Below are 144,179 nucleotides of genomic sequence, written 5' to 3'. Positions count from 1 at the left end.
GGAGATATCTGTGATACTAGTGTATGGGGACAGCGGGCCAATCCGCTAGAGAAAGGTAAGCAGGAGATATCTGTTATACTAGTGTATGGGGACAGCGGGCCATTCTGGGAGAGAAAGGTAAGCAGGAGATATCTGTGATACTAGTGTATGGGGACAGCGGGCCATTCTGGGAGAGAAAGGTAAGCAGGAGATATCTGTGATACTAGTGTATGGGGACAGCGGGCCAATCCGCTAGGGAAGGGTAAGCAGGAGATATCTGTGATATTAGTGTATGGGGACAGCGGGCCCATCCGCTAGAGAAAGGTAAGCAGGATATATCTGTGATACTAGTGTATGGGGACAGCGGGCCAATCCGCAAGAGAAAGGTAAGCAGGAGATATCTGTGATACTAGTGTATGGGGACAGCGGTCCAATCCGCAAGAGAAAGGTGAGCTGGACATATCTGTGATACTAGTGTATGGGGACAACGGGCCAATCCGCAAGAGAAGGGTAAGCAGGAGATATATGTGATACTAGTGTATGGGGACAGCAACCATTCCGCTAGAGGAAGGTAAGCAGGAGATATCTGTGATACTAGTGTATGGGGACAGTGGGCCAATCCGCTAGAGAAAGGTAAGCAGGAGATATCTGTGATACTAGTGTATGGGGACAGCGGGCCAATCCGCTAGAGAAAGGTAAGCAGGAGATATCTGTGATACTAGTGTATGGGGACAGCAGGCCCATCCGCTAGAGAAAGGTAAGCAGGATATATCTGTGATACTAGTGTATGGGGACAGCGGGACAATCCGCAAGAGAAAGGTAAGCAGGAGATATCTGTGATACTAGTGTATGGGGACAGCGGGCCATTCCGCTAGAGAAAGGTAAGCAGGAGATATCTGTGATACTAGTGTATGGGGACAGCGGGCCAATCCACTAGAGAAAGGTAAGCAGGAGATATCTGTGATACTAGTGTATGGGGACAGCGGGCCAATCCGCTAGAGAAAGGTAAGCAGGAGATATCTTTTTTACTAGTGTATGGGGACAGCGGGCCAATCCGCTAGAGAAAGATAAGCAGGAGATATCTGTGATACTAGTGTATGGGGACAGCGGGCCATTCTGGGAGAGAAAGGTAAGCAGGAGATATCTGTGATACTAGTGTATGGGGACAGCGGGCCAATCCGCTAGAGAAAGGTAAGCAGGAGATATCTGTTATACTAGTGTATGGGGACAGCGGGCCATTCTGGGAGAGAAAGGTAAGCAGGAGATATCTGTGATACTAGTGTATGGGGACAGCGGGCCATTCTGGGAGAGAAAGGTAAGCAGGAGATATCTGTGATACTAGTGTATGGGGACAGCGGGCCAATCCGCTAGGGAAGGGTAAGCAGGAGATATCTGTGATATTAGTGTATGGGGACAGCGGGCCCATCCGCTAGAGAAAGGTAAGCAGGATATATCTGTGATACTAGTGTATGGGGACAGCGGGCCAATCCGCAAGAGAAAGGTAAGCAGGAGATATCTGTGATACTAGTGTATGGGGACAGCGGTCCAATCCGCAAGAGAAAGGTGAGCTGGACATATCTGTGATACTAGTGTATGGGGACAACGGGCCAATCCGCAAGAGATGGGTAAGCAGGAGATATATGTGATACTAGTGTATGGGGACAGCAACCATTCCGCTAGAGGAAGGTAAGCAGGAGATATCTGTGATACTAGTGTATGGGGACAGTGGGCCAATCCGCTAGAGAAAGGTAAGCAGGAGATATCTGTGATACTAGTGTATGGGGACAGCGGGCCAATCCGCTAGAGAAAGGTAAGCAGGAGATATCTGTGATACTAGTGTATGGGGACAGCAGGCCCATCCGCTAGAGAAAGGTAAGCAGGATATATCTGTGATACTAGTGTATGGGGACAGCGGGACAATCCGCAAGAGAAAGGTAAGCAGGAGATATCTGTGATACTAGTGTATGGGGACAGCGGGCCATTCCGCTAGAGAAAGGTAAGCAGGAGATATCTGTGATACTAGTGTATGGGGACAGCGGGCCAATCCACTAGAGAAAGGTAAGCAGGAGATATCTGTGATACTAGTGTATGGGGACATCGGGCCAATCCGCTAGAGAAAGGTAAGCAGGAGATATCTTTTTTACTAGTGTATGGGGACAGCGGGCCAATCCGCTAGAGAAAGATAAGCAGGAGATATCTGTGATACTAGTGTATGGGGACAGCGGTCCAATCCGCTAGAGAAAGGTAAGCAGGAGATATCTGTGATACTAGTGTATGGGGACAGCGGGCCATTCTGGGAGAGAAAGGTAAGCAGAAGATATCTGTGATACTAGTGTATGGGGACAGCGGGCCATTCTGGGAGAGAAAGGTAAGCAGAAGATATCTGTGATATCGCCTGATAAATTGCCCGAAAACCTTAATTTCTACAATTGCAGGTGAAAATATAAATTTTCACCTGCTTTTGTAGAAATTTAGTGCTGATGAATTTGCCCTTATACACAAATGAGGTGACTCCATGCTCGGGACTGGTCTGGTATCTGAGCATTAGATGCCCATGCATTTACTATATAAAATCTATACAATAATACTGCTTATTGAATTAAATACTTATTCACGAAGTCAAAAAAAAAAACCACAACAAGATTTTTGATTTATTCAGTATCTACACTATCTGCAGAGGGGGATTGGAAAAGCTGGTAACTATGTACAGTATGTATCTATACTCAGTCTATACTGTTATTTCTCAATGATAAAGTTTCAAGTTACTATCAGGAGTCACGTGACAGACTGCCTCTCCGAGGGATCCCAGATTGTCACTCAGAAAAAAGGGGATTACACGTGACAAAATCTCTTTATTCTTCTTTTACTGTGCTACCCTGATAGCTATGGAAGCAATTTCCCTTTTAACACAGTTTTGGACTTGTGTGTGAACAAAATGAAACCTTGTAGCAGAGGCGCTGGGAACATACAGATACATAGTGCTCAGCACTCCCCCTTTCCCTCCAGCCCTGGCTGACTGGGAGAGCACAATAATGGTACAGTCCGTTACTATAGCGACGCATGTTGTTGCTGAGAGGTGTCTGTGATAAGCAGGTCTGTACTGTGCCTAGATACTGTTATACTATATAATTATACACTATTCAATAATCATCTGTTTCTTACTTCTGTTTAACTTCTTAAATATGTGCTTTATATGTCTCTATTTCATATATGCAATTTATGGTATAATTTAAGTGCATGCTATGTGCATCTCATGTATCTTGAATAATGAAAGACAGTCACATTATTATTATACTTTATTTGTTGCACAGCGCTGTACAAGGATTAAAATAATATAAAACACATAGGAAGTCAGGTGTACATACCAAGATACCTTATTCAGTGAAATAGATTTCATAAATCTGCATTTCGGACAAACTTCCAAATGTTTACATTTGCATGGAAAGTTCTGGGAATGGCATGTAGTCCGCGGCCGCCGGTCTAAATGCCGACGCTGATATCTCGACAAGGGAGTTAAGATAAGCGTTGAAATGCCGACGCCTATCTTAATCCCAACGCTGGAAACCAGACGGACGGATCCCCTAACGAGGATGCCCGTCCTCTTAGCCGCGGTGGGGGGGAGAGGGTTAGGGCAGTTAGCAGGGTTAGTGTTAGGTTTTTTTGGGGGGGAGATTAGGGTTAGGCACCCCTAGGGGGAAGGGTTAGGGTCAGGCACCACTGGGGGGGTTAGGTTTAGGCACTACGGGGGGGAGGGTTAGATTTAGGCACGAAGGAGGGGGACTTAGGTTCAGGAACTAACAGGGAGGGTTAGGGTTAGGCTACCAGAAGCGAGGGTAAGGGGGGGAGGGGGAGGGTAAGTATACTTACCCGACCCCTGTCGGGATACCAACCATCGGGATGTCGCTGTCGGTATTCTGACAGGAGGCATCCCGACAGCCGGCATATCATACCGATTCCCTGGGAATAGCTTCCTGTAGATTTCATTATATTATAGTAGTAACCACCTGCCCGGTACAATTAGTCTTATATATCAGTTAAAACTCTTATTAGGCCTGTTTCTAAATCATACATAATGTCTATGCTGCACGCAGTTGAGCATTTTGTTCTAATGCGTATGCATCTACATCGCACAGTGCATGCGTCTAGTCCCATTGATATTGAGCTGCATGATCTCAGAAGTGTGTTTTGGGCGTCCTGGGCAGTGACAGGGAGGTGGCTATGCAGATGCCCGGGGAGGGTCCGTATTATGGGCGTGTTATGAGAGTGTCGCTGATAGTGGTTTGCGAACTTAGACGCATAATCGCTCACATTGGAGGCCGTACTCTTGACGGAGAATCTGCACCTGGCTTGGGGCTGGTGCAAGGTACTACGGGGCGACCGATGGTGGCCTCTACGGACGCACCAAGCGGTATTTGAGCATATGAAGACACTCGAAGTGGGCGCCTCAGTCCTTGCGCATTCTGACGCACGGCTGTACACCCGGGAGGGGCTTGTAGCGTCATTACCATAAAGTCGCAGAAGCTATATCAGCAAAAGGCGCAGACACGGGAGCTGCAGCTTCCAACTCAGGATTAGGGCAACTACTTCTTCCAATATTATGGGCTTTATATCATTATTGTAACTTACCATCTAAAGGGCAAATAATGAGATAATGACTATGGACGGGATGCATTTTGCATACGATGCATCCCGCTACTCACAGCAAGCATAACAGCGTTTATTAATGGCGCCCAAGATAAACACAATAGTGTTGACACATTGCTAATCTGTATTGGATGTCACATATGCAGCCTGATTCTAAGTCGGAAGGATCGCTGGGCACAGATGCCAACGACGGGTTTCTGCATACAGTACACACACAGATGCGACTTTACACGTATTCCTATTCTGAGTCGTATGGGACTTGGCCCGATCTGTCTTTTACGTGATATCGGGCATTTCAGGGTGGGAACTAAGTGGCTACAACGCAAGCTGACGGAACCGCCCTGTCTTGTGATAGTGTCAGGCAGCGTATCTAATGCTCCACTGCGATTGGGAGTCGTGCACATGGGGAACGGAAGGCTGTTTTTGACAGATCTCTTGCAATTAGTATGGGGCTGGTGCATGTGCCGATACTCATGATGATGTGGGAGACACAGGTTTCCACTTGCATTAGTATGGGGCTGGTGCACGTGCCGATACTCATGATGATGTGGGAGACACCGGTTTCTGCTTACATTAGTATGGGGCTGGTGCACGTGCCGATACTCACGATGATGTGGGAGACTCAGGTTTCTGCTTGCATTAACCCTATGTAAACTCGCATTAGCCTAAGGTAATAAATCAAGCTTCCGTGGTTGCCTACAGCCACGATGCGTGTGACTCAAAATCAGCCCCATGGTGTATATGTATTATCATTATGATTGGTGCACTAATGTCTGTATGTGTGTCTGCAGCCATGTATAAGTTGGATCTGCCTATAGATCTGAAAGAAGCTGCTGCGATTGAAAGGAGAAGAAACAAAGAGCAACAAAGACAAAGCCGAATATTCAATGCCAAATATCGGACAATAGGGGTACGTCTGTATTTTATAGCCAATCACGGATTCCTTCTCTATTAGATGACCGTGTATGTCAGTGAATGGAATTGTGTTCTTCCTGTAGGTGGATGTGGCCACCCTGGGGAGACAGGTAGAAGAAAAAAAGACACTGGAAAGGACTGAGAAGGCTCGGGATGAGGCGTTTGGTAAATATTTTTAGGCTAAAATAACACTTTTTATCCTAATTTACAGGAGTGCAGAGAAACCCCCTTTACTGAGCATCTACAGGAATACATCCAGCATGTCAATCAGTTTCCTCTAAGCTGAACAATCTGGAAATTAAAGCCTTAAAAGCTTAATATAATGCAGCAGTTTCCAACTACAGACCTCAAGCCCCCTTAATAGTCCAGGCTTTAAGGATATCAATTGTTGAGCCCATATGGTTGAATCAAAATTGCAGAGGCTCTAATTTAGTCATTTAAAGCATGGATATAAGTAAAACCTGTAATGCTTTATTTATAGAGGGGAAGGGGCTTGAGGACTGGAGTTGAGCAACGCTGCTATAATGAGGACTCCACCCTGAAGGGCTGCATTGGGAACCTGCTGTTCAGTGCAACCCTGCACAATAGATTTATCCTAAGAAGTCTCTCATTTCTACATTGCTCAGCTTAGTGGGAAGGGGAAAACTCATGTTGTTATAAGGAGACTTAACGACATTCTTGAAATAATTTGTGTTAAATAACTAATTATGTTCAGCATGCTGTCTCTTCTATCCTTTAAGCTGGGTTCACACCAAAACAACGGTGCAACCCAGCGATGTGACGAGCGATGTAACATGCGACGGTGCAATGCATCTGCTGCGTGTAACAGCACCGTGTCGTTCATTGCATCATCCCATCTGCTGTGCAGAACAGCAGATGGAACGATGCGATGAACGACCATCGGGAACGACGGATCGGCCGTACACACTATACGATGTGTTTCAAACTGAGTTGGAATGATATATCGTACGATACATCGTATAGTTTGTACTCAGCTTTGGAGAAAGCAAACATTGGTTAGGTTGGTGGCACTTCTCTATCTTGCATCAGTGCAGACAGAGCTTGGGCGATTGGTAACATACCTCCAAGGCAGGGCCAGATTGGCCATCTGGCACTTCTGGCATTTGCCAGAAGGGCTGATGGTCTCAGGACCGGTTCGAGGAGGGCGGAAATACCCCCGTCCTCCACCCAACGCCGCCGGATACAGGGCATTAACTCAGGAGGAGTGAAGGGGTGGCGGCAGTGGGCCGGCAAGAGATAGGGAAGGCGTGCCGCGATGGCCAGGCCCCCGTGACTCGTGGCACAGCCCCCTTGAAACTTAACGACACCCTCTTGGCGAGCGTGCGCACCAGGCGGACTGCCAGAGCTGATGTACAGCTCCAGTCCGTCCCTGCTCCAAGATAATAGAAAATGTTGTGTACAGACTACATATTTCCAGATTTATACATAGGGACGGGGCAGTGATGTCACAGTAACAGGGTTGGTGCTAGTGTACCCAGCACTCTAGTCAGCACTTCACCCTGCACCCTCTCACCCCATCGCCCAGTGGGTGTGACCATGATATGGAAAGGGCATGTCTATGATTCTCAGGCAGCCATGGCCAACTCCAACCCTATTCCTAGGACGCGGCATGGAATGAAGAAAATTATTCCCTTTAGCTGAAGTGCATGCAGCTGGCAGAATGAATGACATAATGGGGGAGATTTACAGACCACTGGGTGGTTAAAATCTCTGCATACTTTATATACAATACAGTATATGTTAATATATACATGTTGTCAACTTGAGGGAGCAATGAATTATCATCAAAATAAATAGAAACATAATACGAAGTCAGCACTATATTATTATTTTAGTTATTTTGCTACTTAATATTAATTGCAATATTTATTCAAAAACATAATTGACCTATTTTCTAAACAGCTGTGAACTTTTAAAAAAAAAATGTTCTAATAAGTCGTCTAGTAATTACTTTAGTCATCGTAGTATTGACCTACAGCCTATTTCTCACGCTGTAACCTTATTATCGCCCTACAGATGCGGACAGGCAACAGTACGATAAAGTTGCTCTGATGCTGGAGCAAAGAGAGCAGCAGTTGGCCCGAGACCTAACCCGGGCCGTGCAGAGCTTCAGCGATCAACATCAGCAGCCCGAGGGCCGCAGGGAATTTGACCTGTATGACCCGGATGCTCTAAAGAAGGACAGGCCTGCTAGGGTCAGTGACGATGACCCCAGATGCGGCCCTGCCAGCTTACAGAAGTTCGCTGGAGAAGACCTGAGTGACAAGGAACGGAAGAAGTTACAGACAGAGTTGACCAAAAGGTGGCTGACGGAGCAGAAGGATGAGAGGAAGAGGAGCGAAGCACAGAGAGAATATGCTGGTCAGACGCAGATTAATGTGTAATAATAAATACAAGGCAGGGAGTATATTATTCTGAGGTATAATAATACTCGGTAACTACCAAACTTTATGGTATCAGAGCAGACAGTGCTAGGGATAACTACAAGGATGAATGTAATGTTGAAAATGCCATACAGTGCTGTATAAGTAATATTTCAGGCTACAATGCTGATAATCTAAGTCCCAAAACTAGTCCATCTACGTATCAAGCAATGAAAAGAGTGGGGAAGGGGACCAGTGAAGAATAGGGATGTCCATCGACCATGGATGATTCAAAATCAGCGATGGTTTAAGGCTGATGTTGATTATTTTTACCATTGATGATAAGAACAAGTGGGAGCCGATGTTTTTTTTTTTCTTTCCCTTGACGGGACGGATCTTAGCCCCGCCGCCGCTAAGCCCCGTCCGTTTTTTGATTGGCCCGCCATTTTCCCCCGCAGCGGTGGCCATCGAGGGGTGCAAACCGTCGATGATTTACCATAGATGGTTTGTGTGCCATCGATGGTAACCACCAATGGACTCATCGATGGACACCCCACCGATGGCCATCCCTAGTGGAGAAGTTGCCCATAGCAACCAATCAGCTCCTTCCTATCATTTTAAAGAATGCACTTGATAAATGCTACCTCAAAGCTGATTGGTTGCTATGGGCAACTTCTCCGCTGGTCCATGTCTCCACTCATTTCATTGCTTGATACACCTACCCCATAGTTACTAGGAGTTACTTATCCTAATGAAAAGGGCACAAGAGTTACAGTGTAGCAATATAATGGAAACCATTACTAAAAATACAGTGGGCCCAATTCTAAGTCGTATGCCGAGCTCCCGCAACTGCAGCGGTCTGCGGCATCCAGATAAACAACCTTATGCTAATGCCAGTATCCGTATAGCTTCACACATACGGTCACACCGCCCACCGCTTTTTCCACCTGCAGTGGCAGTTGTCGCCATTAGTAACACCATGCCGGATGCAAAAAATTAGTCAGAAACGGATGTCCCTTCGACATACGCACACCTCACACTAACACACCTCCCGGCGCTATTCAACTACCGGTGAATTGAATTGCCCCCAATGAGGGCTTAAATTACAAAAACAATCAGGTACTTTTTTCAGTATACAATTATTGTAATCATGTTTTTATGTCAGAAAAATAAGTAAAATAGGCTAAATTGGTGGTTCTCAACCTCAAGCCTCAAGTAACCCTAACAGGTCATGTTTTCAGGATGTCTGTCTGTGGAAGCAGGTGGGATAGTGACTGACCCAGCAAAATAGATGAACTCACCTGGGCATGAATAAAGAAATTCATAAACATGACTTGTTGGTTGTTCTTGATGACTGGAGTTGAGAACCACGGGGTTAAATAATTTACAAAAACATATAATTGTCAGGTAATTTCAGATAAACTTTTTTGGAGAGGCCGAGACCATCACGAGAATATTTTTAGAAGAGCAACTGGGGTTGACGAACTGATAAGCTGAATAGAACTGGTTTGTTTTCTCTGTATGCCCATCATTTATTTCCGTATAATAACCTTTTTCTCTCCACCTCTCCATTTAAACAGATAATTTATATGACAAGAAGAGGGTGGAGCTGGATGAGAGAGCCCAGCACCTAAGCAGGATGGAAGAGGAGTGCAGGAAGGCAGTAATGATGGCCACCAATAATTTTAACCAAGCCTTGGTAAGTATCTCAGAGCATTCTAGCTGTACCGTGACATCACAGCTGTTTCTCGCATAGCCCTCACCTTGGTTTCACTCTTGGTCTAGGCCATGGAGGCATCTGAGCGCAGGAGGCTGGAGAAGCAGCAGGAGGAAGATAATAACTATGCAGAGATCTACAACCACCTGACAGGGGACATCCTGACAGAAAACCCGGAGGTGGCGATCAGTTCCTTTGGGGAACACCGGGTGGTGCCAGATCGGTGGAAAGGCATGAGCCCAGAGCAGCTCAAAGCCATCTTAGAAACTCAGGAGGAGCAATGCCAAGAAAAACAGGTAACGCAAACAAAATACTCTGCTGTTATGTTTCCAATAGAGCATTATTTTTCTAGACGTTTATTTTTCATTCATTTACTGAGTTCCTAGGACATGTATAATCACCAGTCCCTTATACATCTGATTACCTTCTGCTTTGCACCTTGCTAATGGCAGACGTCTGCTAGTCACCTTGGAATTCTCCTTTTTACGTCCCTGAATTTACCTCACTTGTAGGTTCCAAAAATGTGGCTCTGCGATCCACCTGACCCGATAAATACATATGCACTATACACTATAAAATCCTAAGAGGTGACCTTCATTATTATAAGATCTACCACGAAGTATGCTAAACTAAACATTCACTTAGTTTGCATCAGGTTCTGTCATATCACTCTGGTTGTAAAAGCCTCATACACATAAAATATGCATTTGATTGTAAGAATGACAAAAACCTGGCAAAGGTAATGTGTCATAAATCTATTCAAATGTATAAGTTAAGGTACAGCGCAGGGGTCCTAGTGCTAATGGGCCCGAAATTCTTTCTGTACTATGATGATCTCTCATATATGATACCACTAAATGCTGTTTTGTTTTATACACTACTCTGTGGGGGTTGGGTACGGGATGCCGGCTTTCAGGATCCCGGCGGTCAGAATCCCGAGCTGGCATCCTGACAGGGTTAGTATGCCGACACCTTTCAGCAGGGACAGACTGGGGTACAAAGGGGGGGTAGCCTGGTGGTAAAGAGGGTGTGGCCTTGCATCACCGAGGCATGACCTTACCTCTAGGGGGTGTGCAGTGAGTGACGGGGCCTGGCCTCGTGGCACGCCCCCATCTTTCACTATCTCGGCCGAGCAGAGTGCCGAAAGCGGAGCTGCTCGGCCAGGGTTTGATGCCTGACCGGCCCGTCTGGCCATCGGCCCTTCTGGCATTTGCCAGAAGTGCCAGATAGGCCGTCCAGCCCTGCCTTTCAGTGAGTATCTTACCCCTAAATCTAACTCTTCCTCCCCACAGCCTAAACCTACCCCCCCCTGCAGCCTAATCCTCCCTCCCCCGCAACCTAACCCCCCCCCCCCACCGCAGCCTATGCCTAACCCTCCCCCTAGTGCCTAATACTTTACCGTTGGCATGCCAGTGGTCAGTATGCTGGTACCAGAATTCTGACTGGTGTCGAGATTCGGGCGCTGGCTTTCTGAGCGCTGGCATCCCGACAGCCGGGATATAAACTACATCTCCTCTGTGGCACCATGTCAGAGATGAAGGGTGCACTACAACTTAACCCAATGTGTTATTACCTCATGATCACACATTGTTTTTTCAGAGGCTGAAGGAAGAGGAGAAGCAGCGGAACGCTGAGTGGGACAGGCAGAGACTCCTGGCCGGACGTGCGGCAATGACGCTGGAGCAGCAAGAGGATGAGTTTAGCAGGGAGATAAGGAAGAGAATGGATCAGTATAACCAGCAGATGAGCAGAGAGCAGAAGGCACAGTGAGTAGCTGGCACCAGTCCCATTTGCGTTGTACCAGTAATCAGGCTCAATAGAATATATATTTATATTGCATTAAACTACTCAAACCACTAGTCAAGACTTTGGGCTGATTCTGAGTTGGACGCAGCAACAATATCGGATTCAGTGGAGCGATGTTTTTTTCCGCACATTCGTCCGAGTTGCTCCGCGCATGTATCTCGATTTTGTACGTATAGAGTCGCAGAACAAATGTAGATGCATGCTAGCAGAAATGTAAGGGGCGTACCAGGACGGTGACTGGGAGGTAATGGGGGAGTGGTTAAAAAGACGCACGGAGATACCTTTTATGTGAGTGTGGCTGGTGTGTCGCTGATATAGGAGACCATATTTAGATATATGATAGGCACAGCAGCTTATATAGGAGGCCATAAACAGACAGAGATACTGCACCTACAATAGGGCTGGTACAAGTTTATATTGTGCGACCATTGGCATCTAGAGACATACCAGAAGGTAATGCAGGGTCTATAGATGCTGCAAGTGGGCGTCTCAGTACTTGCACATACAGACACACGGGTGTACACCAGGGAAGGGCTTTGGAGTGGCATAAAGTTGTAGACCTGACCGTGGCACAAAACGTATAGACGGCCTTTCCCGCATTCCACTCAGAATCAGGCCCCTTATGTGCTGTTAGGGGACAGCCTGCAATATAATGTTCTGCATGCTAAGACCTTACTACAAAGCATTTTATTCAAGCAGTAATATAGAACTCAGAATGTAGCATATAATCTCAAACCTCCATACTAGTATACTGGTGCTACTTCTGTTTGTTCAATATTCAGGTCTCATTGCTTACTGTCACTGGGGCCTCTTGTCGGTCTCCCAATGTCCCTGAAGAGGGAGGGATCCGACACACACATTATTCAATTGGGTTGGGTATGGGATACCGGTGTTTGGGATCCCAGCAATCAGAATCCCCATTTCGGCATCCCGACAGGGTTAGGATACCGACACCTATCGGTAGGTATCCTAACACTACCCCTAACCCTACCTCCCCACAGCCTAAACCTAACCCTCCCCATATCCCCCACCCGCAGCCTATCCCTAACTCTCCCCCTATTGTCTAACCCAGTGGTGTCAAACTCGGGCCCTACAGCTGCTGTGGGATTACATATCCCAGCATGCCCTGCCACAGTTTTAGCATGCCCTAATAGCAAAACTGTGGCAGGGCATGCTGGGATGTGTAGTTCCACTGCAGCTGAAGGGCCCAAGTTTGACACCACTGGTCTAACCCCTAACCCCAATACTTACTTTCAGCATGCTGGTTGTCGGGATGCTGGCGCCGATGTCAGTATTTCAGCGCCGGCATTATGATCGCTGGGATTTACACTACATCCCTATTCAATCAGGGGCTGAACATAATTTCTAGCTGTGCATTGGATCCTCCAACACTTAGATGAATACAAACCCTGAGATTAAACATAGACTTAGCCGGATTTATTCACAGATATGTTCAGACAGATTGGCTCCTATGTCTTTATGGTGGAGGTGTCTAATTTTGACATAATTAAAAAAAAAAACCAAGGGACTGTAAATGTTGCATAGGCAGTACAGTACGCACTGCGCAGGCTCCGGAAACAAACGATGTAGACCCATACGCACTTCAATCGCATCAGCACTTACAACAGAGGAGTCGGAACTGGGCTGTAATGGGGCGTAACCATATAGTCAAATTCCACTGCGGGCGTGTTGTCGAAACTGCGCGCTAATCAGAGTTGGACATAAGCGTAAATGCAGATGTATCATTTGCGTCAAGTATCGCTGCTGCAAGTCTGCACTGATGATGACAACCAATAGTAAATATACGCATTTATTTCCGTGCGCACAATGTGGGATTAACTACGGCCTATTTGCGTTCAACTCCATATCAGGCCAAATATGGCTAAATGAGAAACTACAGTTTTGGAAGACATAAGAAAAGCTTGATGTCTTCGTGCATATCTGTCAACATTGTATATAATAATAATAATAATAATTATATATAATGTCCATTTTTGTGTTTTCTAGCCTGGAGTATCTGGATAAAGTAGTCTACACCAACAACCCAACTGCACATTTCCACACTCAATTCAACACCACCAGCCGCTGAATGACGTCATCCCAGAAGGAGTTAGCAGTGATCTGGCAACCAATAAAGGTGGTCCAATCTGTGACTCGCAGGTCCTCTCTATGGCTGGTCATGTTTGCATACAAATAAGAATAAATGATAATAACAAACTTAATCCTATTCGAGTGGATTTTTTTTTACATGCAAAAATAGCTGATTTATTTACTAATACATATTCTACTGTTTAAATCTCAACTAGGAAATGATTGGTGAGCGGGAGAGTATATCTGTACTGTACTTCAGTTTTGGAGTCATGTAACCAGTAAGCACTGTGACAAAATGAGGGTGTCAGGACCTTGACAATAGCAGTTTAGCCTGTTTGACATCCCTTGTTATCACATTTCTTGTGTTGTAGTGTGTTGCTACCCATGTGCATAGGTATTATATATCCATTGTAAAATTCTTAAATACTACCAGATGGGGCTGCACACATTGCTACTATTGTGTAAGCACACCTTTTGTTTGTGTACTGTAATATGACTACTGGCCATTGAGATTGTATGGAGGAAGCTGGCATTCCACAAAGCTGCATACGGCTTTAGCAGATATGTTGGAGCCACACGTCACAGGGTACCTTCAAGCTAGCAGAAGAATGGGGGGAGGTCCACAGGCAGTCCATGGTAAGTGAGAACATGAGAGAAGTTTTAAAAGCAGACACAGAACAGAGGAAATTTCTTTTCAGGACAGTGCTGGAGCAACTACTTCTGTTGGTCTGATTCTGAAGAATGCCAATGTGAATTCCGCCTAACTGCACCAATTTTGCCTGGTCAACCCATTGGCGTTTGTTACATTTTTGCTAGTATTGTGTGAAGTGTGAATTTATGTCTAAAAAAAAAAAGCACCCATCTTATGACGCCACTGGTCTGGTTAGACATATCAAGCGGCCGATTGGTAAGTGTGTATCCTTACCAAATTGGTCAGCGGGATGGTCGTCCAGCAACTGCGTCAGTCAGGTGTGTACCCCGCATAAGTGTCAGGTATAAACTTGGAGCAGAGGGCTACTTAGCAGAGAAATTGGTTATTAGTTTGGTATTTAATACGACTTGAACCTATTTCAACAGAAGCCCCATGATAGTAGTAATGTAGATGATGGATTAGCCTTTCCATTCACGATGGAGGCTGCAGTCATTGCTATTGTTCTTAAAGGCTCCATAAGAACGGTATGAATTTTTATAAATTCTGAAAAAAATCATGACTTACTTTCAGGTGGATTAGAATGTCCCATATTTAATACAATTTATTTATAGCCATACGAGTACCTTTTCCCATATTCTATTGCATCTGGCTATTATAAAAAATGCCTGGTGTCGAGTTAAAACACTGTATACTGGAGATTTGTATATTAATATTATGGGCCGCTGTATTACAGCACTTCTGTACATTCTTAGGCGGTATGTATGAAGCCCTGTTCTACTAAAATAATGCGGTAACTGCATCAGCATGAGCTTCCAGTATCCTGGCTATGTAACCAGGGCCGTAACTAGGGTAGTGCGACCTTTGTTTGGGCCTGTCAATTTTCCTGTTTATTATCATTCTCACTTGTAGCTTCCTCATCTTTTATCCCCAGAATCTCCTAGTCTCCCCTACAGAGCCGTAACTAGACCTTTTGGTGCCCTGTGCCAGAAAGAGCATTGGCGCCCCCCTCATTTTTCAAAGGGACATATTGCACCCAAAAAAGGGCCATGGCTTCATGGGGAAGGGCCAGGGAAGAGATAGGGGAGACCAGGAGATGCTGGGGATGAAATAAGAGGAAACTACAAGCAAGAATGATAATAAACAGAAATTTGACAGGCCCAAACAACGCCCCCTGACCTGTGGTGGCCTGTGCGATGGCACCGGCCGCACTACCCTAACTACGGCCCTGCTCCCCTATCTCTTCCCTGGTCCTTCCCCATGAGGCCATGGCCCTTTTTCAGGTGCACTATCTTATGTCCCCATTTAAAAAATGATGGTGGGGGGGGGCGCCAATGCTCTCTTTGGCACAGGGCACCAAAAAATTCTAGATATGGCTTTGTCTGTAACAATAGCCTGATGCAGGAGATATCACAGAAGTTTCCCGCAACAGGATAATTAGCGCTTCAGACCACAGTCCCCAAAGTGTAAATTATCACAGCTCAGCCCTGTAGGTTCCTTTGTGCCTATGGAATAATTCTAGTAGGAGACGGATCTTGCGATCCCTCCCCCGTAGTCTCCGTCCTTCTCCGAAAATTATTCGGAAAAATGTGTTTCAAAAATGCAAAAGAGAAGGATGCATGACACAGCGCATCCTGCTGCTGTTCGCATGCATGCCGGCGTTCATTGCACCGGTATGCATGAAAGAATGCGCAATGGACCACTCAGTAAGAGAGGCCCTTTGCGATGGAGGGACTTACGGGTCTATAATCCAGAAGCCCCTCTAGCATCCTTCTGCGCAAGCGCAGAAGGACGCACGCGCCGCAGGGGGAGCTGGGAGGGATCCGATTGGATCCCTTTCACAGCACTCTCCCGATAGAAGCCCATAGACGGTTCAAATCCCGACAGCGGCTGGCTGACATGGCTGAAAATCCCGATCATCCCAAGGTATGTATTAACGTGCCTAACCCTAACCCCCCCTCTAAGTGCCTAAACCTAACCCCCCTTCCCCGCCGCCTAAACCTAAGTCCCCCGGGGGGGGTGCCTAACCCTAACCTCCCCCCGGGGGTGCCTAACCCTCCCTTCCCCTAGCCTAACGCTAACCTCCCAGGGGGGTGCTTAACCCTAAGTCCCCCCCTGGAGCCCTAAACCTAACTCTCCACCCCGCGGCTGTCCGCAGCGGCGCCCGGCATCTCTTCGATAGGGATGCCGGGCGCTGGTCTCCCGGCGACGGTAAAATGACAGGTGTCTAGATTTAGGCGCTTGTCATTTAACCCTCGCCGGGATAAAGCAGTAGGGAAGCCGGCAGTCAGGATTACGTCCGCCGGCTTCCCGACTGCATACCCTACAGAGTAACGCTATCAGGAGATGGTGTTAGCCACCGCAACCAAGCCTCGGAGTGTATCGCATTCCGGGGCTTTGTGCATATGAGAAATGCAATAAAACCCGCATTTTGGGGGTTTGACCGCATTTCTCTTTTTGCTGCATCCCACCCCTCTGTTCCAGCTAAATACATGTTCCAGCATGTATTTCGCTGGAACAGAGTGTTCACGTCACCGCTGTCCCAGCATACATATCTTCATACAAAGTCCAAGCCAGATAGATAATGATAGAGTGAAACTTATGGCACCACTGGCCCTTTAATGTTTATAAATGATTATGAATAACACATTGTTTTATGTATTTTAATAAGCTACAGCAGGGAGCGGAGTTCAGGACCCTGGAGAGGTCAGCAAATGGCGGCTCCGGGCAATAATGACAGGAGCACGCCACCATGCCATTGCCTTTAATACTGCTGGCCATCAACATTTAAAAGTCGACATAATGTAGTGACCATCCCTTGAAGGCTGCGCCGCGTTTTTTTTTTGTTTTTTTTTTCCTTCACCTGATTTGCCATTGGCTAACTGATGAATCCATCGCCGTTTTCATTGGCTGAAAAGTTAATTCAACTGGTGACGTTTGCTTGTCTTTGATTGGCTAGACGCTTAGCTGCTAGATGGGTGATTGGCTGGCTGATCTATCAAGGATCTTCTAAGGGAAACATGGCGAACCTAAGAAACCTGAAGGTGAGTTAGTGAGTGCGGCTGCCGCGGGAAGCCGGGGGCACCAGCAGCAGGCGGTGTGGCCGGGTCAGCTGTGTGTCCAATGCAGGGAGCTGCTGCGTGCAAGTCTGGTAGCTGTATGCGGGCAGCACTGCGCCATGTGCACCTTGTACAGGGTCACCTGTCTACATGTAATGTCATCACACATCATGCTCTGCTGTCACATGTTACTGTGCAGGAGTTCAGCATGCTGTCTGTGTCCACATCTATATGGGTGATCTGGTTCTGGTCATAGAGCATGTGTTCCCTAATAGTGTCTGTGTCACTCCTAAGAGATTCACCTTTGTGTTCCAGTTTCTTTTGTTAATAAATGACAGCAGGGGTTGGCAACCTTTTGCTATCTGCGTGCTGGCTAAAATCTAGTTAATCTCAGTGTGCCAGTTCTATCTGTGTGTGTGTGTACATAGGGTGTGGTATAATTTGGTCGTCAGGTAATGGATCAAACGGTCGACATGGACAAAATGTTGGCTCACATGGTTGACTAAAAAAATGGTCGACGTGTTTTTTTTTTATAAAAGTAAATGAAAGTCTAATTTTCTCCTAGTGCCTAAACTTAACCGTAGCCTAACCCTAATCTTAATGTTTTAAAGCCAAAAAAAATAAATGAGGACCGTTGGTGTGTCGACCATTTGTTTAAGTCGGAGAATGCAGTTCTGTTTACCATGACTAAACTCCGGGCATTGGGCATTAGGTGTGGTAAACTGCATCTCCTGACTTAATTGCCGGGCGCGATGGGGCCAATTGAAAAGCTCTGGGGGCTCATTTCTGGCCTATTCAACGTCTTATTTAATTGAATTGCCTCCATTGGCTGTTACTGCATCGGGAATAGAATGGAGGAAGTAGTGTTTGGTAGGATCAAAGAGTTGGTAGCAGTTGGCAAACCAGTACACTGACCAAGCTTATAGGTAGGTCAGTCTGTTTAGGCTTATTAGTATTGTTTGCTTTCTGTAAAGGTGCGTACACACTAGACGATTCGCTCCATGTGCGATATCGTCTAGTGTGCCCCCGGCAGGGGTGTGCTGAATGTCGTTAATGACATTGATCATATCGTTCAGTGCCGGGCACCCTCCCTTATCCCCGAGCATGCCACAACCTTACAATATCATCAGGTTGGCCTGTATGTTCGGGCGATGAACGACAATGACCCGCGGGAGAGCGCATAGTTGGTCGTTTGTTTGTTATCATTCATTGTTTTAGCGTACACACTGGCCGATATAGTGGACGACTGAACGTTATCGTTCAGTCGTTCAGAGCATATTGGTCCTAGCTGATAAATTCTCCAAACCTTTGCATGCCACTTAACTGTTCCCTGTGACACGGGGCGCTACCCCTGAATTACACTGTAGTTGCTATCTAACATTTTAATTTCTAGACAAAAAATTAAATTCTGTAAAAACTTGCCCCTAGCTATTTTTTTTTTACCTGTAACACAACACTCAGTATGTATTCTGCTTTCGTTGATAATCAATAACCGGATAAATATACCTGGGAAAACAGGTACCTAATGTCCAAAAATGACAGTCTTTCTGCAGAATTAAATCAATGTTAATCTTCCCTGGCTTTTCCATATGCCCTGAAGACTGTGACGGTGACTCAGCTTTGGACGGAATTGCAAAACTGCACGCAGGCAGCTCTGCAATTCTGTCCTTGCTAATACGCAAATGCAGAAGGAGTTTTATGACGTTCCCTGCTGCATTCGCTATCCCAGCACTGCGACCGAGGTCACGGGCTGGGATCACCATCGCCATGGTGGATGGCGCCGAGGCTTACTCTGGCTGGCCTGCTTGCGAGGCCAGAAAACTGGGTCCATAGACACAGTCCCTGGCATTGCCACTCCCAGAAAGGCTGCATTCTTATGAATGTCTGACTCCACTGTGCGCAGATGATATATTTCTATATTGTTTCTGTTTTTAATTGTTATTGTGTTTTTAAGTATTTATTTCTACAACTAAAGTCCTTTTGTTCTAGGGCCTAGTTGGCATTGTCACTGGGGGAGCCTCAGGCCTTGGTCGGGCCACAGCGGAACGGTTTGTGCGTCAGGGAGCCAGCGCTGTCATCCTAGATTTACCAAGCACTGACGGGAACAACGTAGCGCAGTCTCTTGGAGAGAAGTGTGCGTTTGCTCCGGCTGATGTAAGTATACAGGAATATAGGGCTCACCGAGGTGTACTTGTGAAGCTGGTGGCCATAATAAATCATTGAATGACCACCTTTCACCACCGGATAAAGAGTTTGTCTGCTTAAACTTTAAAATAAAGACCTATAAAATGACATCTTTTTATTCATTCATAAAAAGAACATCCGTTTTTATTTCCTTACTAAGTTTAGTTTAATCCGTCGTTTGCTTTGCTTTCTACTAATGATTGAACCTAGGTGACCTCAGAGTCTGACGTGACAAACGCGTTGGAAATGGCCCGTTCAAAGTTTGGGGGAGTGAATATTGTGGTGAACTGCGCAGGAATTGCCGTGGCTATAAAAACCTACAACAAAAGCAAACAGAGGCCTCACAGTTTGGAGGATTTCCAGAAGGTCATAAATGTGAGTTTGGATGACCACAAAGTATTGCGGCTTGCTAAAGGTTTTTTATTTCCTGCGCTGGAGCATATTAAAAACTGTTGGGCTGTTATAAATAATAGTTTAAACTCCGATATCTCAGTTTTTTAATTTATTAATATTTTTTGTAGCATTTTTATTTTTGTATTTTTTTTCCCAATAATGAGAGTCTTCAACAAATAATATAATCCGCTGCATATGCTGGGGGGAGTGGGATTGAAATACCGACGAAGGAAGTTAAGTATCTCTTAACTTTCCCCTCTCCCCTTCCCCCCCTAACCCTAAACTCCCATGGTGGTGCTTAACTCTAAGTCACACCGGGGTGCCTAAACCTAAGCCCTTCCCGAACCCTAAACCTAACCCTCCCGGGGGGGGGGTGCCTAACCCTAATCTCCCCCCTGGTGGTGCCTAATGCTAACTCTCCCCCTCCCTAACCCTCCCTGGGGGTGCCTAACCCTGTCCCTTCAGGATGTGCCTAAACCTAACCCCCCTCCCCTTCTGCGGCTGATACTTACCTGCCTCCGGTCTCTTACGATTGGGATGCTGGTTGTCGGGATTCCAACACCGATATCCTGATTCGTGCAGAGATAGCACCGACTGCGTTTTGCCCGGCGGCGGTATATCGACCGCCAGCATCTCGTCCACGGGTTATTAACTACATCCCTGCTGGGGCTGCTAAACCGGTAACTCATGTAAGACGTTGCAAAAGTCTTATCTTAAATCGGATGGATATTCTAAGTAAAACTGTTCTTGGAGGTAGAATAAAAGTAGCTGATTATATTTTATTATTGGTCACACAGGTGAACATTGCCGGCACGTTTAATGTTATCCGTCTAGCGACAGCTGAGATGATGAAGAATGAGCCGGACGTTGATGGGCAGAAGGGAGTCATAATTAACACAGCCAGCATTGCTGCCTATGATGGACAGGTCAGGTTTATTTTGTGGAGTATGAAATAATGTATTGTGTAAGGTGTACGTATTATTTACAGTGTGTAGCGGGTACATTCCCCCTGCTGTAAATTGAGGGTCTCATTCTGAGTCGCACATAAAGCGTAGACCATTCCAGCAATGGGAAATCCATGCCAACATCCGCCGGTGTCCAGAGACAGCTACATCTCTGCTACTGTACCAGCCCCCATCCCGCCGCTTGTGACAGCTGCTGTCATCACTATCGGTGACATTTGCCCCATTCCTGGTGCAGGAGATCTGACAGAAATCGGACGGATCTTCGCATGCGCCCATCTCTAAATAGCCCGCAGCTCTGTATCCATGCCCAGGGGCCGCTTATCTTACCTTCGAACGCCCCACTACCCACCCAGTGACGTCCATTCCAGCCGTAAATGGGAAGAAACCGTGATGCGTACGATTACAAAGGCCTGTAAACGCCGTAGGCTGGGTATGCAGACGCTGATCCATTCGCACTTCGCTAAAAAATTGCAACATCCCTCTACTCAAAATTGCACACAACTCAGAATCCGTATCTGCCCTCTGCAGTTACGTAGTCGCATTACATGAGCAGGGTATGGATTGTGCACAACAGAACTTTCTTCTGACCAAATTTGCCGAGATATATACACGACATGAAAGCTGACAAAACAAAGTACTCTACTCTTCTTATGCAAACGGCTCACTCGCTAAACCTGGTTTAAAATACACTCGTACATGTATCACATTAAGGGCTTGGTTCAGGCGTGCGGGCTATTTGAACGCAGTGCTGTAGTTGAGCGACTATTTGCTACTACGCATGCGCGAAAAGCTTTGGAAAGCCCTACGGCGCATGTGTAAAACAGAGTGTACGCTCAATGATTCTATAGCGATCGGATCAGACGGTATCAGAGATGAGGCATTAGAGGGACGGGCATTCCTGGCTGGTGAATTGAAGCGAGCACAAAAAAAAGTCTCTTCGGCGTGTTATGGGCGTGTCAGTGACGGCGACTGCGTTACCAAACACTGAGCTGCAGCCATAGGAGGCCAAAGTCAGACCGGCAAACTGCACCTGTCATAGTGCTGGTGCGAGTGCTGATGCTGCACGCGTAGGCGGCGTGTCCAGAATCACCGGCGATGTTAGAGTGAGAGAGGATGAAAGTGGGCGTTTCGGAGCTGGCACATTAAGACGCTGGCTTTTATTTGCATTTTATCGCCGCCGTGGCTCTGTAAGCAGATGTGGTGGCGATTGCGTGCGCCTCTGTATTAGATCTTAAGGGGGCAACTCAGTTAGCCGCAAGGTTCATACAATACAGTTTGAGTTGAGCTCAAAATATAAGCGAGATTTCTGTACCGTAATGGCCGGAAATTTGCAGAGCGTAACCTCACGCTCAATTGAATTCGTCTCATATTGTAATGGAACACGCAGGTTGCGCTTGTAGTAATAGTGCAAATATGCTACAAAAGTGAAAGATTCAGGAACTTGTCAGAAATTATTTGAAAGTCTGCGTAATGTTCTCAATAGGTGCTGCTCGCATACAGTTAGCAGGAGTACATTCGTTTTCCAAAATACCTTCTGTTCTCGGTGGAACGAGATAAGATTCTTTGAATACGAAAACGTTAATCAAGCCACACAACAAATATCAGTTAAAAAGACATTTATTACAAAGTAAAAGAAAGAGATCAAAATATAATAAACACTTAACTTGCTTGTCAGATCATCTACTCCGAACCTAAATGGTTTCATTCCCAGGAGCCTTTCCAATACATCGAGCATAGGCATAGGCTGATTGTATACTGACAAATGACAGTTTATATAGCAGAAAAACTCATACATAAGCACTTAAACCAGTATAAAGGTCATGTTTGGAAATATACATAAATATTAATAGACAGTAGGGGGCACTGTTGCCTCAATTATGAATGTTGGAAATCTCAGACTATTTATGTTGTATGTACTCAGATAAATTGAAGGTAACACATGTTGACTCAGGATTAGTATGTCTGGCCACAGAACTTAAACTGACATTTTCTTGGGTTCTTTTTGTAAAAAACACCTTATACAATGTCTGACCATTATCTATTGCCTGATACATTTATAAACTCACTACACACAATATGGCTTTCAGCAACCACTTCTGCACTCCCATTACACCTTCCCTATCAAACTTGCTGCTGGCGTATAGGGAGGGGTGGGGGGGAGTAGTTCCCATTTTTACAGCCTTGAGCTTGCTGCTGGGACGGAGGACTAACCGCCTGATTCAGACCCGGTCACAAGCGCTGAGCGCTCCCAACCGGGTTGAGGGTGGGCCAGTGCGCATGCGCGAGACACGGATAGCGACGGGCAATCCGTCACTCCGGGTCTCGCACCATAGGAGGTGTGCTGTCGATGTTGAGTGACAGCACGCCCCCTTTGGTGGGCGGGCCGGGGGGGGTGGCTGCCCAGACGGAGGCGTTCCCATGAGAACGCCTACCGTCTGGGGCCGGCCCCACTGACATCACAAGTGATGCCAGTGAGAGAGCTTTCGGCTCTGTTTGAGCCGAAAGCTCTCTGGGGCTTGAGGCCACGAGACCCTACCACAAGGGTCTCGTCGCAAGCCCGATGGTCTTCGTAGTAGTAGTAGTAGTAGTACACGTAGTAGTACACGTAGTAGTACACTGAGATAATGGTAATATTAGCAGGGTCCAGGCCCAGACTTCCTTAGAAGCGCTGGATGAAGGAACCAGTCATGTAGATCAACACTTCAAAGGTAATTGGATCACAGCTGGGGGACCTGAAGTTTGGTAGACAATGGGATCATTCCATGTCAATTGGACCAGGGGTTCCCACCCGACCATTTCCCATTTAAATGATACATGAAGGTTGGCATATGTCAGACTAACGTTTGGAAAATATTAGTTCACAATAGTAGCAAAACTATGACTCCACAATTACACAAATGATCTTTACAATTACTCCACTCGACATACTGTAGAAATACCCAATAGCGCGTGGGTCGCGGGCTAACGCATTTCGTTGCCGTCAGTCCCTTTGTTGGTGGGGAATGAATCTTGTAAATGGACTGTTGCTTCTTTACCAAGATTTGTGTATTTTTATTTTTATTATTCTTAATATTCTTAGTTTTTTTAGAAAAAAAAAAAAAAAAACCTGGTTGATCATATAATGGGGTAAATTTACTAAAGTGAGAGTTTTTAGAAGTGAGTTTTAGAAGAGATGTTGCCCATAGCAACCAGTCAGATTCTAGCTATTATCTTCTAGAAGGTGCTAATTAAATGTTAAGTAGAAACTGATTGGTTGCTATGGGCAACGTCACTTCTAAAAAAACTCACTTTTAGTAAATTTACCCCTTGGTGTGGTGTTGTCATGTTTCTCCTCAGTACATAGAAAACACTGAAATGGGGCGAAATAAAAAGAAACTAAATACAATAAATACATTAAATGGCTATTTTAAGCAACTTTGGTTATTCATAATGTATCCCATGAACCTTGTGCATTGGTCACTTAGTGTCTCTGTGCTGTTGCAGGTCGGGCAGGCGGCATACTCTGCCTCCAAAGGGGGAATTGTAGGGATGACGCTCCCTATCGCTCGAGATCTGGCTCCACTTGGTATCCGAGTCGTGACAATAGCTCCTGGTACTTTCTTTTATATCTGTTTTACTTGCATAAAACTGACCCGTTGGGAATCGGCATTTCTTTATACTTAAAGTGTACCTGACGCCTACACAGAGTGGTGGCAGCCATTTTGTGTGCAGCACTAATGGTCAGGAGAAGGATGCCTATCATAACATCATCTGGGACCAATGCCGCATGGATAGTAGTAAGGCAATTCTTTAGGGTCATTGATTGCTGGCAAATTGATAAGCCGTGTTAGAGGATGCGCCCACAAAATGGCTGCCGTGAGCTTGTGTAGCTAATAAGTGCAATTTAAGTTGAAGGAAATGTCCAAGTTTTCTAGGACTCCTTGTATTTATAGTAGATATCTCTTATCTGGTATCCCCCCTGACATATTGATATGAGCTCCCTGTATTAAATAATAAGGCTCCCAATCATCCAGGCACCACATTTTTTGGAAGGAGTTTTATGAAACTGGTATTTCTTTTGAAAAAATATCAGCAGTCTCGCTATTCTTGTGGTTGGTTTTTCCTACCACAATCTTGCGAGCAGTTCTGACTATAAAATAACCCCGTGACGTGGTCAATGACGCTGCTGTATTAATTATGCACACCCATAAAACGCCTGTTTTGACCTTTCAGCACGCCTGCGATCGGATCTCCACTCCCCGTTTACAAGCACCTTCCCCTGTTACCACCCACATACGCCTCCTCCTGTCACTCATATTAGCAGGCATTCGCTATTTAGCGAACAAACTATTTTCGGCCGCACTGACTGGTTCGCGCATGCGTATTATGATCCGTACGCATGCGCAGTTGGGCAAACATCGCTCGGAACAAACGAGCGGCCGCTTACGAGCGGCTCTGAATCAGGCCCTGAGTTTTTCATAAATGAGAAAGGATCGTCCCACAAAATGGCTGCCTACACTGCGTAGAGGTGACTGTTGCTCTCTAGGAGACTGTTATAACTCAGGGATGTCTCATGGGGACAGTAAGTATTTCAGACAACAGTCTTGCTTTGGGAAATTGTGAGGAGGGGGCATTCTTAGCTGGTTCCCATGGGCAGTTTTGAACAATCTATTCCACTTGTATAAATGTTTCTCTCTTTCTAGTGAATAACCGCGTTAAGTACAACTTTTCCGATTAACAAAGCATTTTGTCCTGTTGTGCTGTTCGTACTGCATGGTCTTTAAATGGTTGATGAAACCCCTGTTTGCTTCTGCTGTTCCCCGTGAAGTTGGCAGCGGGATATTATGGAATCTGTTCCACCGCTAAGTGTGGAGACATCATTGATCTCCAAATGCAGCCAGACATATGCTTGATTATCGGTCTAAACTGCAGTAGGAAATTGCTATAGAGTCTGATGTTAGCAGTTTAATGTTAACCGTGGAAGACTTTTTATGATTGTTCCTAGTCCTGCTCTATGGTCCCTTTTTTGTTTTAGTTTTGTTTTTTTAACCACAGCATTTTATAGAATACCATCCTCCAGCTTTGTTGGACTTTTTGTGTAAGACTCTTCTGTACTCCCGATCTGTACAGTGTAATCGGATACTCTCTTAACTTTCAGGCTTATTCGCAACCCCTCTTCTCCTTGGGCTCCCCGAGAAGGCGAGAGAGTTTCTGGCCAAGCAAGTACCTTTCCCCAGCAGACTGGGCAACCCTGACGAGTATGCCCATCTGGTACAAACCATTGTGGAAAACCCCATGCTGAACGCAGAAGTCATTCGTCTGGACGGTGCCCTCCGCATGCAGCCTTAATAAAGTGAGTGCCCCGTGGCGGGCAGCCGCCAATCCTTCCGTCCATGTCTTAAGGCAGCCTTGATGGGTTACACATGGAGCTGCGTGTATCGGGCCGTGATGGAGTTGTCATGTCTCACATGCCGGGATTGTACCCAGAAATCTATGAATGGATTATTATAGAAGACGTGGAAGGCCGGACGGGCTTTATGGGAGTGCAACATAAACTGTGATTGTGACCTAAATCCAATTGATTATGCGGTTTTGTAGGATAAAATAAGTTTTTATTTTCTGTGAAGAATTAAATCTGATTATCTGATGCCTCTAGTCTATACCTCATTTTATTCTTTTGATAAAATACAATTCATTTGGAGAGAGAGGTAAGGCCTCCCGGGTGTCAAGTCTTGCTTCAGTCTTTTATTTGCCCAAATTATTTTAGTCCATGGAGGCTATAGATTTGTCTTGTCTGAATAAGATGTACTGTATAGGAATTGCTCACTAACACACAAACGTGCACTTAAAGTGTTCACAACTACACATAGGGGCAGATTGAAATAGCTGCGGGAGTTACCCCGCGACTAAATGCCGGCCTAAATTTCTGCAGCGCTGGGAATAGCTATTCAATTAAATAGCCTTTTTCCCGCACCGTAAAATTGGGACTCGCGCGCGGAAACACACTGATTCTGTGTAAACTGTGGAATCAATGTGGTTTTTCCTCACGCGGTCGGTTTGGTCGTTTGGACACTGATTTTACCTCGCACCTACATGAAGTGCGAGGTAAAAGTCCGACAGCGGGGACTCGCGCGCGAGGAATCCCCGCTAATTGAATACGTACAGCGCGGCAATTAGCGGCGGGGCAAATCCCGCCGCTAATTGAATCTGCCCCATAGGAGGAAATTAGTTAAAAATAGACAAAACTAAATTTTATTTATTTTTTTTAAGGAAAAAATTTATTGATCTTACTAATTAATAATTTTTACCCTTTTAACGTTCTCCCCTATCGCCATTCTGAGATGGCATCAGTGATTGTATCGTCCTTGTTCAATAAGTGATAACTAGCTCACCAGACATGGCTACTGCTGCAGACAATTAGCAATAGACACCACCAGCAGTAGCTTTAATAGCAAAAAAAACCAACATATTGCCACTGAAAATGGATGTTTTATTTTTTGCCAGGGATTGGTCTTTTTGGGGCTTAATAAATAGACCCCCTAATCCGTATGCGTTTCCCCACTCTAAAGGTATAGGCCATTCGTAGACAAGTCAGAGCTTAACATTTCAGTGTTCCTCCGCTGAGCATTTAGAATTGCATTCACGTATTCAAAACTGTATACACGCTACTTTACATGTTAGATATTGTGTGTTATGACAGGGGTCTTCAACCTTGGCCCTCCAGCTGCTGTGGAACTACACATCCCAGCATGCACTGTCAACTTTTTGATACAACAGCATTCTAAAACTATGGCAGTGCATGCTGGGATGTGTAGTTTCACAGCAGCTGGAGGGCCAAGGTTGAAGACTCCTGTGGTATGAGTTTGAGGCATGTGCCTCTAAGGCAAAATCTCTCCTCTCCAAATACCTCTTATTTGTATTGTTTCTGGACACGTGCAGCCCTTTATAGCCACATCCTACCATCTTATAATGGCTGCTTCTAGTAGGATACCGCGCCATGTAACCATCATGACAATGTACTCGGCCTACTTCAATGCCTTCCGCAGTCACCAGATCTCAGGCCAATAGGGCGCCCTTGGGATGAGTTGGAACAGGAGATTTGCAGCCTGAATGTGGAGCCAACCAATTTGCAGCAACTATGTGATGCCATCATGTCACTATGGGCCGGAATCTCTAAGGCAGGGGTCTTCAACCTTGGCCCTCCAGCTGCTGTGGAACTACACATCCCAGCATGCACTGCCATAGTTTTAGCATGCTGTTATATCAAAAAGGTGGCAGTGCATGCTGGGATGTGTAGTTCCACAGCAGCTGGAGGGCTAAGGTTGAAGACCCCTGCTCTAAGGGATGTTTCCAGCACCACCTTGTATCCATGCCACCAGGAATTCAGCTGTTCTGGGGGCAATGAGGGGGGTGGTCTTACCCAGTACATCAAGAAAGGTGTACCTAATAAAGTGGCTACTGAGTGTGATATTTAAAATAGTTGTTTTCTGAAATAACTTAACTAGTTTATTATTAAATAAATCATTTTGTGGAAAGTTTGATTATTTGAATATATTTTTGCTATTCAGAATATATTGATAAGAATTCCACTTTTTGCAATACCTGTAACAAACAAGCTCACCCATACATGATGTAGTAGATCAGGGATTTGAAGCCAGTCCGGCAGTACCTCCCAACAAGTCATGTTTTCAGGATATCCTTAATCATGCACAGGTGATTTCATCAATTTCCTGGCTCAGTCATTATGTCACCTGTTTCCACAGACCGCAACCCTGAAAACATGCACTGCTGGCGATACGTAAGGATTGGCGTTGAGAAGCCCTGTAGTATATCATCCTCTAGAATGTGGAGTTGGACTGTCCGCATACCTTGTGCTATACCTCACAGCTCTCCTACTGTGCGCTAATGAGGAAGCCAGTCCAGAAGAGAGCATAAGGCATGACCTCAAAAATACTTTGATGTCTTTGATGAACATTGGCCCTGATTCAGACCCACTCGCAAGCGGCTGTCCGCTCACAAGTGGGTCGATGGTCTGCACTGAGCATGCGCACGACGGAGGGAGCTCCGTCGTGCGCATGCGCCAGACGCGACGAGCGAAGGAAAGTCCTTCGCTCATTGTGTCTGATCAAAGGGGGCGTGCTGTCGATGTTGATTGACAGCACGCCCCCTTTGGTGGGCATGCCGGGGGCGTGCCTCCCTGACAGGGGCGTTCCCACGGGAACGCCTCCCGTCAGAAGCCGGCCCACTGACATCACTAGTGATGTCAGTGGGAGTGTTTTTAGCTCTGATAGAGCCAAAATCACTCCGGGGCTTGCGGTTGAAAACCTCAACCGCAGGCTCCGGCTCGCAGTTTCGATGGTCGCGATGGTCACGACCATCGCGGCCATCAAACTGCATGCTCGTATAGGCTGTGGGTGGTGACCCACAGCTATACGAGCGTCCAGGAGGACGCTCCATTTTTATGGAGGGCGGCCCTCATTCAGAGCGTGCGCTCTGCTCAGAGCGTACGGCTCTGAATGAGGGCCATTGTCACAATGAAGCTCTGTTTATTTTATTAGTGTAGAAACAGGTTCTCTTTTAAGTATCAATTAATAAATTGCAAGTCTGCAGTTGACCACTAGATGTCGCAATTGCCTAGCAATGCTTTGAAATAAAATCAAATCGGGCCACTAACTGGTAATGCAGAAGGATACTGTATTTAGTAAAGGATGTATAATTGTTTAAAAAAGAAAGAAAATATATTTTTTATAAACTTGTTTTGAATTTTATATGATACATTCATAGCCACTTCTGTGTATAATTCACATTATCATCTACTGAAATAGGAGATCCTCACTGGTCTGCAGCAGACATCAGGCGAGACGCCAGACCCCAGGTAAAGGATAGTGTGTAAGCTGTAATGCCCCACCCACCCTATGGTTCCATAAATTTATTCCAGCGCCTCCCACTCATTGAGGCCAATGTTAAAATCAAAGTATAAAAAGTTTACATGTTTTGTTAAACTGTCAAGAGATGATACAAAATGTTTTGTAAGGTGGCAGTTAACAGCCCTTCCCACACTCTGTACAGGGAAATAGTACTCTGTTACCTGCCACTCTTGTGCCTCTTTAAATAGCACTAATCTACCCAAAGTCACTGCTCTCTTATCCAGCTCCTTTCTCAGAATCCCTGTGCCTTCCTCTCCAGTGTGCTTCCCCATCCCACTCGCCCCCCCTCCCCCTTTCCAAAGCCTCCCCACGCTCCCTCCTATACTCATGCAAAACCATGCTAGCATCATCGCCAGTTTTTCCCACTTTGTAGGAGAAACTCATAGCAGCTCCCCCATAAAGTATATGTATGTGTTACCATGCTCTAACATAGGCTTTAGTTAATGCTGACATCAAAGCCAATGATATGGCAGGTGTGAGATTGGATAGTTACTGCTGTGAAAACAAAACTGACACAATTATTGGGCACTACGCAGTAGGCGATGATCTCTGATGTTGCCGTAACTTTAATTTCTGCTTCATCCACTAGGGGACACTGGAGCTTCATGACAGTGGGGTATAGACGGTGGGTTGAGTTGAGCCTGGCACTTTAAAAATAAAGTGTGACTGGCTCCTCCCCCTCTATGCCCCATCAGCCCCAGTTTTTAGAATGTGCCCGAGTAGAGCCGGTGCACAGGGGGCTGTCTCCAGCCCTTAAATTAATTTTAATAACGAAAAAAAAAAAAAAAAAAAGAAAACCAAACAAGAGGACAGGCAGACTGTTGGCTTTGACAGTCTGCCTGTAACGTGGGAGCCGCCAGAGAGGGTACGACACGGCTACTGCAGCCTGTGTCCGGTCACCCTATGGAGGGGAGGTTGCTCTTTGGCAGTTAAGGAGTCATCAGACTCAGCGGGGCCCACCACAGCTAACACTGGCTTGTGTCCGGATCCCCGCTCTCCCCTCACTGCCCAGCGCTCTGACCGCAGCAGCCCTGTAAGTAGCACACCTCTCCTGACTAGCAGGAGAGGTGAAAATAATCTGCTGGGTTTTTTAACAGCGCGCCAGCTGTCAGTGCCACGCTGGTGTTTGCGGAAAAACCCCGGCGCTGGCTGTTAGGTAGGCGCGCTCTGCATCAGCGGCGGTCCTACCTCTGCGTGCCGGTGCTTGTGTGAAGGCACCGGCGCGTCCATCACTTGTGGCGGTCGTGCAGCTGGACCCCGCAGTTCAGCGCGGCTGGGACTGTTTGCATTAAGTGTAAGCCGCGCGCATATAATAGCGGCGGCCATTAAGAAAGGGGGTGGAGCTTATAGGTCCCTCCTCCTCTTCCTCCTTCACTGCCTTGGCTAGTTTGACGCGCTCTGATAAGGGAGTGGCGCCTCAGTAGAGCTAGAGGCTCCCTGAAGGCACTGACGGAGGGGGAGAAGAGACAGCTTATACAGGGGGTCTGTAATTACAGTAAGGTCATTTTGACTGCCTTCTGTTTTCTATTGAGTAGCATTATTATTGAAATTCTGCTTCTCCCTATACTCCTTCTGCATTACTGAGTTGTATGTGGTGCTTGTCTGTGAGTACATGATGACATCCAGGACAGAAAAAGCTGCATCACAAAAGCTGTTTGCCTGCACTAAGTGCAGGAAGAAATTTACCCATGCCCGCTCCGAAGGGTCTTCCCTGTGCGAGACGTGTGAAGCAGAGAGTGCTAGCACGCAGTCTGTCACTCCCTCCTTCATAAATAGTTTGGCAGGGGTCATGGCGGATCTTTCTTCTGAATTAGCCTCTTCCCGTAGGGAACGGGAGGCCGCCAGAGATCTACCTAGCACATTCCACCCTTCTTTTCTAGCAACAGAACCAGCGTGGGCTCAGAATTTAGTCCGCTCGGTGAATAGCCTTGCTCAGGTTATGGGTTCTGCGTATAAAGCTCCTGAAGCTACGGTAAGTCGCTCATCTAAGAAGAGGGCTCTTCCGGCGGTTCTCCGGTCGGATGAGGATTCGGCAGCGGATCACTCGTCTCAGGAGGAAGGGGAGATGCTGGACGAATCAGACGTAGAGACTTACAAGAACCTGAGGCAATGCAAGGTATTGATGCACTCATTCTAGCGGTGAGGGAAGTTCTTAAGATTTCTGGCCCGGAAGCTCCAGAATCGTTAGAAGACTCCTTATTTGCCAGGTCACAGAAGATTGCTGTCACATTCCCTGTTTCTCTCCAGTTGGACGAACAGATGACGGCAGCCTGGCAGAATCCGGACCGTAAATTCCAGATTCCTAAGCGTTTTTTCTCTCTTTACCCGTTTCCTGCGGAAAATAGAAAGAGGTGGGAGACCCTGCCACCTGTGGATTCTTCGGTTTCTCGGTTGTCAAAGAAGACCACGTTACCTGTTCTAGGAGCTACTACATTGAAGGAAACCTCAGAGCGGAAATTAGAAACCACTTTGAAATCCATTTATACGCTGCAGGTGCGCTTCTCCGGCCGGCCTTGGTAGGATCTTGGGTCAACAAGGCTGTGGAAAAATGGGCGGAACAATTGACTGAGGGTCTTAAATCCAACACTCTGCGGGCAGATCTGATTACCTTGGCAGAACATATTCAGGAATCTGCAGTATACTTAGGAGACGCCTCCAGAGATATCGGCCAGGTAGGCGCTAGGATTTCTGCTTCGGCATTCTCTGCTCGCCGGGCACTTTGGCTTCGTGCCTGGCAAGCGGATGCTGAGTCAAAAAGAGCGGTGGAAGCTCTTCCTTTCACAGGCGATATTTTATTTGGTCCAGAGCTGGACAAGTGGATCTCGCTGGCCACTGGAGGTAAGAGTACTTTTCTACCTTCATCAGCACCTCCTCCGCGTCGATCGTTTAGGGGACCTTCCTTTCGTTCCTTTCGAGCATCTGCAAGGTTTCAGGGACGACCGCGAGGGGCGAGGAGGCCGTGCTAGAGGACGTCAAGCGACTAATGCCCGCCGTCCAGATCCCAAGCCAGCAGACAAGCCTGTGGCATGACGGGCTCCCGTCCCATCTCGGAAATCCGAAGGTGGGGGCTCGTCTCCAGCGTTTCTCGGAGGTTTGGAGACGGACTTCTCCAGACACTTGGGTTCGGAATCTGGTATCTCAAGGATACAAGATCGAGTTCGCTTTCACTCCTCCTGTGCGTTATTTTACAACAGGTTTGCCCGTCGATCCCTTGAAGCAACTAATTTTGCGTCAAGCGATCGAGAAACTTTTGCTGGCTGAGGTTCTTGTTGCGTTTCCCACTGCACAAAGACAACAAGGGTTTTACTCAAACCTTTTTGTGGCTCCGAAACCGGATGGGTCAGTCAGACCCATTCTGAATCTGAAATCCTTGAACCAGTATCTTTCATTTCACAGGTTCAAGATGGAGTCTCTCCATTCTGTCATTGCGGGACTAGAGGCAGGAGAGTTTCTGGTGTCGATAGATATCAAGGACGCCTATCTGCATGTCCCAATTTGGGTTCCTCACCAGGCTTTCCTCAGATTTGCCATCAAGGAAGCTCATTACCAGTTTCAGGCCCTGCCGTTCGGTCTCTCGTCAGCTCCCAGGGTATTCACCAAAGTGATGGCCATCATGGTGTCTTACTTGCGCTCTCGGGGGGTGACGATAGTTCTGTACCTAGACGATTTACTCATCAAGGCTTCGACGGCAGAAGTCCTTTTACACCGTGTCCCTTACACATCAGATTCTCATTCAACACGGATGGATTGTGAACTTCCAGAAGTCCCAGCTGATGCCGTCGCAGAGACTTCCATTCCTAGGAATGATTCTAGACACTGTTCTGCTTCGTATATTCTTGCCAAGGGACAAGGCTATAGCCATATAGGAGCTAGTTCGTTTGGTGCTCAGACCCAGGAAAGTGTCTGTGTATCTTTGCATCCGTCTCATGGGAAAAATAGTGGCTTCCTTCGAGGCCATCCAATTCGGCAGATTTCACTCCAGAATTTTTCAACTGGATCTTCTGTCTCAATGGTCCGGGTCCCACCTACAGATGCATCGGCTGGTGCATCTGTCTCCCCGGACCCGCATATCCTTGCTCTGGTGGCTTCGGACGGAGCATCTGTTAGCGGGTCGGCGCTTGGAATTTGGAATTGGACCTTGGTCACCACGGACGCCAGCCTCCGCGGATGGGGAGCTGTGGTTCTGGACAATCACTTCCAGGGGCTTTGGTCGCAGCAGGAATCCCTCTTACCAATCAATGTTCTCGAACTGCGGGCAGTCTACAGAGCTTTGATACAGGCTGCTCCTCTGTTACGAGGACTTCCGGTTCGTATACAATCCGACAACGCCACGGCAGTGGCATACATAAATCGCCAAGGAGGAACCCGCAGTCGTCTGGCAATGAGAGAAGCCAGTCGCATCCTTTTGTGGGCAGAAAAACACGTAGAGGTCATTTCCGCAGTATTTATTCCGGGAGTCGACAACTAGGAAGCGGACTACCTCAGTCGTCAGGATCTTCATCCCGGGGAGTGGTCCCTTCATCCCGAGGTCTTCCATCAACTTGTTTGCAGATGGGGGAAACCACAGATAGACCTGATGGCATCACGGATAAATCATCAACTACCCCTTTACTGCTCCAGGACCATGGATCCGGCAGCGGTGGGAGCAGATGCTTTACTGATCCCTTGGCCGTACAGCCTTGTGTACCTGTTCCCACTGTTTCCGCTTCTCCCTCGGATTCTCAAGCGGATCAAACGAGAGTCGTCCACCGTCATCCTAGTGGCTCCGGATTTGCCTCGTCGGGTTTGGTACTCCGATCTATTATTCCTTCTGGCAGATGAACCTTGGCCTCTTCCGCTACGATCGGACCTTCTACAACAGGGTCCATGTGTGTACCCGGATTTACGGCGGCTTCGTTTGACAGCGTGGCTGTTGAGACCGCCATCCTAAGAAGCCATGTTGTTGCTAGGTCGGTCATTCCTACCATGCTTAGGGCTATAAAACCGGTAACATCAGCGCATTATCATCGCATTTGGAGGGCTTATATCTCCTGGTGTGAAGGTCGTGGATCTTCCACTTCCTCTTTTCATTTACCGCGTCGTCTTCTTCTTCTTTTTCTTCAAAAAGGCCTTGATGCGGGCCTACGCTTGGGATCGCTTAAAGTGCAGATTTCTGCTCTTTCTATTTTTTTCCAGCGTCGCCTAGCTCTGATTCCGGAGGTTCAGACCTTTTTTCAAGGGGTACTTAGAATTCAGCCCCCCTTTGTGCCACCCACGCCTCCTTGGGACCTGAATCTTGTTTTATCTTTTCTTCAGTCATCCACCTTTGAGCCTTTGCAGGATGTGGAATTGAAGTATTTGACTTGGAAGATGATCCTTTTATTGGCCCTGGCTTCGGCCAGACGAGTGTCTGAACTTGGTGCTTTGTCCTGCCGTTCCCCTTGATTTTTCACGAAGATCGGGCGGAACTTCGTACCCGCCCTTCCTTTTTGCCCAAGGTGGTCTCGGAGTTTCATCTGAATCAGCCGATTGTAGTGCCAGCGTTGTCGGACTCTTCCGGGGATTCTCACTCCTTGGATGTGGTTCGGGCACTTCGCATTTATGTGGCCCGTACTGAGGGACTACTTAAATCAGAGGCTCTGTTCGTCCTTTATGATGCCAATCGGCGTGGCTGGCCTGCGTCTAAGCAGACTTTGGCCAGGTGGATCTGACTATTCGTCAGGCATATGTTGCTTCTGCTCGACCACCGTTGGTATCCATTTCTGCGCATTCTACGCGCTCTGTGGGTACTTCTTGGGCGGCACGTAGAGGTGTCTCAGCTTCACAGCTTTGTAGGGCAGCGACGTGGTCTTCGGTTCATACTTTTGTACGTTTCTACAGATTTGACACTTTTGCGGCTTCTGCTTCAAGTTTTGGTCGCAGTGTCTTGCAGGACGTTCAGCACTCTCCCCCCCCCCCAGGAGGGTAGCTTTGGGACGTCCCCACTGTCATGAAGCTCCAGTGTCCCCTAGTGGATGAAGGAGAAAACAGGATTTTGGTACTTACCGTTAAATCCATTTCTCCGATTCCACAGGGGACACTGGACGCCCACCCAGTGCTTCTTGCCTGTTTATCAGTTACTTGTTCTGCTTCAGTTCTGTTGCAGTTTGGTCTGTTCTCGTTGTGTGACTGTTTATCCCTGCAGCCTGCTGTGTTCTTGCAGTGTGTCAGTATGTTGGATTGTTTCTTTTCCTGTTCTCATTATGTTCTTCAGTCTGAACTCCATCTCATCTCGGGCTCAGTTCTTTAAAACTGGAGCTGATGGGGCATAGAGGGGGAGGAGCCAGTCACACTTGTAGATTTTTTAAGTGCCAGGCTCAACTCAACCCACCGTCTATACCCCACTGTCATGAAGCTCCAGTGTCCCCTGAGGAATCGGAGAAATGGATTTAACAGTAAGTACCAAAATCCTGTTTTCTGGTACAATTGCAAAATGCTCAGATTAAACTTGCAAGTTTCCAGCTCACGGGTTTGATCAGGAATATGTATTTATCCGCCTAACAGAAAGCTAAAGAATTATTGAAAATAATATAACCCTGTTCTAGAAATTATTAGTGTTGTTATGTTTTATAAACCCTTTCATTATGAGGAATGATTACAAAGAAAACTAATGGTGCATACACACGGTCAGAATTTTCTTCAGATCTGAACGATAACGATTTAAAAAATTGTTCAATCGTTCATATCTGAAGGATAATCTGACATGTATGAATGATGAGTGTTCCCAATGGTCAGATAACGATATCCGACATCAGATTTGGACGATTCCATTCCTTTTAATGCAGTCAAACATCGTTCATAGTTCAAATTGTTGGTTAAATCGTTCATCAAATCGTTCATCTGACCGTGTGTATGCTCCATTACTTTCAGATTTGTGGGCACCGTTTCTGAGGATGGTATTCGAAATGTAAAAGAGTTCAAGCTGTTTTTTTTCCTGTGGGCAACAAAGAAACAATAAGGATCATGTTGCAAAGTGAGTTTATATTTTTGTTTGTGCAGACAACTAAATCCATGTTGTTTGCTTGTAGGAGGTTGAAATGTTCTGGTCAGAAATGATCAAATTGTTTAGTGTGTGCGGAATCGCTGCGGATCATTCAAAATCACGGTAAATTTAGTTGTGCCCAAATTGATGACAAATGCAACAATATATTTGGCAGGAAAACAATTTGCCATTTAGGAATGGGACTCTTGTGTTCATAGGAACTTTTTTTTTTTTTTTTTAAATTTTGCATAGAGATGGTTCATGGCTAAGGCAGCACCAACATTTAGGTGCTCAACCCACAGAGCTGGCTCCTTTGCTAGAAGTAGGAATACTGTACAGGTCTAATTCAGGACCATGGACAGTGCCTAACGTGCTGGCTCCTGAGCCTCCAGTAATAAGGACTGTTGGTGAATGCGGAATTGAATATTATAGGGGATGGTTGATATGATTTGCTTCAAGAACTGTACAAAAAGTTTAGTATGCAGTTGTCATGTCTCCGGTTCAAGCAGAATGTCGACATGGACAAAATGTCAATATCATTAATGTCGACACCTGCTGAATGTTGACATTTCCATGACGGTTTAGGATTAGGATTGCCATTAGGATTAGTATTTGGATTTGGTTATAGTTGGCGTTAGGGGTCCTATTTGGGTTAGGAATAGAATGACCAGAAGAAAATTATATTACTGTTCTAGCAATGTGGACATAACATTAGTGTTAAAATGTTTAATGTTCAACAATATGACTGTCGAGATTGTGAGTGTTGAACATATATACCGAACCCCAATTTTTCATGTGGGAACTATGTGCAGGAATTAAAACAATTTAATATGTGATAGCACAAAGCGAGCTGCAATATTATATGGTATTTGATGTTCTTGTATTTGATGCGTTTCGGATTAAAGGTCAACAGTAAAAAATTTTTTTTAAAAACAGTCGACATGCAATAGGACACCATCAGATAGTCGACATTCAATTGGTTGACATGTTCGATAGGTACAAAAATGTCTCCACACAAAGGGTCGACATGGGTTTAGGTCAATGGGTGCAAAAGGTTGACATGACACAAAACTGATCAAAATTATTTTCTACTTCAGGGTCCATAGGGTATCCACAGGATACCTTGGGGGTATAGGTGTGACGTCAGTCATCGGGCACCATAGAGTTAAGCTTTCAGCCTCCCAGGATGCACTAGGGTCCCCCTCCTATACCCCACCCCCGAGCCAAGGCACCCCAGTTTCGTTTGGTGCCCGGCCGGAGTCGGGTGCACCTGTTGGAGTGGGGGCTAGAAGAGCCCCTGAAGCTTTTTCTTCATCCAGATGTGCAGCCACAGCTGCATGAACAGCATAGACAGTCAGTCCTGACGTCCATGCTGTCTTCCCTACACCCCCGCCGGTACCGATCCGGGGATGCTGGTGAGCATCTGGGGTCACAGCGGTGACCCCAGATGTTCCGGACCATGGCCGGATTCAAGGGGGACAGCAGGTAAGCAGCAGGGTCCCGCGGTGGGTCCCCGCTGTTACATGGTCCAGAGTCCCCAGGCAGGGGGCTCCCTGGGGACTGGCTGAAGCGTGGAGCCAGGTATTGAACCTGCGCTTCCACTACCCCTTCGGAAAGCGGACCGCAGCAGAGCGGAAGCGCTGTGGCGTCCCGGGGGTTAAATGCATGCCAGGGGAGCGCGCCTTCCCTGTCTCACAGCCGGCGCCTCCCCCGCTGCACACAGCCCTCTCTGCACACTGCGACTGGTCCTGTATCAGCGCTCCTCCCCCAGGCCAGCCTCCTCTCTGCTCCTCGGCGGCCATCTTTCCAACGCATGGTGAACGCTGCTGGAAGCACTGGACGGAAGCATCGTGGTCTGGGTCCCCCCGCATACCTCTCCTCCGATTTGGGTCAGGTCTGTGTATGCTGCGCTGTGTCCTACCAGGCCCTGTGTCTGCGTAGTTGAGTGATCAGCGCTGTTAGTGCAGGAATTGATTTTTCTTTGCATTGTATGTGACTGCTAGCGCTGCTGCCTGTAACTTTTCTTCTAACTGTCAGCTTTATTACTGTCCCTGTCCTTCTGCTAAGCCCTTGCGGTGCTGCAGGGTGGTCTCTCGCCTATTTAATATATAATTGGTGAGAGGGGCACATACTTGGTGCCATCATGTCTGAAAGTGATTTTCCTCTCCGCCTACAGTGTACTACGTGTAAAGTATCGTTAGCGGAGGGGGAGGGTAGCGCGGAGGGCCTCTGCCGGCAGTGTTTGTCTATGGCGCGGCCTATTACGGTTACAGCACCGGTACAGGAGCCGCCCTGGGCTTGTTTCGCTCAGGCGCTTACAACCTTAGTGGGCCAGTTAGCTCCGCAGCCCGCGTTTCCGCCGATGGGTTTGTCCCAGCAGTCAGTGGTGTCGTCACCCATGCAGGGTTTCCCACGACAATTGGTGGTACCCCACAGTCTCCCTATTTCCCCGCTCCCGGTTTCTCAGGAGCCGGCGTGGGTTAAGTCCCTGACGAGTTCTGTACAGCACTTGTCGGATGTGTTGCAAGGGGAGTCTGTGATGCGGCCACATAAACGGCCGGTGGCGTCTGTCGGCTCCTTATGAGGATGACGAGGGGACGTCTGATGATGGGGAGATTCTTGATCCTTACGATCAGGAACCTCTCCATACTAAGGACGCTGACGCTAAGTCCAAGGTATATATTCCTGGACTTATTCGGGCAGTCCGCACAGCCTTGGTGATTGAGGACGAAGTTCCCCCAGCGGCTAAATCCAAGTATGCCTTTTTTAAAGATGTGAAGGGCGATGCCACAGTCTTTCCTCTTTCGGGTCAGTTAGTGGACCATTTAGAGGAGGCGTGGAAACAGCCTGGCAAAAGATACCAGCCGCAGAGGCGCCTGGCAGTGGCTTATCCGTTCGCGGATAATTATTTTGCAAAGTGGGAATCCCCTCCACAGGTGGATTCTCACGTGACCCGTCTTGTCCGTAGTGCCACATTGCCGATGCTATCCATGTCCTCCCTTAAGGATGCTATGGACCGCAAGGTGGAGATCTGCCTGAAGTCCGCTTATTCCCTTGCGGGGGGGGCAGCATGGCCGGCTATGGCCATTTGCTGGGTTGCCAGAGCGATGGAGCGCTGGGCGGATTCATTAGAGGCGTCTTTTGATTCTGACTGTCCGGCCGAACAGGCAGAGTTGATTGGTAATCTCCGTGATTCGGCCACTTATATCAACGAGGCAGCCTTAGACATTAGTACTCTGGTGTCTAGAATTTCTTCAGCAGCGGTGGCTGCTCGTCGCACCTTGTAGCTGCGATCATGGAAGGCGGACGCAGATTCCAAGAAGGGTTTGGAGGCGTTGCCATTTACCGGAGAAGTTCTCTTCGGTCCGGATCTGGACAAGATTGTGGCCACGCTGGCGGCAGCCAAATCGGCTTGTCTCCCGTCGGCCGCTGCTCCTTCTGGTTCTGGACCATCGTCCTTTCGATCTTATAGGGCCAAGGGCAGGCCCAAACCACAGTCTTTTCCTCGACAGGCTGGCCCTAAGAAATCGGCCAAGCCCCGGAAGCAGGCATGGAGTACCAGACGTCCGGCCCCTAAGCCAGATGACAAGCCTGCGGCCTGACGGTCCGGGCCTCTCTTTGGGGGATCCCAAAGTGGGAGGCCGTTCGCCCAGTGTTGGCCGGTCACTACGACAGACACTTGGGTTCTCGAGGTGGTCTCCCACGGGTATGCCCTCTCTTTCCGGCACAGAACCCCGGCTCGATTCTTCACCACGGGTCTACCATCAGACAGGAGCAAGACTACGGAGCTGCGGAAGGAATTGCACACTATGCTCCAGGCTGGAGTTATAGTGCCTGTTCCATTCTCCCAGAGGGGCCAGGGTTTCTATTCAAATCTTTTTTTGGTACAGAAACCAAATGGGTCGTATCGTCCGATTCTCAACCTCAAAGCTCTCAACAAGTGTTTGCGGGTGCCGAAGTTTCGGATGGAGACCCTACGGTCCATCATTCTGGCGCTGGAACCTGGGGACTACATGGTGTCATTGGACATACAGGACGCTTACCTGCATGTCCCTATTCTTTTGCGCCAGTTCCTCCAGGTTTGCAATTCGCAGCGACCACTTCCAGTTTCGGGCGTTACCTTTTGGCCTGGCGACAGCACCACGTGTGTTCACCAAGGTCATGGCGGCTTCTCTGCGGCTGCAGGGAGTCCGCATGTTGCCGTACTTGGACGACCTTTTATTGGTGGCGGGATCTCCAGAGCTCCTTCTACGCCACTTGGACCTGACCATTGTGCTACTGCAATGGCACGGCTGGCTAATCAACTGGCAGAAGTCCACTCTAATCCCGTCTCGGCGGATTCTGCACCTCGGAGCCTTATTGGACTCGGAACAGCAAAGGATCTTCGTGACGGGGGAAAAGATCTCTGCTTTAGAGTCGAGGGTGCACAGTTGTCTGCACAGCTGCCGGGTGTCTCTACACTCGGCGATGAGGTTACTGGGCTCCATGGTGTCGGTGTTCGACATGGTGGAATATGCCCAGTTTCACTCCAGACCTCTGCAGCACCTGATCCTGTCCGAGTGGAACGGGCTGCCTCAGTCTCTGAAGTCCCAGACGATTGTGCTCACCCCGGAGGTTCGCCTGTCCCTTGCCTGGTGGTTACAGACGACCCATCTCAGCAAGGGACGTCCGTTCTGGGTTCCAAATTGGGTCCTGTTGACAACGGACGCCAGTCTTCGGGGCTGGGGAGCAGTTTCGGGTCCACACTTGTTCCAGGGCAGGTGGACGCCGACAGAAGCGGAGCTTCCAATCAATATCTTGGAACTCCGTGCGGTCTTCAATGCTCTCCAGCAGGCACATCGGGTTCTCCAGGGTCGTCCGGTGCAGGTCCAGTCGGACAACGCTACCACCGTGGCCTACATAAACAGGCAAGGAGGAACCCGAAGTCGGGTGGCTCTCGTGGAGGTCTCTCGGATCCTGGTATGGGCGGAGCGCAATCTTCCGGCCATATCAGTGGTCTTCATTCCGGGAGTGCTAAATTGGGAGGCGGACTTTCTAAGTCGCCAGGATGTTCATCCGGGGGAATGGTCCCTGCACCCGGATGTTTTTCAACTGCTGGTGGACAGATGGGGTCTTCCAGAGATCGTCCTCATGGCGTCCCGGCACAACAACAAGTTGCCGGTGTATGGGTCTCGCACAAGAGATGAAGGGGCGTCTCTGGTGGATGCTCTGTCCGTCCGGTGGACGTTCCGGTTCGCATACCTGTTCCCTCCGGTCTCCCTTCTTCCACGGGTAATCCGGAAATTCAAACAAGGAGGGACGCTCCTGTTGATAGCTCCCGCGTGGCCCAGACGGCACTGGTTCTCAGACCTTCAGGGTCTGTCCGTGGACAGTCCTCTGCGGTTGCCGCTACAACCGGACCTTCTGTCACAGGGTCCTTGTCTTCACCCGGACCTGACTCGGCTGTCTTTGACGGCGTGGCTGTTGAGACAGCCATGCTGAGGTCCAGGGGGTTTTCCAGTTCTGTAGTGCGTACCATGTTACGAGCTCGGAAACCGTCTTCCGCGAGGATATACCATCGCGTGTGGCATACGTTCTTCCAGTGGTGTCGACCGAGAGGTTATGCACCGCGGGAGTTTCGTCTGTCTCGGATACTCGCCTTCCTACAAGCGGGACTAGATCATGGGCTTCGCCTTGCTTCTTTGAAGGTACAGGTTTCGGCCCTGTCTGTCTGGTTTCACCGTAGGAGTGCTACAATCCCGGATGTGCGTACCTTTATGCAAGGTGTTCTCCACATTCAGCCGCCCTTTGTTCCACCTGTGGCGCCTTGGGATTTGGCTGTGGTCCTGAGGGCTCTCCAGGGACCGCCGTTTGAACCACTGGGCTCAGTGGATCTTAAATGGCTAACAAACAACTAAGACTGTTTTCCTTCTGGCTATTGCTTCGGCCAGACGTGTTTCTGATTTAGGGGCTCTTTCCTGTAGACCCCCTTTCTTGGTTTTTCATGGGAACAGGGCAGTGCTCCTCGCTCTGCCCGAGTTTCTTCCCAAAGTTGTTTCCCAGTTTCATGTTAACGAGGAAATCGTTGTTCCGGCCTTTAACTCACCTGGTCTTTCCGTGGGTGAGGCCTCTTTGGATGTTGTGCGGGCCTTAAGGACTTATGTTGACCGCACTTCTTCGTTTAGGAAGTCGGACGCCTTGTTTGTCCTCTATGGCTTCCGTAAAAAGGGTTGGCCTGCTTCAAAGCAAACTTTGGCAGCCTGGATCCGTATGGCTATTTCTGAAGCTTATCTTCATGAAGGCCTGCCGGTTCCTCCTTCTGTGAAGGCTCATTCCACTAGGTCTGTGGGTCCTTCGTGGGCAGCTCGACGTGGTGCCTCTGCAGTCCAGATCTGCAAGGCTGCTACGTGGTCCTCTGTCCATACCTTCGTGAGGTATTACAGGTTTGACACCTTCGCCTCTCAGGATGCTTCCTTCGGGTGGCGGATTCTCCTTTCTGCACAGGAGCGTCCCCACCCTTAAAGGATACTGCTTTGGGACATCCCCAAGGTATCCTGTGGATACCCTATGGACCCTGAAGTAGAAAATATGAGATATGGTAAGAACTTACCCTTGTTATCTCTATTTCTACGAAGTCCATAGGGTTCCACAGGACTCCCGCCCTGTCGCACCTGTGCTGCAGATGGGCTTTGCTCTGGTCACCGGTTTTTCCGTCTCCCTCTGGTGAGAATGTGATTCTTGTGTGTGTCCAGATCTTTTTTCTCTCTCTTCCTTCTCCTCCTCTGGCCTATGGCTTGGTAACTAACTGAGGTGCCTTGGCTCGGGGGCGGGGTATAGGAGGGGGACCCTAGTGCATCCTGGGAGGCTGAAAGCTTAACTCTATGGTGCCCTGCGACTGACGTCACACCTATACCCCCAAGGTATCCTGTGGAACCCTATGGACTTCGTAGAAATAGAGATAACAAGGGTAAGTTCTTACCATATCTCATATTTTTTTTTTTTTTTAGGGTTAGAAAACAAAAACCTATGTGGTGACCATTCCCACATCGACCTTTTGTCCCTGTCGACCTATACACTGTCAACCTTTTTAGTGTCAATCTAATGAACCACACCCGTATTAGATCACAAGTTTATGGCAGCACATTCATACACAAAAACCATTATTATTAAGTAGTTATCGTGCATATTCGTTAAATGAACACTAGTAAAGTTTGTTACAGCCTAATAAATACAGCATGACATCTCACATGTGACTTCTGGATTAGATTACACTGAAATTGTGATTACATCAAGTAGGGGGAGATCTATCAAAGCTTGGAGAGTGATAAAGTGGAGCTAGATAAGTACCAACCAATCAGCTCCTATCTGTCATTTTGTCATAGAAAGCAGCCACTGATTGGCTAAGAGCTGTCTGACTCTTAGCCAATCATGGCTCTAGTGCAGGAACCCACGTGGGTTCTGTCAGTCAGTGCGCTCTGCTGTATTGCAGCATAGCGGGTACTTGAGGTTCAGGGCTTCCAGTTTTTGCTTTTGATGCCCTTGGATTCTACCTGGAGAAGGGAACCAACCTCCTCCAGGGCGAAGGTAAGTATGTAGTGTGAGTGAATGTGTAATAAAGGCATACATCCTTCAGTGTGTGTGTGTGTGTGTGTGTGTGTGTGTGTGTGTGTGTGTGTGTACGTGTACTGTCTTTTTTTATTTTTTCTAGTTTCTATTAGGGGTGTGCACCGGCCACTTTTCGTGTTTTTGTTTTGGATCTGGATCTTTCTTCGTGTTTTGGATCTGGATTGGTTTTGCCAAAACCACCCTTCCGTGTTTTGGGTTTTGTGTTTTGGATCTGTATTTTTTTTAAAAACAGCTAAAATCACAGAATTTGTTGGTTTCTCTGCTCCTATGCTATTATTAACCTCAATAACCTTAATTTCCACTCATTTCCAGTCTATTCTGAACACCTCACACCTCACAATAGTGTTTTTATGTCCAAAAGGTTGCACCGAGGTAGCTGGATGACTATGCTAAGCAACACGAGTGGGCGGCACAAACACGTGACCCATCTAGGAGTGACACTGCAGTGGCAGACAGGATGGCAGTTAGAAAAACTAGGCCCCAAACTGTACATAATGCAAAGAAAAAAAAAGAGGTGCAAGATGGAATTGTCCTTGGGCCCTCCCACCCACCCTTATGTTGTATAAACAGGACATGCACACTTTAACAAATCAATCATTTCAGCGCCAGGGTCTGCCACACAACTGTGGCTGAAATGATTGGTTCGTTTGGGCCCCCACAAAACAAGCTGGCAATTAATGTGTCCCTGCACAAACTGGCTCTACGTAGGCAAGATGTCATCCTCCTCATCCACCGATTCCTCACCCTCTTCAGTGTGTACATCCTCATCCTCACAAAGTATTAACTCGTCCCCACTTGAATCCACCACCACAGGTCCCTCTGTACCTTCTGGAGGCTGGTCTCCCTGGAAGAGCTGATAATTCATTTTGATGAACATCATCTTCTCCACATTCTGTGGAAGCAACCTCCTACGCCTTTCGCTGACAAGGTTCCCGGCTGCACTAAACACTCTTTCGAAGTACACACTGGAGGGGGGGCAACTCAGGTAAAATAGAGCCAGCTTGTACAGGGGCCTCCAAATTGCCTCTTTTTCCTGCCAGTACAGGTATGGACTGTCTGACATGCCTACTTGGATGCTGTCACCGATGTAATCCTCCACCATTCTGTCAATGGTGACAGTATCATATGCAGTGACAGTAGACATGTCAGAAATTGTTGCCAGGTCCTTCAGTCCGGACCAGATGTCCAAACTTGGTCCTGCCTGCCCTGCATCACCGCCAGCGGGTTGCTTAGGATACCTAAGTTTTTTCCTGGCAGCCCCAGTTGCGGGAGAAAATGAAGAAGGAGCCGTTGACGTGTCACGTTCCGCTTCAGCTGACAGTGTGTTCACCAGCAGGTCTTTGCACCTCTGCAGGCTTGTGTCGGCCGGAAAGAGAGACACCACATAGGCTTTAAACCTAGGATCAAGCACGGTGGCCAAAATGTAGTGGTCTGATTTCAACAGATTGACCACCCTGGAATCCTGGCAAAGCGAATGAAGGGCTTCATCCACAAGTCCCACATGCCGAGCGGAATCGCTCCGTCTTAGCTCCTCCTTCACTTTCTCCAGCTGCTTCTGCAAAAGCCTGATGAGGGGAATGACCTCTCAAGCTGGCTGTGTCTGAACTGACTTCACGTGTGGCAAGTTCGAAGGGCTGGAGAACCTTGCACAACACGGAAATCATTCTCCACTGCGCTTGAGTCAGGTGCATACCCCCTCCTTTGCCTATGTCATAGGTGGATGTATAGGCTTGTATGGCCTTTTGCTGCTCCTCCATCCTCTGAAGCATATAGAGGGTTGAGTTCCACCGCGTCACAACCTCTTGCTTCAGGTGATGGCGGGGCAGGTTCAAGAGTGTTTGCTGGCGCTCCAGTCTTCGGCACGCAGTCGCTGAATGGCGAAAGTGGCCAGAAATTTTTCGGGCCACCCAAAGCGTCTCCTGCACGCCCCTGTCGCTTTTCAGAAAATTCTGCACCACCAAGTTTATTGTGTGAGCAAAACATGGGACGTGCTGGAATTTGCCCAGATGTAATGCCCGCACAATATTGGTGGCATTGTCAGATATCACAAATCCCCAGGAGAGTCTAAGTGGGGTAAGCCACTGGGCGATGATTTCCCTCAGTTTCTCTAAGAGGTTGTCGGCGGTGTGCCTCTTACTGAAACCGGTGATACACAGCGTAGCCTGCCTTGTAACGAGCTGGCGTTTCTGAGATGCTGCTACTGGTGACGCTGCTGCTGTTGCTGCGTAAGGTGATACATCTACCCAGTGGGCTGTCACAGTCATATAGTCCTTAGTCTGCCCTCTTCCACTTGTCCACATGTCCGTGGTTAAGTGGACATTGTGTACAACGGCATTTTTCAGGACACTGAGGACACTTTTTCTGACGTTTCTGTACAGTCTCGGTATCGCCTGCCTAGTGAAGTGGAATCTAGACGGGATTTGGAACCGGGGACACACTACCTCCATCAATTGTCTAAATCCCACTGCACTAATGGCGGATACCGGACGCACGTCTAACACCAACATAGCAGTCAAGGCCTCAGTTATACGTTTTGCTTCAGGATGACTGCTGTCGTACTTCATCCTCCTCGCTAAGGACTGTTGGAGGGTCAATTGTTTAGTAAAAGTAGTGGTGTTCCTACTTCCTCTCTGGGATGATGAACGACTCCCAGCAGCAGTAGGCGTAGCAATGCAGGATCCTCCAGAGGAATCCCGGATAGGAGAGTCAGTCATGCCAGTGACATGGCCTGCAGGACTACTTCCGATCCTGACTAAGGAGGAAATTGACGAGGAGGGAGTTGACGGTGTGGTTTGCAGGCGCTTGGATACAACAGGACAACGGGATTTAGGTGTCCCTGGACTGCTTACGGTCTTAGCCAAAGTTTCTGAACTTGACAGTAACTTTTTATGAACGCGCTGCAGGTGCCGTATAAGGGAGGATGTTCCTAGGTGGTTGACGTCCCTACCCTTACTTATTTCACCTTTACATATGGTACATATGGCAAGACAGTTGTTGTCCGGATTTGGATAGAAATATTGCCAGACCAAAGAGGTGGAATGTTTGGTCTTCTGCCCAGGCATGACCGTGATGGGCTTTTTCATCCCACGGACAACAACTGTCTCCCCCGGAGCCTGATTTAAACAAACCACATCACCATCAGAATCCTCCTCGCCAACTTCCTCCTCAGCGCCAGCTACACCAGTATCCTCATCCTGTTGTACTTCAACAGTGACATCTTCAATTTGCATATCAGCAAGTGGACTGTGGGTGCTCCTTTCAGCACTTGCAGGGGGCGTGCAAATGGTGGAAAGAGCCACCTCTTCCCGTCCAGTGCTGGGAAGGTCAGGCATCGCAACCACCACCACACTTGGACTCTCCTTGGGGATTTGTGATATCTTCTTAGAAAGCACAGTTCTTCGCTGTGCTTTTGCCAGCTTAACTCTTTTGATTTTTTTAGTGGGAGGAGGGCTTCCATCGTCATGTGAAGCTGAACCACTAGTCATGAACATACTAGGGATCGACCTTAGCCGTTCCTTGCCACTCCGTGTCGTAAATGGCATATTGGCAAGTTTACGTTTCTCTTCAGCTGATTTAAATGTCTTTTTCAAGGTCATTTTCCTGAACTTTGCCATTTGGGATTGTATGTGCCCTCTACTATGACATTGGGCATCGGCCTTGGCAGACGACGTTGATGGCATGTTATCGTCTATGTCATGACTAGTGGCAGCAGCTTCAGCACTAGGAGGAAGTGGTTCTTGATCTTTCTCTCTTTTATTTTTATCGGAGAAAGTTTGGTCCTCCATTTATGTTATATCGATTTGATATATACGTGCGGCTAAACACAGAAAATAATTTTTTTTTTGGTTTGGACTGGAGTGTACTTTCGGGGGTTACAGCACCCTTAACGGTCAAGCCAGCCGGCCCTTTACTTATGACACAGGCGCACTCTTGGCACTACTTTGTTGATGCACGTGCGGCTACTGCGCACACAATTCACAAACACAGAAAATATATTATTTTTTTTAGCACTTGGGGGGGAGCACCCCTGATGGACAGAGCACCCCCTGGACAACACTACAGCACCCCTTTAGGACTGGGACACTGCACAGGACTTTGGAGTGGACACAGCCCCTATGGAGAACTGACTGCACAACACAGTCCAGCCAGCCCCTATGGACTTTGAAGTAGTGGACACAGCCCCTATTAACAACAGCAGCACAGCACAACACAGCCAGCCCCTATGGACTTTGAAGTAGTGGACAACAGCAGCACTACACTACACTACACTACACAGCCCTAACTCCCACCCTCCCTCTTCACTGTCCACAGCCGAGTGAGAAAATGGCGCCGACGCGGGTACCTTATATAGGATCCAAAACCCGCGAGACTCGGAAGGCGGGATGATGACGTTTTGCCTCGATTTCAGATCCGAGTCAGGCGGGAAAAGTCGAGCCTAACTCGGATCGGACTCGGATCGGGGGGCTCGGGGGGGTTCGGATTTCAGAAATCCGAACCCGCTCACCCCTAGTTTCTATACAGTGGAGGTAAAGGTGCCTGCAGCCTGTGATTCTACAAGTGCCGCAGGACAGGCTTGCTGGGACCTGTAGTCCCACTAAAGAACAATATTATTTCTTTTTTTATGCAATCACTCCTGCACCCACTGCCACATGGGGTGCAGGGGAGGGCCCTGGGCTGGTTGATCCTTGGGAGGGGGGGGGGGGGTCCCCTCTTTCTGAGGATTGCCATCCCTGGGCTGACCAGTTTGGGGTTGGATTACATTATGACGGGTTCCCCACACTGTGTCTCCCCCTGCTATAGTGTAAGCCCTCCTGCTGGTTACTGGAATTATGGGGTAACCCCATGCTGTTTTTCCCCAAAATTTCCAGGACCAAAATGTGCTCAGAGGTCCAGGGCTGAAAATGCTTTTGTAGAAGGAAAGAGGGGTTGAGGGGGAATCACACTGATCCCTGCAGTGCTCAGCGGGGTCTATTTAGAAGAGGCAAATGCGACTGTACTCGCAGACGATACAACACAATCAGTATCACCAACAAATCAAAATAGACCGGCAAACGAGATTCTTAGTAAATCCGTGTGTTTGACAGTGAAAACCACACGTGAATCTGAGCAATGTCCAAAAACGTTCCTTGGTAAATTCAGCCCTTGGTGTCACTGAAGGAACCTAAAATATGTCGTCCTAGAATGTCAGATTACTCTGTACACACATAGATGGAGTCACCGTGGGACTATTTTTTATTTTTTAATTTCCACTAAAAATATGTTTACTATATCAACCCTGGTAAAATATGGTATGTCATTTTCTATTCTACAATGTAAATGTCCCATGCCTGTCGCCAGCTACAAAGCAACACAAATGTTGGCAGAGAAACGAAGGACAGGAAACACCAGGGGTGCTAAATGTAATCACTGGCGCTGGCAATACAATGCCCCTCTAATCGCTCAGAAGTGACCGCAAGCCTCGGGGGATCACTGCTGCCAGGTTTACTGGCTTACATCTGATTACAGATGCTTTTTGGGAAAACCTGATACATGTCCTTTGTTTCCAAGGTCCCAGAACAGAGCAAACACAAGATTCCGCCCATTAAGGGCATCGAAGGTGAATTCAGATCAGAGAGGACGTACAGTCATATGCATCTTAAGCCGCATACACACTAGACGATAAGCTGGATGATCTTAACGATATTATTATTCATCGCGTTCAATATCGTCCAATGTGTATGCAAGACATCGTTAACGTCAGATTCTGCAAGTGCAGGGATGAGGGAGGGTGCCGTCACTGAACGATATTGTTATTAGCCTTACGTCAGTTTTATGTGGGACCACAGGCACATTATTAGCCTTACATCAGTTTTATGTGGGACCACAGGCACATTATTAACCTTACATCAGTTTTATGTGTGACCACAGGCACATTATTAGCCTTACGTCAGTTTTATGTGTGACCACAGGCACGTTATTAGCCTTACATCAGTATTATGTGTGACCACAGGCACATTATTAGCCTTACATCAGTTTTATGTGTGACCACAGGCACATTATTAGCCTTACATCAGTTTTATGTGCGACCACAGGCACATTATTAGCCTTACATCAGTTTTATGTGCGACCACAGGCACATTATTAGCCTTACATCAGGTTTATGTGCGACCACAGGCACATTATCAGCCTTACATCAGGTTTATGTGTGACCACAGGCACATTATTAGCCTTACGTCAGTTTTATGTGTGACCACAGGCACATTATTGGCCTTATGTCAGGTTTATGTGTGACCACAGGCACATTATTAGCCTTACATCAGGTTTATGTGTGACCACAGGCACGTTATTAGCCTTACTTCAGTTTTATGGGAACGCCTACCATCTGAAGCCGGCCCCACTGAAATCACTAGTGATGTCAGTGGGAGTGATTTTGGCTCTGATAGAGCCAAAATCACTCCAGGGCTTGCGGCAGCGAGACCCTATCACAGGGTCTCCGTCGCAAGCCCGATGGTCTTGACCATCGCGACCAACATCATGGACGCTTGCATAAGCTGTGGGTGGTAACCCACAGCTATGCGAGCGTCCATGAGGACGCTCCTAAAACAGGTAGGAGGGCCCTGATTCAGAGCGAGCGCTCTGGTCAGAGCGTCCGGCTCTGAATCAGGCCCAATATGTAGCAATGTACATGGTGTAAAATGAAGTTGATCTTTAACAGTTTATGGCAGCGTTAGCCAAGAAAGTGCACGGACGTCCGATTCATTGATTTTTGTCATACAGTAATGTTTCATACACCTAAACATTACTCCACAAATGCTCTATAGAATAGTGATAATTGATGCATCAAACTCCGTCCAGTGGTTCTGGAGATTAGCCCGAACAGACAGGCGCCTAATAGGGACTTTATTTTATACGATGTCGACCATTTGAGCCTGTTGACCTCAATCCATGTTTAACTGTTAACCTTTGAACCTGTCGACCATCTGGTGTCAGTCTAGTGACTGTCTATGTAGACACTGTAGATCTTCCATCCTGTTACATAGCTTCTCCCTTATACAGGGAGGTGGGGGTTGTGCGTGCAACAAACTGGTCTCAAGCATGTTGTCAGATAGATCTTCCATGGCCCCGGCGGAAGTCTCATGGTGAGATAGAACATTTAGGTTCAAAGCCATAAAGGGCCTGATTGAGAGCTAGAATCAAACGGGGCCGCGGCTGCATCTGTTGACGATCGTCCGCCTGCGACTTTATGCAAATTCCACTACAACGCCTTTCCCTGGTGCACACCCGTGCGTCTGTCTGTGCAAGACCTGAGACGCCCGCTGTCAGTGTCCCTACACGACGTAATGCCGCCTGGTGCGTCTTTAGACGCCACCATTGGTCTCGCCATTGAAACTTGCACCAGCCGCATAGCAGGGGCTGATTCACCGCCCGAGTATGGCCTGCAATGTGAGCTTCTGAGTATGCAAACACTCCAGTGACACGCCCGTAGCGTTCCCATAACACATTCCATAAGACGGACCATCTCCGTGCGCCCGTTTAGCCCCATCCCAGTCACCGCCCAGGAACGCCCAGCACTTTTCCAAGACATATTGAATACCGTGTCTCCCAATAGCAACTGCGCCTATGTGCGTACACGGTGTAAAGCTGGCGCCGTAGGAGTTTTTAGGGATTTTCACGTGCAGTAGCAATAAATCGCTCAACGCCGTGAACATTAGCGCGCTTTGTGTGCGGACCGGAATCGGGACCAAAGTGTTCATATCCCGTGTAAATAGCAACTCCATTTGCACAGGTGTAATAATACACTATATCAGAAGTCGCACCATTTGTACATGGCCTACACTAGAGTGAGTAATCTGTGGGTACTGTATATTGCTGAGTGTAAGGCGTAGTACACATAACCTATCCGTGTAAGCTGCGGTCTCTCTGGAAGTACATCCCTGCAGCGTAGTACAGGGGAGCTGGAAGTGAACGCAGCAGAGGCCTGCGGGCCATTTGTGAATGGATTTATTCTCCATAATATCGCGGCCTTGCTCCAGAGATGAGAGGAGTTGCTGCTGTACCCTGATCGGCCACATGCTGAAACTTGTCTGCCTGCAGAGTATTTCTGGCTGACTCCACAGCAGCTATTCCTGGAATGTATAGAACAGCTCCCCACATGGGAGAATCCCCTGGAGAAATCTCAGACAGTTTACAAACTACTCCCCTGTTAAGGTGAAGGGGTGGGGGGTGGAAGGGGGGGGTAGACTGTGTAAATGCCGGCGGATGCAACAAATATATAGGTTATTAGGAAGCCTAAAACATAGACAGCGATACGTATCTATGTGAGAAGCCTACATTGCCGTGGTTTGGAAAAAAATTTCTTCCGTATTTTATTTTAAGTATATAGGGCCTGATTCAGAGCCGTTCGCTATTTGCGGTCGTTCGTTCAAAAACAAGGGGTGGCTATTCAAATGATCCGTTCGCAAATTGCAGTCTGTTCACACCTCTAAGTCTGAACGAGTGAGCAAAACATACGCTCGTTTATTTGTTAAAAACGCCCCCTGGCCGCTCGCACCATACGTCATGTCCGCTATTTATTAGATTAATCGAGTACATCGACCAGGGTATGAACTGCTCGCTATTCTTGTGGTTGGTTTTTGCTACCACAATCTTGCGAGCAGTTCTGGCTATAAAATAACCCAGTGACGTGATCAATGACGCTGCTGTATTAATTATGCACACCCATAAAACGCCCGTTTTGACCTTTAAGCACGCCTGCGTTCGGATCTCCACTCCCCATTTTCAAGCACCTTCCCCTGTTACCACCCACATACGCCTCATTCTGTCACTCAAAATAGCAGGCATTCGCTATATTGCGAGCACATGAATTTCGGCCGCACTGACTGGTTCGCGCATGCGTATAACGATCCGTACGCATGCGCAGATGTGCGAACATCGCTCGGAACGAGCGTACTGCCGCTAGCGAGTGGCTCTGAATGAGGGCCATAGTTCACAAGTTACAATAATGTATAAACACCTATGGATTATGGTCCTGATTCAGAGGCGCACGCTATTTGCGTGCATTCGCTCTGAATCAGGGTGTCCCTATTTTTTTGACCGGCCTCCAGGCCGCTCGTACAGCTGTGGGTGACCAGCCACAGCGTGAGCGTGCGGCATGGCGATGGACGCGATTATCGAGACTATCGCGCTTTTGAGGAGACCCTGTGGTAGGGTCTCAGGTCTCGCAAGCCCGAGTGGACTTCCTGCTCTAATAGAGCAGGAAATCCACTACTGACATCACTAGTGATGTCAGTAGGGCTGCCCACAAACGGCAGGCGTTCCTTCAGGAATGCCTCCGTTTGTGCAGCCACCCCGCCTACAAAACTGGGCGAGCTGTCGATCAACATCGACTGCCGCCCCATCTTGTAGTGAGCCCCGGAGCGAGTGATTTCTCACTCGCTCCGGGGCTCACAAACGCCACGCGTGCGCAATGGCCCATCATTAAACCACTTGCGAGCGGGTCTGAATCAGGCCCTATATCTTTATAAATAAACTTTTTTATGTCATTCCTTCAATATTCACCTGTGACGTCATTAATTCAGCATTTACCTATGATGCCATTACTTCAGCATACATATGTGATGTCATGACTTCTGCATTGACCTGAGATGTCATTATCACTGCATCCCCATGTGACGTCATTGCTTCTGCATTCACATGTGGGGGGCAGAGAGAGTGATCACATGTATGATCACTTTACTACTTACTGATCCCTGGGACAGGATCCTTTTGGAGCCCAGTAATGGAACTCGGTAATGATACATACAGGCAATCAAAGCTTCCTTATTGCTGCAAGTTGTGGTGGTGATAAGGAATCTGTAATAAAGGGGACATGATGCAAAACATAATAAATATGCCCATTGTTGCAAAAGAGGAAATATGAAATGATATGTATACAGATTGGTATGGTTAGTATTTGCACCGTCTCTCTTAAGTGAACCTCCTTGTATCATAGCATATAGCTCTATCAAGTGTTCCAGGTGGCCACTGGTGGCAAGTTTTGACGCAATCTACGGGGCTATGGACCTGATTCAGAGGCGCTCGCTATTTGCAAGCGCTCGCTCTGAATCAAGGCAGTTTTTGAAAAAAATCCGCCTCCAGGCCGCTCGCATAGCTGTGTGTGACCACGCACAGTTTGTGCGAGCGGCATGGCGATTATCGCGACCATCGGGCTTGCGACGAGACCCTCGTGGTAGGGTCTCGTCCACAGCAAGCCCCAGTGAACTTCCCGCTCTAACAGAGCAGGAAGTTCACTGCTGACATCACGTGTGATGTCAGTAGGGCCGCACACAAACGCATCCATTTGTGCAGCAACCCCCTACCCCGGCCTACCCACAAACCGGGTCGAGCTGTTGATCAACATCGACAGCCGCCCCGTTATGCTGCGAGCCCCGGAGCGAGTGAAGTTCTCTGCACGACCATCGACCCGCTTGCGAGCGGGTCTGAAACAGGCCCTATGTCATGTGTATCTGACAGGTAGCCCCTCTCTCTCCTGCTGGGGAAGTGCCTCCCTTTACTTTTCCTGTGTCCGTTCCGTGCGGCTACTACAAGTGACACATGTAGCTGCTGCTCGTTATCTCCCAGTGCTGGGGAAGTGACTTTATTACATCTCCTCTATGTCTCCACTGAACTTATAAACACAAGAGATTCACTCCTTGGAAATATTATCCGCATTGCGGAATTGTTCATGGTATACAGAGGTATAACATTAATTACCATTGAATGAGAACGGGACTTCATTTACACTGCATGTGTGGACTATCACCATTGAGTATCTTCCATACTGGTATATACCAGATTATTTAGGATCCACCTCCTCCAGTTACATCCAAAGTACAAATTTGTTACTTTATACAATATACTGTACGATTCATTTTTGTACAATATCACTATTCATATGATGTATTGATGTGTTTTATTATAATAATTTTTTATTCTTTGACCGGTCAAATTGATATTTTAGGATATTAAATTTATGTTTGATTAAGTTTAAGATTATTTTTGTAATTCTTTTCAGCCTTGTCTTTTCTCAAAATGTAATTAGCTCAGAAGTTTACATTATAGTTCTGTTCTACAGGTGCTTTTTTTTCTGGTGTGCTATCACTGGCACATTGTTTCTTCTGCTGCTTAAATATTTATATGCACACTTCAGTGTTTCTATTATACATATATTTGTATATTCACTAGTGCTTAGGATACCTTCTTTTTCTTGGAATACTGTATACTCTGCTGGAGATTGCTTGGAATATAGTATACAATGCTGGACATTGCTTGGAATACTGTATACTCTGCTGGACATTACTCGGAATACTCTATACTCTGCTGGACATTACTCGGAATACTCTATACTCTGCTGGACATTACTCGGAATACTCTATACTCTGCTGGACATTACTCGGAATACTCTATACTCTGCTGGACATTACTCGGAATACAGTATACTCTGCTGGACATTACTCTGAATACTGTTTACTCTGCTGGAGATTACTAATGCTGGCCATACACGCTACAATTATCGGGACGATCCGCCCGATATCGGCGGATCGCCGCGATAATTGTAGCGTGTGGGGGGGCGACCGAGGGTTAAATATTGCTCGGTCGGGCATGCTGGATTGTCCAGCATGCCCGTCCGTTCCCGGTAAACTGTCGGCCACATCGGGCAGTGTATGCCCAGCGCAGCCGACAGACAGACATTTCCTGTGTTCTGTCTCCTCCCCTGGGGGCGGAGCGCAGATGTCTGCCGAATACACTGTGAGAGAAATCTCACAGTGTATGCCGGCGACTTCTGCGGCTGGCAGCCGGCCAGATAAAATGTCTGTCGGTCTGACAGACATTTTATCTGGTAGTGTATGCCCAGCATTAGAATACTGTTTACTCTGCTGGTCATTACTCAGACAAACCTATATCATCCATTGTAAATGGTAATCAGAAGTGTCTATCGCCATCTGCTGGTCATGACTAGTGCTGGAGCTTGCTAGGAACTAGAAGCAATGGGGCTCACTGGTGTTTCCTTTTCCTTCTTAATAAATTGCTAAAAGTCGTTTTCTTGGGAAAATGGCTGCCTTCACCGAGTATAGGCAATATGTGCTCTGCAAATCTCCAGGGCTGGAGCAGATGATGCTGCAGCTGAAGGAATTATCTATAAGGCGTTGTACACTTTTGGTCAACCCCTTACTGTTACTTGTTGTAGGTAATAAGAGGCCCAGACCAATTTGCTTAATGGATCAAAAAGAGAGGGTTGTCCAAAATGGTAAAGAGAAGTAGGACCCTGTGGGTAGTAGGGAGAATGATGGCTGAGAGGTCATCTTGGTCTCTGGGCTTCTGGTGGACTGCAGAATGGCGTACACCACTTGCTTGCTTTATTAATAAGTCACTAGAACTTACACACAGCATATTTCTGCCCATTAGGTCACTCTTGTTTTATATAACCTCTAATCACAGTAGCCTTTCTGTATATAATGTGTTGTGGTTTATGCATGCTGTGCTTATCTATGAAGAGAATGAACAGATGTCAGTACCCACCAACCATCCATGGCAGGTGTTCTTGTCGCATTCATATTCTGCCAAGCAATTGGGAAAGTGTCAGTTTGAAGTAATATTGCATTTGCTATAGACATCAATGGGGGGTATTGAATTCAGCGCAATGTGATGTCAGGCAGTTACTGTAGCTCTAGCATCGCAAGTTTTCCTCACATGTCTATTGGATGCGAGGTGTACATATGTGTCCTATTACACTGTGGCTTCACCCGCACCAAATAGCCCCCCTCGACGAGCCAGGTTGACAGTCTTTCCCGCTCAAAATGCGCACTTTATTTGCATAAGATAACTATGAGTGACAAAGCTACATTGCAAGCATACAATGATCAAATTGATGTGCGACGTTTCACCATTTCTGTGACTGAGTGAGGTATCCATGAAATCTTGGAGAGAGATAAAATTGTGAGAGATAAAGTACCAACCATTCTGCTCCTAACTGTCATGTTACAGACTGTGGGCCCCATTTATTATCTTGTTGCGTATGATAATGGTGCTCCAGCCAATCAGCTCCCAATCATTTTTCTAACAGATGACAGCTGGGAGCTGATCGTCTGGAGCACCATTATCATACGTAGCGAGTTTTGCCCCTCGTTGTGAGTGATAAAACTCATTGATAAATGAGGCCCTGTGTTTGAAAAATCACAGGAGCTGATTGGTTGGTACTTTATCTTTCACAATTTTGTCACTCTCCAAGCTTTCATGCAACCCCCCCCCCCCATGTCTGAATCTGTGTAGGAAGGACTCCAGTGCCAGTGGCTGCGGTTTTCCACACGCCGAGTCCTGTTGTGTTTCATCTGCGACTTTGTACGTGTGTAAAACAAATTCCTGTGCGGTTAATGTCACAGCCCAGTACACCTCTCGGATCTTCTCAGCCACGCTGGGCCTCTCACGTCCTATGGCTTATAGACGCTAGGTGTATGAGGGCCCATCTGTAGATGGTCACGATTTGCTATTCTGGAATTGCAAATTGCATCCATCACAGTGAATTGACTTCAGTGGTGATCGCAACGTGAACCGAATATACCACTGGCACAAGGCGGGCCTTATATCTATACAACAATACAGTTGGCTCCTTTTTGTATTTTTTACTGGTCCGGATAAAGTAAAACTCCAGCATACAAGTTAGCAGGGTGGTGTACTGTGACTGGGCCTGAACCAATGAGTGTCTGTATTACCAGTCCTATTGCTAATGGTGTACGGAGGAGGAGTGCTGTGTGTCTGAGCTGCTGTCACCCCTCAGGGTGCACTAACGCCCCGTCTTGTTCCGAGTCCTTGGCTGCAGAAAGCTCGGTCTGCCTGGGCTTGTTGTGCATCAGCTCATCCTCTATGAATGACAGCCAGCTTTCTGCTGCTCCTCACTATTCCTCATGTCATCCAGCTAAGGAAAAGAGAAGCATGTACTGACATCATCTCACAGGTGCGCTGAGCATTCCCTGCGGGGTTCCTTCACAGCAGGCGTCTCCCAGACTCCTCTTCCCCCAATAACTGGGGCTGTCAGGGCCAAGAAGCCACTGAATACAATTAACTTGCGGCGTCTAAGCCATTGATGGCCATCGTCTGCTATCAGTACTCCTAGCCCCCATTGGGCCTGATTTAGAGGTGGACGCAGTGTTGATGCCGCACGTCCTCTCAGTCTGCGTATGCGCACCGATGGTACCATTCTGAGCCGCAGAACGAATTTGGATGCAGAAAGAGGCAGTTTCAGTGGGCGTTTCAGGTTGGTAACAGGGAGCTGGCGGGACAGACGGCCAGATAATCTGTGCCTCCATGGGGCTGGTGCAAAGTTCGATGGCGCAACCAATGGTACGTCCGATGGTCTTAATGCCCACAGCGGCAGATTAGCGCCGCAGCAGGCATCTCTGTACGAATAACAGTTGTACGAATGACGGCGGCTGTAGCATAAAGATGCCATCGCAATGCGGAGAAAGATGTCGACACAGCTGCAATAGCTCGCGCCTCTGATTCAGGACCATGGTGCAGACGGGGATCATTTAACCCTTCAGGGGGGTGACTCAGAGGTGCACGCAGTTGCAGTAGTGGCTGCGACTTTTGGGCATCCTATTGAGACGGCCACAGGCTGTGGCGCGAATCTGGCGATGTGCGTACAAAGAGGCGCTACAGGTGCGCCACCGGATATTACAACTGCCTAAGGCAAACGCAGAATGTCCCAGTGACCATGGCCGCCGGTGTCAGTGCATTTACACAGACGCGCCCGCTACGGTTAGACACTCCCCCTAGTTACCACCCAGAATTGCTCATTGAAATTGCATTGATCTCCAAGCAATTTCCATCCCCGCCTCCCGGCAGTTAACGCATGTGCAGCGTGTCTCGGATGCATGCGCAGTGGTAATACATTGAGTACTTGCGCCCAATGCTACACCTGCGTCCACCTTTACTTTAAATAAAATGAGACCCTAGAAGACCTTTAACCAATCATTCACAGTGCTCCAGAAGCAGTCCCTGCAGCATGTGTCGGCAGGAAGGAGAGTCCACTGCACGATCTGTCAGCTCCCCCTACCGAGACATGCTACATCCTACCATTTAAAACATGTAGATATGCTGAATATCGATATTCAGGACATGTCGACATTTTGATTGTCGGCATTCTGTATGTTGTCACATCGACTGGACGCTGTGAAAACCAGAAAATTTGTCAGTAACAAAATCACCAGGGTGGTATATTTACTAAAGGTTGATTTCAATCGATTTGATCGATTTAAAATCAACTAAAAACGGTTCAAATCGATCAACATCGATGTTGCATTTCTGGGGCTAAATCACACATTTACTTCATTTTAGTCGATTTTAAATCGATCAAAATTTATTAAAATCAACCTTTACTAAATATACTCCCAGATCCCTTTCATGATGTTTGAAAACATCAATCGGCCAATTAAAGGCACTGTAGCATACATACCAATGAAAGCTCTTGAAACAGGTTTATGTATACACCGGCAGATTGTATTGTTCAACATTCATCCCTTCTTCAGAAACTCCAGTATTACTATATACATAAGGTGATCATGCCACATGTATAGAAGCATAGAGAGAAAAATATATCATTAACAGTTTAATTCTGTGAAAAGACAAAAACAGAATGGCTTTAATATAATTATTTAAAACAAAAACTAATACAATTTTGAAGTACTTTGCATTGCCATGTCAGCACTGATCACAAACTTGCCATGAATAGGATTCATCAAAATTGGGTTAGCTCAAACTAGCAAGGCATGCTGGAACTTTTAGTTCAAAAGCAGTTCGAGGGTTACATCATGTTGCCTAATGCTGAAATAGATGCTGAATCACATTTGTGCGCAATTCAGGGATAGTCTAATGTGCATCCACCAAATCTGATTTAAAGTGCAGGTGTCATCTACAGCTGAGGCAGCCATTTTGTAAGATGAATCCGTATTCATGAGACTGCAGCCTATCAATACACAAAACCAGTTCTATCAATGTCTCCTAGTGAATTCATTACATGTAATCTCATTAGTAGTGACTCGGCCCACAAAATGTCTGATATGTGCTTAGACTGAACTTCCTCTAAATAACAGGCAATTATATTGTCTATATTAACATTAAAGTTAGGCATACTTCTCTCTACCCTCTTTGAGCTGCCGAGAGGCTCCCGAAAATCTTTAGAAGCCACCATCTTAGGCATCATTAAAATTTATACCAGACCTATGCTAGGTGCAGATTCTCTGTCAGATTATCGCCTCAAATGAACCAGTTATGCGACACTCCCATAACACGCCCATAAGACAGTGTATCTATGTGCGTCTGAATATCCACCTCCTAGTCACCAAGCAGGAGCACCCAGCACATTTCCGGTACATTCCAGAGACCGCGCGTCTCAATCGCTACTGCACCTCTGTGCGTACGCACCGTGGGACACCTGCGCTGTGCGGCTTTTTAGCTACTTAGACTCGTCCACAGTTGAACAGCATGGCCCATTTGTGCTAATATCGACTCTGAAGCAGGCCCTCAATCTGGAAACAATTGCTATATTGTCGCCAGGAACTCCAGAACACTAATGGTGCGTACACACGTAACAATCTAAGTGAGCGATTTGAACGATAATGATATCATCGTTTAAATCGTTCATTTTTAGGTCCCTACAAAGTCACCGACGATCAGCAATGCGCGGCCATGTATGGACGATAGCAATATCGTCCATCGGCCGTGCATGCAGGTCAACTTGCTCGATATCGAGCAAGTTACTATAGGGACCCGCGATCGTTGATTGCGGGTCGCTATAGTCATTGGTGAGTAGGCACACCAGGGAGGGTGCAGGACTGGCTGATCGCTACGTGTGTATGCACCATAAGACCGGGTACACACTAGAATGATATCGGCACGATTTGTCATATTGGAACGTCAAATCGTGTAGGTTGTATGAACAATTGCGTGCTCCTGTGCATCGTATAGAATATTCTCTGATGGGCTGTGCTGCACGGTCAATCAGAAGATATCGTGAACGTGGTGGTGAACAACGTGTATTATGTACTGCCAACCGGATAACCGGGCAATATGTCGGTCCGATTTGGCCACTGAAGGCGTCACCTTTTTAAAGATGGTTGTTGTACAAAGTGTACAGGAGCAATGATAAATCGTACACGATCAAACAACACGATAAATCGTTTCAGTGTGTACGCTCAATATCATTTGTTCTGAGCTCAAGGGAAATTGGGTCAACCATCATGCCAGTTGCCCATCGTTCTGATGTCTACCCGGCCTAAGCATGCAGTCTAACAGCAACGCCATCAGTGGAAAATCATATTACTTACTACCTACATGTCATAAATTAAAAGTGCTTCCAAGTAGAACCTGATATAGATCCCATGGGTTTTCTAGGCACGATAAAGGCTTCAGTGCCTCACTCTCCTCATCTATCCTGGTACATTGTATTTATTATACATAGATATACATATAATATAATATACACATACTGTATACACACGTGTAAATATGTATAAAACTGGGCCTGACCCTGAAGATAAGGGACATTTAGCAACTATGCAGTTGTGTAAGAGAACAAGGGAATGCAGCCCTAACTGCAAAGATGGCGCTAGGTGCTCTTCCACAACCCAACACCCCAAGGCCATATCTCCAGAAGGATAGTAATACATTACAGACTGTACAAAGAAGGGCAACTAAAATGGTGCAAGGTCTACACCACAAAACGTACCAGGAAAGACTAAAAGATCTTAATATGTATAGTTTGGAGCAGAGAAGGGAAAGGGGGAACGTGATAGAAATGTTCAAATATATAAAGGGTTTTAACAAGGTAAAGGAAGGAGACATTATTCAAAGAAAGAGAAGTATTAGAACAAGAGACATGTTCTGTAACTGGAGGGTGGTAGGTTCTGGGGAAATTTGAGGAAAAATGACTTCACAGAAAGGGTAGTGGACAAGTGGAATAGCCTCCCATCAGAGGTGGTAGAGGCTAAGACAGTAGAGCAATTTAAACCTGCATGGGATAGACATAAGGACATCCTTCAGAAGAAGTAAGGCTCAATAAGGGTTGAGGTAATAATATATTTAAAAATGGGGCAGACTAGATGGGCCAAGTGGTTCTTATCCCCGTCAAATTCTATGTTTCTAACACCGCCAGAGCCCGGGCCCCTATCTAGCTGCTGTCACGTTGTGAAACTTTCACACTCTTCGTGTATCTTTAGGGGCAAATCATTTTGGAGGGATGTGCTGCCAAGCATTGCTTTCAATCAATAGACCAAACAACCATTGTATAGCCGAGGGGCAAAAATAAACTGGAGTAAAAGAGGTTGATTCTATTGCAGGCGATGCCCGCGATGTGCAACTGCAAAACTGTGTTGGAACTCCAGCAAAACTCACCCAATTTGTCCCAATTTGACATATATTTTTTTGTTAGCAGCCCCATAGGATGGCATATGAGCACACAACGTCCCACGCTTGAATTGACTCCCAGAGGTCTTAATCAAATTTATATTTGGGGCAGCCCAGACGGTGTAATGGTTAGCATTACTGCCTCATAGCACTGAGGTCGTGGGTTCCATTCCCACTTTGGCCCTAACTGTGTGGAGTTTGTATATTCTCCCTGTGCTTGCGTAGGTTTCTTCCGGGTGCTCCAGTTTCCTTCCACACTCCAAAAATATACTGGTATAGGCTCCCAACAAAAATTAAGCTCCACTGGGGCAGGGACTGTGTAAAGCGCTGCGGAATACGTATGCGCTATATAAATAACTGGTAATAATAATATTTATATTTAACCACAGGCTAAAAATATATATATATTTTTTATTTTTCCATATAGAACACATGCAGTGGGGGTTGGGATCACAGGGGACTTTGGGCCTCATTCAGCTTGGTTCGCAAGTCTGCGTTCGCACGCACCCGCACGATGTTTGCGTTCTACGCATGCGTATGCACCGCAATACGCGTGCGCAAACCGCCCACTGTGAAAGCGAACGCAGCGGATACGCAGCGCAGAGACACTGAAAAATGATTGACAGGAAGTGCCGTTTCGGGGTGGAGAGGGGGGTGGTCGATGCGTTTGAACGCCATTACAGGGGCGTGCATTATTAAGAACCAGCGATTGCATTTGCATAGTTTTGCAATGAACGGGTGCGTGCGAATGCAGACTTGTGATCCCAGCTGAATGAGGCTCTTTGGCAGTAGAGATACTGGGCTATATGATGGCACAAAATGTGTGTTTTACGGCAAAAATGTTAATTTAGGGCCTGATTCAGCAGTGATCGCAATTGTGATTACGCATGCCATCAGCTGATTGGTGCTTTCTGCGCATGCATGATAGTGTGTGTGCGCGAAGACTGCACTGCAATCGGGACTGCGATAGCAGTGACTACGCAGATCCATCACAGAGGTATGGGTGCCGGCCGCCTGCTGACACTTGTAGCTCCACAAGTGCCAAAGGCACCTGTAGTTCCACTGTAAAATAGAATAGTTTACTTCTATTTTACACTTTATTACCTCCGTACCCACAGCCCAGGGGTGCTGGGAAGAGCCCCGGGCTTCAGACCAAGCCTGGAGTTTTTTGATAGGGGGGACCCCTTTTTTGGGGGGTCCCCAACTCCCTTGAGATCCCCGACTTGGCCTGACCGGCTTGAGGTGAGAATGCTCTGGCCCTGGAGACCCGGTAATAGGGTCTCCTGGCTGTGGCATTACACCCCGGTCGGTTTGGGTCCGGTGCTGGTTTTAAATATAGGGGGTCCCTACGCAATTTTTTTCCCCTATATTTAAAACCAGGACTGTCCCTGCAGCCTGGTGCTGGTTCTTAAATTATGGTGGAACCCTACTCGTTTTGTTCCCCGTAATTTTCAGAACCAGGACTGGCTGGCAAGTCCAGGGCTGGTTATGCTTTTGAGGGGGGGGGAGCCTACATCATTTTTGTAAAAAAAATTAACCCTATTTTGACTATTTACAGGCAGAAATCTACACAAATCACAATGATTTCTGTATGTTTCTGCCAAACTCGCAGCTCAGGAGGTTGAGAGTTTGAAAAGTCAGTTTGGCAGAGAGTTTGCTGTTATCTCACCCGAGCTTGTCATCCCGATTCTTGGTAAATTTGAGAGATGTATCTTTTAGGTGAAAAGTATTTCCGAGTTGGCCCGATGGTGAGTTGATTCGAGTTTGCTATCTCGCCCGAGTTTTACTAGAGGGAAGAGAGAAATTCTCTCTAACACCCCCTTTAGTAAATTTGCAAGATGAAAATCATGCCTAAACTCTCCAGAGATTGTTATCTCGATTCTTAGTAAATTTACCCCTTGGCACAACAATAAAATTCCACCAAAGTGCATAGACTTGTGGAGGAAGATGGCAGCATTTGGGGATGGGCAGTACTTTGCTCAGACAGAAGGGAGGAATGAGGCACAATGAGGGCGTTCCTGGCAATGTTTGGAGTAGACACCCAAGTGTGCTTAGTTTATATGTATCCGTATTGCACTTTGGCTGAGAACCTCCTATCTAGGTGCACTCCCATCAATGTAGTGCCACAAGTAGTAAAGACAGTCCCCAATGTCTCTTCACCCTCATGATTAATTCATTAGTCCTAAATGGGACTAAGCCAAGAAATATTTCAGGAGAGAAATGTTACAGAGTATGTTAGTATGTTCTACCTAATGTAAGGGGTGATACTGAAGTGAATGGCGATTGGACAGAGTTTGATGTTTAAACTTTTGCTATTTCCACGTCATCACATACCTAGGCGGACTTCTAGTTTCCAGATGACCATATTAGTGCGGTCAGTAGACGGACACCTTCATGTGTGCTGTGCAGACTAGTAAAACAGCCACATTTATTACATACTGCACCTGATTATATTCTATAGTCTATAAAGGGCCACTATAGATGATCTTCTCTTCTACACATTTTTTAAAAGGTGAAGTTCAATATAAAATCTTTATGACCACTCTACAGTCTAAGGCTGCGGCTTTAGTGTATGTTGCTTCTATTAAAAAAAAAAATGGGGCTAGGGTGCAGGTGAGTGAAGCTGAGAAAGGTGCTACTGTAGGTGAAGATATGATTGTCTTCTTGTACAGGGGGAGATGTATCAAGCCTTGGAGAAATATAAAGTGGAAAAGTTGCCTAAAGCAGTGATTCCCAACCTCGGTCCTCAAGGCACACTAACAGTCCTGGTTTTGGTGATATCCAGGCTTGAGCACAGGTGGTTAATCAAAATAACTGAGGTACTAATTAAGGCACCTGTGCTCCAGTATGGCTAGCCTCAAAACCTGGACTGTTAGTGTGCCTTGAGGACCGTGGTTGGGAACCCCTGGCCTAAAGCAACCCATCCGCTTATCATTTCAAGGAATGTGCTAGATCACAAGTTCTCAAACTTTGTCCTCAGGACCCCAAACTGCATGTTTTCCAGGTCTCCTCAAAGAATCACAAGTGAAATAATTATATCCACCTGTGGATCTTTTAAAATGTGTCAGTGAGTAATGACTACACCTGGGCTTCTGCTGTGTGACCTGGAAAACGTGAACTGTGTGGGGTCCTGAGGACCGAGTTTGAGAACCACTGTGCTAGATAAATGACGGTTAGAAGCAGATTGGTTGCTTTAGGCAACTTTTCCACTTTATATTTCTCCAAGGCTTGATACATCTCCTCCAGAGTCTGATGCTCATCATGTAAGTGCACCGCCACCTAGAGGAAGTTATGGGCTAGCGCAGTTCATTCTTTTAGTCCAATGCTTGCCCTGTGTTCTCCTTATTTTGATATCTCACTCCTATCCATCTTGTCACTGCAGCTGTACAATACCTAGGCCTCTTGTCTCTCATTACAGTTCAGTGACTTCCTCTGTCCTCTCAGTGTCCGGGCTGTACACTGACGGATGAGCAGTACCGCAGAGAACCTCAGGTCGTGTGCCCCGACTTACACATCAAAGGACCCATATGCCGTGCCAACCAATGCCGTGTGCTCACACTTTTCAATTGCACGTGTAGGCTTGCGTTCTCTCACTGCATGTACTGCATGTCACGTGGCAGCACCAATGAAACTTGCAGTGGCACTGCCATGTGTGAGTGTACTGGAAGGTCTTATATCCCCGACCACAGCACAAGAACTCACAGCTGTCGGTCAGAGAGGACGTGCGGTTACACAGACGCCCATAAGTTCCCACGCTCCCCGTGGCGTTGTCTGTCTCGCAGAAGTTAGGCGAGCTGTCCACATAGACCAGCTCAGTATCCGCCGGCTTGGTGTAGCTCTGAGGCTTCTTCAGTTTCAGAAAAGTGGGAAGTTGTTGGCGCCGCCCCCTCACAGCTTCAACCATGACGGCTTCCTTGTACCTCTCCTTCAGCATGTAGCCCACCTCTCGGAAATGGGGCAACGTGATCCAGCATGTCTTCACCGTACAGGAGCCTGAGACTCCGTGACACTTACACTCCAAGCGGACATTCTTCTCCAGCAGCTAGGAAGGAAGAATATCATTAGAAGACAGATGAGTTTAAATGCATCTATCTAGAACCCATGCTGAAGGTGGGCTGGATTACTGTTCACAAGATCCAACATATCGGTCTATAAATTCTCTATGATCATGGGTACCAAGGGTGGAAGGGGGGAGGGTACTAAATACCCGGCCTTGATGGAGGGGCCCGACAGGGCACTTCTTTGGGCTGTGCATGTGCAATTGGTCATTATCCTTCAGATCCCTCTCTCTGGAAAATAAAGTGATCTTGTAGGCTATAGGCAGCAATAACTAACACCATCGGAAGATGATACTTATCAGGAGCCAAGATAAGCTATTTGGAGCTTTATATATTTGGCAATATGATAGGCCTCACTGCAACCTATGGGAGCTGCCTGGCAATCCTAAATAGAGGGACCGAGCTGATATTTGAGATACCCTCTTAATATATCAAGTAGGTTTTAATAAATAAATATTCAGTAAATATACCCCTATGTAGTAAACCAAACTAGCAATGTTCTGTTAGAGCCCCATTCGCCTGGTTGAGAAGATTCATATGGTGGGCTAAGCTAACTCCCAGGCAAACTTCCTCTAGCGAGCACGGCAACAGAGCTGTCACGTGTACAGGAACAAGCATAGTAATGTGATAGCTCAGCTTGGAAGATGAGTTGGGCTGCGTTACTGGAGTGCTAGCTCCTATGGTGGATTCCTTACTATGCTACCACTATACGGACTGGAGGATCAGCAAGCATAGCCCACAAGGAATTATGTATGCAGTCATGCAAAAATAAAATGGTGACAGGTCCCACTTAAAAACAAGCAAATCCTCTCCTATATTTCTGTACTTGTGTGCTTAAAGAGGAAAAGTCCTTAACCTACTGTAAGTCTCGTTTCAGGTCTGGAGAATGGAATACACATTAGTGCAGAGGTTTCCCAAACCTGGTCCTCAAGGCACCCTGACAGTCCAGGTTTGAAAGATATCCACGCTTGAGCACAGGTGACTTAATTAGTACCTCAGTCAATTTGATTTAACAATCTGTGGTCAACTATGGATATCCTTAAAAGCTGGACTGTTAGGTTGCCTTGAGGACCAACTTTGGGAACCTCTGCATTAGTGTAAACATGCAGCTTGTGTGTATATGTTTATGGCTTTAAATTACTAATCAGCCAAAAAATAATGTTGGCACACAAAATAAGCTATACATGGGCACAGGTACACCTACAAAGTGGCAGAAAAATGACAAAAAAGGGAGAAATCAGTGCAGCGTTCATGGGTAAATCATATGCATATAAAACAGTCACCCATTTTGTTGGGGTTGTTGATCTTTGAAAATCATGTCACAGGTCAAGGTCTTATCCTACATGGAGAACCTCTTCCAATGTATGATGACAAGACCACTTCACAACGTGTCATGTCAGTGTCGGACTGGTATATGAAGGGCCCACCAGGGAATACAGTGGTAAGGGCCCATGCTTAAGAGGTGTGGCCAGCCTCCATAGGGGGTGTGGCCAATCACCACAGAGGGACTTGAACAACCATTACAGAGTATATAGTCAGCCTGCAAAACGCAGGGCTCTATAAAGAAGGTGACAAGGATGTGTCAGGAACCCCCACTTTGATTGGCAGGGGGGCTAATTTTTATGTTGCTTCCAAAGAAACGGACCAAGCACCCAATTACTGACCCTCTACTAGAGTAACAATATATAATTTAACTGCACAATCTAGAACCTGACCCTAAGAGGATATTAGGGAGGGGGAGGGCTCATGCAGTGGAGTTCACCTGGAATTTCCCCTGTACCCCTGTTGGCCAGTCCAACCCTGTGTGATGATTGCCACTATCAATTCCATAATATTTTACAGGCAACAAATAAATGGATTTTGCTATAAATAACGAGGAATTTTAACTTTTTTTTAATAACAAAAGATACTAAAACTAAGTTTTTCATCACACATAACACTGCAGGAACATTACATAAAGGTATATGATAATTGCTGCTACCTTTCTCCCCACCAGGTTATTGTGGAGATTCATCAGGGTACGGGCGTGGCGCTTCACCTCTCTGGCGTCCATAAACTCTTTGGACAAGCGAAGGCCATGTTTCACGTCAGCAGAGCATCCTCCCCATCTCCATCCTTTATCGGAGTCCTGGTGCCCATGTTTCTCCCAGTCACAGCCACAGTAGGACAGGTTTCCATGGCTGCAGGCATTGGTGATGGCATGGGCAATGCCAGCAGACAGGATGGCATAGTGAAAGGCTGTTTCTCGGCTGCCTGGCAATGAAAGACCAAAGGGTTTTATTAGCCCAAATATACAGTGTATAAAAGAACAGAATATTTGTTTGTACACCCAGAGCCTAATTCAGAGTCACACCCAAAGCAGCCACCTCTGCGATCTTTCATACTGCGCACACTGACAAGGCCGGAAGCCTCTGCGGGGCTATTCAGAGTAGTTACGGAAGTCAGTCGGACCTCCATTTATTTTCCAGCCCGCGATGTGGCCGCAGTTTGTGTGTGACTCTGACTAAGGGACTGAGGGCCTGATTCAGAGCCGGACGCTATTTGCGGATGGTCGTTCCAAAAAAGGGGCCGGCTATTTAAATTGAGCGCTCGCTCATTGCGGTTTGTTGACTCCTCTATGTCTGAGCGAGCGGACGAAAAATGCGCTCGCTATTTTGTAAAGACGCCCCTTTGCCGTTCGCATCACACTTCATCTCTGGTATTTATTTGATTAATCGGGTACATCGAAAGGCATCTGAACTGCTCGCAGTGCTTGTGGTAGGTTTTTCCTACCGCAATCACTGCGAGCAGTTCAGGCTAAAGGACAACCAAGTGACGTGGTCGATGACGCTCCTTTACTAATTATGCACTCCCATTAAACGCCCTTTTGACCGTTTGGCACGCCTGCGTTCGGATCTCCACTCCCCCGTTTTCAAGCACCTTCCCCTGTTACCACCCACAAACGGTACATTCTGTCAATCAAAATAGCAGCCCCTCGCTGTTTTGCGAGCGCTCGATTTCCGACCGCAATGAATGGTTTGCGCATGCGCATTAAGACCCATACGCATCCGCAGTTGTGCGAACATCGCTCATAGCGAACGAGCGGACGCTTACAAGCGGCTCTGAATCAGGCCCTAATTCAGCTTCAGATGGAATAGCTAAGCTGCTCGCAAGCAACTTAGCTATTCCGTCTGTTCTGATATGGCAATGCAGCAGGAGGCATCACGCACATGCGCAGAACGGCTCTGGCGCCTGCACAGATTCCCGAACATTGGGAATCTACGTTCAGCAGTGCTGAATTAGGCCCTAAATTCACCCATGCACACAAAGCCCCGGCGTCCAGCGGAAGGAGCCGGACAGGGGCAGAGGGATCTGAAAGGATCCCTCTTCGCAACTCAGGACTCCGCCCCAAAACTTAATTTCTACAAAATTAGGTGAAAATGTTAAATTTCACTGGCTTTTGTAGAAATGAAGTGATAATGAATAGACCCCTATGTGTCTATATGAATAATTCTCCAGATAATCTTTTTTGCACTTCTGGACATAGGGCCTGATTCAGACCCACTCGCGAGCGGCTGTCCGCTCGCAAGTGGGTCGATGTTATGCACTGAGCATGCGCACGACGGAGGGAGCTCCGTCGTGCGCATGCGCCAGACGCGACGAGCGAAGGAAAGTCCTTCGCTCGTTGTGTCCGATCAAAGGGGGCGTGCTGTCAATGTTGATTGACAGCACGCCCCCTTTGGTGGGCGTGCCGGGGGCGTGCCTCCCTGACGGGGGCGTTCCCACGGGAACGCCTCCCGTCAGAAGCCGGCCCACTGACATCACTAGTGATGTCAGTGGGAGTGATTTTGGCTCTGATAGAGCCAAAATCACTCCGGAGCTTGCGGTTGAAAACCTCAACCGCAGGCTCCGGCTCGCAATTTCGATGGTCGCAATGGTCTCGACCATCGCGGCCATCAAAATGCACGCTCGTATAGCCTGTGGGTGGTGACCCACAGCTATACGAGCGTCCAGGAGGACGCTCCATGAAAATGGAGCCCGGCCCTCATTCAGAGCGTGCGCTCTGCTCAGAGCGTACGGCTCTGAATGAGGGCCATAATGTTGGATAAGGACCATTGGTGCAGGGAAGTTTCCAAATCCTTCTACAGATTCTGTATGTGATTGAGGTTTGTGCTTGACTGGGTCACCCCAGTATGTTTTGAGGGGAGTTATGGTATTCCAGTGTAGATTTTGCTGCATGGTTTTGGCCATTGGGCTCAATTCAGACCCGCTTGCAAGATGCGTTCGCACGCACCCAGCGTATGCAAAAGCAGGCGTTCGTATGGCAAGGCATTAGCACACCCACTATGTCTTAGCGTGCGATCGCTCAGTTATGCAGACGCCCACCAGCCTGTCTTAAGATGCCCACTTACGCACGTCATCACCAGGAAGTGTATGCAACCATCGGAAGTGATCGCAGCACTTGTGGCTGACCATACCCTAACTGCAAGCACTGCGAGTGATTCAGTGTGATTTTTAACCATGTGATGTGTACTATGACGCTACCTCTTAATTATGCATGCCTCTGAAACGTTGTGTCAAAGCTGGATAATTGCCTGAGACAAGATCAGTATAAAATTGGATCGCAGCGACGTTATCTTGCGACTGGCCGCAAGATGCCATCTTGGAAATGAGATCGCAAGATGCCATTTTGCGAATGGCCGCCTAAGCGCCATTTTAGATAAACTCACACTTTAGTACATGTGGCGATATTACTATTAGCATCATGCGATTGCATCTTTCACCATTTCTCATACACACATTAATAAGCACAATTGCGCTGTTAACTAGTCGCATATTAGCGAATACATAAGATCCTGTATGAAAACGCTGAATATTAGCTTCATGCACACGCATCTGCCCCAAGTTAACTAGCGTCTTTATATCAAACCCCACATACTCACACATTACATATTCACATACAAGGTTCCATAAGCTTTAAGGTATAAGATTCAAGTATGCACTTACTATAATTGCTATGAAATAAAGATTATTTCGTAACTAAGGTTTTATACGTGATAAGTAAGCCATGTTTGGTATTGTACTGATGCGTACTCTCTCAACAGTATTCTGGTAATATCGATGGAGAGATCGCAACATGCATTCTCAACTTATGGACCGCAGAGACTTCAAGCAACAAAATGTACATTATATGAACAACTGTTAGGATGTTGCATGAGGCGGGAAACCAGAGATCTCCAGTTGTTAGAGGCTGGACTGTGTCTATTTGAACCAACCTGTTAAATTCCTTGTAACATATGCCCTCTCCTTTAGGACCAATGGTATTAGCAACAAACTTCTCTATTGTGTTGTTTATTCCTGGGGGGTATAAATATGTGTTATCTGACCCTGGGTTCCTAGTCTTCGTGCTGAATGCTGATTGACGAGGGGTTTCTTGCTGATGCCTACATCTGGACCAGAGAGTGCTGCGTATGTATAATTGTACTTGGGTCTGTATAATCTCTTTGCGCTAAGATTATATGAGGATCATAGCGTGTAACTGTTGTACTTTTACTTGAATAATACTTTGTGCTTTGGAACCACAGGTTCTAGGTCTGGAGTCTTTATTTACTGTATGACTGCGTACGCAAATTAGCGTCATCCTTAGAGGTTTATAGGCAGGATATTAGAAGGTATAGGCAGGGGTATATAGAGGTTCAAAGGCAGTATCGTTAGTTGTTAAGACGCTCAGGCACGCCTGCATTCGCACCTCCACTCCCCCGTTACTAGCGACCAGCCCCTGTAACCACCCACAAACTGCTTTTCCTGTCACATAATCAGCCGGGCTGTCTATGTGCAGTGTGTCCCGATCGCTCGATGCGTACGCATGTGTAAAATGCAAACATCGGCTGGCTTAGGTGCGAACACAGCCTAGCGAGAGGGTCTGAATCGGGCCCATTGTCCTGCTGGAAAATAAATCTTCTCTCAAGTCCTAGGTCTCATGTAGACTACAGAAAGTGTACCTTCTAAATGTGTCTATAACGTGTTCTATCTGTTATTCTAGGACAAATTTTCCATTTCCTGCCCCTAAAGCAGAGGGTATTCCTCATACCTTAAAGCATTATGCACCTGCCATCATGTCCAATGTTAGGGATAGTGTTTTTGTGATGATAAACCATCTTATGGACAAAAAGTTCTCATCACACCACATAATTGTTTTCTACCTGGTGCAATGATCTCCCACATGGTTTCTAGCAAATTCCAGAGCAATGGTCTTCTTCATGGCACATCCCATAAATTTCACCTATGTCCAGTTCCGAGTTAGTGCTGCCCCTGGACATTGTAGTGAAGCAACCAATCAGCTTCGAACTGTCATTTTAAAACTGTGCTAGATAAATGACAGTTAGAAGCTGATTGGTTGCCTTGTGCAACTACTACACTTTATATGTCTCCAAGGCTTGAGACATATCCCCTGCCTAAATAATCCCATCTCTGCCACGGAGGACTACAGTATAACTCTGGCAGAGTTGCCATCGGCCTCTTGGTGTCATCCTTAACAATTGCCCTTATGCACACACAAAATTATTTTCAAATTCCAAATTCAATGCTGTTGTGCCAACAGTAGACTACCAAAATGGCATCTGCAGAGAGGGTAAAGCCGCGTACACACTACCCGATAAATTGGACGCTATAAATGAAAACGATATCGTTATCGTTCATCGCGTTCAATATTGTCCAGTGTGTATACAAGATATCGTTAACGATGCGCGTTCCCGCGGATCGTTAATGTCTTTTATTGCCTTTGCTTGCCGGGCAACCTGACGATATCGTCAGGTTCTGCACGTTCGGGGATGAGGGAGGCTGCCGTCACTGTACGATATCGTTAACGACATTGAGCCCGGCAGTGCAGGGGAAGCACTTAATGATATCGCTCATGGAGCATATCGTGAAGTGTGTATGTGGCTGAACATTCACGAATACACACAGGGAAAGGAATACTTTCAAAACCAGTGTTGTGACTGAGACAATCCAGTATGTGAGAGAAATGAGAACAGCTGATAGGTCAGTAACTATGGATGGTCTGTAGGTGTTAGCAAGGTGGCAACTCTATGCCAGAAGACCCAATTCCAAGTATCTCACCACAAAAACACAGCAATAAGGTAAAAATTTAATACTTCCATATCATATACTCAAATAAAGCAGATTACTTCTTTTCTATTTTTCTTCCAACAGTTTTTAAATATTCAAATCAAATGGGTGTAGAACCCGGGTACTGTATATCTAATTATTATGTTTTTGGCTAGTGGACCTGGAAGCCCAATTCTGCAAAGGCGGCTCACACATGCACAAAGTCTTCCGGGTCTAGGTCTAGCTGGTGATATTTAATTTGTAAATCGGGTGTAGAACTTTTTCTATTTTTGTGGTGAGTCATGTTTGAAAATCATGAATTTTCAACGAGTTTGACTTGATTACATCTGACGGTTTGCAGCTCAGTTGAACAATTGCAGCAAATCTCACTCAATTACCCCGATGTGTGTTTTTATATTTCATGGGCTTTTCAAAGTGGATGTGATAAATATTTTTCGCCAAAATTCGCAATGCGAAAGTTAATATTTTCACGCCAATTTACTAAAATCCTTTTGCTCCGATAAGGTAATTAATACATGTTCTAGCGTTAATAAAGGCATTTTGTTTTCTAATTTTCGGACTTTCTCGGTTATATTTTTTTAGGAATATTTTCCACATAAGCAATGTTGTTTATGGGAAGGTTGTTAAGTAACCATAGAAAAGCATTGTAATAATAATAAAGTATGATATAAAAGACAATATGACATCTGGAAGATAAACAGCCATATAATGCAAACATTGTACGATTACGTCCAGTGCAGATTTACTGCCAGGAGACAAAGGAATTTGGAAACATATTTCATAATTGTCTTGCTGGCACATCTCGGCAGGGCCGGAGAGTGAAACGATATTTCTTATTGAAAGTTTTCACTTATTTGTTTAAGATTCTGTGAATATTTATACTAGACTTGTGAATTATGATGGCAAGGGAGAATTGTATACATTTTTTATTGTTAGATATGCCTCCAGCAATTCTGTTATCTAGTTCATTGAGAGCTGAAGAGGATTAAGGGGAATTAGATGTAAAGTACTTTATTACGGATATAAATGATTTTATGATATTATACAGTATAAACCTAACTGCAGGGCCGCAACTAGGGGGGGCTAGAGGTGCACGTGCACCGGGTGGGTATTGCGAGGGGGTGAAAAATCTGGCTCGGCCATCTGAAAATGGCCGCCGCCAAAGAGGAGACAAATGCTAGAGGTCCTTACTAGTGTCTGTCTCCGCCTTGGCGGCGGCCATTTTTGGATGGCCGTTTTCAGCAGATTCCATGCGGACTAACCGTCCGCATGGACTCTGCTGAAAACGGCCATCCAAAAATGGCCGCCGCCAAAGAAGAGACAGATGCTAGAGGTCCTACTGGACCTCTAGTTTCTGTTAGCAGAGCGCAATGCGCACAGCGTTCCCGGAAGTTCCGGGAACGCTGGCGCTGCAGGGAGAGGATGCCGAGAGCTGCATCTTCTCCCTTCAAACCCCCCTGGAAACGAGCATAAACCCCATGGCAACGAGCATGTAACTCCTGGCAACGAGCATGAAACCCCTGGCAACGAGCATGGAACCCCTGGTAACAAGCATGAAATCCCCTGACATCAAGCATGAAATCCCCTGACATCAAGCATGAAACCCCCTGTCAACGAGCATGTAACTCCTGGCAACGAGCATGAAACCCCATGGCAACGAGCATGTAACCCCTGGTAACAAGCATAAATACCCTGACAATAAGCATGAAACCCCCTGGCAACAAGCATGTAACCCCTGGCAACAGGCATGAAACCCCATGGCAACGAGCATGAAACCCCATGGCAACGAGCATGTAACCCCTGGCAACGAGCATAAACCCCCTGGCAACGAGCAGGTAATTTTAAAATAATTAGAAGCATTACTGTGGGGCATAAAATGGTGTTGGGCAAATATGTAAGTGGCTCTTTGGTAATAGGCATTGCAGTGTGTGGCATAATGTGTAATGGGCATTATGATGTGTGGAATAATGTAAGTCACTATACCAGGGATGTCTGAGTAGTGCACTGCCTTATCGAGGAGCAAGGACAAAATCCAGGTACGGGAAGGGAGGGGGCGCAAAATTGCTGCCTTGCACTGGGTGACAGATATCCTAGTTTCGGCCCTGCTAACTGCGAAGATTCTTTATTAAATTGCTTATTTTTCCCCTTGGAGAGTGAGAGGTAAATCACAGTAGAGTATATTTGTCATCACCTGTACACCATGAGGATATTTTGTGGGGTGAACTATCTTGAGCTCTGATTCCTGGTGAACTAGCTGTCTCTAATAGACTGTGACTATGGACTGTGGGCCTGATCCATTACCGATCTCAACTGCGAATGCTATAGCGATTACGTACACAGTTCAACTGCGATAGTATGCTAATCCATTGCAATTAATAAGCCCTTGCAGCGCAACGTAAGGACGCCCACTTTACCTGACACACATCCGTAATGTTTAGCAAGACTGTGAAACCATGGGAACAATCGAGTACCATCGCGGCCTTACGCACAATTGTACAAGGACCTTACTTTGAAATTGCTAACTTCATCACACGCTTAGGGGCATATCCAAATACCCGCGGGACCTCTCCCGCGAATAATTGGGGCTTGAAAGTCCCGCAGCGCGGGGTTAAGCTATTCAATAAAATAGTTTTCACCCCGCGTCGTTAACTCTGCTGTCGCGCGCGGGAACACACTTTCCGCGAGCAATGCGGAAACTGTGTAATACCCTCTTGCGCGAGGTCGAACAGGGCGGCCTCACGCTGATTTTACCTCGCACCTACAAGAGTCAAACAGCGGGGACTTGCACGCGGGGTCTCAGAGACACCCGCGTGTGGAATCCCCGTTAATTGTATCCCGTCCAGCGCGACAATTAGCCGCGGGGTAAACTGCTGTGGACACAGAGGAATCCATCGCTAAGTGGAGACAGGTTGTCAGCGTTTGGGGGTGGTAACAGGGAGGTGGTGAATAAAACGCTGTTACATGGGCATACACACATTAGCCCCTGCAATCTCCTATGCAGCATGAAAGCTCTCTGCGTGTCAGGAGCTCTGCCGAGTTTGCGGCTGGTCAGACCTGCTACAAGGGCAAGATGGCCGCTTCATGTGCGTCGATGTGAACGATATTTAAGCAGGAAAGCAACGTTGTGCGCATGTACGAAGGGGTGGGCATCCTTATGCTCGGGTGAACTATGTAACTATTAGCACATTTTTACAGCTGCGCTGCGTATGAAATCACAGCTGTGATCGCATTACCGTTCATTTCTAAATTAGAGCCTATGAACGGTGTGCAATGTGGCTGACTATGGACGGCGGCGAAGTGGCTGACTATGGACGGCGGCGATGATAGTGACTATGGAGGGTGTGCGAAGTGAGTGACTATGAACGGTGTGCAATGTGGCTGACTATGGACGGTGGGCGATGTGAGTAACTATGGATGGTGGGCGATGTGAGTGACTATGGACGGTGTGCGATGTGAGTGACTATGGACGGTGTGCAATGTGAGTGAGACTATGGACGGTGTGCAATGTGAGTGACTATGGACGGTGTGCAATGTGAGTGACTATGGACGGTGTGCGATGTGAGTGACTATGGACGGTGTGCGATGTGAGTGACTATGGACGGTGTGCGATGTGAGTGACTATGGACGGTGTGCGATGTGAGTGACTATGGACGGTGTGCGATGTGAGTGACGATGGACGGTGTGCAATGTGAGTGACGATGGACGGTGTGCGATGTGAGTGACTATGGACGGTGTGCGATGTGAGTGACTATAGACAGTGGGCGATGTGAGTGACTATGGATGGTGGGCGATGAGTGACTATAGACGGTGTGCGATGTGAGTGACTATGGACGGTGTGCGATGTGAGTGACTATGGATGGTGGGCGATGAGTGACTATAGACGGTGTGCGATGTGAGTGACTATGGACGGTGTGCGAAGTGAGTGACTATAGACGGTGTGCGATGTGAGTGACTATGGATGGTGGGCGATGTGAGTGACTATAGATGGTGTGCAATGTGAGTGACTATGGACGGTGTGTGATATGAGTGACTATGGACGGTGTGCGATGTGAGTGTGTTAAGATCTTAGTTTGTTGTGGACCTGGGGTGGTAATAGGAGCAGACACCTGAACAGATTTAAATTGAAAAGTGGGTTTTTTAATGGGTGAATTTGCAGACATGTACATGGATAAAATAAAGTCCAGAATATTAAGAAGATGGTGATGATTAGAAACTGTAGTAAAGTAATAATAAACAATGTCCGGTTAGTGGCAGAGCTAATAAAAAGTCTTTGTAATCCAAAAGGGTAACTGCAAGGCTGCAGACAGGAAAACAGTTACTTGATTGATACTGGTGAGGTGATATCCAGAGAGGTATAGAGCAATTGGATTAGCAGCAGCTGATGAATTGAACTGAGATGGCTAGGTGTAGAAAACAGAGAGCTAGGTACGAGGAGGCAGTGTAGGTTCATGGTTAACTGTACATACAGGTCCTTTGGCAGGGAAAGGGTAAGTAGAAGGTGCAGGATGGTTCCAGCAGGAGACTGGGAGCAAGCAGAGCGGTGCAGGCTACTTGGAAGCTGGGATCCAGCAGGAGCACAGGTGAGCACTCAGAAGCACAGGAACTCTCTCACAGCTACGCTGTGAAACACGTTGCACTAGTAAATATGGGAAGCTCTGAACTCCCTTAAGTACCCAGTGCAGAATTGTGATAGGTCAGAGAGAGCATGTGACACGCCAGGACAGCTAAGTCACATGACCAGAGGAAAAATGGCGGCACCCATACCAGAGTGGAATAGACACACCACCAGGCCTACCCCGGCCAGAATGACACAGTGCCCGTGGAACACTATGCACAGTCAATGCCGGCCACCAGACACCAGTCCCTCTGCCGGAAGGACCACACCACAGTGCCCTCACAGGTAATACCCATCGTCCCCTATGCCGGGAAACCCTGGTCGTGACAGTACCCCTCTCCTTACGGGTGGCCTCAGGACACTTACCAGGCTTCTCTGGATGGGCAGAGTGAAACTTCCTGATGAGTATAGGAGCTCAAATGTCTTGGGCATTAGTCCTGCAGTGTTCTTCTGGGCCATAGCCTCTCCAATCCAGAAGATATTGCAACTGACCCCTTCGGACATGGGAATCCAAGATTTGGGACACTTCAAACTCCACACTTCTCTGAGGGCCTGATTCAGAGCCGGACGCTATTTGCGCTCGCTCGTTCAGAAAAAGGGGCTGGAAATTTAAATTGAGCGCTCGCTTTTTGCAGTCTGTTGACGCTTCTATGTCTGAACGAGCGAACGAAACATGCGCTCGCTATTTTGTAAAGATGCCCCCTGGCCGCTCGCATCATACGTCATCTCCGCTATTTATTAGATTAATCGAGTACATCGAAAGGCGTATGAACTGCTCGCTATTCTTGTGGTAGCATTTTCCTACTGCAATCATGTGAGCAGTTCAGGCTAAAAGACAACCAAGTGATGTGGTCGATGACGCTGCTTTGTTAATTATGCACTCCCTTAAACCGCCCGTTTTGACCGTTTGGCACGCCTGCGTTCGGATCTCCACTCCCCGTTTTCAAGCACCTTCCCCTGTTACCACCCATAAACGCCTCATCCTGTCACTCAAATTAGCAGGCATTCGCTATTTTGCGAGCACACGATTTCCGACCGCAATGACTGGTTGGCGCGTGCGCATTACAACTAGGGATGTGCAGGCTCAGTTCTACTCGGTTCCGTTCGGTTCTTTTTACCGAATCTTATTGGCTATCCAAAACTCGTGACAGCTGAAACCCAATAAGATTCGGGAAAAAAATCTGAACGGAACCGAGTAGAACCGAGCCTGCACATCCCTAATTACAACCCATACGCATGCGCAGATGTGCGAACATCGCTCGGAGCGAACGAGCGGCCGCTTACGAGCGGCTCTGAATCAGGCCCTCATTTTGGACACGGACAGGAACTGGAAGGACTTTGAGGAACTTGTTGAGAATCAACGGCTTGATTAGGGATATGTGGAAAGAATTAGGGATTCTTAGATAGGAAGGAAGTTGAAGATGGTAGGAAACTGGATTAATTACTTCAGTAATGGAAAAGGGTCCATTCAATCATGGGGCGAACTTCATTGATGAAACTCTGAGGCACAAATTACGGGTGGATAGCCAAACTTGATCCCCGATTTGCATTTGAGGCACTTTCCTTTGCTTCTTGTCCGCCTGAATTTTGTAATGTGAGGACCCACATTGAGGCGAACCTCCGTACAGTGTCATCCACAGCCGGTATCGCAAAGACAGGCAGACTCCGGAATTCAGGGACTCGAGGGTGAAGACCGTACACAATAAGAAATGGAGTTTGATTTGTGGAGGAATGGTAAGAAGCATTTTGCGCAAACTCAGCCCAGGGAAGAAATTCAGATCAATTATTTTGGGAGGAGGACATGAAAATTCTTAAAAAGGTCCCGAGATCTTAGTTTACTCTCTCAGTAGATCCATTACTTTGCGGGTGATAAGCCGTAGAGAAATTCAATTTCACTTGTGAAACAGAACAGAGTGCTCTCCAAAACTTTGCTACAAATTGAACACCACGATCCGAGATCTGTGTTGAACAAAAAGATGAGCCAGATCCGATGCAGAAGGTTAATTTCTTCAGAGGTACATAGTGAACCATTTTTGAAAATCAGTCTGTCACGACCCAGATGGTGGTATGGAAATCAGAATTTGGTAAATCTGTTCTAAAATCCATGGAGATGTGTGTCCATGGGCGAGATGGAATGGGCAGAGGTAAAAGTTCACCAGCTGGGGATTGACGAGGAGACTTGTGCTGTGCACATAGGGTACAGGAAGAAATGAACTCCACTACGTCAACTTTCATTGATGGCCACCAGTAAGATCTTCTTAGGAACTCCAGTGTTTTCTAAATGCCAGAGTGACCTGTGAACCGTGAAGAATGAGTCCATGTAAGTAGCTGCTTCCTTAACTCCGGGGCCACAAACGTTTTCCCAGTAGGAGATTGTAGTTGTATTGCAGCCAATACTTTCGACACCAACACTGGAGTACTACACAGAATCTCAGAATTGTTGTCACAGGACAGGGATCTTGACAAGGCATCAGCTTTTTGGTTGAGAGCTCCTGACCGGAAAGTCAAAGTAAATTGGAAACGAGCAAAAAATATTGCCCATCGGGCCAAACGAGGACTCACACACTGGATATTTTTCAAGAACAGAAGATTCCTATGATCCGGGAAGACAGTAAAGGGGAATTTAGCCCCTTCCAAAAGGTATCACCATTCCTTTAATGCCAATTTAACGGCTAAAAGTTCTTGTGCTCCTATGGCGTAGTTTCTTTCAGCTGGAGAGAACCCGCATGGATGGATTCGATTATCCTCAAATTGTTGGGAGAGGACAGCTCCCACTGCCTCTGAAGATACGTACACTTCTAACAGGAAGGGTCTATCCAAGTCAGGTTGTCTTAAGACTGGAGCTGTTATGAAAGCTTGCTTTAGAAGTTGAAAGGCTGTTTCTGCCTCAGGGGGCCACAGAGCAGTGTTGGCATTTTTGCAGGTTAAAGTTGCAATGGGAGCCATTAAAGATGAGAATCCCTTGATGAAACGTCTATAATAATTGGCGAATCCAAGAAGTCTCTGAACAGCCTTCATTGTCTGAGGTCGAGACCAGTCCAAAATCACTTGAACTTTTTTAGGAACCATTTCTAGACTGGAACCGGAGATAATATAGCCAAGGAATGGTACACTAGGAACGCTGAAGACACACATTTTTACAGTTTACAGTAGAGATGGTTCTTTCTCAGATGGGACAGGACTTCTTTTACATGTTTGTGGTGTTCCTCTAGGGATGAAGAGAAAATCAAAATGTCGTCTAGATAGACAACAACGGAAACGTATAACAGATCTCTGAAAATGTAATTGACGAAACCTTAGAAAACAGCAGGTGCGTTGCACAACCCAAAGGGCATGACAAGATATTCGAAGTGTCCATCTCTTGTATTGAAAGCGGTCTTCCACTCATCTCCTCCGTGAATACGGATAAGATTATAGGCCCCTCGTAAGTCTATCTTGGAGAATATGATAGATCCTTTGACTCTATCAAATAATTCTGTAATCACTGGAAGTGGGTATCTGTTCTTAACTGTAATATCATTAAGGCCTCTGTAGTCTATACACGGTCTTAGCCCACCATCTTTTTTAGCAACATAAAAGAAACCTGCTTTAGCAGGAGATGTGGAAGGTCGAATGAATCCTTTCTCCAGATTCTCCTGGATATACTCCGACATGGCTTTGGTCTCTGGCAGGGACAAAGGATAATGACCACGAGGAGGCATCTTGTCAGGCAGTAGATCGACTGGGCAGTCCCATTTTCTGTGAGGAGGTAAAACATTAGCTTGTTTTTCAGAAAAGACATCAGCAAAGGTTTGATATTCTTTAGGAATTGCTGGAAGTACTGATGATGCTATTTTCCTCACAGGTCGTACTTTGGGAAGACAAGATTCCTGACAACTTGTACTCCATGAGAGAACCTGCATAGTGCACCAGTCAATCCTGGGATGTGCTGACGTAACCATGGTAATCCTAGAATAACTTCATGGGAAGCCTTGGGTATCACTAAGAACTTAAGATGCTCAGAATGGAGTGCTCCAATACAAACCAAGACTGGCTGAGTCTCCTTAGAGACAGTTCCATTTAACAGAGGTAGTCCATCTACAGAGGTCAGGGAGATAGAGTGTTCAAGAGATGTACAAGGAATTTGTAGCTTGTCAACAAAACTGGAGGTCACAAAGTTTCCTGCCGCTCCAGAGTCTAACAGAGCAGTGACAAAAACAGGTTTAAGCTTAAGATCTACGGCTAACATCAAGACAGAGGGCCTGATTCAGACCCGCTCGCGAGCGCTATGTGCTCGCAAGTGGGTCGATGGTGGCCTAGTGTGCATGCGCACAACGGAGCCAGCTCCATCGTGTGCATGCGCGAGACCCGGATAGCGATGGGCAAACCGTCGCTCCGGGTCTCGTACCAAAGGGGGCGTGCTGTCGATGTTGAGTGACAGCACGCCCCATTTGGTGGGTGGGCCAGAGGAGTGGCTGCCCAAACGGAGGCATTCCCATGTGAACGCCTCCATTTGGGGGCGGCCCCACTGACATCACGAGTGATGTCAGTGGGAGAGATTTCGGCTCTGTGAGAGCCGAAATCTCTCTGGGGCTTGCGGCAACGAGACCCTACCACAAGGGTCTCGTCGCAAGCCCGATGGTTGCGATGGTCTTGACCATCGCAACCATCTTCCTGGCCGCTTGCTATAGCTGTGGGTGGTCACCCACAGCTATGCGAGCAGCCAGGAGGCCGCTCTAAAAAACAAGAAGGCCGGCCCTGATTCAGAGCGAGCGCTGTGTCAGAGCGTCCGGCTCTGAATCAGGGCCTGAATCTTTAGATTTTGGGGACGGACTTATTACTCCTAACTTGATGTTCTCAGGACCAGTTAGGAAGGGCGTTTCCCGGCTTACGGGAACAGGAGACCACCAGGTGCCCCGAATCTCCACAATATATGCAGAGGTTTTTTAGAATTCTTCTATGTCGTTCCTCTTTAGAGAGACGGGTGTGATTCACCTCCATGAGCTCTTCATCTGTAGAAGAAGGAGGTAGGCGGGTAGGAGGTGGTAGTGGGGGTGACTTGTAATGGTCAGTTCCATGCTTCTCAGCCTGACGTTCCCTAAATCGTAGGTCAATTTTATTGCAAACAGAAATCATATCGTTAACATTAGTTGGAAGCTTGCGGGTGACCAAAGCATCTTTTAATCGATCAGAAAGTCCGTGGCAAAAAGCTGCAGTAAGGGCTTCTACATTCCATTTGAGCTGTGATGCCAAAATCTGAAACTGTACAACATACTGGATGACAGGACGGGTTGCTTGTTTTAAAGTCGTAATACTGGATGAGGCCGAAACTGTTCTTCCTGGCTCATCAAAAATCCTCCTGAATGATGTTATAAATTCAGTATAGTTGGCCAGAAGAGGGTCAGAACGCTCCCAGAGTGGAGAAGCCCAGTCCAGCGCTGAGCCGTTCAATAAGGACATGATATAGGCCACTTTAGTTTTAGCAGAAGGAAAGTTATCTGGCTGCAAGGTAAAATGCACATCGCACTGATTAAGGAATCCGCGACATAACTTGAGACTGCCGTCAAATTTACTTGGCGTAGGTAGGTGCAACCGAGGAGATGTTCTGTAACCTGTATTATCAGATGGAGGAGCAGGTGTAACCACTGTAACATTTGAAGCAGTCAGAGTAGTTTACATGATATCTTGGCGTTTAACCATTTCTTGGAAGAACTGAGCCATTTGGTGTTGCATAGTCTCCAGGTTTTCCAAACGGGTTGCTATTCTCTGAATAAAATCCGTTCTGGACTCCTGTCCGTGGCCGAGTCCATTGGGCCAGTGCAAACTGTTAGGATCTGAGGGCCTGATTCAGAGCCGCTCGTAAGCGGCCGCTCGTTCGCTCCGAGAGATGTTTGCCCAACTGCGCATGCGTACGGATCGTTATACGCATGCGCGAACCAGTCATTGCGGCCGAAAATCGTTTGTTCGCTAAATAGCGAATGCCTGCTAATGTGAGTGACAGGAGGAGGCGTATGTGGGTGGAAACAGGGGAAGGTGCTTGTAAACGGGGAGTGGAAATCAGAACGCAGGCGTGCTTAAAGGTCAAAACGGGCGTTTTAAGGGTGTGCATAATTAATACTGGAGCGTCATTGACCACGTCACTGGGTTATTTTATAGCCAGAACTGCTCGCAAATTTGTGGTAGCAAACACCAGCCACAAGAATAGCGAGCAGTTCATACGCTGTTCGATGTACTCGATTAATCTAATAAATAGCCGACATGACGTATGATGCGAGCGGCCAGGGGGCGTCTTTTTCAAAATTACAACCGCAAGTTTTGCTCGCTCGTTCAAACATAGAGGCGTCAACAGACCGCAAAGAGCGAACGGTTCATTTGAATAGCCACCCCTTTTTGTTGAACGAACGACCGCAAATAGCGACTGGCTCTGAATCAGGCCCAGAGTTTGTTGTGGACCCGGGGTGGTAATATTAGCATACACCTGAACAGATTTAAATTGAAAAGTGGGTTTTTTAATGGGTGAAAACCAAGAAGAAAGAATAATAAAAAGTGCTGCTGATTGGAGACCTTCTGTCTTAGTAATAATAAATGCAGTTTAATATAACATACAAATGGCCATATATAAAACACATAAAATTAAAGACAATTTGCATAAATAACAATGCATAGGTATAAATACTTCTGGAATATCAGGTTAATATCTGAGCATGTGGTTATAAAAAGCAGACGAGATACTAGCAAACTGCCGACAACTCCACATATGTTGCTATGATGTGGAAGTAAACATATAAATACAATATAATAAATGAAACAGCTCCACACTTCACTAGACGTTTCTCTGGATTATATCCCAAAATGACACTTCAAGATTCCAAGTGTATTTTAACCCATACCATTTTATTAGGTCAAGGACCAATTGAATAACAGAACTTTTTGTTTTTTGTTCCTTGATGGTTGGAGAGGACTTGATTATAAATATATGTGAGTACACGATCTCAAGTTTTAATGTCCATTTAATAGTTGGGAAATTTCTCATAGAGAGATAAAGATCCTCCCATTTCCCTTAATGGGATATATATATATCCAGCCAGGTACAAGTAGTCTCCGCTATCCTTCACCCGTTTTGTAAACAGATATTGGCAAGAATCTTATTAATGCCCAGGTGATGGTGTTCACTGAGAGTTATCTTGATGTGGTTACTGACAGTGAAGTTGAATCCAACAGAGCGCTCTGTTTTGGTGGATGATAGTGTGGAGCTGGAGCCTGAAACGCGTTTCTCCACCTTGTGGTATACCTCAGCGGCTTCCTCAGAAAGAGGAAGCCGCTGAGGTATACCACAAGGTATAGGGCAGGGGGGGTGGCTGGCCAAACGGAGGCATTCCTGACGGAACGCCTGCCGTTTGGGGGCGGCCCCACTGACATCACGAGTGATGTCAATGGTGAGCTTCCGTCTCTATTAAGAGCCAGAAGCTCACTGGGGCTTGCGAGAACGAGACCCTACCGCAAGGATCTTGTCGCAAGCCCCGATGGTCACCATGGTCGAGACCATCGCGACCATTACCTGGCCGCTTGCAATAGCTGTGGGTGGTCACTTATAGCTATGTGAGCGGCTCGGAGGCCGAACCAAAAAAAAACGCCCTGATTCAGAGCGAGCGCTCTTTCAGAGCGTCCGGCTCTGAATCAGGCCCTAAGACCGATATCTCCATATTCTGATCAGGTGCCTAGGTGTGTGTGTTTTGGTGCTTGTTCTTTTTAATGGGTGAATTTGCAGATGGTGATGATTAGAAACTGTAGTGAAGTAATAATAAAGATGGTGATGATTAGAAACTGTAGTGATGTAATAATAAACAATGGCCCTCATTCAGAGCCACTCGCTAGCGGCAGTACGCTCGTTCCAAGCGATGTTCGCACATCTGCGCATGCGTACGGTTTTTAGTACGCATGCACGAACCAGTCAGTGCGGCCGAAAATCGTTGGTACGCAATATAGCGAGGGCCTGCTATTTTGAGTGACAGAATGAGGCGTATGTGGGTGGTAACAGGGGAAGGTGCTTGAAAATGGGGAGTGGAGATCTGAACGCAGGCGTGCTTAAAGGTCAAAACGGGCGTTTTAAGGGAGTGCATAATTAATACAGCAGCGTCATTGACCACGTCACTTGGTTTTTTTTAACTCAGAACTGCTTGCAAAATAGCGGTTGAAAACACCAACCACAAGAATAGCGAGCAGTTCATACGCTGTACGATGTACTCGATTAATCTAATAAATAGCGGACATGACGTATGGTGCGTGCGGCCAGGGGGCGTTTTTATCAAATAAACGAGCGTATGTTTTGCTCGCTCGTTCAGACTTAGAGGTGGGAACAGACTGCAATTTGCGAACGGATCATTTGAATAGCCACCCCTTGTTTTTGAACGAACGACCACAAATAGCGAACGGCTCTGAATCAGGCCCAATGTCCGGTTAGTGGTAGAGCTAATAAAAAGTCTTTGTAATCCAAAAGGGTTACTGCAAGGCCGCAGACAGGAAAACAGTAATGCTGCATACACACGTAAAGATTTTCTGTCCAACCATCCAACTAGTTGATTGGTTGGAATGAAAATCTGGTAATGTATGGGAATAACTGATGATCAGCAATTTGCTCCTAAATGCCAGAAAACAGATGAAAATGGTCGTCAGACAAGTTTGTTAAATGTTTGATCTAAACAATTGTTCAAACAACAGTTTTTGTCCATTTTCCGGCATTTGGGAGCAAATTGCTGATTGTCATTTGCTTTCATACCTTACCAGATTTTCATTCCAACCAATCAACTAGTTGGATGTTTGGACAGAAAACCTTTACGTGTATGCAGCTTTACTTTATTGATACTGATGAGGTGATATCCAGAGAGGTATAGAGTAATTGGATTAGCAGCAAACAGAGAGCTAGGTAAATGGAGGCAGTGTAGGTTCATGGTTAACTGTACACACAGGTCCTTTGGCAAGGAAAGGGTAAGTAGAAGGTGCAGGATGGTTCCAGCAGGAGACTGGGAGCAGGCAGAGCGGTGCAGGCTACTTGGAAGCTGGGATCCAGCAGGAGCACATGTGAGCACTCAGACAGGTTATTCAGAAGCACAGGAACTCTCTCACAGCTACGCTGTGAAACATGTTGCACTGGCAACTATGGGAAGCTCTGAACTCCCTTAAGTACCCAGTGCAGAATCGTGATAGGTCAGAGAGAGCATGTTACATGCCAGGACAGGAGCAGCTAAGTCACATGAAAAGAGGCAAGATGGCGGCGCCCATACCAGAGTGGAATGGAAACACCACCAGGCCTACCCCGGCCAGAATGACACAGTGCCACTGAAAACTACGCACAACCAATGCACGCCACCAGACACCAGACCCTCTGCCGGAAGGACCACGCCGCTGTGCCCTCAAAGGTAATACCCGTCGTCCATGCCAGGAAACCCTGGTCGTGACAGAGTGACTATATATAGATGGTGTGCGATGTGAGTGACTATGGACGGTGTGCGATGTGAGTGACTATAGACGGTGTGCGATGTGAGTGACTATGGACGGTGTGCGATGTGCGTGACTATGGACAGTGGGCCTGACTATGGACAGAGCCAGACGCTCTGACCAGAGCGCTCGCTCTGAATCAGGGCCCTCCTACCTAAAAATGGAGCGGCCTCCTGGCCGCTCGCATAGCTGTGGGTGACCACCCACAGCTTATGCGAGCGGCCAAAAAGATGGTCGCGATGGTCTTGGGTCTGCGGTAGGGTCTCGCTGCCGCAAGCCCAGGAGTGCTTTTGGCTCTATCAGAGCCAAAAGCACTCCCACTGACATCACTAGTGATGTCAGTGGGGCCGGCTCCAGACGGAAGGCGTTCCCATGGTAACGCCTCCGTCTGGGCAGCAACGCCCCCGGCACGCCCACCAAAGGGGGCGTGCTGGCAGTCACCATGGACAGCACGCCCTCTTTGGTGCGAGACCCATAGCTCCCTCCATCGTGCGCATGCGCATTAGGGCACCATCGACCCGCTTGCGAGCGCTCAGCGCTCGCGAGCGGGTCTGAATTAGGCCCAGTGTGCGATGTGCGTGACTATGGATGGTGTGCAATTTGGCTGACTATGGACAGTGGAGCTCATTCTGACCCGGTTGCTAGCAAGCATCCGCTCGTTGCTGCCGATGTTCGGTAATCTGCGCATGTGTATGTATCGCAGTGCCCAAACTACTCATAGCGATCCGGAACCGCTTGCTCGCCCTGTAAAGACAGCCCAGTGGAATGAGTGACAGGAGAGGCCGTTTGTGGGTGGTAACAGGGGCCGGGCAGTAAAAAAGCGGGAGTGGAGGTGCGAAAGCAGCCATGACTGAGTGTTTCAACGCTGTTCCAGAGGCGTGCATAATTAAGAGGCAGCCTTTTTTTACACTGAAATCTTCGCAGTGCTTGCGGTATGGCAGCGTCATAGTACACATCATCTGGTTGAATAATACACTGAAGTGCTCGCAGTGATTGTGGTAGGGTACAGTCAACCGCAAGCACTGCGGTCAGATCCGATGGAACCCGATCTACAGATGGTTGTATATACTTCCAGGAGATGACGTACGCTAGTGGGCGGCAAAAGACAGATTGGTGGGTGTCTGTTAACACAAAGTGATCGCTCGCGAAGACATAGTGGGCGTGCTTATGCCTTGCCGTGCGAGCGGCTGCCTTGACGTCACTTAGCTGAATTTCCATACGCTGGGAGCGAGTGGGCGCATCTAGCGAGCGGGTCTGAATCAGGCCCAGTGTGCGATGTGAGTGACTATGGACAGTGTGCGATGTGAGTGACTATGGATGGTGGGCGATGTGAGTGACTATGGATGGTGTGCGATGTGAGTGACTATAGACGGTGTGCGATGTGAGTGACTATGGATGGTGTGCGATGTGAGTGACTATGGACGGTGTGCGATGTGAGTGACTATGGATGGTGTGCGATGTGAGTCACTATAGACGGTGTGCTATGTGAGTGACTATGGACGGTGGGCGATGTGAGTGACTATGGATGGTGTGCGATGTGAGTGACTATAGACGGTATGCTATGTGAGTGACTATGGACGGTGGGCGATGTGAGTGACTATGGACGGTGTGCAATGTGGCAGACTGTGGACATTGTGCAATATGACTGACTATGGACGGTTTGCAATATGGCTGACTATGGGTGGTGTGTGATGAGAGTGACTATGGACGGTGTGCGATGTGAGTGACTATGGACTGCGTGCGATGAGAGTGATTATGGACTGTGCGATGAGAGTGACTATGGACTGTGTGTGATGAGAGTGACTATGGACTGCGTGCGATGTAAGTGACTATGGACTGCGTGCGATGAGAGTGACTATGGACTGTGTGCGATGAGAGTGACTATGGACTGCGTGCGATGAGAGTGACTATGGACTGTGTGCGATGAGAGTGACTATGGACTGTGTGCGATGAGAGTGACTATGGACTGCGTGCGATGAGAGTGACTATGGACTGCGTGCGATGTGGTTGACAATGGAGGGTGTGCAGTCTGGCTGACTAATCTCCCATATATATATGATTGCAGGATATTATATAAACCCAACTGCAGGTACCTCACACATACCTACTTTTAGCTCCGGTCCAAAGAGACTTGGTTCCCCCAGAGAGCTGCAATTCCACCGGCTATGCTGGAACTGGTAACGGCATTCTTCAGTACCCATGCGGGCACCGGTACCAATGGCTATCATGGCATCTGGACGAGCTTCACAGATGCTTCTCTGTCTTGGTGATAAACCCGGCATCTTTCGGCAGATTATACTAGCACCAAGGGCTAGCACAGAGGACACCCCGCTGAGAAAAGACAGAAAATCAATGGAGTAAATTAAGGATATTGACCACTTCGATAGGTAGTAATTACCGGTAAAAAAAATTAAAAATTAAAAACAATAAACTATTTCTTTAAAAATAGAAGGCAAAGTTGAATAAGCACAGAAACACAGCTGTTTCTCATAACCTAGCGTCTATATGCCATACAGGCACAATGCTGAATTCAGAGGAAGTTTCATTAAGGAATGAAGCGATAGAACTGATGGCAGTACGCTGCCTTTATGCCACTAGTCTGTCTTGGCAGAAGCAAGGAGAGCATGGCTTGAACAATGCAGACTTTGGATGTATCAAGGGGAACACCAGACCCTACTTAGGTCAGTAATATTTTTTTGATGACTAAGTAATGGAATTCTACCTAAAGGGGGTCATGTACAGCTGGACACATTTCCACCCCTAACGTAAGCAGGAAACTATGCACACATGAAAAAGAAATTGTACATGTAATATAATGCAGAAGACTCATCTATCATCTTTCTATCATTTACCTATCTACATACTGTATAATATATATATTTGTGTGTGTGACTCGTAGGCATTTGAAGAGTGGTCAGGCCCATAATAGCACAGAGGGGCTGGGCTTCGGATCGTGGAGCTCAGCAAGCAGCTTCATTTTAAAAAGTAATAATTTGGTCCATTGGAGTTTTTTGGGTAGACAGACCCCCCCACCCCTGTGTGCGCCAGTGATATTGGGTCATACAGCCATGTTTTTTTAAACTGAGAGCTAACTTACCAGGAGGTACCACAAAATCCTCCAATATGACAGTACAAGGACCAGTAATCTGTTCAGGACTGAGGGCCTGATTCAGAGCCGGACGCTCTGAACGAGCGCCCGCTCTGAATCAGGGCGTGTTTGTTTTCCTCCGTCCGGTCTTTTGGACGCTCGCATAGCTGTGGGTTACCACCCACAGCTTATGCGAGCGTCCATAATGATGGTCAAGACCATCGTGACCATCGAGCCTGCGGTAGGGTCTCGGTGACCGCAAGCCCTGGAGTGATTTTGGCTCTATCAGAGCCAAAATCACTCCCACTGACATCACTAGTGATGTCAGTGGGGCCGGACCCAGACGGTAGGCGTTCCCATGGGAACACCTCCGTCTGGGCAGCCACGCCCCCGGCACGCCCACCAAAAGGGGGCGTGCTGTCACTCACCATCGACAGCACGCCCCCTTTGGTGCGAGACCCATTACGACGGCTACCCCGTCGTTATTCGGGTCTCACACATGCGCACGACGGAGATCCGGGCACCATCGCTCAGCGCTCGCGAGCGGGTCTGAATCAGGCCCTGATTCCATACATGCCTCTCAAAACAGTGATATGCAAAATGCAAGTTTCTCAATCATTTTATTGACTTGCCAGAAACTTGTAAGGAAGGGGTTTATCTACACTAAAAAAGGCACTGCTATAAGCCTGTAAAAAAAAAAGTCTGCATACTACATGTAAATAAAATTCAACACCTGTGTAAGCCAATAAATTGATAGGGCAACTTGTGTTTTGTATGTAAAGGATTTGGAGATTTCCAAGAAGCTGCAATTAAACCATTCATAAAGCTGAGCCCGACAAGTTTGTTCAGGAGTTTAGCACCTGCCGAGATGGAGAGGTGAAGAAGAGACAATTTAGGGCCGTATTCAATTAGACGCAAAAAATCGGAATCTGCGAAAAAGTATCGCGGATGACGTCATTTTGCCAGGCGGAAACGTTTCACTGTATTCAATTGCAAAGACTTTTTGCGTACACGGAAAGTCAATGCAATGTAACTAGCGGAAAAAAGTGCAGAATTGCGGTTTTGGGGTGCAAAAGTGCGGAAACCACTGTGCAACCTTGGAACATCCCCCCAAACCATAACTGCATCAAAAAAATCCTTAAAAAAAGTGAGGGACACCCCAAAAAAATGACTTAGAAAATGGGGTAAAAAAAGTACAAAGTTGGGGTACAAACATAAAAAGTAGCTAAATAGTCTTTTGAGCGGTCCGTGAGCAGGGGGGGGGGGGGGGGGTGTTTTTTTTTATTGCAGGTGCTTGCTGAAGGTGTGTTTTTTACGTGTTTTAAAACAACAATTTAGCGACTTTTAACAATTTTAAGTACCCCAAATTTGACAGGCCTACTTATTTTCCCAATAAAAAAAATGCTAAATGCTATTCTTCACCACTTGTGCAAAGACGCTAATTTGAAGCAATTGAGAGCACTTAAGTACCCCAAATAGCTTCAATTGGGCTAATCCGGGACATCTATAATGATCCCCAATGTTAGTGCTTCTTTTGGGGGCCATCAGGCTGATTTCCCCATTTTTTACAGCAAATCGCTGGGATGCACGCGATAAGTTTCCACACCAAAAACATGCAATGTTGGCGAAAAGTCCGTCAGGCGAAAAAGTAAGGCGGGGGCAAAAATAATTCAGTGGGGATCATCTCTGTTGTGGTGGAATAATCAGACATGATCCCTATCCACAGGGACTAGAGCTAGGGGCAGGTGGATTCTCTCTGGCTACAGCCCATTTTATCCAGACTAGTCCTCTGGATAAAATGTTTCTCCTACATTTGAGTGTGTGCGGCTCCTAACACTGACAGCTTAAGGTCGGTATGCATTGGAACATTATCGCTATGATTTCCCATATCGGAATGACAAATTGTGCATATCACCTAATGTGTATGCACTATTGCACGCTCCCATGGATGACATACCAGATTGTTTCATTGACTGTGCTGCACGATCAATGAAATAATATCGTATATGGCGCTGTGCATATTAATGAAGGATGGAACAACATATCGTTTCGTTGTTTGTTAAATTGTCTAGTCTGTACCGGCAATTCCTTTTACCTGCAAATTCTCCACTTCTAAAACCTGCACTTTAGTAAATATACCCTATAAGTAATTATATAATCAGTTGAAACTGAAGGGTAAGGGGACCAAGTGACTATTAAAGGCCAAAGTGCGTATCATAACACATCAGTTTAAACCAAAAGGATTAAGAGCACCATCCCAACTTATAGATGGGAGGTACCCAAGTGTCCCATGTAGAAGCAGCAGATTGACAAACTGCACAGCAAAAAGCAGCTCTTACTTACTGGCCAACCCAATGCTGCCTATCAACAATGGCAGCCTGGAACCGGCCTTTTTGTTTTCTGCCTCCAAAGAGCTGGATGGTAAATCCTACGATTTGGATCTGAAAATTGAAAACCACAACAGAAACTACTACATAGTACATACTTGCCAACTCTCCCTGATTGTCAGGGAGACTCCCTGAAATAGGAGCAATCTCCCTGACTCCCTGAAGAGTCTATCAATCTCCCTGATTGCACCTTATTCCCATTATGTAGCTGTTATATAAAAGAAAAAAACAGAGATATATACAGTTAAATGGGATCATTAGTATCATTACCCTGCATTGGTTATAAGGCACAAGGGGGCAGATGTATGAAGCTCTGGAAAGTGATAAAGTGCAGAGTGATAAACGACCAGCCAATCAGCTCCCAACTGTCATGTTTCAGGCTGTGATTGAAAAATGACAGTTGGGAGCTGATTGGTTGTTCATTTATCACCCTCCAGTTTATCACTTCCCAGAGCTTCATACATATGCCCCAATGATCCCTATGGCTACATACATTTTCTGAAAGTATCAGTGTGTTTTCATCAACACATAGATCTTACTAACCACTTTCGGGCTGATTTACATGTGTATGTAAGTTCATTTTATGACACGCCTCTCAGGTGTACCAGGACACGCCCACTTTACCGTCACGCTCATAGGTGTTGCTTTCACAATCTCCCTGAAATGCTTTTTCTAAAGTAGGTAAGTAGGGACTATTACTTAATAAATCTCTCCTTAACAGGTTTTTTATAGTCTGGGAGGAGACGAAGGAGTCAATTTCTCTCTTGTCCGAGTTAATCTTAAAATTTAAGAGTGTGTAAAACCACTGTATCTCAGACACATTGGGGAGACGATGTAAAGCATTGTTAGAAGAAAGGAGCACATCCTGTGTGCTTAGATAGGCCTGGGAGCCCACCTAAATGCCTGATATCAGGGTTCGATCTTTTCCTGATGGCCAGTGGTTTGTTAACTGTGGCAAAATAAATAGTTGTGCAGTAGCATTTTTAATGACAAAGAAGGGGACAAAACTTGCCTAATGAGGAAAGTTTTGTCCCCTTCAATAACAATGACTTTTCCGCACAGGACCATAGGTGAAACTAGACATTTGGTAATTGGTAGTCCCAATTCCAACCCCTCATCAGAACTTCTGTCACCTGTAGTATTGCAAATAGAAAATAATTTTTAGAGGCAGTGTAAAAAAAAATGGCATGGCTACACGTCACATGGGGCGTGGTCACTTGAAATGGGGGCGTGTCATCATAACACTCCACCCACTCCACAAAAGTGCTCCCAACTCACATTACGCCACACAGCAGTACCTCTTATTGACATTATGCTACATAACTCCAAACAGTAGTGGCCACACAGTAAGCCTCTTATTCACATTATGCCACACAGTAGGGCACTTTATACACATTATGCCACACAGTAATGCTCCTAATTCCCATTATTCTACACAGTAGTACCCTTATTGCACATTATGCCCACACAGTAGTTCCCCTTATTTACATTATGCCCACAAAATAGTTCCCCTTATTTACATTATGCCACACAGTAGTACCCTTTATTCACATTATGCCACACAGTAGTACCCTTTATTCACATTATGCCACACATGAGTTCCCCTTATTCACTTTATGCCACACATTAGTTCATCCACATTATGAAACAGTAATGCCCCTTACTCACATTAGGGCAGCCACAGTATAGCCCATTACACACCTATTCATCTTCTTTCCTTTGGTAATCCCCACACCCTTTTTCCTCTCCAGCTTCTTGGGTTCCTGGGAAAAGAAACCCTGGCTCCCCATTGGTCGACGGCGGACATATTTAGGTAGCCTTCTATGACGGCAGCCATTTTCTGTTAGCCCCTGCTACTCAGAAAGATCTCTCCTGGCTGCCAGCCACAGGGTTACAGCAGCACAGAACGGCCAGGGAGCAGGAGAATGGGCGGCGGAGGATAATGGGTGGTCCGGGGCACCCCTGTGCACAGGACTAATTGTATTTGATAAACATGATGAATAATGTTAATAGCTTTTTTTTTATTATGTCTGGTGGGTAGGGACAAATCCCACTTGGTTGACATGGATAAGAGGAAAGGATATTATTAAGCTTTGTGGACAAAACTTTTGTGATGAACTTGAGGTCTGTGCTAAGCTACGTAGGGTATTGGGCGATAGCTACTGCAAAGAGAAGGGTCGCTGACTTCTTTGAGGATAATAGTACATTTACCTATTATAGTGGCAGCATCTAAGAAGGCTCCTTCCATTTTAGAATTGAATAGGGAGGTGAAATTAGGAGAGAAGGCATCAATGAACAGAGAATGGGGGTGGGGGGGTGGGGGGGCACTCTGTTTGGATCAGGGCCTAAGGCTGATTTCATGGAATCTCTTCCTCGGTTATGTGAGCATTTATTACATGGGTATTCAACACAAAATCCTCTAGGTGCTGTGGAAATACACATACTAAATTTTTTTGGGTTAGGGATAGGCATCAGGTGGTGGGTTAGAGTTAGGCTTCGGGGGGAGGGGGGTAGGTTTAGGCTGCCGGGGGGAGGAGGTTTAGTCTGTGGGGTGGGAGGGTTATATTTAGAGATAGGGTTCGGAGTTAGGGATAGGCTGCAGAGTGGGAGGGTTAGGTTTAGGATGTGGGGGGGGTAGGTTTAGGCTGTGGGGAGGGAGTGTTAGGTTTAGGGGTTGCGGTAGGGTACTTACAGTAGCTGTTGGCATTCTAACCCATCGGGATGCTGGTGTCGTTAGAATGCCAACAGCTACCCCTGTAAATAGCCTACAATCCCTTTATCAATGTGAGGTACTGTACTTTATCAATATGAGGTCCCTGGGAGTCAAAATTGTACAAACTTGCTGGGGACTTGAACATGATCTATTGACAATAGATTATTGAATTTTGTGGGAAAATTGGTGACCTAGTAGTTCTGCATCAGATAATGTTGTTAGGTCCTGCTAACAAATGGTTCTCTACCATCGATGGATGATCAGGAGCCGATTTTTTAATTTTTTTTGTAGTGGCAGGACAGAGCTTAGCCCCGCCCCCTGGCACCCGCTAAGCCTGCTCCCATTTTTGATTGGCCCGCAGCAAAGGTGACCATCGAGGGGGTGCAAATCATTGATAGTTGACCATAGATGGTTTGTGTGCCATTGATGGTAATCATGCCCATCGAATGCATAACTGCGTCAGGCCTCCCCACACATACCATCCAACAGTTGGGAGTAGCAAACTGAAGTAAAAAGGCTTGGCCCCAGTGAGTCCAGATGAAAGTATTTTTAGGGGTTTTTATTTTGAAATAAAATATATAATTGAAGATTATGGTTGGATACAAGCATGATATAAGCTTCAGACTCATTGTTTTGAATCTTTTCACTCATCCAAAGTGTGGTGATCAGATTCAGGTGATAACAGTTCATTGGACGTGAGTGAATGTGCTTTAAATTGGGTTGTAGAAAAAAAAAAAAAATTCTCTCCCGAGTGAGCATAAAGGTAAAGATCTGAGGACCTTATTCAGAGGCGGCCGTACGGTCTACGACCGCACGGCCGCCTCGATGTTTTGCCAGTGCACATGCGCATGAGGGAGCCGGCTCCCTCATGCGCATGCGTGAGACCCGCTACGACCGACAGCGCCGGTCGTAGCTGGTCTCTTTCCAAAGGGGGCGAGCTGTCGATGTTGATTGACAGCTCGCCCCGTTTGGAAGGCGGGCCGGGGGGGTGGCAGCCCAAACGGAGGCGTTCCCATGGGAACAAATATTAAGCATTTATCTAATGAAATAACATCATAAGATCTCTTTTGAAATAATGCAGCAAAAGCACTTACTCGTAGGGGATGCGGTTAACTTACCGCCGCACGGAATGCCGACTGTCGGATTCCCGATGCTGGAAGTCCGACCTGGTACTAAAGACAGGCGTCTAAATCCCAACGCCTATCTGTAGCCAGAGTCCGAAATCCTAACAACAGTGGCATCCCGAACGAAGGTAAGTGGGAACTGTAAGCTGTTAGCCGTAGGGGGGGGGGAGAATTAGTTTTAGGCACCCCCGGGGGGGCATAGGGTTAGGCACCCCCCGGGGAGGGTTAGGATAGGGGAAAGGTGGGTAAGGGTTAGGCACCACTGGGGGGAGGTTAGGCTGAAGCACCTCCTCCCAGAAGGGTTAGGTTTAGGGTGCAGGAAAGGGGGATTAGGGTTAGGGGGGGGGGAGAGGGGAGGGTTAGGGATCTCCAATGTTCGGGCTTCCGGCGTCGGTATTACGTCCGCCGGGAACACATCCAGCGGCATTACATACAGATTAAAATGGACTGAGATAAAGTAGCAATCAATAAGCTCCTAACTGTCACTTTACAATCTGTGTATGAAAAATGACAGTTAGGAGCTGGTTGGTTGGTACTTTATCTCTCTCCACTTTATCTCGCTCCAAGGCTTAGTAAATATACCCCATGGATTTTTATATGTTGATGGATGAAATAACTATGGAGGTACTATATACCCCAAGCTTTCCACTGGCCTCTCTCACGCCTTCCCTCACCTAACCTTATTTCTCTCTTGAATCTCCTTTCCCAATCTCTCCTCCCTCCTGCATTCTCCTTCGTCATTATTCTCCCTGTTCCATTAAATGTTATTGCAACTATTACATAGGGTTTGATGTATCGAGCAGTGTAGAAGTTTCCCATATCAACCAATCAGCATTCATCAAGTACTTTCGATTAAATGATAAGAATAAGCTGATTGGTTGCTATGCGCAACCCCTCCACTCTTTTCACTCCTTGATACATCAACCCCATAGTGATACTTGCTGATATTCTGGGTGTTCCGGGGCAGCCAGGTCATCATAATAGGGGGGCGCAGCCCTGGGGACATTAACTAGCACCGGGGGGGGGGGGGGGGACTGGGTGCATGACCACACAATTGCCGGCATTGTAGAGCAGGGGGCCCATGATGATGCAGTTCGGCGCGAATTGCGTCATTGTCCCCGCCTCGCTGTGTGGGGGAGGGTCCGTGGGTTGGAGCCATCCGGGAGACTTGCACGCTTTTCCGAGTGTCTACTCGATTTTTGGGAGCCTCCTGGCCGTTCCAGGAGAGAAGGCAAGTTTGCCCATAGTCCTTTTGTAATTGACTGAGAAACAACAATGTGAAAACTGCATACTGGATTTTTAAGCCACTGAACATTATGTTTTCAATGTAGTTTTCCAGTTTATATAAATAAAGCATATTTAAAAAAAAAAAAAAAAAAAAAAAGCTGGCCCACGTTGCTGGCGTACTTTAGAAATATCCTTCAATATATGTAAATTAGAAAGTCACGCCGGAGACATTTTAATTTTTGGTGCTATCGCTATTAAAATCTTATGATCTATTCCCAAAAATAGGAGCCACCACGAATCATTGTGAACTCTGCATCAAGTCATATGGTCTTCTATATAATCTGTGCATTTTAGGAAAATTATGGCCTTTTATTTCTCATTTGATTATGAAATGTGTTGACATTTTGGAACGCTATGTAATAGAAATTCGGAAACTGCCAGCTTGGGTACCAGATTTGTAGAAGAGGAATTTCACCTGCTGCTAGAATCTAGCGGACACTGTAGGGTTAAACTGAGGAACCTTGTTGTCCTCCTGTGCCAAGCTGGGCAAAATTGGGGGTGGAGTGGTGGCAGATAACAGGTCATGAAATCCTCTATCGATCTATCCACAGCCTGTAACTGAGCTGCCCCAAACAACACAAGGGGCCTTTCTCTGCCAGCTTTCCAGAACAAAACTCCTGTGTGCTCCACTGTCAGATCAAGCGTTTTGTCACTTAACACTAAAGTCACATTTTTATTTATTTATTATGGAATAAACGAGATGCTCAAAGGGACTCATGAAAGCCAGAAACTGATAGAAGGAAGGAATGAACAGTGTCAGCTCAGTCATTTTATTTCCTGGCTGCTTTTTCATTAGGGGGGGGGCTATTTATCAAATAATATTTGCGGGATATTCTCTGAAAACACACATTTTTGAAGGATACCCTCAAATATTAAGTATACCTCGAATGTACCAAAGAGGGGACTGCAGCAGATATCTCCTTACCTGTCTCACTCCCTCCATTCCGACAGCAGCCGTAGCCCTGATAGGTTTATATAGGGGCTGTGAAGCTATCAGATTTATCAAGATTGGTCCTAACAGATAATGCCATCATCAGACGGAGTTTCCGCTGTAGACTAAGGGCTATATTTTGCAAATATTGCCGGGAGAGGGTACCAGCAACCCTCCCCAGCAATGGCTTCGGAACCCTCCCCAGCAATGGCTGCCGCACACATGCGTGGTCAGTAGACCGCGCATACGCAGGAGACCCGAAGGAGGAGTGAAGAGACCGCTGAAGCAGTCACGTCACTCTGAGTACATGGCAGGGATGGGCTGCTTTCCCTGCATGTGAATATTAATACATTCTGGCGGTATATCATTTCTATATAACAGCGGCAATACGAAATTACAATGATCTGGTCTGAGGCCCTAAAATTGCTAAATATGCCCCTATGGAGATTATGTACACCAGGATGATTTTACGCTGGGAGAAAAAAGCAGTCAGTCTGCTGCCGGCCCCAGTGGAGAGAGGAGGGGGCCCCCGGACGGGGAATGCACACGGGCCCTCCTCTCTTAATACGCCCCTGATCTCCCAGTCCATTCCTGACCTTAGCCGAGGGGAGGCACCAGCAGTCCAGCTACAGCCTCAGTGCAGGACCATCTTAACGTATAGGCACACTGGGCAGCTGCCCAGGGCCCCACAATTCTAGGAGCCTTTGACAGGGGCATCTACATAGAGTGACCAGACAGCATTCTCTAACTGCCTCCCAGTCTGCAACCACAGAGCCACATTTAGGGGGTGGAGGCAAAGGGGGCACAATCCTCTGGGCCCCCCTTTCTTAGGAGGCCACCATACTTTAATCACAGCTGCAGTGAAGAGCAGGAGCTGCACTGCAAGCTGGAGAAGAGAAGAGGGATGTGGAATCCGTAATCCTTGCTTCACATAATGTTTTATGTATAAACATTGATTTTGTTGAAAGTACCAATAAATGGAAAGGTTAATTTTATTGACCGTTTACATTTGTATTCCCATGAATGGGTGGGTAGGGTCCCCAGTGCATTGCTTTGACCAGGGCCTACAATGCTATTGAGACGGAATGGGTATGATTCCCGTCAGCGGCAGCCCGACAGGAGCAGAGTGCGATGCAGCGGAAGCCCGATAGCGCTGGAAATCCCGATCGTGGATAGGTAAGTATCCACTAACCTAACCTAACCCCCCTAACTCTAACCCTCCTTAGGGGTGCATAACCCTAACTTCCCCCCCAAGTGCCTAACCCTAATCCCCCCTCTAAGTGCCTAACCCTAACCACCCCCTTCCCCGCTGCCTAACCCTAAGTCCCCCCCGGGGGTGCCTAACCCTACCCATCCCTCCCCCTATCCTAACCCTAACCCTCCCAGGGGGTGCCTAACCCTAAGTCCCCCCCGGGAGCCCTAAACCTAACCCTCCCCCCCGTGGCTGTCCGCTCGCGGCACCCGGCATCACTACGATCGTGATGCCGGGCGCCGGTCTCCCGGCGTCGGGGAAATGCGGGCGTCTACATCTAGACGCCCGGCATTTCACCCATGCCAGGATAAGACAGTCGGGAAGCCGGCTGCCGGTATCGGCTTCCCGATTGATTCCCATTGAAACAGCCCTGCCTCAGTGCAGGCCCCTTTTTGTGTTTGGCACCCTGATTCTTACTGGCTCTTCCATTCACAGTGACAGCCAACAGAGACAGCCACGGCTTCAGCTAACCACGGCTTCAGCTAACCACGGCTTCAGTTCGGCACAGCTGAGCTAGCCAATAAGAATCAGCTTGATTCTTATCGGCTGATGCTGGACGTCCAAGCGTGATCGCCCGGTTGAGTGTACGCGGTCTACTGGTCAATCGCGATCAATGTTTTGGCCACCACTGGCATAAGCTATGACTTTTATTTTTAGCATTCACCGGCACATAGCTCTTTTTGGAGCCTCACTATTGGAACAGAATTCCAAACACATGAGACCTGGGTTGTCAATAACATGGCGTTTTTAAGATCCGAACATAACCGATTATCACAAAACTGCTCATCTCTAGTTTAAATGGAAATATTAATTAACAAATGCGAATAGGCAGCTGCCAATTAATGTAATAGAGCCGCAGCGCTAATGGCTTAAGTGATATTAGTTGCTGTGTTGAATACGCAATCAGCCAATCAGAATTTCTAGTGACACCCCTCGTCATCACTGCATATTGTTGCACTAGTGCTACATTATTTGCAAAACACTTCCTAAAAGGTGTAGCTGGGGATATATCCACATCTAATTATATGTAAATACGTGCTTAATTCATATATGCAAAAATCTACATATGCATAAGCAGCTTTTTGCACATACAAAGAATGCAGTACAGAAATGCTCATCACACAAAAAAATGGCATACATCTAATTCTAAGGAGCTTATTTATCATTAACCATTGAATTGGGACGTAATAATTACGCCTCAACCTGCAATGCGGTAATGAAAATTACACCTTGCATTTATGAAGGTTGGGCACCAGGACTGAGCTTCCAAAAAAGCCCTGTCCCAGCGAATCACTACAAGCAAAGTGATCGATACCACGATCACTTTGCTGCCGCGTTTGGACCCAGCACGGGTACCCTCTCCGAAAAGACTTGCCTTAGAGTAGCACAAAGGCTGCTATGGTCTAATGGGATCGGTATGTTTAATCTTGACAGCGGAAGCCTGGCAGAGGTGAAAATCCCGACAGCGAAGCCTGGCAGAGGTGAAGACCCCGACTGCGCTAAAGGTAAGTATAAACTAACCTAACCCCCCCCTAACCCTCCCTAAGGGATGCCTAACCCTAACCTCCCCCCCAAGTGCCTAACCCTAACCTCCCTCTAAGTGCCTAAACCTAACCCCCTCTTCCCCGCTGCCTAACCCTCCCGGGGGGGGGTGCCTAACCCTAACCTTCCCCGGGGGTGCCTAACCCTAACCCCCCCTTCTCCTAGCCTAAACCTAACCCTCCCGGGGGTGTGCCTGACCCTAAGTCCCCCTCGGAGCCTCTAACTTAACCCTCCTCCCCCGTGGCTGTCTGCGCCCGGCGTCCGGCTTACCTTCGGTCGGTAAGCCGGGTGTCGGGCTCCCAGTGTAGGTAAAATGACAGGTGTCGGGACCTCAACGCCTGTCATTTAACCCTTGCTGGGATTAGACAGTCGGGAAGCCGGCGGTCGGGATTCTGTCCATCGACTTCCCGACTGCTTCCCGGTCTAATGCCACCTGAAGATGCCAATAGCTGTTTTGCATTCCGCAGTTTGGTAAATCCGAACATTTAGCAGCCCCCATAAAAAAAAAAAAAAAACTTTGTGTATTGCTTTAGGGTCGAAAATTGAAGGACCATGGCAGATATTGGACATTTCTTCTCCGGTCCTGCCTTGTTACATCCTAGGGGTGCATAGACTTTGCGGGTTTTTATCGGTTTTCCCGCAATATAAGTTTCATAAATATGCCACTAAAGGAGCCCCTTTGTTCAGCATCTGACGCAATTATGCGACCATTTCAGTATCACGCCACATCATAGACGATATAATGCTACAATAAGACAGAAGCAATTTTCTACTGGAGACTATGCCAGACAGGAATGCAGGTTCATAGGAAACTCTAAACTTTATCAGCCAGAATCGTATAGTTCTACTTTGGAAAAAAAAAAAAACCTATTACTCTTTCTGTTAATGATTAGCAGATTACTGGATGACTAATTCCTCTAGAGATCATCTTCAATTACTCCGAGGTAGATCTCAAATTTAGAAAACATAAGACTACACTGGATTTAGTTTGTTTTAATATAACTTATATGTCCCAGCTGTCCCTGGTTCTGAGTGTATCTACTGTACTATGAACACAAATAATATTATATTAGTATGCACTCATTTTTAAGCATCTACAAATGAATCCACAACAATGTGATCTGCAAGTCAAGCCTATAAGGTTAAACCAAGACAACAGTCCAACAAGATCTATGTTAGAGAGTAAATCTATTACCTTCTATACAGAGATAGATCACTATACTGATCTAACATGTCCACTAGACATAGGGCCCTATATATTAAGTTTTTACATTTCTTTTATTCATCAGAGCAACAAAGATACATCAGTTGATAGTATTGGCAAGTAATACATAGAATAAAGATTCATTAATGGCAATAACATACAAATAGTATAAGATCAATAATATGTATATCATTTTCTTTGTTGAGCAGAACCAGAATAAAACATACATTCCTTAGAATAATCCAGACATGGCCGACACACCCCTCAAAGATCATAAGATATCCAAAATCCAACTAGAGACAGGTTCCCTCTTAACCTGTGGTAGGAAGCACAATAGGCGGATGGTCTTGTAAAATTCTTGTTTCATACCAAGAGGTATGTCTAAAGCATAAATAAATTTGGCTTCGTAGTTTCACCGTAAGGGAGTCTATAAAACCTTCCCATAATTGAAAAAATTCTGCTGCCTTAGCCTCCTTATGTAGTGTAGTCTCTAGCCAGTCCATTTGAAAAGCAAAAAATAATTTAGCCCTAAATAAAGAAACCGACGGGGGATCTGCATGGGTCCATCTCTGCAATATACATTTACGAGCCACCGCAGATATAATCAATAATAATTTTTTATTATCTCTCGTACCCGAAACATATGGTGGTAAAATACCCAAAATCGCCCACTCCGCTGACAATGGGAGGTAACTAACCAGACATCTAGATGCAAATCTATTGACCGATGACCAGAATCTACGTATAAGGGGACATTCCCACATACATTGAGTGAAAGTTGCTTCAGAAGCCCCACATGTAGCACAGTTACTATTTTCAGACAATCCCATCAAGAACTTGCGATGAGGGGAGAAATACCCATTATGATAAATACTGTAAAACATTTCTTTATACATGCTCGATGAAAGTACTGATTGAGAATAGAGGAATGAGCGCAATAAACCCTCCATAGTGATATGGGGAAAGACACTACACCAAGTGGATAATCCCGTAGAGATTTTTGAATGATCTAAAGGAGTCTGAAGAATTTTGTAGTGAAGGGAAATTACTCCCCTGCCTCCCATAGGTCTATTTAATAGTAGGTCCAAAGAGTTGGACCAATCTACTGGAGAGAGAACACGTATCATAGAGCTCACATAATGCTGCGCCTGGTACATTGCCAAAGAGTGGGAATGAGGCAAATTATATGTATTCACCATTTCCACCACTCGATAGGGTCTACGGTTCTCGATGTCGACCAATGCCCGGACATAAGGTATTCCCCTATCTGGCCATGACGAGAAGGGCGCTGAAGCCCCTCCGTTTTGAAACTCGGGGTTTAGTAGTAGTGGGAGAAAAAGAATGGTGAGAATTGAAATTTCTTTGTTTTCTAGTGTATTGCCAAACTCTCCATGTAACCATCAGTAAGGGATTATTAATAATATCCTCAGAAATCTCCTGTTTATGGGAATGAAGGAACGCCAATATGTGTTGGTCAGGTAAAAAAAGTTTGTCCATCTGTGAGTCAGTAAATAGGTCAGTCTTGTGTATCCAATCTCGTATATATCTCAAGATTCCAGCATGACTATATAATTTTAGGTTAGGTAAGTTAACCCCTCCATTGGCCCTAGTTTGCTGGAGTTTCAATAAGCCAATACGAGGTCGTTTGTTCTTCCAAATAAATTCCCTAAATGTTTTATACAGGGATTTTTCATCCTCCTGAGAAAGCAAAATCGGCAACAGCTGTAAGGGATATAACAATTTCGGGAAAGATATCATTTTCAGTAAATGGATTCTGCCCAAGTATGATAGCATGAGGTGTCGCCATTTAGACAAGTCCCCCACCACCTCCCGAATAAGTGATTTCATGTTAAGATCATATAAATCCCCTATATTTCGAGGTAATTCAATTCCTAAATATCTAAGTGAAATAGGGACCCATACTACCGGATATAAATCCCCCCAGTGTGGTTTTACTGTAGAACCCAAGAATAGTGCCTCTGATTTATCTGAGTTAATATTAAAACCCGAAACCTTGGCAAAATCTGACATTTTATCAAAAATTTTTGGTAGAGTTTGTTCTGGATCCGAAATATAGAGTAATAAATCATCAGCGAAAGCCTGAACTTTAAGTTCTTGAGAACCCATCCGAATACCTTTAAAGTCTGGCCAAGACTGGAGAACATGCAGCAGTGGGTCTAGAGCAATGTTAAATAACACTGGTGACAAAGGGCAGCCTTGTCTAGTGCCCCTCATCATTGTAAAGGAGGAACTACAGGTGCCATTGATCATCAGCGTAGTAGTCGGTTCATGATATAAAAATCGAAATAAATTCGAAAAGGGTCTACCAAAATCTCGTAGTTCAAAAATTTTAAGCAAGTGATTCCACGACACTGTACCAAATGCCTTTTCGGCATCTAAGCTCAAAAGCATTTCTTCCAAATGGGACCGGGAGCTAGAATGAGACACTATAGCTGCCAGGGCCGTTCTAACCCCCTTTACCGAAAACCTACCCCGTGTAAAACCCAATTGATGGTGTGTTAGGATTTCAGGCAAAAATAATTGAAGATGATTGGCCATAATTTTGGTCAGTATTTTGAAGTCTTGGTTCAGAAGTGTAATAGGTCTATAGGATGTAACTAATTCCGGGTTCTTAGATGGCTTAGGTATGACTATGGTAAATGCATCATTAAAGTTTGGATAGTGTAATCGACCCTCCAATATTCCCTTGAATAAGGTAGTAAGAAATGGAACTAATTGGGGTTGCAACATCTTGTAATATTCCCCTGCAAAACCATCAGGGCCCGGAGATTTGTTATTATGAAGGTGAGAAATAACCTCTGAAATCTCTGTTTCTGTAATATCTTGAAGTAAAATATCCCTTTGGGTTGAAGTAAGTTTCGGAAGCTCCACCTCATTCAGCAGATCTCTACGTAACTCAGGGAATTCTGGGGGAGCTGTATATAAAGACTTATAATAATCTTGAAATGTAGGTACTATATCAGGTGTAGATATCAAACGGGCAGCTGTAATAGGGTGTCGTATTGTTTTAATGGTGTGTCGAGTATTATGCACCTTCACCATATTAGCTAATAGGCGTCCCGATCTATTACCCCATCTATAATAACGTTTTTTTGCATAATCTATCTGAGTCCGAGCATTGGTCAACAGAAAACTCTCTAATAATTGACGATGTTGTTTGTAGACCTCAAAATTGTCATCAGAGGGATCAGCCTCATATTTAATATAAGCCGTATGCACAGCACCATGTAATACATCATATTTACTCCGATATTCCCGCCTCCTCCCAGCCTGATAAGCCAATATATGACCTCTAATTACCGCCTTGGAAGTTTTCCAAAAGAGAACTGAGTCCTCCCAATGTTCTATGTTGTCATCAACGAAGTCCATCCATTTGGACTGGAGATATTGTTTAAAGTGATCTGATTGGCTAAGAAAAGATGGGAACCTCCAAAATTTATGTGACACCTCAGAAAACTTAGTTTGGATATCTAGAGAAACCGGAGCATGATCCGATATGACTATGCTATGGATATCACTAGAACGTACAGAGGGAATCAATTGATCATCCACTAGTATATAATCTAAAAAGTCGCCATACGTCACATAGATTGTGAAGCGAAAGTAATAGCTCCACACCCCCTGGTCCCGATGATGACAAAGAGGCTGATGATCCAAGTCTATCAAGTGTCTCATCAGCTACCCTATTAAAGTCTCCCCCCACCATCAGGTTCGGAATGGATCGACCCAAAAGCAAATTAGAAATTGTTCGAAAAAATTCCAAGTTAGGAGAGTTGGGGGCATAGATATTCAGGAGAGTATAGGGTTCACCCCGCAAAAGCACATCCAGTAAAATATATCGGCCCTCCGGGTCACATTCTGAGCTAATTATAGAATAATCTAAGCGTTTGTGAAACACTACAGCCACACCTCTTTTCTTAGTGACAAAGGAAGACGAAAAGCATTCCTTAATCCAGGAGCTACGCAGACACATATCATCTGAATGCGCCCAATGTGTCTCCTGCAAAAATGCTATATCCGATCCTAATTGTTTAAGATGTGTAGCCACTCGTCTACGTTTAATTTTAGAGTTTAATCCCCTCACATTCCAGGAGACCATATGGATAGAATTATGTATTGTGGAAACTAAAGTAGAATTAGCAGCCGAAGACATTTATATTATCTAAATAGGGCCCTATATATTACTTACCCACCATTACCTGATCATTAAGCATGATGTTAATACTTTTCTTTTACACTATATGAAGACATAAAACCATGCACCTAACCAATATGATCTGGCCACTGGGCCAGATCATAATTTTCATTATACGCAACTGTATATCTAGTGTGATAGAGGCACTGGAGAAGTTGGGGATGGCATGTATGTGTGTCCCAGATTCCTGTCATATGTATTTTAAACCCCCAGGAAAACTCTCTGTTTTTCCAAGCAGATTTGAGTGTCGGCTTTTGGTAAAAGCCGGATAATGGGTCCTGGGGGTGTGGATGTGAGAGAGATGGGAGGGCTCCATCCACAGGGCCGCTTCAGGTGTTGGGACTTTCAGCCTGAGACCAGGCTAATTAGTGATTACACCTGGAAGTGGCTCATAAGAGCTGTGTAGAGTTTTAATGCAGTGTCTCACACCTGGGAGAGCAGGCCCGCAGGTTAGCTTGCTCTGAGACACTGTTGGATACAAACCTGAAGGTACTGTGGACGTGAACTTGCTTTTAGGATTCTGTTAGTGAGGGAACCTACTGTCTAGTTAGAGCCCAGACGGGTTAGGATTTTGTTTATGTTAATTTTGTTTATGTGTGTAAGGAGGTGTCCATCTACCCCAGGAGAGAGACCCCCTACCCCGATCATATCACACTAGACAGACATACCTATACAAAATATACTTACCAACGTTAGAAACCCCCTCTCCAAGATCAGCCCAAAGAGGAGATGCTGCTGACAGGTTCGGGGAACGACAGAGATTCGCGGAGCCACGGTAAAGGATGGGGCTAAATGATGCACTTCTCATCATTTTAGCCCCTCCCTATGGACCCGCAAATTCCTTGGAAAATCTCTATCCGCCCACTTCACTAGGGAGTGGGCAGGATGCAGGAGATCTGCCTACACTTCTGGGAGTGCAGGGGGGCTACCCGAAAAATTGGGAACCTCCCACTACACCTCCAACATGACCTGACCACTGTACATGATCATAATACACATATATTACACTATATACAGACATAGGACACAACACCCCAACATGTCCTGACAACTGTACATTATCATAATACAAATCTATTACACTGTATACAGACATAGGACACTACACTCCCAACATGACCTGACCACTATACATGATCATAACACAATTCTATAACACTATATACAGACATAGGACATTACATCCCCAACATGACCTGATCAATGTACATGATCATAATACACATCTATTACACTTTATACAGACATAGGACATTACATCCCCAACATGACCTGACCACTGTACATGATCATAATACACATCTATTACACTGTACACATAGGACACTACACCCCAACATGACCTGACCACTGTACATTATCATAACACACATCTATTACACTATATACAGGCATAGGACACTACACCCCAACATGACCTGACCACTATACATTATCATAATACACATCTATTACACTTTATACAGACATAGGACACTACACCCCCAACATGACCTGACCACTGTACATGACCATAATACACATCTATTACTCTCTATACAGACCTAGGACACCACACCCCCAACATGACCTGACCACTGTACATGACCATAATACACATCTATTACACTGTACACAGACCTAGGACACTACACCCCAACATGACCTGACCACTGTACATGACCAGAATACACATCTATTACACTATATACAGACATAGGACACTACACCCCAGCATGACCTGACCACTGTACATGACCAGAATACAATTATATTACATTATATACAGACCTAGGACACTACTCCCCCAACATGACCTGACCACTGTACATGACCATAATACACATCTATCACACTGTATACAGGCATAGGACACTACACCCCCAACATGACCTGACCATGGTACATTATCACAATACACATCTATTACACTATATACAGACATAGGACACTACTCCCCCAACATGACCTGACCATGGTACATTATCATAATACACATCTATTACACTATATACAGACATAGGACACTACTCCCCCAACATGACCAGACCATGGTACATTATCATAATACACATCTATTACACTATATACAGACATAGGACACTACTCCCCCAACATGACCTGACCATGGTACATTATCATAATACACATCTATTACACTATATACAGGCATAGGACATTACACCCCCAACATGACCTGACCACTGTACATGACAATAATACATCTATTACACTGTATACATAGGACACTACACCCCAACATGACCTGACCATGGTACATTATCATAATACACATCTATTACACTATATACAGGCATAGGACACTACACCCCAACATGACCTGACCACTATACATTATCATAATACACATCTATTACACTGTATACAGACATAGGACACTACACCCCCCACACGACCTGACCACTGTACATTATCATAATACACATCTATTACACTGTATACAGACATAGGACACTACACCCCAACATGACCTGACCACTGTACATGACCATAATACACTTCTATTACACTGTATACAGACATAGGACACTACAGCCCCAACATGACCTGACCACTGTACATGATCATAATACACATCTATTACACTCTATACAGACATAGGACACTACACCCCAACATGACCTGACCACTGTACATGATCATAATACACTTCTATTACACTGTATACAGACATAGGACACTACACCCCAACATGACCTGACCACTGTACATGATCATAATACACATCTATTACGCTCTATAGAGACATAGGACACTACACCCCAACATGACCTGACCACTGTACATTACCATAATACACATCTATTACACTATACAGACATAGGACACTACACCCCAGCATGACCTGACCACTGTACATGATCATAATACACATCTATTACGCTCTATAGAGACATAGGACACTACACCCCAACATGACCTGACCACTGTACATTACCATAATACACATCTATTACACTATACAGACATAGGACACTACACCCCAGCATGACCTGACCACTGTACATGATCATAATACACATCTATTACGCTCTATAGAGACATAGGACACTACACCCCAACATGACCTGACCACTGTACATTACCATAATGCACATCTATTACACTATACAGACGTAGGACACTACACCCCAGCATGACCTGATCACTGTACGTGACAATAGGCGGGATGCATGATGCATCGCATTCGGGATGCGATGCATATTTCCGCTCTTTGTATACATGCTTGTAGGAATGTGCAAAGGGACGCTCTCTCAGTAAGAGCAGCCCTTTGTGAATGAGGGACTTCCGGGTCTATGACCCAGAAGCCCCTCTGGTGTGCTTCTGTGCATGCGCTGAAGGACGCACACGCCGTGGGGGTTCCTGGGAGGGATCCAATTGGATCCTTCTTACAGCACTTTCCCAGTAGAAGCCCATAGGCTACTATAGGGTAACGCTATCAGGAAGATGGCGTTACCCACCGCAACCAAGCCCCGGAATGCATCTTTGTGTATATGAGAAATGCGGTCAAACCTGCATTTTGGGTGTTTGACCGCATTTCTACCTTTAATGCATCCCGCCCCATAATACAATTTTATTACACTATATACAGACATATGATACAAGCAACAGCTACTCAACCACCATGACCTCACCACTGTACCTGATCATAATATAATTATATTACATTCTATAAAGACATATGATATAACAGCTACCCAACATGGCCTGACCACTGTACCTGATCATAATACAATTATATTACACTCTATGCAGACATATGATATAACAGCTACCCAACATGGCCTGACCACTGTACCTGATCATAATACAATTATATTACACTCTATGCAGACATATGATATAACAGCTACCCAACATGACCTGACCACTGTACCTGATCATAATATAATTATATTACATTCTATAAAGACATATGATATAACAGCTACCCAACATGGCCTGACCACTGTACCTGATCATAATACAATTATATTACACTCTATAAAGACATATGATATAACACCCAACATGCCCTGACCACTGTACCTGATCATAATACAATTATATTACACTCTATGCAGACATATGATATAACACCCAACATGGCCTGACCACTGTACCTGATCATAATATAATTATATTACATTCTATAAAGACATATGATATAACAGCTACCCAACATGGCCTGACCACTGTACCTGATCATAATACAATTATATTACACTCTATGCAGACATATGATGTAACAGCTACCCAACATGGCCTAGACCACTGTACCTGACCATAATATAATTATATTACATTCTATGAAGACATATGATATAACACCCAACATGGCCTGACCACTGATCATAATATAATTATATTACATTCTATAAAGACATATGATACAACAGCTACTCAACATGGCCTGACCACTGTAACTGATCATAATATATTTATATTACATTCTGTATACAGATGTATGATACAACAACAGCTGCCCAACATCACCTGACCACTGTAACTGATTGTAATACAATTATATTACGACATATCAAACAACAGCTACCCAACATGGCCTGACCCCTGTACATTATCATAAGATGAGTCTATTACATGTTATACAGATACTCCATCATCCTATTTAGTACATTTCACTAAGACAATGTACCGAACGTGAACACTTGCTGAACATACAAGCCAAGATCACAAAGACAACAATTTGGAGGGATGCTTTTTCTAAATTTTAAATTGTCTCTTGAAATCAGTTCCTGTCACCTACCTCACACACCTATTGTATAAAGATCTGCGTTCACAGCTAATCCTGTTTATCACGTATCCATGCAGCAATGAGACCGAGTAGCCTCACCCATCTCCCATGCATTTACTTGTTTAATTAAGATTGATTTGCCTTTCTGTCTGATAGAACTGTCTGATACAACGTGTCTGGAACATGCCTTGGTATCACAGCCATGTCTATCTGGGGCACCCGGGCCAAGGTACGTGCTTAAGGAACAGCTATTGTGCATAATCAAAAGTTTTAATTCTCACTATTCAGTTGTAAGCCCGAAGGATGACATGTAAACATGAGGGACATTAAACCACAAGTGTTTTGAGTGTTGCCAGCTTAATAACGTGTTGAATATTGCCCCTTTAAGTTTAGCTGGTCTTATGCAGCCAATGAATGTGTCATGGGGAGTGGTCTAAGAGTATTTAAGGGAGTGATGTATGCAAATCTGCCTCTTTGTTCCAGTGTTTCCCACCCTCCCTACCTCTGTTTTTTGAATGTATGATGGTTGGTTTGTTGGTTGCGAAAAAGAACGACACTTGGAGATGCTTTATGTTAATAGTTAGGCTTAGTGTGTGCGCTCTCGTTAAAGTGGAGTAAGGCGACAGCCAATTGTCCTGGATGTAAAATGGCTCTACCACCTGGACCGGTGGTTTGAAGGTAAAGAGAGTTGAGCACCAATGCTTGGCTTGTGTGTGTGTTTGTTTTAGCTGTTTGGTTGAGCGGAAAAGAACGACACTTGGAGATGCTTTATGTTAATAGTTAGGTTTAGTGGGTGCGCTCTCATTAAAGTGGAGTAAGGCGACAGCCAATTGTCCTGGACGGGAAATGGTTATACCATCTGGACCGGTGGTTGAAGGTAAAAGAGAGTTGATCACCAATTCTTGGCTTGTGTGTGTCTTTATTTGAGCTGTTTGGTTGTGCGAAAAAGAACGACACTTGGAGTTACTTTATGTTAACAGGTAGGCTTAGTGGGTGTGCTCTCATTAAAGTGGAGTAAGGCGACAGCCAATTGTCCTGGACAGGAAATGGCTATACCACCTGGACCGGTGGTTGAAGGTAAAGAAGAGTTGATCACCAATGCTTGGCTTGTGTGTGTGTTTATTTGTTTGAGCTGTTTGGTTGTTATTGTCCTGTGTGTTCTTTTTGTGCCGTCACCATTATTAGTATTAACTTATAGTCTAAAATGTAATAACTTGTCAAAAATAAATTTTACCAAATATTTAAACGCCAACACTGTTGTCCGTGTCTTTATTTTTAGAAGTTAAGTTACATTGTATTTAAGGCGGTTGTTATATGGTAACACAATAATGCACGTTAGTGAGTTTATGCATGTGTTCCCTCCAGTCATTTTGCCATTCTACGGCTGTTTGCATTGTTGGGATTTCCAACTGCCACCTACAATATGGCAGCAAGTCTGGGTGCTGTGTGTCACCTAGGCACACTGAAGGCAGCCACTCTGGGAGGCGAACCAATATCCAAACCAATGCAGCCTATCAAGGGCCTGATTCAGCAAGGAACGCAGCTGCACAGCACATGATCAGTTGATTGAGTACAGCGCGTGCACGATCTAGCCACTGCGATCGGGACAGCGATTGCAGAGGATACTCAGACCCATGGCAGAGTGATTGCCTGGAAGTGACGTTTGTGGATGGTGACAGAGGGGTTGGTCGGGCGAACGCAGGCGTGTCAGTGCATTTCAACGCCGTTGCAGGGGTGTGCATAAATTAGCCGCTGCGATCCCAGATGCCACCTGAGGCCTCATAGCGTGCGCTGAAGTAAGCAATTCCTGACTAAGGTCTGGGCTTCATTAACTGTCCGATGTTACCGATTGTTTCTCTAAGTTGACCAAGTATACGGATGTGAGTAAGGGGAAGTGGGCGTCATTATGTCAGGCTGAGATCACAGGGCCTGATTCAGAGGCGCTCGCAAAAAGCGAGCGCTCGCTCTGAATCAGGGCGGCCACATGATATTTTTTGTTCGGCCTCCAGCCATCCCCCCTCGGCCCACCTACCAAACGGGGCGAGCTGTCGATCAACATCGACAGCCGCCCCTATTGGATGTGAGCGCCGGAGCAAGTGACTTCTCGCTCGCTCCGGGCTCGCGCATGCCGGGCATGCACGCTGCCTGGCCATTGACCCGCATGCCAGCACATAGCGCTTGCGAGCGGGTCTGAATCAGACCCACAATGCGAATGCAAACATTTACTTATCACCACTGATATTAGCAACTGCGTTGCGGACGTATAATCAGAATAGCGATTCGTAATGAATCAGGCCCCAAGTCGCTAGAAAGTAGTAATGTCACCGGTGACATCACTGTACATGATCAAGGATGTCATTGGCTCCTAGTGTAATGACTAATAGCATTCTCAGGCATTTTGGTTTTAGTTACAAAATGTCTGCCACCACTGGGAAGGCGATGGGAGCATTTTAGAACAGCGAGCGTGCAGTCAGTAAATTACAGAGAGGAGACATTCACAATGCAGGGAAATTACAGATTAACCTTAAAGAGTCCTGACAAAGTATGTTTATTAATGAAAAGCATAATCAAGGGATGTACAAAAATACAGGAACCGAGACAGGGATAAGTCTATGGAATCTCTAAAAGATAGCTGTCTTATTGTGATGCACATTTTACATAAACTGTCCCTTCAGAAATGCTTCAGGTTCATGTTATTAACCCTTTTATCTGTTTCTCATATCAGCATTAGGGATGGCCATCGACCAACGAGTTAAGAATTATTGATGGCTAACTACCGATGGCCGATGGTTTTTGGAGATGCAGTGGTTCTCTGCCATTTATGGCAGACTGTAAAGCGATGGTATTTCTGGTTTCTGACATCAAGGGGCTTAGCCCCGCCCCTGATGCTCATTGGTCCTTGACCCGCCGTGCTCCCCGGCAGCAATGGCCATGGAGGGGTGCAAATCATTGATGGTTCACCATAAATGGTGTTGTGCCATCGATGAAACCAACTAGGGTGAGCATCGATGGGCAGCTCACTGACGGCCATCCCCAATGAGCTGAATTCTAGCTGTTCATAAAAACAGTGTGTCACTTAATAAACTTAGTAGAAAGAAAGGAAAAAAAACAAATGATACAAGTTACTTTTAGTTATAACAACAGTCAACAAAACTATTCCTTATTTGATGTTTTCAATGCCAAATTCATAATGGGGTGGATAATACTATAGCCCCAGGCCTCCTCATAAAAATAGGCCCATCACCATGGCATGATGGTCAGCACCCCTGATGGCCAAATGATGAGCTGTAATTCATAAGTATTAAAATAGTATTTCTATTTTCCTCACAAAATGATGCAATTTCTCTCCTTTCATAAACTTAGGGAGACATTGGGGCTAATAGCATACCTCCCAAACTTCATCGAGACAGTCCTGCTTATCCAGCACTGTCCCAATGTCCCACCTGCTGGACGCAGTGTCCAGCGGGCAGAGGGAGGGGGCTGGTGAGACACTTTATGAAGAGAATCAGTGAATAGATGACGCGTACATGCGCCCGTTATTCACACAATCTGTGTTGGCTCTGGGAGAGGTCGGGGACTGTCCAGTAACTCCTGGAGTGCTGGGCAAGCGGAGTGCTGGGCAAGCCTCCTACATGACGAAAATGAGGGCATGGCTAGCAAGTACGGTATTTCCTGCAAAGGCCACATCCCCTAATTTTGTCCGACCTCCACCTCACAAAAGTTGTGAGGTATGTGATAGTGTAGTGGGTGTATACCCCACATGGTACTGGCCACACCCACACAGCACTGGTCACATCTCCTCCCCTTCTCACATTAGGCCTTTGATCATTTTCAGCACCAGGCCCATATGACCCATAATGCCGCTCTGAATATTTAAAAGATAAAACTTTAGCTGAAACATTTTATCATTAAAATGGTTCTATGTAGCAATATCAGGTCCATGGGGTCTAATTAGCTATAATCGCGATATTGCATCGAATATTTTTGTCCAATGTCACAATTATTATTAGAATTTTTAACTATTTTTTTTCCCCCTGGTTGCAGCAATAAACTTCTCAGGGACAGCAGTTGCGTAAACATGCCATCCCTGCAAAGTCCCCGGTGGCCTTGATTTTAGAAGTCCGAAAAGATGGACTCCTGTTTTCTGTATAGTGCACCTCTGACTTAAGGTCGGGCATGCGCATCCTAATGGCCCAGCTCTACAGCAGCGTGGCATCATCACAGGATAGCGCACATGCCATGTCCCACAATCCTCCCCTCTGCCCCGACGTCAATAGTATCATCAAATTCATAAGCCTATGGATAGAACGATGAAGTCTTAAAACCAGATGAAACGCGTTGGGAGCTCCATTAACTCCCTCCTACATGTTCCTTCCTCCCCATCTACCCCATCTGTGTCACCCCTGTTTGTCTTCTCCTCCCTTTTAGAATGTAAGCTCTTAGTCCTCTACCCTCTTGTGCTTCTCCCTACTTTAGTTTCATCTACTTCTTAAGCACCACTAGGGCACCTAACACTTGGTTGCTTATGCTCTGTTGCTTATCTGGGTGTTATGGTCGCTAATGTAGCTGTATATATTATCCATGTCCTGGTCCTGTATTGTATTGTTCTGTAAGTCGCTTGTCTACAACTTGTTTATGTACTTTGTAAGGCGCTGAGGAACATTTGTGGCGCCATATAAATAAATGATAATAATAATAATAATAATAATTATCTTGCCTTTCTGAACTTACCTTACTCTATATATTCTATTTATTTATTTTATCCTCATTTTATCCAGTTTAAAATATCTTATTTACATTGTGTGTTCTCTGTTGGTGTTGTCAGCATTAGCTGTTATATGTCTAAATTGCATTTTATAAAGTGGTATCTTTTGCCATATACATTAGTGGCTGTGATTTTAATGGTACTTTTTGGTTCAATTGCGGATTATATGTCTATACATTTCAAGCACTAGTTTATATTTTTCACGGATTATTCACATGATTGCACAATTTTGCACACTAGTATAACACGTTTATATAACACATTTATATAAATTATTGTGGTTTCATTATTTGTTCATGTATACTCTTTCTAGCACTAATTGGCGCTCTTAATCAATTTCACCGTCACATATATATATATATATATATATATATATTTATATATATATATAGCATGACATTTACTATGAGCAGTACACTGGGCGAAGGGAGGAGAATGTGAGGAGTTTCAACAGCCTGCAGGGACTGATGGGAAAATGTCCATCTTTCCCTGCAGTTTTTGTATACGAAAAGGATTTTCTTCATACAAAGTCACTCTCACATGGCGTTATATAAGGTGAGCCCTTAGAGATTTTTTTTTCTCAGTGTTTTTCCACTACCTGAATAGCAGAAAACATTACGCGATTATGAGATCAATGTCTCGCTCTCTACAATGCGATGTTGCAGGAGTCAAGCATTAATGGAGAAGATAATTGCGTTATCTTCTCCGCTAACCCGTTCCTACATAGCTGTGATACTTACATCATGCGGACACGTTCGTTTCCGCCTGATGTTAGTACAATTTGGCTTGCTAAATAGACCCCTCATACTCTTTAACTTATTTACTCATAATTTAATCAATTTAATTCATTCAAGGGCACTTCCTGCTTTTAATGCACCATTTCCAAACGTATATTATATTTGAACGACTCCTTAAGACCTTTTTGGAAATAATGAATTGCCAGGAACAGTCAAAAAAAATAAAAATCTGTCTAAAGTTCTTTCATTTTATTTTAATGTAGATCTTGAAAAAACACAACAAAAAAACATCCACCTTTCCCCCATGTCGGGGTAATGCAACGGACAGCTCCATGCACCGCTGGAAGATATAGGTTCTGTGACACATCTGTGTGGTTACATTTGTACAGCTATGGTGCAGGGAGAACATCCTGGGGCACTATTAAGAGGTCTTCCGCCCAGCAGGCTACGGAACCTGCAGAGGAGGGGAGTGATGGACAGTGGAGGGTGGGGGGACCAGTTGTGCCAGGAGGAGAGGACTACAGCTGCCAGACTATTGCATTCTTTGAGAACAATCTGCTCTGTACCACACAGACACACACACATATACAGACACACACACACACATACATACATACATACATACAAAGCCAGGAGGAATGAAAAATATGATTACGCAGGTTGCTGGCAGGAAAATGGACTGTTTCACGGTTGCTGTAGGAACAGGTGTGTTTGTTTGGCTGCTCACCGGGGGAGGTGTCAAGTGGTATTTTATGTTGTCACAAAAAAATACTACTCGCAGCGACACTGCCCATTGTGGGCAAACGCAGACATTGACAAACCCTACCTGAAGGTTTAACACCACAGGCTGTAAAGTGCTTATATCAGTGCCAACTCAAATCTGACATTATACTCCCCGTCTGACATAAATGCCCCAAAAATTCTGGGTATTTGTTAAAAAATGTTGTAAGTTTTGCAGCTAAATAATATTTTCTGAGTATCCACATGAACCAGCTATCGGACGGTTAACACTTTGCAGTGTGGTTCTAACATGAATCTACAGTCACTCACATAGATTTACTTTAATGCTGATTTGTTTGCATTCAGGTACTAAGGGGTCTATTTACTAAGCCTTGGATGGCGATAAAGAGAACGGAGATAAAGTACCAGCCAATCAGCTCCTAACTGCCATGTCACAGGCTGTGTTTGAAAAATGACAGTTAGGAGCTGGTTGGTTGGTACTTCACCTCCGTCCATTTTATCCCAATCCAAGTCTTAGTAAATAGACCCCTACTTTTTATAAACACACATTTCTTATCCTCTGTGGTGGAAATGAACTCAGATATCTATTATTTTAATTTCACTGTTAACAATTTTCCCTAAATTCCTTTCGCCTCCATCCATGCCACCTACGTTCTAACTTGTCAGTCCTCCCTGAGGTAACCCCTGTGTTCTATACAGCTGCTGCTTCTTCAATGATATTCGCTTACCCTTCTCCGCAAAGCATCAATCCAATGCAGAGCACGGTGTGACACAGGTCCAGCACGCTTAGCTTCAGTCTCATGCTGTTGTCAGCCTGGCTATTCCCCACTTGTCAGCCTGTGTGTGACGTTCCCTCGCCACCGGTCACCAAAATCATTCTACCTGCAGGAAAAAAAAAAAAAATTGCATGTGCCAGGGAGGAACAGAGGGAAAGATTGGGATGAACATACGGAGGCATAGAGCTACCCGGGACACAGAGCTGCCACTGTGTCTTCCAGATGCAAAGCACCAGACAATGAAGCTAGTTGTATGATATGACTTCTCTCCCCTTACGCGTCCTTTGTTTAGCTCCTTCAAACTCTGTAAAGAGCTCCTTTACCACCTCTATCGTGTAATTATGCCACCTGTCTGCCTCCAGCGATGCCGGTTATCACTGCAGAAGGTAAGCGGCAGCTGTACTGGCAGCAGGATCTGTCTTTAACATCACAAAATGCCAAGTGTTGGTACCTTAACGTCAGCTCAGTGGGCATAGATCTGTTCTTTAGTGCCAGTGACTGATTGGAAGAAGATGGAACTCCAGGTTACCTGTGCACAGGTAGGTCCTGCCTTCATATTTTGCAGATGCGAAGAACCCTGCACATGTGTGTGCTCTGTATAAATGTTACCTTAAATGTTTGGAGGTGTGTGATAGATATGGGGTGGGTTGGGGGTGTGAAAGAGAAGGAGAAGGTGGGTTAAACAATCCACTTACTGCTGCCAAAAAAATATTCTCTATTCATTCCTCCAGTGCCAGCCCCCCCACCACCACCTTTTTCCGAGAGAAAGCAGGGGGAGAGCTGGGAAAGGGGGAACAGCTCACTGGGTGGGACACGATGTCAAAGGAGGAAGGAATGATATTAGTTACAAATATTGTGCTAACAGGGAGCTTCTCTGCAGACCAAGCCCCCGAGAGCACAAAATCCAAAAATAAGTCAAAAAAAGATGAATAGCAACACAGCCTGCGGGGCTGACAGTGGATAGGGAGTGAGTATGGAAAGTGTTATCACAAATCTTGCTGACATCCCCAGCAACAGATCACATTAATATTTCTGTATCCATGCAATGCCTGTGTGGAAGCAATCAGTGTCTGTGTGTTGTATGTCCTGCCCAACCAATCACAGTGTTAAGCACCTGCAGCAAGACTTAATGTATTGCCTCAGGTCGCTGAGCATATTAAATAGGCACATGACATGAAACACTATCCTGCACTAAAAGTCAACTAACAAAACTAAGTGGAAAAATATTGTAAAGAAACTACATAAAGACATTTCTGCAGCCCCGAGATAACAGCAGCCCCAGGCCTATTCCTCATTAGAACTAAGGCCCTCATTCAGAGCCGTATGCTCTGAATGAGGGCCGCCCTCCATAAAAATGGAGCGTCCTCCTGGACCTGTGGGTCACCACCCACAGCCTATACAAGCGTGCAGTTTGATGGCCGCGATGGTCGTGACCATCGCGACCATCGAAACTGCGAGCCGGAGCCTGCGGTTGAGGTTTTCAACCGCAAGCCCCGGAGTGATTTTGGCTCTATCAGAGCCAAAATCACTCCCACTGACATCACTAGTGATGTCAGTGGGCCGGCTTCTGATGGTAGGCGTTCCCGTGGGAACGCCCCCGTCAGGGAGGCACGCCCCCGGCACGCCCACCAAAGGGGGCGTGCTGTCAATCAACATCGACAGCACGCCCCCTTTGATCAGACACAACGAGCGAAGGAAAGTCCTTCGCTCGTCGCGTCTGGCGCATGCGCACGATGGAGCTCCCGCCGTCATGCGCATGCGCAGAGCACAACATCGACCCACTTGCGAGCGGACAGCCGCTTGCGAGTGGGTCTGAATCAGGCCCTAAATGTTAAATACAGCTCTAAGGCTGAGCACCGGCTGTCTATATATATATATATATATATATATATATATGAGAAGGTTATGAATTAAGCTGATTACTTACTTTTGATCATAGCTTAGCTATTTCCTGCCTTGCCGTCAGCACACTGGAGCTTCAAGGCACTCAGGATAGAGATGTGTGGCCGTCCAAACACTGGCAGGACAGAAGGTCTCTGAATAGAGATTGAAAAGCATACCTCCTATGCCAACTGGCTGTAGGGATCAGTCCTCCAGTGGTGGCTACTGTAGCGGGGAAGCCCATTTTGTCTTGGAATGGGCATATTAACAAATTGTACTGTTTACATTGTATGTAATATCTATCTATTTTCTGTAGGAAAAATGTCTTTTAAATTGTATAGCTGGGAGGTAATTGACTGGCTAGTGTTTACTTATTGCCCTAGGCTCAGTGTACAAGTAGTTAATATCCGTGGTTTTCTCACTTGAAGCACGGATCAAAGACTGGGGTCTGTTTATAACCCTACAGGGGGTCAGGCTTGCAGGCCAACAAGAGACAGACCAACCAGCAAGGTGTAAAATCTTTCTCCTAGCCAGCTCAGCTTCAAACAGGATAAAGTGAGCAATCACCTAACCCCTGCTCAGGTGACCAGGAGACCCTGTGTTACAATCACCTAAACAATGGAAGGGTTAAACTATCCTGGGAGGGGGGGTAGGGAGTGACCCAAAGCAGCCTGTGATAGGGAATAAAAATGTGTATTTGATATGAAACACTGTTCATTCTGCATGAGGCTATCAAAGGATACAGATGATCCCTAATTCGTCACTGGGAAGGCCTCATCCCAGAACCATTTAATCCGACACGACCTGAATGGTTTATTTCTCCCGTTTATTATTTTATTTTATTTTATGGAAAGTGTGAGTAACGATGTGATTCTTTCACATTATTATATTCTTTGTAACTTTTGTACATAAGCTTTGAATACATTATTGAATTAAATATTAGTTCTGGATCTGTGTTTTTTTTTTCAATAATGCTTTTTATTTAAAGTATATAAAGAGATAAGAAATAAGAAAAATACAAAAAAAAGGGGGGAATTAGGTACACATCAAGATTACATTCATACAATATGACTGCATACAAACTTGAGATCATCAAATTCAGATAAAAACATACAATAATAGACATAGAAATACAAATGAATACACAACATATATAGACTTGTGAATGGACTAGAAAACACAAATATTCTTTTTCTTTGTTTTAATGATTTTTGACATCCAATATTGGTTCCAACTGAACCATCGAATATGAGGGTTGGAAGCCGAGGATGAGAATGGGACTCCGGACACTTCTAGCTCATAATGGGATTGTATGCTTCTCTCAACAGTTTCCATAGTGGGAATGGTAGAGGTGCGCCAATAGTGGGCTAGAAGGAGTTTGGTGGAAATGAGGATATGGCCCATTATGTATGTGTCATTTAGTACAGTAGCTCTGTCTGATATATGAAACAGAGCTAAGATTGGGCATGGGGTAACATGGGATAGTGAGATCGTCGAGATGAGGAAAATACCGATTTCCACAAGGTGGAGATCTTGGAGCAGGACCAAAAAATATGCAGTAGAGTCCCTACATGACCACAGTCTCACCACCATAAATTAGAGGTAGATGGCTGAATGGTATGCATGGGGGCAGGGGTTAAGTATAATCTATGAAGCAAGTTATAGAAATGCTCACTGTGGGAAATGCATTTAGACAAATTAAAACATGTTTGGAATACCTTGTGCCATTGGGCTGTACTGAGAGAGTTAGAGAGGTAATTTTTCTACTTTGTTCTGGATCTGTGTTTTTATGACCCAAGGCCTCATATGGGTCATGTTACCTATTTTTCTAAGTATTGATAATTTTGTATGCAGGTAAGAGCAGAAGCTCACCTTATGCTTTAGCATTATATTCTTCTGCTGGTGGCAGTTACCAGGTTTAGTTAACCACACGTGCTGAGGTAACCTGTAAAAGTCACAGGCGGCGATTCTCAGGTTGGCGTATCTGGAGGGTCTGTACATTTGTAGAGTCCCAGGGAAGAGACTGGGAGTGATTCCTGCCGCACCTCCTCTTTGCATTACGTGATGTACCGCAGGAATCCACTGACTTCTCACCCTTCGCACTCTTGTATGGACGCAAGGTGCACGGTCCCTTGGATTAGATCTGAGAGGGCTGGGAAGGGAAACTAGCCACCCCCGAGACATCTGTCGTGCATTATGTCATGCAGCTAAGGGAAAAGATGCAGACATTGATGGGGTTGGCCCAGAGCAACCTTAAGGCTGCACAAACCAGACAGAAGCTCTAGTATGACCGCAACGCCAGGGAGCACATATTTAAAGTGGGGCAAAAGGTCCTGGTACTGAGTCCAATGAGGCAGAACAAACTGCAGGCGCATACCCCGGTATTCCAAAATTGGGCGCGAGTTTTCTCCTTGCTAAACCTCGCGCCCAATTTAATATGCCCCATAGAGTCTATCATGTGAATATCCTCAAGGACTACCAGGACAGGGACACATACATGCTAGTAGTTAGGAGCCTCCTGGAAGAGGAACAGGAACCGGACCCACTGCTGGACCTCACTGCAGCGGCTGCGTCAGGTGGCACCCTGGCAGATGCACCTTAATGGGAAAGAGTTAACAGAGGTACAGCGAAGTCAGCTATCAGACACCATGCACGCTTACCAGACCTACTTCACAGGAAAGCCAGGGAGAACGCACCTAGTCACACATCACACAGACACAAGCAACCAAACCCCTCTTAGACAACCAGCATACAGAAGTACCTTGGAGGTGTTACAGGCAATGAGGCGGGAGGTGGATGAGCTGCCAAGATTAGGGGTAATACAGAAGTCCTGTAGTTCATGGTCTGCGCTCGTAGTACTGGTCCCAAAGAAGTGTGGGGGCACTCGGTTCTGCATTGACTACCGAAGGTTAAACAGAGCCACGTAATTGATGCATATCCCATGCCCAGGATGGATGACCTGTTAAGTTAGCTGGCCTCAGCACGATATGTCACCATCATGGATCTCAGCCGAGGGTACTGGCAAATTCCTTTGTCACCCAAGGCCCATGAACTGGCTGCCTTTATTACCCCATTTGGGCTGTATGAATTCTTAGTCATGTCCTTTGGGATGAAAAATGCCCCAGCCTCGTTACAGCGCCTGGATAATGACCTGCTGGAGGGCTAGGAGGGGGACGCGGTTGCGTACTTGGATGACATTGCGGTGTTCAGTCAGACCTGGGAGGAACATTTGGTCTATTTGGATGATGTACTAAAACAGTTCACTGGGGCCGGCCTGACCATTAAACCAGAGAAGTGCCATCTGGGCATGCGTGAGGTACAGTACCTAGGGCACAAAGTAGGGGGCGGTAAACTCCGTCCAGAGCCAGGGAAGGTGGAAGCTGTTACTGCATGGCCTACCCCCCGAGCCAAGGCCTCATATAGCTCATGTTACCTATTTTTTTAAGTAGGATTATTGTGTATGCAGGTGAGAGCAGAAGCTCACCTTATGCTTTAGCATTATATTCTTCTGCTGGTGGCAGTTACCAGGTTTAGTTAACCACACGTGCTGAGGTAACCTGTAAAAGTCACAGGCGGCGATTCTCAGGTTGGCGTATCTGGAGGGTCTGTACATTTGTAGAGTCCCAGGGAAGAGACTGGGAGTGATTCCTGCCGCACCTCCTCTTTGCATTACGTGATGTACCGCAGGAATCCACTGACTTCTCACCCTTCGCACTCTTGTATGGACGCAAGGTGCACGGTCCCTTGGATTAGATCTGAGAGGGCTGGGAAGGGAAACTAGCCACCCCCGAGACATCTGTCGTGCATTATGTCATGCAGCTAAGGGAAAAGATGCAGACATTGATGGGGTTGGCCCAGAGCAACCTTAAGGCTGCACAAACCAGACAGAAGCTCTAGTATGACCGCAACGCCAGGGAGCACATATTTAAAGTGGGGCAAAAGGTCCTGGTACTGAGTCCAATGAGGCAGAACAAACTGCAGGCGCATACCCCGGTATTCCAAAATTGGGCGCGAGTTTTCTCCTTGCTAAACCTCGCGCCCAATTTAATATGCCCCATAGAGTCTATCATGTGAATATCCTCAAGGACTACCAGGACAGGGACACATACATGCTAGTAGTTAGGAGCCTCCTGGAAGAGGAACAGGAACCGGACCCACTGCTGGACCTCACTGCAGCGGCTGCGTCAGGTGGCACCCTGGCAGATGCACCTTAATGGGAAAGAGTTAACAGAGGTACAGCGAAGTCAGCTATCAGACACCATGCACGCTTACCAGACCTACTTCACAGGAAAGCCAGGGAGAACGCACCTAGTCACACATCACACAGACACAAGCAACCAAACCCCTCTTAGACAACCAGCATACAGAAGTACCTTGGAGGTGTTACAGGCAATGAGGCGGGAGGTGGATGAGCTGCCAAGATTAGGGGTAATACAGAAGTCCTGTAGTTCATGGTCTGCGCTCGTAGTACTGGTCCCAAAGAAGTGTGGGGGCACTCGGTTCTGCATTGACTACCGAAGGTTAAACAGAGCCACGTAATTGATGCATATCCCATGCCCAGGATGGATGACCTGTTAAGTTAGCTGGCCTCAGCACGATATGTCACCATCATGGATCTCAGCCGAGGGTACTGGCAAATTCCTTTGTCACCCAAGGCCCATGAACTGGCTGCCTTTATTACCCCATTTGGGCTGTATGAATTCTTAGTCATGTCCTTTGGGATGAAAAATGCCCCAGCCTCGTTACAGCGCCTGGTTAATGACCTGCTGGAGGGCTAGGAGGGGGACGCGGTTGCGTACTTGGATGACATTGCGGTGTTCAGTCAGACCTGGGAGGAACATTTGGTCTATTTGGATGATGTACTAAAACAGTTCACTGGGGCCGGCCTGACCATTAAACCAGAGAAGTGCCATCTGGGCATGCGTGAGGTACAGTACCTAGGGCACAAAGTAGGGGGCGGTAAACTCCGTCCAGAGCCAGGGAAGGTGGAAGCTGTTACTGCATGGCCTACCCCCCGAGCCAAGGCCTCATATAGCTCATGTTACCTATTTTTTTAAGTAGGATTATTGTGTATGCAGGTGAGAGCAGAAGCTCACCTTATGCTTTAGCATTATATTCTTCTGCTGGTGGCAGTTACCAGGTTTAGTTAACCACACGTGCTGAGGTAACCTGTAAAAGTCACAGGCGGCGATTCTCAGGTTGGCGTATCTGGAGGGTCTGTACATTTGTAGAGTCCCAGGGAAGAGACTGGGAGTGATTCCTGCCGCACCTCCTCTTTGCATTACGTGATGTACCGCAGGAATCCACTGACTTCTCACCCTTCGCACTCTTGTATGGACGCAAGGTGCACGGTCCCTTGGATTAGATCTGAGAGGGCTGGGAAGGGAAACTAGCCACCCCCGAGACATCTGTCGTGCATTATGTCATGCAGCTAAGGGAAAAGATGCAGACATTGATGGGGTTGGCCCAGAGCAACCTTAAGGCTGCACAAACCAGACAGAAGCTCTAGTATGACCGCAACGCCAGGGAGCACATATTTAAAGTGGGGCAAAAGGTCCTGGTACTGAGTCCAATGAGGCAGAACAAACTGCAGGCGCATACCCCGGTATTCCAAAATTGGGCGCGAGTTTTCTCCTTGCTAAACCTCGCGCCCAATTTAATATGCCCCATAGAGTCTATCATGTGAATATCCTCAAGGACTACCAGGACAGGGACACATACATGCTAGTAGTTAGGAGCCTCCTGGAAGAGGAACAGGAACCGGACCCACTGCTGGACCTCACTGCAGCGGCTGCGTCAGGTGGCACCCTGGCAGATGCACCTTAATGGGAAAGAGTTAACAGAGGTACAGCGAAGTCAGCTATCAGACACCATGCACGCTTACCAGACCTACTTCACAGGAAAGCCAGGGAGAACGCACCTAGTCACACATCACACAGACACAAGCAACCAAACCCCTCTTAGACAACCAGCATACAGAAGTACCTTGGAGGTGTTACAGGCAATGAGGCGGGAGGTGGATGAGCTGCCAAGATTAGGGGTAATACAGAAGTCCTGTAGTTCATGGTCTGCGCTCGTAGTACTGGTCCCAAAGAAGTGTGGGGGCACTCGGTTCTGCATTGACTACCGAAGGTTAAACAGAGCCACGTAATTGATGCATATCCCATGCCCAGGATGGATGACCTGTTAAGTTAGCTGGCCTCAGCACGATATGTCACCATCATGGATCTCAGCCGAGGGTACTGGCAAATTCCTTTGTCACCCAAGGCCCATGAACTGGCTGCCTTTATTACCCCATTTGGGCTGTATGAATTCTTAGTCATGTCCTTTGGGATGAAAAATGCCCCAGCCTCGTTACAGCGCCTGGTTAATGACCTGCTGGAGGGCTAGGAGGGGGACGCGGTTGCGTACTTGGATGACATTGCGGTGTTCAGTCAGACCTGGGAGGAACATTTGGTCTATTTGGATGATGTACTAAAACAGTTCACTGGGGCCGGCCTGACCATTAAACCAGAGAAGTGCCATCTGGGCATGCGTGAGGTACAGTACCTAGGGCACAAAGTAGGGGGCGGTAAACTCCGTCCAGAGCCAGGGAAGGTGGAAGCTGTTACTGCATGGCCTACCCCCCGAGCCAAGGCCTCATATAGCTCATGTTACCTATTTTTTTAAGTAGGATTATTGTGTATGCAGGTGAGAGCAGAAGCTCACCTTATGCTTTAGCATTATATTTTTCTGCTGGTGGCAGTTACCAAGTTTAGTTAACCACAGGTGCGGAGGTAACCTGTAAAAGTCACAGGCGGCGATTCTCAGGTTGGCGTATCTGGAGGGTCTGTACATTTGTAGAGTCCCAGGGAAGAGACTGGGAGTGATTCCTGCCGCACCTCCTCTTTGCATTACGTGATGTACCGCAGGAATCCACTGACTTCTCACCCTTCGCACTCTTGTATGGACGCAAGGTGCACGGTCCCTTGGATTAGATCTGAGAGGGCTGGGAAGGGAAACTAGCCACCCCCGAGACATCTGTCGTGCATTATGTCATGCAGCTAAGGGAAAAGATGCAGACATTGATGGGGTTGGCCCAGAGCAACCTTAAGGCTGCACAAACCAGACAGAAGCTCTAGTATGACCGCAACGCCAGGGAGCACATATTTAAAGTGGGGCAAAAGGTCCTGGTACTGAGTCCAATGAGGCAGAACAAACTGCAGGCGCATACCCCGGTATTCCAAAATTGGGCGCGAGTTTTCTCCTTGCTAAACCTCGCGCCCAATTTAATATGCCCCATAGAGTCTATCATGTGAATATCCTCAAGGACTACCAGGACAGGGACACATACATGCTAGTAGTTAGGAGCCTCCTGGAAGAGGAACAGGAACCGGACCCACTGCTGGACCTCACTGCAGCGGCTGCGTCAGGTGGCACCCTGGCAGATGCACCTTAATGGGAAAGAGTTAACAGAGGTACAGCGAAGTCAGCTATCAGACACCATGCACGCTTACCAGACCTACTTCACAGGAAAGCCAGGGAGAACGCACCTAGTCACACATCACACAGACACAAGCAACCAAACCCCTCTTAGACAACCAGCATACAGAAGTACCTTGGAGGTGTTACAGGCAATGAGGCGGGAGGTGGATGAGCTGCCAAGATTAGGGGTAATACAGAAGTCCTGTAGTTCATGGTCTGTGCTCGTAGTACTGGTCCCAAAGAAGTGTGGGGGCACTCGGTTCTGCATTGACTACCGAAGGTTAAACAGAGCCACGTAATTGATGCATATCCCATGCCCAGGATGGATGACCTGTTAAGTTAGCTGGCCTCAGCACGATATGTCACCATCATGGATCTCAGCCGAGGGTACTGGCAAATTCCTTTGTCACCCAAGGCCCATGAACTGGCTGCCTTTATTACCCCATTTGGGCTGTATGAATTCTTAGTCATGTCCTTTGGGATGAAAAATGCCCCAGCCTCGTTACAGCGCCTGGTTAATGACCTGCTGGAGGGCTAGGAGGGGGACGCGGTTGCGTACTTGGATGACATTGCGGTGTTCAGTCAGACCTGGGAGGAACATTTGGTCTATTTGGATGATGTACTAAAACAGTTCACTGGGGCCGGCCTGACCATTAAACCAGAGAAGTGCCATCTGGGCATGCGTGAGGTACAGTACCTAGGGCACAAAGTAGGGGGCGGTAAACTCCGTCCAGAGCCAGGGAAGGTGGAAGCTGTTACTGCATGGCCTACCCCCCGAGCCAAGGCCTCATATAGCTCATGTTACCTATTTTTTTAAGTAGGATTATTGTGTATGCAGGTGAGAGCAGAAGCTCACCTTATGCTTTAGCATTATATTCTTCTGCTGGTGGCAGTTACCAGGTTTAGTTAACCACACGTGCTGAGGTAACCTGTAAAAGTCACAGGCGGCGATTCTCAGGTTGGCGTATCTGGAGGGTCTGTACATTTGTAGAGTCCCAGGGAAGAGACTGGGAGTGATTCCTGCCGCACCTCCTCTTTGCATTACGTGATGTACCGCAGGAATCCACTGACTTCTCACCCTTCGCACTCTTGTATGGACGCAAGGTGCACGGTCCCTTGGATTAGATCTGAGAGGGCTGGGAAGGGAAACTAGCCACCCCCGAGACATCTGTCGTGCATTATGTCATGCAGCTAAGGGAAAAGATGCAGACATTGATGGGGTTGGCCCAGAGCAACCTTAAGGCTGCACAAACCAGACAGAAGCTCTAGTATGACCGCAACGCCAGGGAGCACATATTTAAAGTGGGGCAAAAGGTCCTGGTACTGAGTCCAATGAGGCAGAACAAACTGCAGGCGCATACCCCGGTATTCCAAAATTGGGCGCGAGTTTTCTCCTTGCTAAACCTCGCGCCCAATTTAATATGCCCCATAGAGTCTATCATGTGAATATCCTCAAGGACTACCAGGACAGGGACACATACATGCTAGTAGTTAGGAGCCTCCTGGAAGAGGAACAGGAACCGGACCCACTGCTGGACCTCACTGCAGCGGCTGCGTCAGGTGGCACCCTGGCAGATGCACCTTAATGGGAAAGAGTTAACAGAGGTACAGCGAAGTCAGCTATCAGACACCATGCACGCTTACCAGACCTACTTCACAGGAAAGCCAGGGAGAACGCACCTAGTCACACATCACACAGACACAAGCAACCAAACCCCTCTTAGACAACCAGCATACAGAAGTACCTTGGAGGTGTTACAGGCAATGAGGCGGGAGGTGGATGAGCTGCCAAGATTAGGGGTAATACAGAAGTCCTGTAGTTCATGGTCTGCGCTCGTAGTACTGGTCCCAAAGAAGTGTGGGGGCACTCGGTTCTGCATTGACTACCGAAGGTTAAACAGAGCCACGTAATTGATGCATATCCCATGCCCAGGATGGATGACCTGTTAAGTTAGCTGGCCTCAGCACGATATGTCACCATCATGGATCTCAGCCGAGGGTACTGGCAAATTCCTTTGTCACCCAAGGCCCATGAACTGGCTGCCTTTATTACCCCATTTGGGCTGTATGAATTCTTAGTCATGTCCTTTGGGATGAAAAATGCCCCAGCCTCGTTACAGCGCCTGGTTAATGACCTGCTGGAGGGCTAGGAGGGGGACGCGGTTGCGTACTTGGATGACATTGCGGTGTTCAGTCAGACCTGGGAGGAACATTTGGTCTATTTGGATGATGTACTAAAACAGTTCACTGGGGCCGGCCTGACCATTAAACCAGAGAAGTGCCATCTGGGCATGCGTGAGGTACAGTACCTAGGGCACAAAGTAGGGGGCGGTAAACTCCGTCCAGAGCCAGGGAAGGTGGAAGCTGTTACTGCATGGCCTACCCCCCGAGCCAAGGCCTCATATAGCTCATGTTACCTATTTTTTTAAGTAGGATTATTGTGTATGCAGGTGAGAGCAGAAGCTCACCTTATGCTTTAGCATTAAATTTTTCTGCTGGTGGCAGTTACCAAGTTTAGTTAACCACAGGTGCGGAGGTAACCTGTAAAAGTCACAGGCGGCGATTCTCAGGTTGGCGTATCTGGAGGGTCTGTACATTTGTAGAGTCCCAGGGAAGAGACTGGGAGTGATTCCTGCCGCACCTCCTCTTTGCATTACGTGATGTACCGCAGGAATCCACTGACTTCTCACCCTTCGCACTCTTGTATGGACGCAAGGTGCACGGTCCCTTGGATTAGATCTGAGAGGGCTGGGAAGGGAAACTAGCCACCCCCGAGACATCTGTCGTGCATTATGTCATGCAGCTAAGGGAAAAGATGCAGACATTGATGGGGTTGGCCCAGAGCAACCTTAAGGCTGCACAAACCAGACAGAAGCTCTAGTATGACCGCAAAGCCAGGGAGCACATATTTAAAGTGGGGCAAAAGGTCCTGGTACTGAGTCCAATGAGGCAGAACAAACTGCAGGCGCATACCCCGGTATTCCAAAATTGGGCGCGAGTTTTCTCCTTGCTAAACCTCGCGCCCAATTTAATATGCCCCATAGAGTCTATCATGTGAATATCCTCAAGGACTACCAGGACAGGGACACATACATGCTAGTAGTTAGGAGCCTCCTGGAAGAGGAACAGGAACCGGACCCACTGCTGGACCTCACTGCAGCGGCTGCGTCAGGTGGCACCCTGGCAGATGCACCTTAATGGGAAAGAGTTAACAGAGGTACAGCGAAGTCAGCTATCAGACACCATGCACGCTTACCAGACCTACTTCACAGGAAAGCCAGGGAGAACGCACCTAGTCACACATCACACAGACACAAGCAACCAAACCCCTCTTAGACAACCAGCATACAGAAGTACCTTGGAGGTGTTACAGGCAATGAGGCGGGAGGTGGATGAGCTGCCAAGATTAGGGGTAATACAGAAGTCCTGTAGTTCATGGTCTGCGCTCGTAGTACTGGTCCCAAAGAAGTGTGGGGGCACTCGGTTCTGCATTGACTACCGAAGGTTAAACAGAGCCACGTAATTGATGCATATCCCATGCCCAGGATGGATGACCTGTTAAGTTAGCTGGCCTCAGCACGATATGTCACCATCATGGATCTCAGCCGAGGGTACTGGCAAATTCCTTTGTCACCCAAGGCCCATGAACTGGCTGCCTTTATTACCCCATTTGGGCTGTATGAATTCTTAGTCATGTCCTTTGGGATGAAAAATGCCCCAGCCTCGTTACAGCGCCTGGTTAATGACCTGCTGGAGGGCTAGGAGGGGGACGCGGTTGCGTACTTGGATGACATTGCGGTGTTCAGTCAGACCTGGGAGGAACATTTGGTCTATTTGGATGATGTACTAAAACAGTTCACTGGGGCCGGCCTGACCATTAAACCAGAGAAGTGCCATCTGGGCATGCGTGAGGTACAGTACCTAGGGCACAAAGTAGGGGGCGGTAAACTCCGTCCAGAGCCAGGGAAGGTGGAAGCTGTTACTGCATGGCCTACCCCCCGAGCCAAGGCCTCATATAGCTCATGTTACCTATTTTTTTAAGTAGGATTATTGTGTATGCAGGTGAGAGCAGAAGCTCACCTTATGCTTTAGCATTATATTCTTCTGCTGGTGGCAGTTACCAGGTTTAGTTAACCACACGTGCTGAGGTAACCTGTAAAAGTCACAGGCGGCGATTCTCAGGTTGGCGTATCTGGAGGGTCTGTACATTTGTAGAGTCCCAGGGAAGAGACTGGGAGTGATTCCTGCCGCACCTCCTCTTTGCATTACGTGATGTACCGCAGGAATCCACTGACTTCTCACCCTTCGCACTCTTGTATGGACGCAAGGTGCACGGTCCCTTGGATTAGATCTGAGAGGGCTGGGAAGGGAAACTAGCCACCCCCGAGACATCTGTCGTGCATTATGTCATGCAGCTAAGGGAAAAGATGCAGACATTGATGGGGTTGGCCCAGAGCAACCTTAAGGCTGCACAAACCAGACAGAAGCTCTAGTATGACCGCAACGCCAGGGAGCACATATTTAAAGTGGGGCAAAAGGTCCTGGTACTGAGTCCAATGAGGCAGAACAAACTGCAGGCGCATACCCCGGTATTCCAAAATTGGGCGCGAGTTTTCTCCTTGCTAAACCTCGCGCCCAATTTAATATGCCCCATAGAGTCTATCATGTGAATATCCTCAAGGACTACCAGGACAGGGACACATACATGCTAGTAGTTAGGAGCCTCCTGGAAGAGGAACAGGAACCGGACCCACTGCTGGACCTCACTGCAGCGGCTGCGTCAGGTGGCACCCTGGCAGATGCACCTTAATGGGAAAGAGTTAACAGAGGTACAGCGAAGTCAGCTATCAGACACCATGCACGCTTACCAGACCTACTTCACAGGAAAGCCAGGGAGAACGCACCTAGTCACACATCACACAGACACAAGCAACCAAACCCCTCTTAGACAACCAGCATACAGAAGTACCTTGGAGGTGTTACAGGCAATGAGGCGGGAGGTGGATGAGCTGCCAAGATTAGGGGTAATACAGAAGTCCTGTAGTTCATGGTCTGCGCTCGTAGTACTGGTCCCAAAGAAGTGTGGGGGCACTCGGTTCTGCATTGACTACCGAAGGTTAAACAGAGCCACGTAATTGATGCATATCCCATGCCCAGGATGGATGACCTGTTAAGTTAGCTGGCCTCAGCACGATATGTCACCATCATGGATCTCAGCCGAGGGTACTGGCAAATTCCTTTGTCACCCAAGGCCCATGAACTGGCTGCCTTTATTACCCCATTTGGGCTGTATGAATTCTTAGTCATGTCCTTTGGGATGAAAAATGCCCCAGCCTCGTTACAGCGCCTGGTTAATGACCTGCTGGAGGGCTAGGAGGGGGACGCGGTTGCGTACTTGGATGACATTGCGGTGTTCAGTCAGACCTGGGAGGAACATTTGGTCTATTTGGATGATGTACTAAAACAGTTCACTGGGGCCGGCCTGACCATTAAACCAGAGAAGTGCCATCTGGGCATGCGTGAGGTACAGTACCTAGGGCACAAAGTAGGGGGCGGTAAACTCCGTCCAGAGCCAGGGAAGGTGGAAGCTGTTACTGCATGGCCTACCCCCCGAGCCAAGGCCTCATATAGCTCATGTTACCTATTTTTTTAAGTAGGATTATTGTGTATGCAGGTGAGAGCAGAAGCTCACCTTATGCTTTAGCATTATATTTTTCTGCTGGTGGCAGTTACCAAGTTTAGTTAACCACAGGTGCGGAGGTAACCTGTAAAAGCCATGGCCGGTGATTCTCAAATTGGCGTATCTGGTGGGCCGGCCCGCAGGACCGTGACAGCTACTATCTACTCTAACAGTTGAGCAGGGCCGTAACTAGGGTAGTGTGACCTGTGCCATGGTACATGGCACCGCAGGGCAGGGGGCGCTGTTCGGGCCTATAAATTTTCCTGTTTATTATCATTCTCACTTGTGGCTTCCTTTTCTTTTATCCCCAGCATCTCCTGGCCTCCCCTATCTCTTCCCTGGCCCTTCCCCATGAGGCCATGGTCACTTTTTGGGTGTACTATCTTATGTCCCTATTTGAAAAATGATGGTGGGGAGGGGACGACGTTAATGCTCTTTCTGGCACAGGGCACCAAAAAGTCTAGTTACGGCCCTGCAGCTGAGTATACCTCCTTGCAGGGCCGCCAAGAGCCAAGGTGGGCGTCGGTAATAGGGGGCGTGGCCTAATCTCGGGAGGCGTGGCCACGCCCCCTTGCCGAAAAAAATAAATAAAAAAGATTTGCAGAGCGGCGCTGCGCGCCGGGGAGGGGGGCGCTCTGAGCCCCCTCAGCCCGGCGCAAAGCCAGGGGGGGCGCGATCAGTGTGATCGCTCCCCGGCACAGGCATAGGAGACTGCTGTGGCTGGTGCTCAGCAGCCACGAGCAGTCTCAAACTGCAGCTCAGCACACGCTGTGTGCTGGGCTGCTGTGAGGGAGGGGGGGCGGCGTTGGACCCGGGCCCCTCAGGAAGTCCGGGCCCGGGTAATCAGTACCCGCTCCCCCCCCCCTCTCGGCGCCCCTGCCTCCTTGTATAGATTTTATAGGGAAAGTGGGCTCAACTAGCAACACAATGCTATATTAATGGGAGACAGGACCTGACTAAAGCCAAAAGTGGAAATCCCCTTGAAGTAGGACTTGTTTTTACTTTTACTCGCCATGCACTGTCAGAATATAAACGTGTGACTAGGCTGTACATCCATCATTTTGTACTATCTGCTGAACTAAAACATATGGCAGGCAGTATAAGAAAGAAGTCATCAGGATAGGCAACGTTTGCACCAGCACTGGTTTACAGCACTGGTTTACAGGTGAAGCTGAAGCATTCCTACTCTGCAAAATGGAGGCTTCAGGCTTTGCAGCAGTGCAGTGACAGTGCTCAGAATGCCATTGGTTGTATTTGGCGGGAGATGTAGCGAGGGGGGAAAGAAACAGCGCACAAGACTGTTAAAATTCTTTACTGAAGATCATTATTTGCATGGGTTAGATGCCGTAAGCAGGATCTTTAGGTTACCTCAAAATGCAGTTACTTACTTCACAGAACTGAAACAACCACTTTGCAGATGCTGCATACTGGTGAGACTTTTCCAGAGAGGGTGGAGTAGGGAGTTCAGATCTCACACACCCTTTTTTTGGATGCAACGATTGTCACACAGACTTGTATGCTTCAGTATAGTGACAATACATGGTTCCTGGGCCTACATAATTTTATACTTGAATTAGAGTTTGAATTCGGTTCCTCCTCAAATATGGATTAATGCATCCTTAATTCTTACCCATTTTTCTCTCACTTGTACCATTCTGAATGTATTAATGGCCCTTTTACCTGTGCCCAAGTTTTCATAAATGTAGACAATAGGCCAAGGTACTGTAGCTGTAAAAGGCTAAGGGCTCCAAGATCCATTGATACCTTATTGCATGTGTTTAGATTTACAGGCACATATTAGCCTTTTGCAGTTCCAGACAGTTTGTGAATGCCATAGCTCCACAGTAGCACAACCATGAACATGGGATGTGCCACATTGGTGTTATGATTTCAGCATGTGCAAAACCCAAATACAGATTCCAGAAGTAGATGAAGGTGCATAAAAAGGTTTGTTATACAAAGCACACATGAAGGCAGGATATGCAGAGCCTTTGAAGACTGGTGAGCAGTGGCGTCACAAGGGGGGTGCGGGGGGTGCGGGCCGCACCTGGTGGTGTCACCCTACAAAAGGGTGACACCAAAATCCACACACTCATGCCCGCACCCCCCGCCGCCACACTTCTGCCTGCCAGGGCTGCCATCAGGAGAGGGGGACAGTCGGAATTACTGTCCCGAACACTTTGACACCTCCTTCCACCCGCCCGCCGCTCCCTCCACCGCCGCCGCTACTGCCTGTCCAGACAATCTGCCTTACTGGAGCCCTCTGTCCACCATGAAAGAGCCGGGTGCCTGTCATTCCTCCTCTGCCTCTGTATAATAAAGTTTATTACCCAGCGCACGTGACGTCATGACGTCACACGCGCCGGATAATAAACTTTATTATACAGATGTAGAGGGGAATTGACAAGCACCTGGCTCTTTCACGGTGGACAGCGGCACTGAAGAGAAGAGAGAGGAGCCGCAGTGACTATGGAGCAGCAGCCTGGAACAGAAGAAGGGTAAGACAGCATTGCATAAGGGGAACTGCATAATGGGCACTAATGGGGGCATTCCATAATGGGCTCTAATACAGGGGTCATTGAATAAGGGGCACTACATAAGGGGCATTACTGGGCGCACTGCCAAATGGACACTACTGGGGGCACTGTGTAAGTGGCGCTAATACGGGGGCATTGCATAAGCAGCACTACTGGGGCACTGCATAAGGGGCATTACTGGGGCATTGCATAATGGACTACTGGTGGCACTGCATAAGGGGCTCTAATACAGAGGGCATTGCATAATGGGGTCTTATACAGGGAGCATTGCAAAAGGGGCTCTTATACCCCCAGTGTATAATGGATACAACTGCAGTGGCATTGCATAAGGGGCTCTAATACAGGTGGCATTGTATAAGGGGCACTACTACCGGGGGTACTACATTGGTTTTCATTAATAGTCACCCTTTAAAAATTCCATATAAGACTATTTTTTTTTCTTGTGGCTCGCACTCTCTTAGACCTTGATTATTCGGCCCGGTTGGTATTTTGAGTTTGACATGCCTGGTACACACACACACACTAAAATCTATAGATATACAGGGCCATAAGCAGAGGTGTGTGCGGCCGCACAGGGCTGGATTGCCTGGGGACGGTACTAGACGTACCTGTAGTCTGCTGAAGACCACACATCTGACTTACGGTTTCCGTACTGTGTGGGAAGAGGGAAGGGACACTATTGCTGTGGGCATTGTATAAGGGGCACTACTACTGTGGGCATTGTGTAGAAGGGGCACTACTGTGGGCATTGTGTAACAGAGGTCACTACTGTGTGTCGTAACATAAATAAGGGAAACTATGGTGTAATGTGCATCAGGAGCACTATGTGCAGTGTAATGTGAATAAGATTGTGCTACTGTGTGGTGGAATTTGAATTGGGGATAGTATTGTATGACCATGCCCCTTTCTTTTGGTCTCCCGGCGTAGGTTAATTAACCCTCGCCGGGATTCTATAGTGGAGATGCCGGCGGTTGGCATAGCGACCGCCGGCATCATAAACGTATACCGACCTCAGCATGGACATAATGGTGAATTGTGGCAATCTGTCGTAAATGTGTATGCCTCTTTTTTTTGTTAAAAATTTTTTTTGATTTTGATTAGCATCCAAAATACAATACAAAAAGTACATTATATGGAAATTTACTCAAGCAAACGTGCTCCTGCTCACACTAGTATTGCAGGTAGTGAATGTTCTACATACAGCCTAGGCGCACTGGCACTTTTCAGATGGTTATATGCGCTACATGCAGGGGCACTGAGAAAAACGGGAGGGTCGGTGACAGAGCAGCCTGGCCTGAGCCTGTCCTAGAGGACTGGGTAAGTATAAAAATTATACCCACACCAACAGTACTGTGGGACCATGCCCTCTCCAGTGTCCATTACCATAGGGGCCAGACATACATAAAGGGGCCTGACCTGGGCCCAGATTGGCCACACTCCCTTAAGATCACCAGGGACTGGATTTTTTTTATGGAGGTCCTTAATGATTTAATGGCGGGTTCATACAGTGTCAGCTGATAATCGTTACTGGAAAGCAATTCTATGTACCAGGCTGCCGTACAATATCTGGTTGATACCAAAAAACAATAAGTTGCTGCAATACTTTTTTTTAATGTGAAAACGCCTTGTTACATAACACACTTCTCACCCAAAAGCACCACGCACTGTCTCACAGAAAATAATGGCAATATTCCATGCATAAAGAGGTAGTAAATCCTTCTGTTTCCCAAGAAATTAGCTGCATTGTGATTTTCCTGGTATTGGACAAGTTGTTACAGTGCGAGCTATTCCATACCGAGTTATTATTACACTACCACTTGTAGCTGCACTTACCTGTGTGAACCAGTCCAATTAATGGTGTAACATATGCTAAACTATTACTGTACCTGGGATGGGTAATATCTGCTCAGTCTACAAAAGAAAACTTAACCTGGGCACACAGTGGGGAGACCGGCAATCGGTCCGATGTTCAGGGTGATTTGGCTTCACCCTGGACATCGCATAATTGCCGGTACACATTACCTGATTTAATGAACGACGGAATTATCACTTCCATTAAAATATATGGTGCTGCATGAGATATCGTGTGATTGGACGTGCAGAATGGCCAATCACACGATATCGCATGAGACCACAGGAGTGCGCAAATTAACTCTGGCAGGTGGGTGCCTAACCCTAACCCCCCTTCCCCATAGCCTAACCCTAACTCTCCCGGGGGATGGGGGGGGGTGAGTGCCTAACCCTAATTTCCCATGGGGTGCATAAACCTAACCCCCCATCCCTGGGGAAACTAGTATACTTACCCGAGTATGGACATTCGGGATTCTGGTGGTTCGCGATGCCGACGCCGGTATCCTGATACCCTTCGGGATATCGGCGTCAGCATTATGCCGGGCGGTGGGATGCCAGTGTCAGTATATGGCATCCCGTCCACCGGCAATATAACTACATCCCTGCAGATGGACTGTCGTGCATGCGCATAATAGTGGAGCCCCATCGTTGGCAGCATTAGTCTGCCAGCAGCCCAGCGGAGGACCTCACCGAGGACTTTGCAGGACCTCCCCGTAGAGGTAAGCATTGTTAAATGCCAGTACATTTTTCATTTGTATCACAGGGACACTAATCGAAAAAATTGCACTGGTGTTTAATACCGTTGATAAATGGGGGCCTTTATATGGTATTGGTATTATATGAGTACTGTATTTCCCCCATGTATCCTGGGATGAGCAGAAAGAGAGCCGGTCACAGTGTATGAACTCATCCATCTAGTGGCCGCAAAAGCAAAGCCAAGATGGAACATGAGGACTGTGAGTGTGTAACACCCTAGAGAGGGCAAGCGCAGTTTCCCATAGTAACCCTATCTCTGGCTAGGACAGTGGCCCTTTCACTATGGCTATGGCAGTGGAGTATGTAAGAGCTGATAAGACTCAGAAAATTGGGCAGGAGTGTTTGCCTCTATCCCTCTTCCCTGGACAGTGCACATATAGGGTTATGGCTCTGGTTGTGCTCTTCACAGGTCTGTGGAAGCTCAGATGCAAGTGGATCCTGAAGCCTTTGCGGGCTTTAGTACCGTGTGTCCCTGCCATAAACTTGAATACTTTGAGCTGAGTCCCTGTTATGTGGGTAGAGGGATAAAGAGAGCGCTCAGCAGCCAGGATTATGCATCGAAGTGACTGAGACAAAGCTGCGGGTGGGTATAGGAGTGTGTAAATTGCAGCCTGGTGCACTTTGTATTGTTGCATTTCTGCTATTATTGTGTGATGTGTGTCTTGTGTTGTGTACTGTATTTCAGTATTTGTGCAAGTTTGTGTTTTTGCATTTGAGGGAACGTTGTTGATGTGGAGCCTGCTGTTCTTATTGTCATTTCATGTAAAGCTCGGATCCCAGCAGTGATTACAACATGCGCAAAGTGACTTTGCCCATAGTACATATCATGTGTACCAACACCTGCAGAGCCAGCAGCTTATACAGCAGATACCGCTGTAAGGATGCTCTCAGACACCCCATCTGATCCATCACTATAGGGATGCAAAAAGGATCACATAGTAATGCACACGACTGCAGAGGCAAGCGTCATTGTGACATTTTATGTAAAGCTGTGCCTTTGATCGACCTTATATGTGTAAATACATGGGGTAGTATTAGGTCAAGATTGCTGGGCAATAAGTAGCGAATGTGCCCATTCTGTACATTGATTGCTTTCTTCCTCAGTTATCAGTACAGCTTCCAGGACACTGCACTGCACCAATGCACCCTACCGGTCCTGTCATGCAGAAGCTAATGGTGCCTCCCCTCCATCCACTGTTCTCTCTGTGGCCTATACACCTTCTTCAAACGACCCCCAAGGTTCTTTCTGGCACAGGCTCTCTCCATTCTCTTCAGTTACTGTTACCTCCATCATCGCTGAAGGGAGAAGGGAGACTAAAGCCTCTTCAAGGATTGGTGTCACTGTACTGTTCCCTAGGCCTCGTGCCCTGGTCGGCAGCACAGGTTGCAGCTGTGCATTGATCCATAGTAGAAAAATTTGAATTAGCTTCTGATTGGAGGTGAACAAACTTTAAAGTGCTCCATGAAGAATTCCCTTAGTAATGTTTATTCCACCCAGGCTTTACCTTTGTTACACACTGGCCACACATCAAACTGCAAGATGGAACTGACTGTTGTCCCAACTCTATTTATAGACCATAGAGTCTGTGGATGTGGAATTTACAAATACAGAGTAGAATGGACGTTCTTGAGAATGATGAGATAAAAACGGAACTGGAAGGTTATATCGCCGACATCTTGTTCCTCTATGAAATCTGACTTGCACCAAATTCTGCTGCAACTTCTTGCACCTTTAGCTTTAATCAACTTACTGCAAATTAGGTAACAAAATAATGTTAAAGACAAGGAATTTGGGAGTAACAGTAAATAAAAGGACAGAGTCTGTCTCTTGGCCAATTACGCAGATCAAAATATAACTTTGCTTCTATTTAAATCCCAAAAACAGCTGTGTGGAGTTTTGCTTCAAGTTTCCTACACAAATGAAGCTGTGAGTGCACAAGGAATGGGTGACAGTCTAAAAGGGAAGCAATCAAACAGTGCGACCCTTTAATTGTGCGGAACACTGCCTGGATTTAAGGCATGGTTGTCGACACAGTGGGGGGCACGGCGAGGGACGTGATGCTCAACTGGGGGCATGATTGTGTAACCTCTTCATTGTGGCCCCGCCCCTGTTACACAATGCCGAAATTACCACGCATTGTGCAGAGGGGAGCAGGGCCATGTAGACGGAATTCACCGAGAATCTCGTCATCGGCTCCCCCGGACTGTCATCTTGTATTGTATAAGTGTGCGGCTGTGGGGGGAAAGGGTACCCCGATGGGGGGGAAGGGTGGGGGGGGCGGCCAGCAGGGAGACTTGTCCACCTTTCCTGGTTGCCGGGAGAACCACCGAATTTTCAGGAGCCTCTCAACTATTCTGGGAGGGCAAGTATGCTAAGGATAAAGAAAGGGGAGCTGTGCCAGGTACCATGGGCCCTGGTTATGAAGGACCTTTAAAGTCAGTAGGCCTATCTTGACATAGATTTGCCATTTTACATGTGTTATGTGGCAGGAACGGGGCTGGTCAGGTAAAAGATGTGCAGTTCAGTTCTTCAGAAATCAGACAGGTCTGAGTTGCGGTTCTGATCTTCCCACAGTTCAGGTTTTGGATTGCAAAAATTACATGATTTTAGCTGTTTTTTAAAAACTTTTTACCATTTTTTTTTTAAACCCAAAACCAAAACACTTGAGGGTGATTTTGCAAAACCAAAGTAAAAACAGGAAGATTAATCTAGATCCAAAACCAAAACACGGGGGTCAGCGCAGATCTCATATATATATATAATGCATAGTTTATGCTAATTTGTGCCATAGCAAAAACATCCTGGTAGAAGCCATAGTTGGCTTTTGCAGACTGTTGAAGTTGGTCCTGGCAGGCAAAGGAGATGGGAACAAAGGTTATCTTTCCCAGAAATATCTCAGAGAGGAGGTGAAACAAAGAGACTTTCTCTAAATAAAGAATGAGGTGAGTGAGCTGGCTGCGGCCCTTCCTTATCAGTCTCCTCTAGAGTGTTCAGCGGTGATGAGGGGCTGTGGTTTTGGGTTACAGGAGACTGTGATAGCTACATACTTGGTCGGAAAACAGATTGTTCCATGGCACCTTCCATGCGCACACCTGAAAACAGGTATCCCTGAGAAACAGGAATAAAAGCCACAGAAATATACTAGGGCTCTTCCCAACGTAAACCACTGCCGCATCATTTCCTACAGTTACTGTCTTTTCACTTGGGGATATTACATTTACTTGATAAGGCAACCTGATGAATCATTAGCTACAAGCCAGGGGGTCCTAGTGCAGCCTAATCTAGGAAATCAGATAGACTGTATACACTCTCAGCTCACTTCACTTCCTTTGAAAGGATAAATTACAGGATGTCTTAACTCCAGACACCAGGAATAAAGATGCTTTATATAGACATTAGTGGACACAAGTTACATTATTGGACCTTCATATTCCTTTCCAAAACATGGTTGGTAACTAGCAACTGTGGGGGTGATTCAGCCTTAAGCTGGCCACACACTAGACCAACTTACATCCAACCAGCCAACTAGTTGATTGGTTGGAATGAAAATCTGGTAACGTATGGGAGTAACTGATGATCAGCAATTAGCTCCTAAATGCCAGAAAACAGATGAAAATGGTCGGTCAGACAAGTTTGTTAAATGTTTGATCTAAACTATTTGTTCAAACAACAGTTTTTGTCCATTTTCCAGCGTTTGGGAGCAAAGTGCTGATTGTCATTTGCTCTCATTCCATACCAGATTTTCATTCCGACCAATCAACAAGTTGGCTGGTTGGATGTAAGTTGGTCTAGTGGAGTGTTGGCTAACCTTGACACTCCAGCTGTTGTGGAACTATATATCCCAGCATGCCCTGCCACAGTTTTAGCATGCCCTAATAGCAAAACTGTAGCAGTGCATGCTGGGTTATGTAGTTCCATAACAGCTGGAGTGTCAAGGTTAGCCAACACTGGTCTAGTGTGTGGCCAGCTTTAGGCCCGTATTCAATTTGAGGCAAAAAGTCCGGATCCGCGATACTTTTTCGCCGATGACGTTATTTTCGCCTGTTTTGCTTTTACCCCGTATTCAATTTGAAAGACTTTACGCCTAGGCAGAAAGTCAATGCAATGTACTAGGCGAAAAAGCTTCGCCTATGGATAGCAGGCGGAAAAAAGTGCAGAATTGGGGATTTGGGGTGCAACGTTGCGGGAACTCCCGTGCAGCCTTCAGACAGTCCCCCAAAGGTGAACCGTGTAAAAAAAACAAAACAAAAAAAACACTTAAGGACGCCCCAAAAAATGACTTTAAAAAAGGGGGCAAAAAAAAAAATGTTGGGGTACAAAGTTAAAAACTAGCGAACTTGACTCTGGGGGTCCCCAAGTATACCCCAGGTGTTTTTTTGATTGCAGGTGCTTGCAGCAGGTGGATTTTTCACGATTTTTTCAAATTCACTTTATCAACTTTTAAATATGCTGACCCCCTTTTTGAAGTACCCCAAATTTGCTGGGACAAGTTATTTTCAGGAAAAAATACTCCTGAATACTATTCTTCACCACTATTTAGCAG

At 46.6% G+C, this 144,179-nt stretch overlaps 3 protein-coding genes across 4 annotated transcripts; 2 read left to right on the top strand and 1 right to left on the bottom strand.

Annotated features, from left to right (window-relative positions):
• The first annotated feature begins 3,036 nt into the window (after window positions 1–3,036).
• On the top strand, window positions 3,037–13,667 carry LOC148481459 (RIB43A-like with coiled-coils protein 2). Its single transcript, XM_088453500.1, has 8 exons — window positions 3,037–3,072; window positions 5,415–5,533; window positions 5,622–5,703; window positions 7,576–7,920; window positions 9,503–9,621; window positions 9,708–9,935; window positions 11,239–11,405; window positions 13,453–13,667. The coding sequence occupies exons 2-8, from the start codon at window positions 5,417–5,419 to the stop codon at window positions 13,532–13,534; spliced, it is 1,140 nt and encodes a 379-aa protein (XP_088309626.1). The 5' UTR covers window positions 3,037–3,072; window positions 5,415–5,416; the 3' UTR covers window positions 13,535–13,667.
• Window positions 13,668–17,122: 3,455 nt separating this feature from the next.
• Window positions 17,123–26,412, top strand: HSD17B10 (hydroxysteroid 17-beta dehydrogenase 10). Of its 2 annotated transcripts, none has more exons than XM_088453499.1 (6): window positions 17,123–17,229; window positions 19,234–19,398; window positions 19,639–19,803; window positions 20,619–20,747; window positions 24,270–24,378; window positions 25,924–26,412. In XM_088453499.1, the coding sequence occupies exons 1-6, from the start codon at window positions 17,206–17,208 to the stop codon at window positions 26,112–26,114; spliced, it is 783 nt and encodes a 260-aa protein (XP_088309625.1). In that variant the 5' UTR covers window positions 17,123–17,205; the 3' UTR covers window positions 26,115–26,412. The 2 variants fall into 2 exon arrangements, with proteins under 2 accessions (XP_088309625.1, XP_088309624.1); XM_088453498.1 differs by lacking the exon at window positions 17,123–17,229 and adding an exon at window positions 17,316–17,396.
• A 39,148-nt stretch (window positions 26,413–65,560) lies between these two features.
• Window positions 65,561–120,011, bottom strand: LOC148481457 (protein Wnt-7a-like). Its single transcript, XM_088453497.1, has 5 exons — window positions 119,918–120,011; window positions 119,419–119,572; window positions 90,073–90,299; window positions 68,754–69,025; window positions 65,561–66,756 (listed from the first exon to the last, which is right to left on the bottom strand). The coding sequence occupies exons 2-5, from the start codon at window positions 119,490–119,492 to the stop codon at window positions 66,277–66,279; spliced, it is 1,053 nt and encodes a 350-aa protein (XP_088309623.1). The 5' UTR covers window positions 119,493–119,572; window positions 119,918–120,011; the 3' UTR covers window positions 65,561–66,276.
• Between the last annotated feature and the right edge of the window lie 24,168 nt (window positions 120,012–144,179).

The sequence above is a fragment of the Taudactylus pleione genome, unplaced genomic scaffold (assembly GCF_031769625.1).
Source record: "Taudactylus pleione unplaced genomic scaffold, aTauple2 ptg000579l, whole genome shotgun sequence".
Taxonomy (NCBI): Eukaryota; Metazoa; Chordata; class Amphibia; order Anura; family Myobatrachidae; genus Taudactylus; species Taudactylus pleione.
This window is presented reverse-complemented; position numbering and strand designations above follow the sequence as displayed.

Excerpts from the sequence above, each read along its gene's own strand:
- LOC148481459 (XM_088453500.1), top strand. The coding sequence starts at position 5,417 with ATGTATAAGTTGGATCTGCCTATAGATCTGAAAGAAGCTGCTGCGATT. Across the intron at positions 9,622-9,707 it reads ATAATTTTAACCAAGCCTTG|GCCATGGAGGCATCTGAGCG; the intron begins GTAAGTATCTCA and ends CTCTTGGTCTAG. Across the intron at positions 11,406-13,452 it reads AGCAGAGAGCAGAAGGCACA|CCTGGAGTATCTGGATAAAG; the intron begins GTGAGTAGCTGG and ends TGTGTTTTCTAG.
- HSD17B10 (XM_088453498.1), top strand. The coding sequence starts at position 17,364 with ATGTGCACCTTGTACAGGGTCACCTGTCTACAT. Across the intron at positions 17,397-19,233 it reads ACAGGGTCACCTGTCTACAT|GGCCTAGTTGGCATTGTCAC; the intron begins GTAATGTCATCA and ends CTTTTGTTCTAG. Across the intron at positions 20,748-24,269 it reads TTGCTGCCTATGATGGACAG|GTCGGGCAGGCGGCATACTC; the intron begins GTCAGGTTTATT and ends GTGCTGTTGCAG.
- LOC148481457 (XM_088453497.1), bottom strand. The coding sequence starts at position 119,492 with ATGAGACTGAAGCTAAGCGTGCTGGACCTGTGTCACACCGTGCTCTGC. Across the intron at positions 69,026-90,072 it reads TGGACCGGAGCTAAAAGTAG|GCAGCCGAGAAACAGCCTTT; the intron begins GTATGTGTGAGG and ends TTTCATTGCCAG. Across the intron at positions 66,757-68,753 it reads ATAACCTGGTGGGGAGAAAG|CTGCTGGAGAAGAATGTCCG; the intron begins GTAGCAGCAATT and ends CTTCCTTCCTAG.